We start from the raw sequence: 144179 nt of genomic DNA, 5'->3' as shown, positions 1-144179 counted from the left end.
GCTTATCTCTAGTGATGAATAGCAGGCATTCTCAGTGATGTCACCGCTGATCTCTAGTGATGGATAGGAGGCATTCTCAGTGATGTCACTGCTGATCTCTAGTGATGGATAGGAGGCATTCTCAGTGATGTCACCGCTGATCTCTAGTGATGGATAGGAGGCATTCTCAGTGATGTCACTGCTTATCTCTAGTGATGAATAGGAGGCATTCTCAGTGATGTCACCGCTGATCTCTAGTGATGGATAGGAGGCATTCTCAGTGATGTCACATATGATCTCTAATGATGGATAGGAGGCATTCTCAGTGATGTCACCGCTGATCTCTAGTGATGGATAGGAGGCATTCTCAGTGATGTCACTGCTGATCTCTAGTGATGGATAGGAGGCAATCTCAGTGATGTCACTGCTGATCTCTAGTGATGGATAGGAGGCATTATCAGTGATGTCACCGCTGATCACTAGTGATGGATAGGAGGCATTCTCAGTGATGTCACTGCTGATCTCTAGTGATGGATAGGAGGCAATCTCAGTGATGTCACTGCTGATCTCTAGTGATGGATAGGAGGCATTATCAGTGATGTCACCGCTGATCACTAGTGATGGATAGGAGGCATTCTCAGTGATGTCACTGCTGATCTCTAGTGATGGATAGGAGGCATTCTCAGTGATGTCACTGCTGATCTCTAGTGATGGATAGGAGGCAATCTCAGTGATGTCACCACTGATCTCTAGTGATGGATAGGAGGCATTCTCAGTGATGTCACCACTGATCTCTAGTGATGGATAGGAGGCATTCTCAGTGATGTCACCGCTGATCTCTAGTGATGGATAGGAGACATTCTCAGTGATGTCACCGCTAATCACTAGTGATGGATAGGAGGCATTCTCAGTGATGTCACCGCTGATCTCTAGTGATGGATAGGAGGCATTCTCAGTGATGCCACCGCTGATCTCTAGTGATGGATAGGAGGCATTCTCAGTTATGTCACCGCTGATCTCTAGTGATGGATAGGAGCCATTCTCAGTTATGTCACCGCTGATCTCTAGTGATGGATAGGAGGCATTCTCAGTGATGTCACCGCTGATCTCTAGTGATGGATAGGAGGCATTCTCAGTGATGTCACCACTGATCTCTAGTGATGGATAGGAGCCATTCTCAGTTATGTCACCGCTGATCTCTAGTGATGGATAGGAGGCATTCTCAGTGATGTCACCGCTGATCTCTAGTGATGGATAGGAGGCATTCTCAGTGATGTCACCGCTAATCACTAGTGATGGATAGGAGGCATTCTCAGTGATGTCACCGCTGATCTCTAGTGATGGATAGGAGGCATTCTCAGTGATGTCACCGCTGATCTCTAGTGATGGATAGGAGGCATTCTCAGTGATGTCACTGCTGATCTCTAGTGATGGATAGGAGGCATTCTCAGTGATATCACCTCTGATCTCTAGTGATGGATAGGAGGCATTCTCAGTGATGTCACCTCTGAGCTCTAGTGATGGATAGGAGGCATTCTCAGTGATGTCACTGCTGATCTCTAGTGATGGACAGGAGGCATTCTCAGTGATGTCACCGCTGATCTCTAGTGATGGATAGGAGGCATTCTCAGTGATGTCACCGCTGATCTCTAGTGATGGATAAGGAGGCATTCTCAGTGATGTCACTGCTGATCTCTAGTGATGGATAGGAGGCATTCTCAGTGATGTGTAGTGATGGATAGGAGGCATTCTCAGTGATGTCACCACTGATCTCTAGTGATGGATAGGAGGCATTCTCAGTTATGTCACCGCTGATCTCTAGTGATGGATAGGAGGCATTCTCAGTGATGTCACCGCTGATCTCTAATGATGGATAGGAGGCATTCTCAGTGATGACACCGATGATCCCTAGTGATGGATAGGAGGCATTCTCAGTGATGTCACCACTGATCTCTAGTGATAGGAGGCATTCTCAGTGATGTCACTGCTGATCTCTAGTGATGGATAGGAGGCATTCTCAGTGATATCACCTCTGATCTCTAGTGATGGATAGGAGGCATTCTCAGTGATGTCACCTCTGAGCTCTAGTGATGGATAGGAGGCATTCTCAGTGATGTCACTGCTGATCTCTAGTGATGGACAGGAGGCATTCTCATTGATGTCACCGCTGATCTCTAGTGATGGATAGGAGGCATTCTCAGTGATGTCACCGCTGATCTCTAGTGATGGATAAGGAGGCATTCTCAGTGATGTGTAGTGATGGATAGGAGGCATTCTCAGTGATGTCACCACTGATCTCTAGTGATGGATAGGAGGCATTCTCAGTTATGTCACCGCTGATCTCTAGTGATGGATAGGAGGCATTCTCAGTGATGTCACTGCTGATCTCTAGTGATGGATAGGAGGCATTCTCAGTGATGTGTAGTGATGGATAGGAGGCATTCTCAGTGATGTCACCACTGATCTCTAGTGATGGATAGGAGGCATTCTCAGTTATGTCACCGCTGATCTCTAGTGATGGATAGGAGGCATTCTCAGTGATGTCACCGCTGATCTCTAATGATGGATAGGAGGCATTCTCAGTGATGTCACCGATGATCCCTAGTGATGGATAGGAGGCATTCTCAGTGATGTCACCGCTGATCTCTAATGATGGATAGGAGGCATTCTCAGTGATGTCACCGATGATCTCTAGTGATGGATAGGAGGCATTCTCAGTGATGTCACCACTGATCTCTAGTGATGGATAGGAGGCATTCTCAGTGATGTCACCACTGATCTCTAGTGATGGATAGGAGGCATTCTCAGTGATGTCACCGCTGATCTCTAGTGATGGATAGGAGGCATTATCAGTGATGTCACTGCTGATCTCTAGTGATGGATAGGAGGCATTCTCAGTGATGTCACTGCTGATCTCTAGTGATGGATAGGAGGCATTCTCAGTCATGTGACCGCTAATCTCTAGTGATGGATAGGAGGCATTCTCAGTGATGTCACCGCTGATCTCTAGTGATGGATAGGAGGCAATCTCAGTGATGTCACCAATAATCTCTAGTGATGGATAGGAGGCATTCTCAGTGATGTCACCGCTGATCTCTAGTGATGGTTAGGAGGCATTCTCAGTGATGTCACCGCTGATCTCTAGTGATGGATAGGAGGCATTCTCAGTGATGTCACCGCTGATCTCTAGTGATGGATAGGAGGCATTCTCAGTGATGTCACCACTGATCTCTAGTGATGGATAGGAGACATTCTCAGTGATGTCACCGCTGATCACTATTGATGGATAGGAGGCATTCTCAGTGATGTCACCGCTGATCTCTAGTGATGGATAGGAGGCATTCTCAGTGATGTCACTGCTGATCTCTAGTGATGGATAGGAGGCATTCTCAGTGATGTCTCCTCTGATCTCTAGTGATGGATAGGAGGCATTCTCAGTGATGTCACCGCTGATCTCTAGTGAAGGATAGGAGGCATTCTCAGTGATGTCACCGCTGATCTCTAGTGATGGCTAGGAGGCATTCTCAGTGATGTCACTGCTGATCTCTAGTGATGGATAGGAGGCATTCTCAGTGATGTCTCCTCTGATCTTTAGTGGTGGACAGGACTCATTCTCAGTGATGTCACCGCTGATCTCTGCTGATGGATAGGCAGCATTCTCAGAGATGTCACCGCTGATCTCTAGTGATGGATAGGAGGCATTCTCAGTGATGTCACCACTGATCTCTAGTGATGAATAGGAGGCATTCTCAGTGATGTCACCGCTGATCTCTAGTTATGGATAGGAGGCATTCTCAGTGATGTCACCGCTGATCTCTAGTGATGGATAAGGAGGCATTCTCAGTGATGTCACTGCTGATCTCTAGTGATGGATAGGAGGCATTCTCAGTGATGTCTAGTGATGGATAGGAGGCATTCTCAGTGATGTCACCACTGATCTCTAGTGATGGATAGGAGGCATTCTCAGTTATGTCACCGCTGATCTCTAGTGATGGATAGGAGGCATTCTCAGTGATGTCACCAATAATCTCTAGTGATGGATAGGAGGCATTCTCAGTGATGTCACCGCTGATCTCTAGTGATGGATAGGAGGCATTCTCAGTGATGTCACCGCTGATCTCTAGTGATGGATAGGAGGCATTCTCAGTGATGTCACCGCTGATCTCTAGTGATGGATAGGAGGCATTCTCAGTGATGTCACCGCTGATCTCTAGTGATGGATAGGAGGCATTCTCAGTGATGTCACCGCTGATCTCTAGTGATGGATAGGAGGCATTCTCAGTGATGTCACCGCTGATCTCTAGTGATGGATAGGAGGCATTCTCAGTGATGTCAGCTCTGATCTCTAGTGATGGATAGGAGGCATTCTCAGTGATGTCACCGCTGATCTCTAGTGATGGATAGGAGGCATTCTCAGTGATGTCACCGCTGATCTCTAGTGATGGATAGGAGGCATTCTCAGTGATGTCACTGCTGATCTCTAGTGATGGATAGGAGGCATTCTCAGTGATGTCTAGTGATGGATAGGAGGCATTCTCAGTGATGTCACCGCTGATCTCTAGTGATGGATAGGAGGCATTCTCAGTGATGTCACCACTGATCTCTAGTGATGGATAGGAGGCATTCTCAGTGATGTCAGCTCTGATCTCTAGTGATGGATAGGAGGCATTCTCAGTGATGTCACCGCTGATCTCTAGTGATGGATAGGTGGCATTCTCAGTGACAGCACCACTGATCTCTAATGATGGATAGGAGGCATTCTCAGTGATGTCTAGTGATGGATAGGAGGCATTCTCAGTTATGTCCCCGCTGATCTCTAGTGATGGATAGGCGGCATTCTCAGTGATGTCATATATGATCTCTAGTGATGGATAGGAGGCATTCTCAGTGATGTCACCTCTGATCTCTAGTGATGGATAGGAGACATTCTCAGTGATGTCACCGCTGATCTCTAGTGATGGATAGGAGGCATTCTCAGTGATGTCACCGCTGGTCTCAAGTGATGGATAGGAGGCATTCTCAGTGATGTCACTGCTGATCTCTAGTGATGGATAGGAGGCATTCTCAGTGATGTCACTGCTGATCTCTAGTGATGGATAGGAGGCATTCTCAGTGATGTCACTGCTGATCTCTAGTGATGGATAGGGAGCATTCTCAGTGATGTCACCGCTGATCTCTAGTGATGGATAGGAAGCATTCTCAGTGATGTCACCTCTGATCTCTAGTGATGGATAGGAGGCATTCTCAGTGATGTCACCTCTGATCTCTAGTGATGGATAGGAGGCATTCTCAGTAATGTCACCGCTGATCTCTAGTGATGGATAGGAGGCATTCTCAGTGATGTCACCTCTGATCTCTAGTGATGGATAGGAGGCATTCTCAGTGATGTCACCGCTGATCTCTAGTGATGGATAGGAGGCATTCTCAGTGATGTCACTGCTGATGTCTAGTGATGGATAGGAGGCATTCTCAGTGATGTCACCGCTGATCTCTAGTGATGGATAGGAGGCATTCTCAGTGATGTCACTGCTGATCTCTAGTGATGGATAGGAGGCATTCTCAGTGATGTCACCGCTGATCTCTAGTGATGGATAGGAGGCATTCTCAGTGATGTCACCGCTTATGTCTAGTGATGGATAGGAGGCATTCTCAGTGATGTCACTGCTGATCTCTAGTGATGGATAGGAGGCATTCTCAGTGATGTCACCTCTGATCTCTAGTGATGGATAGGAGGCATTCTCAGTGATGTCATATATGATCTCTAGTGATGGATAGGAGGCATTCTCAGTGATGTCACCGCTGATCTCTAGTGATGGATAGGAGGCATTCTCAGTGTTATCACTGCTGATCTCTAGTTATGGATAGGAGGCATTCTCAGTGATGTCACCGCTGATCTCTAGTGATGGATAGGAGGCATTCTCAGTGATGTCACCGCTGATCTCTAGTGATGGATAGGAGGCATTCTCAGTGATGTCACCGCTGATCTCTAGTGATGGATAGGAGGCATTCTCAGTGATGTCACTGCTTATCTCTAGTGATGAATAGCAGGCATTCTCAGTGATGTCACCGCTGATCTCTAGTGATGGATAGGAGGCATTCTCAGTGATGTCACTGCTGATCTCTAGTGATGGATAGGAGGCATTCTCAGTGATGTCACCGCTGATCTCTAGTGATGGATAGGAGGCATTCTCAGTGATGTCACTGCTTATCTCTAGTGATGAATAGGAGGCATTCTCAGTGATGTCACCGCTGATCTCTAGTGATGGATAGGAGGCATTCTCAGTGATGTCACATATGATCTCTAATGATGGATAGGAGGCATTCTCAGTGATGTCACCGCTGATCTCTAGTGATGGATAGGAGGCATTCTCAGTGATGTCACTGCTGATCTCTAGTGATGGATAGGAGGCAATCTCAGTGATGTCACTGCTGATCTCTAGTGATGGATAGGAGGCATTATCAGTGATGTCACCGCTGATCACTAGTGATGGATAGGAGGCATTCTCAGTGATGTCACTGCTGATCTCTAGTGATGGATAGGAGGCAATCTCAGTGATGTCACTGCTGATCTCTAGTGATGGATAGGAGGCATTATCAGTGATGTCACCGCTGATCACTAGTGATGGATAGGAGGCATTCTCAGTGATGTCACTGCTGATCTCTAGTGATGGATAGGAGGCATTCTCAGTGATGTCACTGCTGATCTCTAGTGATGGATAGGAGGCAATCTCAGTGATGTCACCACTGATCTCTAGTGATGGATAGGAGGCATTCTCAGTGATGTCACCACTGATCTCTAGTGATGGATAGGAGGCATTCTCAGTGATGTCACCGCTGATCTCTAGTGATGGATAGGAGACATTCTCAGTGATGTCACCGCTAATCACTAGTGATGGATAGGAGGCATTCTCAGTGATGTCACCGCTGATCTCTAGTGATGGATAGGAGGCATTCTCAGTGATGCCACCGCTGATCTCTAGTGATGGATAGGAGGCATTCTCAGTTATGTCACCGCTGATCTCTAGTGATGGATAGGAGCCATTCTCAGTTATGTCACCGCTGATCTCTAGTGATGGATAGGAGGCATTCTCAGTGATGTCACCGCTGATCTCTAGTGATGGATAGGAGGCATTCTCAGTGATGTCACCACTGATCTCTAGTGATGGATAGGAGCCATTCTCAGTTATGTCACCGCTGATCTCTAGTGATGGATAGGAGGCATTCTCAGTGATGTCACCGCTGATCTCTAGTGATGGATAGGAGGCATTCTCAGTGATGTCACCGCTAATCACTAGTGATGGATAGGAGGCATTCTCAGTGATGTCACCGCTGATCTCTAGTGATGGATAGGAGGCATTCTCAGTGATGTCACCGCTGATCTCTAGTGATGGATAGGAGGCATTCTCAGTGATGTCACTGCTGATCTCTAGTGATGGATAGGAGGCATTCTCAGTGATATCACCTCTGATCTCTAGTGATGGATAGGAGGCATTCTCAGTGATGTCACCTCTGAGCTCTAGTGATGGATAGGAGGCATTCTCAGTGATGTCACTGCTGATCTCTAGTGATGGACAGGAGGCATTCTCAGTGATGTCACCGCTGATCTCTAGTGATGGATAGGAGGCATTCTCAGTGATGTCACCGCTGATCTCTAGTGATGGATAAGGAGGCATTCTCAGTGATGTCACTGCTGATCTCTAGTGATGGATAGGAGGCATTCTCAGTGATGTGTAGTGATGGATAGGAGGCATTCTCAGTGATGTCACCACTGATCTCTAGTGATGGATAGGAGGCATTCTCAGTTATGTCACCGCTGATCTCTAGTGATGGATAGGAGGCATTCTCAGTGATGTCACCGCTGATCTCTAATGATGGATAGGAGGCATTCTCAGTGATGACACCGATGATCCCTAGTGATGGATAGGAGGCATTCTCAGTGATGTCACCACTGATCTCTAGTGATAGGAGGCATTCTCAGTGATGTCACTGCTGATCTCTAGTGATGGATAGGAGGCATTCTCAGTGATATCACCTCTGATCTCTAGTGATGGATAGGAGGCATTCTCAGTGATGTCACCTCTGAGCTCTAGTGATGGATAGGAGGCATTCTCAGTGATGTCACTGCTGATCTCTAGTGATGGACAGGAGGCATTCTCATTGATGTCACCGCTGATCTCTAGTGATGGATAGGAGGCATTCTCAGTGATGTCACCGCTGATCTCTAGTGATGGATAAGGAGGCATTCTCAGTGATGTGTAGTGATGGATAGGAGGCATTCTCAGTGATGTCACCACTGATCTCTAGTGATGGATAGGAGGCATTCTCAGTTATGTCACCGCTGATCTCTAGTGATGGATAGGAGGCATTCTCAGTGATGTCACTGCTGATCTCTAGTGATGGATAGGAGGCATTCTCAGTGATGTGTAGTGATGGATAGGAGGCATTCTCAGTGATGTCACCACTGATCTCTAGTGATGGATAGGAGGCATTCTCAGTTATGTCACCGCTGATCTCTAGTGATGGATAGGAGGCATTCTCAGTGATGTCACCGCTGATCTCTAATGATGGATAGGAGGCATTCTCAGTGATGTCACCGATGATCCCTAGTGATGGATAGGAGGCATTCTCAGTGATGTCACCGCTGATCTCTAATGATGGATAGGAGGCATTCTCAGTGATGTCACCGATGATCTCTAGTGATGGATAGGAGGCATTCTCAGTGATGTCACCACTGATCTCTAGTGATGGATAGGAGGCATTCTCAGTGATGTCACCACTGATCTCTAGTGATGGATAGGAGGCATTCTCAGTGATGTCACCGCTGATCTCTAGTGATGGATAGGAGGCATTATCAGTGATGTCACTGCTGATCTCTAGTGATGGATAGGAGGCATTCTCAGTGATGTCACTGCTGATCTCTAGTGATGGATAGGAGGCATTCTCAGTCATGTGACCGCTAATCTCTAGTGATGGATAGGAGGCATTCTCAGTGATGTCACCGCTGATCTCTAGTGATGGATAGGAGGCAATCTCAGTGATGTCACCAATAATCTCTAGTGATGGATAGGAGGCATTCTCAGTGATGTCACCGCTGATCTCTAGTGATGGTTAGGAGGCATTCTCAGTGATGTCACCGCTGATCTCTAGTGATGGATAGGAGGCATTCTCAGTGATGTCACCGCTGATCTCTAGTGATGGATAGGAGGCATTCTCAGTGATGTCACCACTGATCTCTAGTGATGGATAGGAGACATTCTCAGTGATGTCACCGCTGATCACTATTGATGGATAGGAGGCATTCTCAGTGATGTCACCGCTGATCTCTAGTGATGGATAGGAGGCATTCTCAGTGATGTCACTGCTGATCTCTAGTGATGGATAGGAGGCATTCTCAGTGATGTCTCCTCTGATCTCTAGTGATGGATAGGAGGCATTCTCAGTGATGTCACCGCTGATCTCTAGTGAAGGATAGGAGGCATTCTCAGTGATGTCACCGCTGATCTCTAGTGATGGCTAGGAGGCATTCTCAGTGATGTCACTGCTGATCTCTAGTGATGGATAGGAGGCATTCTCAGTGATGTCTCCTCTGATCTTTAGTGGTGGACAGGACTCATTCTCAGTGATGTCACCGCTGATCTCTGCTGATGGATAGGCAGCATTCTCAGAGATGTCACCGCTGATCTCTAGTGATGGATAGGAGGCATTCTCAGTGATGTCACCACTGATCTCTAGTGATGAATAGGAGGCATTCTCAGTGATGTCACCGCTGATCTCTAGTTATGGATAGGAGGCATTCTCAGTGATGTCACCGCTGATCTCTAGTGATGGATAAGGAGGCATTCTCAGTGATGTCACTGCTGATCTCTAGTGATGGATAGGAGGCATTCTCAGTGATGTCTAGTGATGGATAGGAGGCATTCTCAGTGATGTCACCACTGATCTCTAGTGATGGATAGGAGGCATTCTCAGTTATGTCACCGCTGATCTCTAGTGATGGATAGGAGGCATTCTCAGTGATGTCACCAATAATCTCTAGTGATGGATAGGAGGCATTCTCAGTGATGTCACCGCTGATCTCTAGTGATGGATAGGAGGCATTCTCAGTGATGTCACCGCTGATCTCTAGTGATGGATAGGAGGCATTCTCAGTGATGTCACCGCTGATCTCTAGTGATGGATAGGAGGCATTCTCAGTGATGTCACCGCTGATCTCTAGTGATGGATAGGAGGCATTCTCAGTGATGTCACCGCTGATCTCTAGTGATGGATAGGAGGCATTCTCAGTGATGTCACCGCTGATCTCTAGTGATGGATAGGAGGCATTCTCAGTGATGTCACTGCTGATCTCTAGTGTTGGATAGGAGGCATTCTCAGTGATGTCACCGCTGATCACTAGTGATGGATAGGAGGCATTCTCAGTGATGTCACCGCTGATCTGTAGTGATGGATAGGAGGCATTCTCAGTGATGTCACTGCTGATCTCTAGTGATGGATAGGAGGCATTCTCAGTGATGTCACCGCTGATCTCTAGTGATGGATAGGAGGCATTCTCAGTGATGTCACCGCTGATCACTAGTGATGAATAGGAGGCATTCTCAGTGATGTCAACGCTGATCTCTAGTGATGGATAAGGATGCTTTCTCAGTGATGTCACTGCTGATCTCTAGTGATGGATAGTAGGCATTCTCAGTGATGTCACCGCTGATCTCTAGTGATGGACAGGAGGAATTCTCAGTGATGTCACCGCTGATCTCTAGTGATGGATAGGAGGCATTCTCAGTGATGTCACCGCTGATCTCTAGTGATGGATAGGAGGCATTCTCAGTGATGTCACTGCTGATCTCTAGTGATGGATAGGAGGCATTCTCAGTGATATCACCTCTGATCTCTAGTGATGGATAGGAGGCATTCTCAGTGATGTCACCTCTGAGCTCTAGTGATGGATAGGAGGCATTCTCAGTGATGTCACTGCTGATCTCTAGTGATGGACAGGAGGCATTCTCATTGATGTCACCGCTGATCTCTAGTGATGGATAGGAGGCATTCTCAGTGATGTCACCGCTGATCTCTAGTGATGGATAAGGAGGCATTCTCAGTGATGTCACTGCTGATCTCTAGTGATGAATAGGAGGCATTCTCAGTGATGTGTAGTGATGGATAGGAGGCATTCTCAGTGATGTCACCACTGATCTCTAGTGATGGATAGGAGGCATTCTCAGTTATGTCACCGCTGATCTCTAGTGATGGATAGGAGGCATTCTCAGTGATGTCACCGCTGATCTCTAATGATGGATAGGAGGCATTCTCAGTGATGTCACCGATGATCCCTAGTGATGGATAGGAGGCATTCTCAGTGATGTCACCACTGATCTCTAGTGATAGGAGGCATTCTCAGTGATGTCACTGCTGATCTCTAGTGATGGATAGGAGGCATTCTCAGTGATATCACCTCTGATCTCTAGTGATGGATAGGAGGCATTCTCAGTGATGTCACCTCTGAGCTCTAGTGATGGATAGGAGGCATTCTCAGTGATGTCACTGCTGATCTCTAGTGATGGACAGGAGGCATTCTCATTGATGTCACCGCTGATCTCTAGTGATGGATAGGAGGCATTCTCAGTGATGTCACCGCTGATCTCTAGTGATGGATAAGGAGGCATTCTCAGTGATGTGTAGTGATGGATAGGAGGCATTCTCAGTGATGTCACCACTGATCTCTAGTGATGGATAGGAGGCATTCTCAGTTATGTCACCGCTGATCTCTAGTGATGGATAGGAGGCATTCTCAGTGATGTCACTGCTGATCTCTAGTGATGGATAGGAGGCATTCTCAGTGATGTGTAGTGATGGATAGGAGGCATTCTCAGTGATGTCACCACTGATCTCTAGTGATGGATAGGAGGCATTCTCAGTTATGTCACCGCTGATCTCTAGTGATGGATAGGAGGCATTCTCAGTGATGTCACCGCTGATCTCTAAAGATGGATAGGAGGCATTCTCAGTGATGTCACCGATGATCCCTAGTGATGGATAGGAGGCATTCTCAGTGATGTCACCACTGATCTCTAGTGATGGATAGGAGGCATTCTCAGTGATGTCACCGCTGATCTCTAGTGATGGATAGGAGGCATTATCAGTGATGTCACTGCTGATCTCTAGTGATGGATAGGAGGCATTCTCAGTGATGTCACTGCTGATCTCTAGTGATGGATAGGAGGCATTCTCAGTCATGTGACCGCTAATCTCTAGTGATGGATAGGAGGCATTCTCAGTGATGTCACCGCTGATCTCTAGTGATGGATAGGAGGCAATCTCAGTGATGTCACCAATAATCTCTAGTGATGGATAGGAGGCATTCTCAGTGATGTCACCGCTGATCTCTAGTGATGGTTAGGAGGCATTCTCAGTGATGTCACCGCTGATCTCTAGTGATGGATAGGAGGCATTCTCAGTGATGTCACCGCTGATCTCTAGTGATGGATAGGAGGCATTCTCAGTGATGTCACCACTGATCTCTAGTGATGGATAGGAGACATTCTCAGTGATGTCACCGCTGATCACTATTGATGGATAGGAGGCATTCTCAGTGATGTCACCGCTGATCTCTAGTGATGGATAGGAGGCATTCTCAGTGATGTCACTGCTGATCTCTAGTGATGGATAGGAGGCATTCTCAGTGATGTCTCCTCTGATCTCTAGTGATGGATAGGAGGCATTCTCAGTGATGTCACCGCTGATCTCTAGTGAAGGATAGGAGGCATTCTCAGTGATGTCACCGCTGATCTCTAGTGATGGCTAGGAGGCATTCTCAGTGATGTCACTGCTGATCTCTAGTGATGGATAGGAGGCATTCTCAGTGATGTCTCCTCTGATCTTTAGTGGTGGACAGGACTCATTCTCAGTGATGTCACCGCTGATCTCTGCTGATGGATAGGCAGCATTCTCAGAGATGTCACCGCTGATCTCTAGTGATGGATAGGAGGCATTCTCAGTGATGTCACCACTGATCTCTAGTGATGGATAGGAGGCATTCTCAGTGAAGTCACATATGATCTCTAATGATGGATAGGAGGCATTCTCAGTGATGTCACTGCTTATCTCTAGTGATGAATAGGAGGCATTCTCAGTGATGTCACCGCTGATCTCTAGTTATGGATAGGAGGCATTCTCAGTGATGTCACCGCTGATCTATAGTGATGGATAAGGAGGCATTCTCAGTGATGTCACTGCTGATCTCTAGTGATGGATAGGAGGCATTCTCAGTGATGTCTAGTGATGGATAGGAGGCATTCTCAGTGATGTCACCACTGATCTCTAGTGATGGATAGGAGGCATTCTCAGTTATGTCACCGCTGATCTCTAGTGATGGATAGGAGGCATTCTCAGTGATGTCACCAATAATCTCTAGTGATGGATAGGAGGCATTCTCAGTGATGTCACCGCTGATCTCTAGTGATGGATAGGAGGCATTCTCAGTGATGTCACCGCTGATCTCTAGTGATGGATAGGAGGCATTCTCAGTGATGTCACCGCTGATCTCTAGTGATGGATAGGAGGCATTCTCAGTGATGTCACCGCTGATCTCTAGTGATGGATAGGAGGCATTCTCAGTGATGTCACCGCTGATCTCTAGTGATGGATAGGAGGCATTCTCAGTGATGTCACCGCTGATCTCTAGTGATGGATAGGAGGCATTCTCAGTGATGTCACTGCTGATCTCTAGTGTTGGATAGGAGGCATTCTCAGTGATGTCACCGCTGATCACTAGTGATGGATAGGAGGCATTCTCAGTGATGTCACCGCTGATCTGTAGTGATGGATAGGAGGCATTCTCAGTGATGTCACTGCTGATCTCTAGTGATGGATAGGAGGCATTCTCAGTGATGTCACCGCTGATCTCTAGTGATGGATAGGAGGCATTCTCAGTGATGTCACCGCTGATCACTAGTGATGAATAGGAGGCATTCTCAGTGATGTCAACGCTGATCTCTAGTGATGGATAAGGATGCTTTCTCAGTGATGTCACTGCTGATCTCTAGTGATGGATAGTAGGCATTCTCAGTGATGTCACCGCTGATCTCTAGTGATGGACAGGAGGAATTCTCAGTGATGTCACCGCTGATCTCTAGTGATGGATAGGAGGCATTCTCATTGATGTCACCGCTGATCTCTAGTGATGGATAGGAGGCATTCTCAGTGATGTCAACGCTGATCTCTAGTGATGGATAAGGAGGCATTCTCAGTGATGTCACCGCTGATCTCTAGTGATGGATAGGAGGCATTCTCAGTGATGTCATCGCTGATCTCTAGTGATGAATAGGAGGCATTCTCAGTGATTTCACTGCTGATCTCTAGTGATGGATAGGAGGCATTCTCAGTGATGTCACCACTGATCTCTAGTGATGGATAGGAGGCATTCTCAGTGATGTCACCGCTGATCTCTAGTGATGGACAGGAGGCATTCTCAGTGATGTCACTGCCTATCTCTAGTGATGAATAGGAGGCATTCTCAGTGATGTCAACGCTGATATCTAGTGATGCATAGGAGGCATTCTCAGTGATGTCACCGCTGATCTCTAGTGATGGATAGGAGGCATTCTCAGTGATGTCACCACTGATCTCTAGTGATGGATAGGAGGCATTCTCAGTGATGTCACTGCCTATCTCTAGTGATGAATAGGAGGCATTCTCAGTGATGTCACTGCTGATCTCTAGTGATGGATAGGAGGCATTCTCAGTGATGTCACCGCTGATCTCTAGTGATGGATAGGAGGCATTCTCAGTGATGTCACTGCTGATCTCTAGTGATGGATAGGAGGCATTCTCATTGATGTCTAGTGATGGATAGGAGGCATTCTCAGTTATGTCACCGCTGATCTCTAGTGATGGAAAGGCGGCATTCTCAGTGATGTCACCGCTGATCTCTAGTGATGGATAGGTGGCATTCTCAGTGAGAGCACCACTGATCTCTAATGATGGATAGGAGGCATTCTCAGTGATGTCTAGTGATGGATAGGAGGCATTCTCAGTTATGTCACCGCTGATCTCTAGTGATTGATAGGCGGCATTCTCAGTGATGTCACCGCTGATCTCTAGTGATGGATAGGTGGCATTCTCAGTGAGAGCACCACTGATCTCTAGTGATGGATAGGAGGCATTCTCAGTGATGTCACCGCTGATCTCTAGTGATGGACAGGAGGCATTCTCAGTGATGTCACCCCTGATCTCTTGTGATGGATAGGAGGCATTCTCAGTGATGTCACCGCTGATCTCTAGTGATGGATAGGAGGCATTCTCAGTGAGAGCACCACTGATCTCTAATGATGGATAGGAGGCATTCTCAGTGATGTCACCGCTCATCTCTAGTGATGGATAGGAGGCATTCTCAGTGATGTCACCGCTGATCCCTAGTGATGGATAGGAGGCATTCTCAGTGATGTCACCGCTGATCTCTAGTGATGGATAGGAGGCATTCTCAGTGATGTCACTGCTGATCTCTAGTGATGGATAGGAGGCATTCTCAGTCATGTGACCGCTAATCTCTAGTGATGGATAGGAGGCATTCTCAGTGATGTCACCGCTGATCTCTAGTGATGGATAGGAGGCATTCTCAGTGATGTCACCAATAATCTCTAGTGATGGATAGGAGGCATTCTCAGTGATGTCACTGCTGATCTCTAGTGATGGATAGGAGGCATTCTCAGTGATGTCACCGCTGATCTCTAGTGATGGATAGGAGGCATTCTCAGTGATGTCACCGCTGATCTCTAGTTATGGATAGGAGGCATTCTCAGTGATGTCACCGCTGATCTCTAGTGATGGATAGGAGGCATTCTCAGTGATGTCACCGCTGATCTCTAGTGATGGATAGGAGGCATTCTCAGTGATGTCACCGCTGATCTCTAGTGATGGATAGGAGGCATTCTCAGTGATGTCACCGCTGATCACTAGTGATGGATAGGAGGCATTCTCAGTGATGTCACCGCTGATCTCTAGTGATGGATAGGAGGCATTCTCAGTGATGTCACCGCTGATCTCTAGTGATGGATAGGAGGCATTCTCAGTGATTTCACCTCTGATCTCTAGTGATGGATAGGAGGCATTCTCAGTGATGTCACCGCTGATCTCTAGTGATGGATAGGAGGCATTCTCAGTGATGTCACTGCTGATCTCTAGTGATGGATAGGAGGCATTCTCAGTGATGTCACCGCTGATCTCTAGTGATGGATAGGAGGTATTCTCAGTGATGTCACCGCTGATCTCTAGTGATGGATAGGAGGCATTCTCAGTGATGTCACCGCTGATCTCTAGTGATGGATAGGAGGCATTCTCAGTGATGTCACCGCTGATCACTAGTGATGGATAGGAGGCATTCTCAGTGATGTCAACGCTGATCTCTAGTGATGGATAAGGAGGCATTCTCAGTGATGTCACTGCTGATCTCTAGTGATGGATAGGAGGCATTCTCAGTGATGTCACCGCTGATCTCTAGTGATGGACAGGAGGCATTCTCAGTGATGTCACCGCTGATCACTATTGATGGACAGGAGGCATTCTCATTGATGTCACCGCTGATCTCTAGTGATGGATAGGAGGCATTCTCAGTGATGTCAACGCTGATCTCTAGTGATGGATAGGAGGCATTCTCAGTGATGTCAACGCTGATCTCTAGTGATGGATAGGAGGCATTCTCAGTGATGTCACCGCTGATAGGCATTCTCAGTGATGTCAGCGCTGATCACTAGTGATGGATAGGAGGCATTCTCAGTGATGTCACCGCTGATCTCTAGTGATGGATAAGAGGCATTCTCAGTGATTTCACTGCTGATCTCTAGTGATGGATAGGAGGCATTCTCAGTGATGTCACCGCTGATCTCTAGTGATGGATAGGAGGCATTCTCAGTGATGTCACCACTGATCTCTAGTGATGGATAGGAGGCATTCTCAGTGATGTCAGCTCTGATCTCTAGTGATGGATAGGAGGCATTCTCAGTGATGTCACTGCTGATCTCTAGTGATGGATAGGAGGCATTCTCAGTGATGTCTAGTGATGGATAGGAGGCATTCTCAGTGATGTCACCGCTGATCTCTAGTGATGGATAGGAGGCATTCTCAGTGATGTCACCACTGATCTCTAGTGATGGATAGGAGGCATTCTCAGTGATGTCAGCTCTGATCTCTAGTGATGGATAGGAGGCATTCTCAGTGATGTCACCGCTGATCTCTAGTGATGGATAGGAGGCATTCTCAGTGATGTCACCGCTGATCTCTAGTGATGGATAGGAGGCATTCTCAGTGATGTCTAGTGATGGATAGGAGGCATTCTCAGTTATGTCACCGCTGATCTCTAGTGATGAAAAGGCGGCATTCTCAGTGATGTCACCGCTGATCTCTAGTGATGGATAGGTGGCATTCTCAGTGACAGCACCACTGATCTCTAATGATGGATAGGAGGCATTCTCAGTGATGTCTAGTGATGGATAGGAGGCATTCTCAGTTATGTCCCCGCTGATCTCTAGTGATGGATAGGCGGCATTCTCAGTGATGTCACCGCTGATCTCTAGTGATGGATAGGTGGCATTCTCAGTGAGAGCACCACTGATCTCTAGTGATGGATAGGAGGCATTCTCAGTGATGTCACCGCTGATCTCTAGTGATGGATAGGAGGCATTCTCAGTGATGTCACCTCTGATCTCTAGTGATGGATAGGAGGCATTCTCAGTGATGTCACCACTGATCTCTAGTGATGGATAGGAGGCATTCTCAGTGATGTCACCACTGATCTCTAGTGATGGATAGGAGGCATTCTCAGTGATTTCACTGCTGATCTCTAGTGATGGATAGGAGGCATTCTCAGTGATGTCACCGCTGATCTCTAGTGATGGATAGGAGGCATTCTCAGTGATGTCACCACTGATCTCTAGTGATGGATAGGAGGCATTCTCAGTGATGTCACCGCTGATCTCTAGTGATGGATAGGAGGCATTCTCAGTGATGTCAGTTCTGATCTCTAGTGATGGATAGGAGGCATTCTCAGTGATGTCACCGCTAATCTCTAGTGATGGATAGGAGGCATTCTCAGTGATGTCACTGCTGATCTCTAGTGATGGATAGGAGGCATTCTCAGTGATGTCACCACTGATCTCTAGTGATGGATAGGAGGCATTCTCAGTGATGTCACTGCTGATCTCTAGTGATGGATAGGAGGCATTCTCAGTGATGTCTAGGGATGGATAGGAGGCATTCTCAGTTATGTCACCGCTGATCTCTAGTGATGGAAAGGCGGCATTCTCAGTGATGTCACCGCTGATCTCTAGTGATGGATAGGTGGCATTCTCAGTGAGAGCACCTCTGATCTCTCATGATGGATAGGAGGCATTCTCAGTGATGTCACCCCTGATCTCTTGTGATGGATAGGAGGCATTCTCAGTGATGTCACCCCTGATCTCTTGTGATGGATAGGAGGCATTCTCAGTGATGTCACCGCTGATCTCTAGTGATGGATAGGAGGTATTCTCAGTCATGTCACCCCTGATCTCTTGTGATGGATAGGAGGCATTCTCAGTGATGTCACCGCTGATCTCTAGTGATGGATAGGAGGCATTCTCAGTGATGTCACCTCTGATCTCTAGTGATGGATAGGAGGCATTCTCAGTGATGTCACCGCTGATCTCTAGTGATGGATAGGAGGCATTCTCAGTGATGTCACCGCTGATCTCTAGTGATGGATAGGAGGCATTCTCAGTGATGTCACCTCTGATCTCTAGTGATGGATAGGAGGCATTCTCAGTGATGTCACCGCTGATCTCTAGTGATGGATAGGAGGCATTCTCAGTGATGTCACCTCTGATCTCTAGTGATGGATAGGAGGCATTCTCAGTGATGTCACCGCTGGTCTCTAGTGATGGATAGGAGGCATTCTCAGTGATGTCACCACTGATCTCTAGTGATGAATAGGAGGCATTCTCAGTGATGTCACCGCTGATAGTAATAATCTTTATTTTTATATAGCGCTAACATTTTCCGCAGCGCTTTATAGTTTGCACACATTATCATCGCTGTCCCCAATGGGACTCACAATCTAAATTCCCTATCAGTATGTCTTTGGAATGTGGGCGGAAACCCACGCAAACACGGGGAGAACATACAAACTCCTTGCAGATGTTGTCCTTGGTGGGATTCGAACCCAGGACTCCAGCGGTGCAGTGCTATCCACTGGGCCACTGTGCTGCACATCTCTAGTGATGGTGTAAGGGAGGGACAGTTCTGTAGTTGTGACCTGTATTCCGGTGGCAGCTGTGTTCAGTCCTTCCCCTACCTACATGAAACAATACTATGCTCCTTGGCATACCCGCATCTCCAGATTCATCTTCACCCGGGCACTTCCCAGGCCATAACGGTCCCTCTTCTAGGCAACCCCCATCAATGGAGACACAGTTCGAGACAACTTTAACACTTTCTTTACTTAGGATTTTGCTCGTTACATCCACAGTTGGTACATTATAACATTTGCTTGCTTCCTGATCTTTCCCTTGCTTGTTGTCACTTCTGTGCAGTACACGCCCGGACCATACTAGACTGCTTCCCAGTTCCTTCCAGGCCTGACCTCACTATACTGACATTTCCTTCAGCCTGTTTCGCCCCAGACATGAATTCATCAATTACTACGCTTGGTGACCCCTGGTGAAGCATCCGGCTCGTCTGTACCGATCTCATTGAAACTCCAACTCCTTTCATCTCCTTAGTCCAGCCAACTTCTGCTCTAAAAGCATAGGCCCAGGCGGTGAGACGCCACATCTTCCTTTTCCTTTTCTGACCCACTGCTATGACCTGCAGTGGCCGTGGGTAACATGGGCAATAACGACTTAACGTTACGTGACTGCCAAGCTGTCCGGGCCTATAGCCCATGTGGACACTTGGGTGCCCTGGCCCCTTTCTGACTAAACCACCCTTCATCACTAACCTTAACTCTCGGCAGCCCCTCCTACCATTAACCCTCTAAGAACCTCCTATCAGGCTCCACTAGTATACCCCCATCTAGTGGCCAACAACATAATTACAACTACACAACTACCCGGTCTACGGGGTAACTATGTACTAAAAGTGCCCACAAAGAATATATATATATATGTATGTGTGTGTATATGTGTATATATATACAGTGGGGCAAAAAAGTATTTAGTCAGTCAGCAATAGTGCAAGTTCCACCACTTAAAAAGATGAGAGGCGTCTGTAATTTACATCATAGGTAGACCTCAACTATGGTAGACAAACAGAAAAAAAAATCCAGAAAATCACATTGTCTGTTTTTTTTTCATTTTATTTGCATATTATGGTGGAAAATAAGTATTTGGTCAGAAACAAAATTTCATCTCAATACTTTGTGATATATCCTTTGTTGGCAATGACAGAGGTCAAACGTTTTCTGTAAGTCTTCACAAGGTTGCTACACACTGTTGTTGGTATGTTGGCCCATTCCTCCATGCAGATCTCCTCTAGAGCAGTGATGTTTTTGGCTTTTCGCTTGGCAACACGGACTTTCAACTCCCTCCAAAGGTTTTCTATAGGGTTGAGATCTGGAGACTGGCTAGGCCACTCCAGGACCTTGAAATGCTTCTTACGAAGCCACTCCTTCGTTGCCCTGGCGGTGTGCTTTGGATCATTGTCATGTTGAAAGACCCAGCCACGTTTCATCTTCAATGCCCTTGCTGATGGAAGGAGGTTTGCACTCAAAATCTCACGATACTTGGCCCCATTCATTCTTTCATGTACCCGGATCAGTCGTCCTGGCCCCTTTGCAGAGAAACAGCCCCAAAGCATGATGTTTCCACCACCATGCTTTACAGTAGGTATGGTGTTTGATGGATGCAACTCAGTATTCTTTTCCCTCCAAACACGACAAGTTGTGTTTCTACCAAACAGTTCCAGTTTGGTTTCAACAGACCATAGGACATTCTCCCAAAACTCCTCTGGATCATCCAAATGCTCTCTAGCAAACTTCAGACGGGCCCGGACATGTACAGGCTTAAGCAGTGGGACACGTCTGGCACTGCAGGATCTGAGTCCATGGTGGCGTAGTGTGTTACTTATGGTAGGCCTTGTTACATTGGTCCCAGCTCTCTGCAGTTCATTCACTAGGTCCCCCCGCGTGGTTCTGGGATTTTTGCTCACCGTTCTTGTGATCATTCTGATCCCACGGGGTGGGATTTTGCGTGGAGCACCAGATCGAGGGAGATTATCAGTGGTCTTGTATGTCTTCCATTTTCTAATTATTGCTCCCACAGTTGATTTCTTCACTCCAAGCTGGTTGGCTATTGCAGATTCAGTCTTCCCAGCCTGGTGCAGGGCTACAATTTTGTTTCTGGTGTCCTTTGACAGCTCTTTGGTCTTCACCATAGTGGAGTTTGGAGTCAGACTGTTTGAGGGTGTGCACAGGTGTCTTTTTATACTGATAACAAGTTTAAACAGGTGCCATTACTACAGGTAATGAGTGGAGGAAGGAGGAGACTCTTAAAGAAGAAGTTACAGGTCTGTGAGAGCCAGAAATCTTGATTGCTTGTTTCTGACCAAATACTTATTTTCCACCATAATATGCAAATAAAATGAAAAAAAAACAGACAATGTGATTTTCTGGATTTTTTTTTCTCAGTTTGTCTCCCATAGTTGAGGTCTACCTATGATGTAAATTACAGACGCCTCTCATCTTTTTAAGTGGTGGAACTTGCACTATTGCTGACTGACTAAATACTTTTTTGCCCCACTATATATATATATATATATATATATATATATATATATATATATACACACACACAATATTATAGTACTGGAATGCAAGGCAATATACGGTACACAGTTTCCTATACAATGGTAACACATTCAAGTGGCAATACCATAAGCAATGAGCGGTAATACATAGTTAAACATGTAGCATTAGGGTCCCGTTACACTAAACGATGCACCAGCGATCCCGACAATGATATGACCTTGTCAGGATCGCTGGTGCTTCGTTATATGATCGCTGGTGAGTTGTCAAACAGGCAGATTACACCAGCGATCAGGACCAGTGAGGACGCTGGTATCCAAGGTAAATATCGGGTAACTAAGCGAGTGCGTCACTTAGTTACCCGTTGTGTACCTTGGATGCCATCTCCCAGCGCGAGCACGCAGGTATCCAAGGTACACAGCGGGTAACTAAGCGACGCACGCTTAGTTACCCGATATTTACCTTGGATACCAGCTCCCAGCGTCTGCTTACAGCGCTGGGAGCTCGCTGATCGTTGCTCACCCGCTGCCATACAATGCATGCTGGCCAGCGGGAGACCAACGATCAAAAAATGGCCCAGGACATTAGAGAACGATCAGCGATACCCGGCAGGGGGGGGCCGGTCGCTGATACATATCACACACAACGAGATCGCTGCTGCATCATAAAATCAGCGATCTCGCTGTGTGACAGGGCCTTTACCGCAGGCAAATATCATAAAACACATCTGTAAACATTAGGGACTAGAAGACAATCAGAGGGAAGGGAAGCATGAAAGACATTATATCTTACCCCCTTACACTGGATAAGCGGCATAAAAAGCAGGTGGATAAGAGTCAAGGATCATAGATAATGTAGCCTATCTTTAGTATAACATGGAGACAGGACAGAGTACCATCCTTGTTCCAGAGTGTTCATCTTGGTTATACTGGGACTTGTGGTGTCTTCAGCATTACAGTAAGGGTGTTTTCACATTGTGTTTAGACACCTAGTCAGCACCATTATAGTCTATGGCCCCGTCGGTGCATACGCCAGAATCCTGCTTTGCAGGGGAGTTCGGACGTAAGCCCCAACGTGAGCCACTGAACGGGTGTCTAGACACAATCTAAAAGCACCCTAAGACTGTGTGCATTGATTCTAGCCTCCGCTGTGGATGTCATTCCCTTACTCTGTGGGGGCCAAAGCGCCAAATATAGTATGATCACTAGTGACAGAATAAGAAGCACTCGTTCCCCCTCGCTCTTATTTCTAGAGGCCATGCTCCCTCTTTATAGCAGATACCTGCAATGTAACAATCGGCTCCCAAGATACATTCACACATAAGTAGAGAACATACGAGGGTGACTCCACCGGAAATCTAATTTGTGAGGTCCCCGCCACCCTGCACAGTCACCAGTTGCTCTCAGATAACATTGACATGTATGTACAGTACTAGTCAAAAGTTTGTACACTCCTAGTAATGAAATGCTTTTCCTTGTGAAGGCAGCAAAACCACAAAGGAATACATATAGAAATAAAAAACAAATGTGAAACAAAACAGAATGTGTTAACCCTCAGATTCCTCCCAGTCCCCTCTTTACTCTGATGACAGATTTACATCCTCGCGGCATTCTCGGGAGCAGCTCCATCAGTCTTCACCATGAATAGCTTCCAATAAACAGGTCGCCTTGTCAAGACTTCATTTGTGGAATCGCTGGCTTTCAGAAATTGTTTGCTACCGTCAATGGTGTTTTCCAGAGTCAGTGCTGATATATTACTTCATACAGTACTGAGTCCATTTCCACAACTGTTCTATATGGCAAGAATCACTCAATTATGTAGACAGAATTGACAGACTATCAATACTTTAAGACATGAAGGTCAGTAAAGCCGGAAAATTGCTAGAACATTGAAGTTATTCTCAAGTGCAGTCTTAAAAACAACTTACTATAATGAAACCACCTCATGAAAGTTAGACCAAGAATTACCTCTGCTGCAGGGGATAAGTTCATCAGTGTTACCAGCCTCAGAAAGCGCAAAGTGACCTCACCTCAGATAACAGCTGTCATCAAAGTTGCACGGATATCAAGTAGCAAACACCTCTCAACATCAACAGTCCAGATGAGACTATGAGACGCAACATTTATAGTCAAATTCTTGCAAATGAGGCACCACTGAAGACCACAAACAAGAAGAAACAGCCATGTATAGGAAAAGCAACAACAAGGACTAGATATTAGATCAGTGGAAAGCCGTACTATTGTCAAGAATCAAAATTTTTGGTACAAATCACAATGACTTTGATGCAGAAAAGGTGGGCAGATGGTTTCGACATGTACGGTGCCCACAGTGACGCAAGGAGGGAGATGTGTGATTGTGCTGGTGCTCTTCTAGTGACACGGTTGGTCATTTATTCCAAATTCAAGGCACCTTTACCTCCGAGTTCTGCAGTGAGCGCCATGCCATCTGGTTTGTGCATAGTGAGATCATCATTTGTCTGCAGGCTACATAAGGTCAATGTGAACAAGAAAGAGGTGGATGGAGGCTGCGTCAGATGACACAACGTTCATTTGTAGGCCATTGCAGGTGTGACCTGATAAGCTGCTGAGAGAATGAATGACAAAGGGCTGCAAAGCAGTCATCAGGGTAATGGGGGGCACATGGGGAATCGAAGGTGTAACAAATGTTCTGGTCTCTTTACTGCTTGCTTCCATATGTGTCCCTTTCTTCATTTTACTGCCTTCAGTGTGAATCTACAATCTGCTGATTCCGATCATAAGAAAGAAAACCATTGCATGAACAGGGGTTTCCAAACTTTTGACTAGCTTTGTACATAGAGAACTGCTTCAAGCTACCAGATGTCCAATACCTTAAAGGGTTTCTTTGTTTTGGGCAATGTAATTTTACTTGAAGGATTCTTCAATTAAATCTTATAACAGGGTGACCCCCTTGATGTGTCCCAGAAGACACTGTATGTTCCCACCCCTCCACATCACTGTTCTGCTGAAGCAGGAGCCTCCCCCTACAAGGCTGTTTGTTTCAGGAAACCTTGCTGACTGACAAACATTGACTCGCATGTCTCTGCTGGTTCCTTGCATCATTCTAGGTTTAGTGTCCTTTAAGCTTCATCAGAGACATGTCCATCAGATGGCGCCAATTTCTGACCAGTATGAGAATAGGCTATCACTAGAACCAGTGACACCACCAATGAAGGAGCCCTATAACTGGGTTAAGGGGAGGGGGAGGTATTATTGTCCATGATTAGCTAAAGCGAGGAGTCGCTGTGAATGAAAGTTGACTTTGACGATGAAGCAAACAGTAAATATTTGTGTATTTATTTACCCGAGGGGCACTGATGGACGAGGCGCTTTTTTCACATTACAACTCTCACTGGGCCTGTTGAAGCTGTCAGCTCTCGTTTGGCATGGAGCTGATCAAACCGAGACATCGGACAATCCATGAATCTTTAAATTGCTGGAAATGTCTAATTGAATTATCCTCAGATTACAGATAAAGGGTCCAGGGAAGATAAGCGACTCGGATCCCCACTGCAGCACTGCTGAGCGGCTCAGCCCAGGTTATGAGTACACAAATCTGGAGACTTTCTGGAGGCCCCTCAGAACATGTGCTTCACTTTTTAGGCACAAGACTTAGATGTTCAATCAATTTATTCTGTATTAAAATGTAAAAAGTTTTCAATAGGGGGTCATGTGAATGGTTTCCTTATCTGATAGCTCTCTCATTGTCACAGTATGGAGTCCACGATGTAGCAGCCTGGGGCTATTTTCTCCTGTGCTCCAATTACCCTTATGTAGACACGGGTGTCTTCTGAAATTTAGGTGAGAGTTTGGTGGAACATCATCTCGCTAAAAGAAAAAAAAATTGCATGATTATGCATCCTTGCTACAATTTTAGGCAGCATTTGTAGCATCTCTAAGGGAAAGAAAGAACGGCAGTCTAGTATTACTTGAAAACCCTATGAGATACCAGTTATATGAAGCCCTATATGAATGCACCTTAAAAGGGGTTGTCCACCTATGACATTTTTTTTTTTAAACATAAGTGCCTGTATTTTAAGCTAACACGACCTCCATTTTTTTGCAATTGGTTTCCATTAAACAATGTTGCACCATTTGGCTTTTACAGGCTTTTTGATTTCCTGCAGATTCAACTTTGATGTGGTCTGTAGTCATAAATCGGCAGAGAGGGACTCCGAAAAACATAGTTTCAAACTCTCCCGTCAGAACAAGCTCACAGACGGATTCTGTCAACTCATTCTGCAGCTCGCAAGATGATGCAACACAGAGGCTGTATGCTTTTTTGTAATAAAAATCCAGTTGCAAACATATTTAGACACAAATACATACATTTAAGTAAAAATAAATAAATTAAACACTCTCACAAGTTGGCCTCTTCCTTTATTATAGAGTTGTAGATTTTTTTCTTCCTGGACAGATTTTGGTGAATTTTGCAAAACTTGAGCTCAATTGATGTCCTCACATCACTTCCTTTCTTGGTTACCCCCTTTCTTGCTCCCTATTGAGCAAAGAAAAGTCCATGTGAACCTCAGTTCATTCACATTGCAGTGCCCTTTATGGAAAAAGTGAGAGGATGAACTTGAGATGTTGGAACCCAAAATATAGGAGACCCAACTAATTTTAATCTATTCGATCAACCCTAGTGCCAACACTTTCAGCTATGACTGTATGTGCTACAATCCTACAAAAGCACAGACTGCAGTGTTATACCATAGCCATGTATATGGATACACCTAAATAAAATGGGATTGGTTGGTGATATCAACCTCTTGTTTGTGGTGCATTAGTATATGGGAGGGGGAAAACTTTTGGAGATGGGTGGTGACCATGGCGGCCATATTGAAGTTTTGGATCCAACTTTTTTTTTTTGCAATGGGAAGAGGGTCCTGTAACACATCAAACTTATTGAGAATTTCACAAGAAAAACAATGGCATGCTTGGTTTTAACATAACTTTATTCTTTCATGAGTTATTTACAAGTTTCTCTTTGTTTACAGCCATTGACATGTCTCAGAGGTTAACACGTGAGGAGCGGATAGAAATTGTGTTGATGTCTGGTGAATGCAGTACCCGGGTCATTGCAGCAGATTTCAATGCAAGACACCCTACACAAGAAAACTCTCACCATTCCCATTTTATATAGGTGTATCCATATAAATGGCCCACCCAAAATAGTTTGCTTCATCACTGAACATAATGTTCTGTGTAAACTAAGGGTCCTGTTCCAATTTTTGTTTTGCCCATTCTGCAAATTCAGCGCGCCGATCACCAACCATTCCCATTTTATTTAGGTGTATCCATGTAAATGGCCCACCCTGTAGATAAGCCCCTATCTCAAAAAAAAAGTCCCCACCCTTGCCCCTGTGAAAAAAATGAGCACAAGATGTAGGTCAATATATGGTGTTTATTATGATGGGGTATAGTGAGTTACCCTACCAGGATCCACGCATAGTAAAACAATCAGTTCATCGTGCTGCGCTAAGCTGTGAAGATTGCAGAATACATGAAAAGAAATCATCATCAATGACATAGAATGAGGAGTCACATTTATTAGGGAAGGGGTCATGTCGGGCTGCGAGGGAGAAGCCGGCAGTAGCGAGTCTGAACGGCAAAGACGATGAGCACTCGAGCAGTATGTGATAGCCGTATATATGGGGGGTATTCTGTGAGATATTCATTGGATTCAACACGAGTAATAGTCACAATTCATATAATGTTATAATATCTGCTCTGAATCGAAAGTTTTTGGTAGTTTTTATATGTTATGTTACATTGAGGCAAGATGGAAAATCTATAGAAGTGTAATAGTGGTTCAATAGGATAAGCCAAAGCTAAGGGATATTCCTGTCAAGCTGTAATTAAAATGCCAAGTGGGCATCTGACAACGTTTTATAATGGCCATGATAGATTTAATCTACCATAGATCCATTCACTGGTGTATACGGAATAGAAAGGGCCCCATGGAAAACAAGTAACTGGGCCGCCATTAAGGGGCTGAGTGTCGCCACCTAGGACAAAACATTTGGTAATTACTTGCCACTCTCCATGACCCCTAAGACAAATCGGACCCATTACAGTCCTACTAACTTTATAAATAACGAGTGAGGACTTTTTTTGAAATTTTCAGCCCTTCCCATAGCCCCTTTTTATAGACTACACCCTCACATTCTCCACCCATTTCACATCCATTTTTCGCCCCCTCAGTGACTCGGTTTCTTTTTCATTGATGCTAGGGCACAAGAAACTGTTCCAAATTTCTGGTTACTGAAAGGTACCTGCAGTTCCCCGGAGACTTGTCATCTCTTCTGGGAGTCTGGTTGGTCCCCTTTATTCTGGAAGAGTTGGCAAGTAAGAGCTTAGCAGATGGCCGACCAAGGACCCAAAACATTCACATGTGCATGGATCTGTCTATGGAACACATCGACCCAATAACTTACAGGACTGGAATCTGATGGCAAAGTCCAATCCGACCCTAATTAAATCCTCACATCAAATAGCTTTTCCCCTATTCCTGCACAGATCAGAGTCAGGTCAGTCACTACCGTTGATTTCCCATCAGTTTACAAGGGGGCAAAAATTTTATGTAACCCATAGAATCGGCCATTCAGAATCACAGCAGATCTGATTGGCTACTATGGGCCCTAGAAGAACGTTCATGCCATCGGGTTAATCCTTACTTGTCCAGATAGGATTAAAGCTTCATCCTCTCTGACTGTGGATTTGAATAAATAAAAGAAGATTAATATAAATTGTGTGTTTTCCAGAAACTTCAATAGGATCCATCGAGCACCAATTCAATCCATCGATATATATGTAGGGTTTCCTCGTAGTCATTATTGGTTGAATGTGATGGGTGGTGCCAGACAAAAACCTTACAACGTTCCAAACTGCAACAATGTATCCAATTTCCATGCATTGTATGTGACGGCCACCAATCTCTTACATGTCTGGCACTTCTAGCACAGCATTGGGCTGCTTATATTTTGAGATAATCTGTTGTCTCTATCATAGGTAGTCGCCTTTGAGACACAAGCCTCGTGTTATTGCATAGTAGTGACACCGCTGCTGTGTACCCTTAATATTAGGTGCATGCAAATCTGTGGATAATTTTTCTACATTTACGACTCGTCCCATGATAAAATAAAATAAGGTTTATATTCCAGGGTATGAAAATCCTGTGCATGCAGGTGATGCTGTCCTCCTCCGCCTCTCAGCCAGTTCCTCAGCCCTATAGAGGCAGTTATAGTTATGCAGTGAGAGGCCCATTGTGAGGATCTGATTGGCAGTTTTTATGCTCCATTTCGTGCTCGGCTCCACGCAACCAGCGCTGATCATCTCTATGCCCGGTTCTCTTCGGACAGAGCTTTGATTTTTAAGCCTCCCCTCTCCAAATCAGCAGTTCAACGCCTTCAAGAGGGTGCACGGGTAGAGGGGGTTCTGCGACCATGATGCTTGGTACTGTGCTTCTAGGCTGTTTCGAGGGTCATTGCATATTCAGCAGCCCTGGTTGTACCATTTTCATCTTTATGGAGTGGTTTCCTTAAGCAAGAATAGTAGACAAAAAAATAGACAAACATTATTAACACAATGGAACAGGAAAAAAGTAATCAAGATAGGACAGATATATACAGAGGTGTAAAAAAGTTTTTGCCCCCTTCCTGATTTCCTATCCTTTTGCATGTTTGTCACTTAAATGTTTCAGAACACCAAACAAATGTAAATCTGGGATAAAGATAACACAATTAATCACAAACTGCAGATTTTAAATGAAGGTTTTTATTATTACAGGAAACAGATATCCAAACCTACAGGGCCCTGTGTGAAAAAGTGATTGCCCGACCCTCCCCTAAACATTAACTGTGGTTTATCACATCCTTGGGAAGCTGAGTTCAAATTCCCTAGCACACATAGGCATGATTACTGCCACAACTGTTATCAATAAAAAAAAAATCACTTAAATAGGACCTGCCTGACAAAGTGAAGTAGACCAAATGCTTCTCAAAAGCTAGACATCATACCGCAATCCAAATACATTCTGGAACAAATGAGAAACAAAGTAATTGAGGTCTAGCAGTCTGTAAAAAGTTGTAAAGCCATTTCTCAAGCTTTGGTACTTTAGCGAACCATAGTGAGAGCCATTATTCACAAATGGCAAAAACATGAAACAGTGGTGAACCTTCCCAGGAGTGGCTAGCTGATCAAAATTATCCCAAGAGCGCAGTTATGACTCATCCAAGAGGTTGCAAAATACCCCACAACAACATCCAAAGAGCTACAGGCCTCACTTGCCTCAGTTAATATCAGTGTTCATTTCATAACTCCACCATAAGAAAGAGACTGGGCAAAAATGGCCTGCATGGCCGAGAACCAAGACAAAAACCACTGCTGACCAATAAGAACATAAAGGCTTGTCTCAATTTTGCCAGAAAACATCTTGATGATCCCCAAGACTTTTGGGAGAATACTCTGTGGACTGATGAGAAAAACGTTTAACTTTTTGGAAGGTGTATGTCCCATTTCATCTGGCATAAAAGTAACACAGCATTTCAGAAAAGGAACATCATACCAACAGTAAAATGTGATGGTCTGGGGATGTTTTGCTGCTTCAGGACCTGCAAGACTTGCTGTGGTAAATGGAACCATGAATTCTGCTGTCTACCAAAAAATCCTGAAGGAGAATGTCCGGCCATCGGTTCGTAACTTCAAGCTGAAGCGCACTTAGGATATACAGCAGGACAATGATACAAAACACATCAGCAAATCTGAATGGCTTAAGAAAAACAAACTTAAGACTTTGGAGTGGCCTAGTCAAAGTCCTGACCTTAATGCGATTGATATGCTGTAGCATGACCTTAAACAGGCGGTTCATGCTCAGAAACCCTCTAATGTGGCTGAATTACAACAATTCTGCAAAGATGAATGGCCAAAATTCCTCCAGAGTGTAAAAGACTCAGTGCCAGCTAACGCAAACACTTGATTGCAGTGATTGCTGCTATGAGCGGCCCAGCCGATTATTAGGTTTATGGGGCAAACACTTTTTCACAGAGGGCCCTGTAGGTTTGGATTTCTTCTTCCCTTAATATTAAAAGACATTCATGTATAAACTGCACTTTGTGATTACTTGTGTTATTTTTGTCTAATAATTACATTTGTTTAGTGATTGGAAACATTTAAGTGCAAAATAATATGACATCAGGAAGGGGGTGAACACTTTTTCACACCACTGTAAATTATCAATAAGTTTTTATCCCAGTACTGATCCTAAACTATATCCTTGTACTCAAAAGCTGCACTCACTATTCTGCTGGTGCAGTCACTGTGTACATACATTACATTACTGATCCTGAGTTACATCCTGTATTATACCCCAGAGCTGCAATCCCTATTCTGCTGGTGCAGTCACTGTGTACATACATTACTGATCCTGAGTTACATCCTGTATTACACCTCAGAGCTGCACTCACTGTTCTGCTGGTGCAGTCACTGTGTACATACATTACTGATCCTGAGTTACATCCTGTATTATACTCCAGAGCTGCACTCACTATTCTGCTGGTGCAGTCACTGTGTACATACATTACATTACTGATCCTGAGTTACATCCTGTATTATACCCCAGAGCTGCACTCACTATTCTGCTGGTGCAGTCACTGTGTACGTACATTACATTACTGATCCTGAGTTACATCCTATATTATACCCAAGAGCTGCACTCACTATTCTGCTGGTGCAGTCACTGTGTACATGCATTACATTTGTGATCCTGAGTTACATCCTGTATTATACTCCAGAGCTGCACTCACTATTCTGCTGGTGCAGTCACTGTGTACATACATTACATTACTGATCCTGTACAGTAATGTGTTCGCATATAAACATTAACGTCTGCATAGGCCTCTTTCACACTTCAGTTTTTTGTGTCAGTTAAAATCCGCCAAAAGGACGGATAGCGGATCCGTTTTAGTACAGATGACAACGGATGCCACCTGTCCGTTTTTTGGACGGATCCGCCAAAAACGGAATCGCAGCCTGGAAAAGGGGAGAGGGAGAGGGAGGGAGAGAGGGAGAGGGAGGGAGAGAGGGAGAGGGAGGGAGAGAGGGAGAGGGAGGGAGAGGGAGAGAGAGACACAATTTTTTTTCTTTTTTTTTGTCCGGCACCCAGACAGAATTTCGGGTTAAATCAGTGTGTGGAGGATCCGCCGGCCAAAAAAACGTTGCAAGCTCCGTTTGGAAGTCTTTGAGGATGTTGACGGACAGCAACATTTTGGCGGATCCGCACAAAAACGGATACAACGGACGGCAATCCGTCAAGATCCGCCAATAATGAAAGTCAATGGGGAAAAAAAACGGATCCTCAAAGAAAAATGGCGGATCCGTTTTTTTTCCAAATTGGCGGATCTTGACTGATTGTCAAAAACGGAAGTGTGAAAGAGGCCATAGTTTGCACACTGTGTCACATATTAGTGGATAAAGCTTTTCTGTAACCAACACAATTAATGTTCCTCCACTGGAAACTGAAAACCAGTAAAATGATTGCTGCAGCTTTAGATGTGACTGGAGAAGGCAACTATGTTATTTAAGATAAGTGGTAAATAAGTAAAGAATATGATTTAGAAAGTTACTCTTAGTATATTATGCAGGTGAACGCACAGGATTTGTCGTTTCTAGGCATGAAGGTTATTGGTTATGCTTGGTTTAGGGCTAAAGTTAATACAGGGGTGATGTCATCACTTGAGACGGGTTTAGAGTTGTCACCTGGAAATGGGATCCTCTCTTCAATGAAGGGATCTTGTTTTCCTAGGGCACCAATGGGCTGAGAAAGAATCAGATTCAGACTGCATTACAATAAGGCACTGCTGTAGGAGCATGCTCCTCGCTTGGAGACCATGGCAGGCTGAGGATTTGCTACAATGTATCAGTATAGGTACTGTAATTCTTGATGAGACAAACCCAGAAGTGACACAGATCTGATACACTGTGGCACACAGAGAACCTTACTGCAGTTGTGTTCCCCTCACAAAGGATCTCTAGAATGGATACACTGTAACAAGTCATCAGCTGTGTAAATGTAGGGTTTTGGATGGAGGCAGAAACTAGAACAGAGATGCTCCAGGAGCCATGATGCTTGTCCCCAAGAATTTGCTTGTAGATGTTTGCTCCATTGAGTACTGATGTTTGTGCAAGTTTTGCTGCATCTATTAATTTTGACTGTGATAATGAATGGCTATTCCAGACTGTAATCGCCTGCCGCCTGTCCGCAAGAGGCAAACGCCGCCGCAATTCATACCGCATCAATCATGGCGGAGATGAGACTGACATTTTTAAATGGAGACTGCAGACCTTTTCAAATCCTGACTGTAATGGAAGGAAATAACACGATTGTCTGCAGACTGGATAATAAGAAGTTGGGTTACGGTACAATGGTTGTCAGCGGCAGACATACAAACGTTTGCATTTTCACCTGTGACATGACAGATCCAGCCCTGGCTTATTAATGGGAGGATTTGATAATCAGACAGCTCTTAAAATCTCCCCACGGAGAGAAGCGGCAATTAGCAGAGTGTAATGGAAGCAAAAAAAAAATCAATTCTATGCTGATGCTGTTCCCTGCAATTACATCAGGGGTGGAGGAAACTGCGGCCGATCCTATGGGTAACCGACTCCCGCTAGTGGTCCGCAGCTCAGCACACTATCCATTTGACTTTACAATACTTGACGCTTGTTGACCCTAATTAAAAATCTCATACAGAGACCCCAGTTCTCATGGGTATTTAATAGAATTGGTCTCATAGGGGCCAAAGGGCCATTTTAGCCCACCCGGGTGCAACTGCGACCCTCAAACTCACTATAGTTGTGCCTCTAAGTGATGTCCAGTATCAATCAGAAATCATTAAATGCAGTGGGGGAAAAAAGTATTTGGTCAGCCACCAATTGTGCAAGTTCTCCCACTTAAAAAGATGAGAGAGGCCTGTAATTGACATCATAGGTAAACCACAACTATGAGAGTCAAAATGAGAAAACAAATCCAGAAAATCACCTTGTCTGATTTGGCAAGATTTATTCTGTAAATTATGGTGGAAAATAAGTATTTGGTTATCTAAAAACATGCAAGATTTTTGGCTCTCACAGACCTGTAACTTCTTCTTTAAGAGGCTCCTCTGCCCTCCGCTCATTACCTGTTGTAGTGACACCTGTTTGAACTTGTTATCAGTATAAAAGACACCTGTCCACAACCTCAAACAGTCACACTCCAAACTCCACTATGGTGAAGACCAAAGAGCTCTCGAAGGACACCAGAAACAAAATTGTAGCCCTGCACCAGGCTGGGAAGACTGAATCTGCAACAGGCAAGCAGCTTGGTGTGATGAAATCAACTGTGGGAGCTAAAATAAGAAAATTGATGACATACTAGACCACTGATAATCTCCCTCGATCTGGAGCTCCATGCAAGATCTCACCCCGTGGGGTCAAAATGATCACAAGAACGGTGAGCAAAAATCCCAGAACCACATGGGGGGGACCTAGTGAATGACCTGCATAGAAGTAAGACCACCATAACAACGGCTACCATCAGTAACATATTACGTTGCCAGGGACTCAGATCCTGCAGTGCTAGATGTGTCCCCTTGCTTAAGCCAGTACATGTCCTGCCCATATGAAGCTTGCTAGAGAGCATTTGGATTATCCAGAAGAAGATTGGACACAGAAGTCTTTCTGAGTCTAAGAGTGTATACCGCTCGAAACGCATACAGAACCTCCTGGGCACTTTCTGTGCGGCTATCCCTTGTCAGGGTAACAACCGCAATGATGTCTATAGCAGCCATACTTGTATTTTAATGAAATAAAGAAAATTCTGGATTTTACTCCTTGAGCTGGACTTTCCTTTTTCTATGAAGTATTCCAAGACGTCCAAGTGGAGACGTGTCCTTGCTCGGACCTTGCTGCAACATCAATGAGGGGTGAGCTGAACTAAATCCTTTTTTCTCCAATGTGTTTGGAGGAGACAGAATGCTGAGTTGCATCCAAAGAACACCATACCTACTGTGAAGCATGGGGGTGGAAACATCATGCTTTGGTGCTGTTTCTCTGCAAAGGGACCAGGACGACTGATCCATGTACATGAAAGAATGAATGGGGCCATGTATCATGAGATTTTGAGTGCAAACCTCCTTCCATCAGAAAGGGCATTGAAGATGAAACGTGGATGAGTCTTTCAGCATGATAATGATCCCAAGCACACCACCAGGGCACTGAAGGAGTGGCTTCATAAGAAGCATATGAAGGTCCTGGAGTGGCCTAGCCAGTCTCCAGGTCTCAACCCCATAGAAAACCTTTGTAGGGATTTGAAAGTCCTCGTTGCCCAGCGACAGGCCCAAGCATCACTGCTCTAGAGGAGATCTACATGGAGGAATGGGCCAACATAACAGTGTGTGCCAACCTTGTGAAGATTTACAGAAAACGTTTGACCTCTGTCATTATCAACATAGGATATACAACAAAATATTGAGTTGAACTTTTGCTAATGAACAAATACTTATTTTCATCCATAATTTGCAAAATAAATCTTGCCAAATCAGACAAGGTGATTTTCTGGATTTGTTTTCTCATTTTGACTCTCATAGTTGTGGTCTACCTATGATGTCAATTACAGCCTCTCTCATCTTTTTAAATGGGACAACTTGCACAATTGTTGGCTGACTAAATTCTTTTTTTCCCCACTGTACATGCATCCCAGTTTTTCCCAGTAAAGTTTTTTGCTGTCCCATGCTTTAACCTGCAGCATTACTCTAAAAAGGCACAGCTGGGATCCACGATTCCATATTAGCAGCATTATCTTTTAGAAGATGACACAGCTGAAAATCTACAATTTGTTTTATCATAATGAGGCTGCTGCGCTTTCACTCCACCATGCTCTACACTGGCGGACTAACTTAGAAAAGCAGAAATGTTAGACCCAGAGATATTCAAAAATATACTTCTATCCCCCTCCACTCTGGGGTGGCATGGTGGCTCAGTGGTTAGCACTGCAGCCTTGCAGCGGTGGGGTCCTGGATTCAAATCCCACCAAGGTCAACATCTGTAAGGAGTTTATATGTTCTCCCCGTGTTTGCGTGGGTTTCCTCTGGGTACTCCAGTTTCCTCCAACACTCCAAAGACATACTGATAGGGAATTTAGATTGTGAGCCCCATCGGGGACAGTGATGATAATGTGTGCAAAGCGCTGCGGAATTAATGGCGCTATATAAACGAATAAAATAAAATACTTTGCAACTCTGCCTGTTCTGGTTGGCTCCTGTATAAAAGCACAAGCTCACCATGAAGTCTGTATATAGGGAGCCGGATTCTCTTACAGCAAGGACAGAATGATTATACAGGACTTTACATTATGGCCAAGTCTTATAAAGGGCCGGGGCATCTCTTTTATTGCATAGTTCGCCATGTGGACTGAGCAGCGCAAATGTCACTAGAAGGCAGAATCTTAATTCATTTTTATCACCAACTGCCTCAATAAAACAGGAGCACAGAGTACAGTCATAAAAGGGACTTTATTTACAGCGCATTATATTAGGGATATGGGGGTGGGGGAAGAGGGTTATTGCCTTTACAACCGCTCGTTCCTATTTTATGCACCCCAAGCTTCTGTTATGGGGTCACTGCCAAGGGTACTAGCGCTGCACTCCTTATTGACATAATACACGCGGAGCATTTTAGTGGGCAAGGGCGGAGGAGGACCAGGATGTGGAGACCTAGTAGGACCCTCCAAGCCTGCAATACTGCATAGCAAGCCCTACTAATGGCTACAGTGACCTGTATGACCAGTGGTACATTGTCATACATTCATGACTGAGTAACCCCACAAATAGATAGTGACCTTTCAGCATCAACCTAAAATATCAAATATGTCCAGTCATGGTGGCCACTGGAATCTGATACATGGTGATTCACTCACTACTTTATCTGGAAAAATTGCTGTAACTTTTAAGAGAGACATGGACGGTGCTGAAATTGGGAGTGTAGATACTTCACATTCTCACTTCTCATGAACCAATCAACCTCTCGCTGACTTGTTGCCCATCTGGTCATGTCCACCATCAGACAGAGTTGCTGCACGTCGGTAGCTTATGTGTGGTACATGCAGTTCACGCCTGACAATTCCTTCTTCATTTGTTAACAATGTACAGATACAGTTTGGAGGAGAGAGTTTTCATTGTCAAAACTACTTGGAAAACTGTGTCCTCAAAGAGGTGCCGAGGTGAGTTTCTAAAGAAGTTTGGAGGTTGAAATCCACCGTCCAAACTGTGCATGGAAGCATTCTTTTAATCTCCAAGGGATTGTAGTCACCCAGATCTCCTGATTTTTCACAGTAGGATTTTTTCCTCTGGGGCCATATGAAAGGTCAGGTGCATAGTAATAAGCTAAGAAAACTACAGGCGCTCCGAGAGAACATACAGCGAGGAATTCAGGCAGCGACCCCAGACTTCCTGCGGAATACATTCAACAATATGGAAAGACGCGTGCAGCCTTGGATGCGAACAATGCTCATTTTCAACACCTGCTTTAAAGCATCAGTTTCTCATGAACCCAGGTTTGTATGGTCCACATTACAGTACAGTAAATCATCTCTCTTAGAAGTTACAGCAATGTTTCCAGGTAAGGTAGTGAGTGAAACACCCTGTACATTGTTGCAAACTATCATTTCTTCTGATGTATTTTGCTCACATTGCAGAATGGACACAACTTTATCCACTTTGCAGATGAGACCAGACCAGGACCAGCTGTGTACAGGGTTTGCTGAACGTGAACGTAAAAATGAGTAACCCATTCGCTGACCACAAGCACAGATATTGAATATGGTTAATTGAAAAATAGTGTATGAAACGTTGCAACTATTCTTTATAACATTCTACAGGGTGGGCCATTTATATAGATGAACCTAAATTAAGCATACTCACAGACGCGGATTCTTTACTGTAAGAGCAGTGAGACTATGGAACTCTCTGCCATATGATGTTGTAATGAGTGATTCTCTACTAAAATTTAAGAAGGGACTGGATGCCTTTCTTGAAAAGTATAATATTACAGGGTATATACACTAGTTTCGTTAATATTGCGTTGATCCAGGGAGCTAGTCTGATTGCTGTATGTGGAGTCGGGAAGGAATTTTTTTCCCCAATGTGAAGCTTACTGTTTGCCACATGGGGTTTTTTTGCCTTCCTCTCGATCAACATGTTAGGGCAAGTTAGGATAGGATATGGGTTGAACTAGATGGACTTAAAGTTTTCCTTCAACCTTAATAACTATGTTACTATGCTATGCTAAATGGGAATGGTTGATGATATCAACTTCCTGTTTGTGGCACATTAGTATATGGGAGGGGGAAAACTTTTCAAGATGAGTGGTGACCATAGTGGCCATTTTGAAGTCGGCCATTTTGGATTCCAGCTTTATAAATGGCCCACCCAGGTGTATTCATATAAATGGCCCACCGGCCCACCCTGTACAAACCCTTCAAAAGGGCACATGGGATAGTTACGTTGTATAGCTGGCACAGAATATGGAGACTGGCACGCTTGGGAAATCCTGTGAAATCACAACTCAAGTGGCACCGCCATCACTGCACATCAGGGCAGGACTGACATACCGATGAGTGTGGTCCCCCCACTCTAATGATGGTGGTGGCTGGTTGTATGGACTCTTAAGGCACCATCATGTAGTGTGTGTGAATGTACAGAACCTTAAAGGGGTAGTCCAGAATTGGAAAAGCATGGCTGCTGTCTGACCATCGATGTATGAGCTGCATTACAGCTCAGCTCCATTGAACTGAATAGGGCTCAGCTGCAATATCACACCTGTTACTGGAAGAAGCAGTCAGGTTTTCCTGGACAATCCCTTTAAGGCTGTAAGTGTGCAACTAGCATCCCAATGTGTGAGCTCCTCTCTCCTCAGAGACTTTGGGTTCTCCCACCCTCATCATAATTTATTATTCATGATCTTCTGCCATCTGCCTTCTCATCAATCACAATAAAGCCGCTGTGCCGTCACTGCAATGTTCTCCCCATCTCCTCGCCAATTCCCAGCTCTGCAGTAAACCTGCGGATTCTGTGCATCCAGCCATGAAGTGCGGGAAGCTGTCACACAATCCCCTATAACTATTCATGAACCCTTTCAGGATCAGGCTCTCCAAGAAGACCAAAACTGGACTGCGACTGGAGCAAAAACACAAAAAGTTGTGGAGTGCGGCCAGAAGAGTGTCCACCATGTGCAGCACATTTTGGGCCAACTGCTAAAACATTCTAATTACAGGTAAAGTCCATTCATCTGCCATCCAATAATTCAGAAACCCTAATCTGGCAGCCAACAATTGAGAAACTAACAATCTGAAATCCAATAATCCTGAACTCTAAAAATATATGTCATCTAATAATCCAGAATTGTTATAATCTGGCATTAAATATTTCAGGAACTATAATAATGTGGCATCCAATAATCCCGGATTCTTATAAACTGGCATCCAGTTATCCAGAAACTATAATAACGTGGCATCCAATAATTCAGAAACTAGAATAATGCGGCATCCAATTGTTCAGAATTTGTATACTCCATCATCCAATAATCCAGCAACTCTAATAATCTAGCATCCAATAATCCAAATACTTATTTATTTTACCAAATATACCCCTATACTGGATTACTAGGAATGTCCCAAATATTCTGGAATTCTGGGGTTGGACCCTACATAGGTGTCTTCTATACCGTGTGATATGTTTCGGATTTGCGCTTGGCTTCTGTTCTGCAGCCTCATTACAGAGCGGAGACCGCGCAGCGGGGAAACGGGTGACCCTGCTATTAATACGCCGGGGCGCTCCAGATGGGAACATTACAAGGTTTCTTTATTTAGTTCCTGCGATGGATCCAAAAAAGTGACAGCAGCTGAAAGAACACAGGCTGATAACAGCGAGCTGGTCACTACAATAACACACATGGTCTAATGATGTATCCCACAGATGACCAATGACACCAGAACTGGGAAACTGCTGTAATAGAATAGTATTATCATCATGCTGGGGGTTGTAGTGTTTTTGTACAGGGTATAATAGAACTAGTTACAGTATGTCCAGTAGTCAGGTCATGTTGGGAGTTGCAGTGTTCTGTGTATGGATACACTAGAAGTCTATTATGGTTTTGTCCAGTATATAGAATATTTTATTTATATATTATGGTAATTTCCACTGGCTGAGAAATGTTGGGGGTTGTAGTACTCCATGCATAGAGCATAAGAGTCATGTTTAGTGGTCGGCTCACATTGGGGGTTGCAGTGTCCTAAGCCCACATTATAAAATAAAAGTATCATGGTAAAGCCGATTGGTCTATTAATGTTGGGAGTTGTAGTGTCCCATGTACAGGTGCTTCTCACAAAATTAGAATATCATTAAAAAGTGAATTTAATTCATTTCTTCAATACAAATGTGAATTTCATATTCCATAGAGGCATTACAGACAGAGTGATCTATTTCACGTGTTTATTTCTGTTAATGTTGATGATTATGGCTTACAGCCAATGAAAACCCAAAAGTCATTATCTCAGTAAATTAGAATACTTTATAACACCAGCTTGAAAAATGATTTTAAAATCCGAATTGTTGGCCTACTGAAATGTATGGTCAGTAAATGCACTCAATACTTGGTCGGGGCTCCTTTGGCATCAGTTACTGCATCAATGCGGCGTGGCATGGAGACGATCAGCCTGTGGCACTGCTGAGGTGTTATGGAAGCCCAGGTTGCTTTGATAGCAGCCTTCAGCTCATCTGCATTGTTGGGTCTGATGTCTCTCATCTTCCTCTTGACAATGCCCCATAGATTCTCTATGGGATTAAGGTCAGGCGAGTTTGCTGGCCAATCAATCACAGTGATACTGTTCTTTGTAAACCAGGTATTGGTACTTTTGGCAGTGTGGTCAGGTGCCAAGTCCTACTGGAGAATGAAATTTCCATCTCCAATAAGTTTGTCGGCAGAGGGAAGCATGAAGTGCTCTAAAATTTCCTGGTAGACGGCTGCGCTGATTTTCGTCTTGATAAAACACAGTGGACCTACACCAGCAGATGACATGGCTCCCCAAACCATCACTGATTGTGGAGACTTCACACTAGACCTCAAGCAGCTTGGATTGTGGCCTCTCCACTCTTCCTCCAGACTCTGGGACCTTGATTTCCAAATGAAATGCAAAATTTACTTTCATCTGAAAACAACACCTTGGTCCACTGAGCAACTGTCCAGTTCTTTTTCTTCTTGGCCCAGGTAAGAGGCTTCTGGGATTCTGGGATTGTCTGTTGGTCATGAGTGGCTTGACACAAGGAATGTGACACTTGTAGCCCATGTCCTGGATACGTCTGTGTGTGGTGGCTCTTGAAGCAATGACTCCAGCAGCAGTCCACTCCTTGTGAATCTCCCCAAAATTTTTGAATGGCCTTTTCTTAACAATCCTTTCAAGGCTGCGGTTATCCCGGTTGCTTGTGCACATTTTTCTACCACACTTTTTCCTCCCACTCATCTTTCCATTACTATGCTTGGATACAGCACTGTGTGAGCAGCCAGCTTCTTTAGCAATGACCTTTTGTGGCTTACCCTCCTTGTGGAGTGTGCCAATGACTGCCTTCTGGACATCTGTCAGGCCAGCAGTCTTCCCCATGATTGTGGAGCTACTGAAACAGACTAAAGGACCTTTATAAACGCTTAGGAAGCCTTTCCAAGTGTTTTTGTTAATTATTCTACTTTACTGGGATAATGACTTTTGGGTTTTCATTGGCTGTAAGCCATAATCATCAACATTAACAGAAAAACACATTAAATAAATCACTCTGTTTGTAATGACTCTATATAATATAGTGTCACTTTTTGTATTGAAGAACTGAAATAAATTAACTTTTTGATGATATTCTAATTTTGTGAGAAGCATTTGTATGTACAGTAGCATAATAGGATTGTTTTATAGCCATTTCTAAGTGTCTTGTCATGTTTGGGGTTATTGTACCCTACCCTATGTGCAGAATATATTTAATAGGATTTAAAGGGGTTTTGTTATTCTGGGTGTTATTGCATCCAATGTTTAGAGTATAACAGAATTGTGCTATAGTCATGTTGGGGGTTGTAGTACCCTATGGGTAGATTATAATAGTATTGTATTATTGTCATTTCTAGGGGGTCATGTTGGGGTTTGTAGTTTCCAACATGTATAGTATAACATAACTGTGCTTTAGTCATGTTGGGGGTTATAGTACTCTATGTGTACAGTACTCTATGTGTACAGTATAGTAGGATTATATTATTGTCATTTCTAGGTGTATTGTCATGTTGGGGGTTGTAGTATCCAAAGTGAAGAGTATAACATAACTGTGCTCTAGTCATGTTGGGGGTTGTAGTATCCAACGTGACCTATTCAATCAATCTCAAGAAACCACATGTTATTAAGAAGACCAAGTAGCCATAAGCAAAACGGTGAAACAGAAAAAGTGAATTAAACGTAGTGTTGCTTACTCATGGAGAGGGAGAATTGAGTGAGCCCACCAGCAGTCCCACGACGCGCGTTTCATGTATAGCTTTCTCAATGGGAGGTATCATATGATGGTGTCCTATCCAATATTTGTACTGTAGCCACAGGTGCCAGTTAAAACGGGACATGTTTGGAGTACTCCACCGCCCGATTATAGTCAGTTTCTGCAATTTATTTATTGAGGGGGGGGACCATAAATTCTAGACCCATACCCAAATAATGATTATGTGCTACATGAATGCCTTTTCATTGATTATGCTATAGTCATGTTGGGGGTTGTAGTGTTCTGCATCGCTTTATTTTCACACTTCTCTTACACATGAACATCTTTACACTACACATTTATCATCCAGTCTCTGCAGATTCAGTGCAGCACTTCTCTCTGCCGGAGATCAGTGGCCGCCTCATTAGTTACCCCTTACTGTATAATTATGGAAACAGCCGAGGAGCAGGGGGGAAAGCAAATCAATTAATTCTGCCAGCAGTACACCAATCAGTGCGGCCACAGGACGCCCCATCACCGCCAAGACCACAGAACCTTCACAATTTGTGGTAATTGTGGATTCTTGAGGATAATTTACCTTTAAACACACTTTGAATACACACGTGGTCAAAATTGTTGTTACCCCTCGTTTAATGACAGAAAAACCCACAATGGTCACAGAAATAACTTGAATCTGACAAAAGTAATAATAAATAAAAAATGTATGAAAATGAACAAATGAAAGTCAGACATTGCTTTTCAACCATGCTTCCACAGAATTTAAAAAAAAATAAAACTCATGAAATAGGCCTGGACAGAAATGATGGTACCCCTGAAAATAAGGTGACAAAAGGGACATGTTAAATCAAGGTGTGTCCACTAATTAGCATCACAGGTGTCTACAATCTTGGAGTCAGTGAGTGGCCTGTATTAGAGGGCTACAGATACTCACTGTGCTGTTTGGTGACATGGTGTGTATCACACTCAACATGGACCAGTGGAAACAAAGGAAAGAGTTGTCTCAGGAGCAGGGGCTGGCTGGCAAATTTTAGCCTGGGGGGCAAGCACAATGCAGTGGCCCACCATGGCGCGGGCCGCGGCCCATCTTAAGGTTTGGGTCTCATGTAGTAGCACTTGAGTATAGCACATGTGCGACAGAGGTACACCTAACTACCCATTTGATAAAAATGGTTGAGGAACAATAAGGGTGTGTGCACACGTTGCGGATTCTGCTGCGGATTTTTCCATGCAGATTTGTCCAAATCCGCAGGTCAAAAGACCTGTGGTTTATCTGCGGATTTAGTGCGGTTTAGATTGCGGTTTGACACCTGTCATGGCATCCGCACAAAGGATTGACATGCTGCGGTTTTGAAAACCGCAGCAAATCCGCGCAGAAAATTTTGCACCGTTTTTTTTTTTTGCATAGACTGAAATGGTACTGTACAACGCAGCAGAATCCGCAACGTGTGCACACACCCTAAATACTTATCGATAGAAAAAAGGCTCTGTTACTGTATCACCAGCGAAAACATATGCAAGTGCTCAAATAAGCGTGTCAGCCAGGGGTCCACAGCATACCATAAATTGATATCAGCACAAATCCTGCCTTGCTGCAGGTCCAGCTCTCTGAACCCTCGGCACGCTATACCACCACCGTCACTACATGGTAATACTACCGTAATTTTACTAAATTATTGGAAGTGGTTGTAGTAGTGTCTATACAACCAGCTGATATCTCAGCCCCATATTTTCAGCGCAGTGATATATATATTTATGAAAAAAAAAAAATTAAGAGACCACCATATCAAATCCCTGTCATGGCCAGCCCAATCTCCAGACCTGAACCCCATTGAAAAACTCTGGAATGTAATCAAGAGGAAGATGGATAGTCTCAAGCCATCAAACAAAGATGATCTGCTTACATTTTTTTTTTTACCAGGAGTGGCATAAGGTCACCCAAAAGCAGTGTGAAAGACTGGTGGAAAGCAGCAAGACACATGAAAGCTGTGATTATCAGGCAGCAGGGACTGGAGTAGGAGTGGGACTCTGTAGTGGGTCACATCCACATTATAGAGGGTCACATTCCATATTACAGAGGTTAAAATCCTCATTACAGAGGGTCACATCCACATTATAGAGCAGACCTGGGCAAAGTACGACCCGGGGGCCACATCTGGAACGAGACAGCTGTGAGGCTGGAAATCAGAGGTCCACGGGCCACACGATGCCCGCCTGGCCTCTCGCTGTTTCCATGTGCACCGCTGCTGACTCCTTTAGTGGAGGAGGGGCCTCCGGCCACTTCCTCCATCAGTGTGTGAAACAGCTGACATGATGAAATGACGTCATCGCGTCAGCTGTTTACTCCGGAGAATCTGTGCACCGGAGGCAGGGAGAGAAGCACAGTGACAGGGAATGGGACGAGGTGAGTATGTGGTGTTTTTTTTCCTTATGTGTATGGGCCATTTGGGTGGGCATGGGGAGGCTATGGGGGTGACGACATGGTGCTGCACACCTGGGGGTGGGTGACGACATATGATGCTGCACACCTGGGGGTGGGTGACGACATATGATGCTGCACACCTGGGGGTGGGTGACGACATATGATGCTGCACACCTGGGGGTGGGTGACGACATATGATGCTGCACACCTGGGGGTGGGTGACGACATATGATGCTGCACACCTGGGGGTGGGTGACGACATATGATGCTGCACACCTGGGGGTGGGTGACGACATATGATGCTGCACACCTGGGGTGGGTGACGACATATGATGCTGCACACCTGGGGTGGGTGACGACATATGATGCTGCACACCTGGGGTGGGTGACGACATATGATGCTGCACACCTGGAGTGGGTGACGACATATGATGCTGCACACCTGGGGTGGGTGACGACATATGATGCTGCACACCTGGAGTGGGTGACAACATGATGCTGCACACCTGGGGTGGGTGACAACATGATGCTGCACACCTGGGGTGGATGACGACATATGATGCTGCACACCTGGAGTGGGTGACGACATATGATGCTGCACACCTGGAGTGGGTGACGACATATGATGCTGCACACCTGGGGTGGGTGACAACATGATGCTGCACACCTGGGGTGGGTGACGACATGATGCTGCACACCTGGGGTGGGTGACGACATGATGCTGCACACCTGGGGTGGGTGACGACATGATGCTGCACACCTGGGGTGGGTGACGACATGATGCTGCACACCTGGGGTGGGTGACGACATATGATGCTGCACACCTGGGGTGGGTGATGACATATGATGCTGCACACCTGGGGTGGGTGACGACATGGTGCTGCACACCTGGAGTGGGTGACGACATGGTGCTGCACACCTGGAGTGGGTGACGACATGGCGCTGCACACCTGGAGTGGGTGACGACATGGCGCTGCACACCTGGAGTGGGTGACGACATGGCGCTGCACACCTGGGGTGACATGAGGGGGTGATATGGTGCTGCTGCTGCCCATAGTGTATATAGGGAGGCTTGTGTGGGGCTCATGCAGTGTATAAAGGGAGGCTGTGTGAGGCTCATGCCGCATATATGGAGGCTGTGTGGGTCTCACGCAGTATATAGGGAGGCTGTGTGGGGCTCATGCAGTGTATATATGGAGGCTGTGTGGGGCTCATGCAGTATATGGGGAGGCTGTGTGGAGCTCATGCAGTGTATATGGGGAGAATGTGTGGGGCTCATGCAGTGTATATGGGGAGACTGTGTGGGGCTCATGCAGTGTATATGGGGAGACTGTGTGGGGCTCATGCAGTGAATATGGGGAGACTGTGTGGGGCTCATGCAGTGTACATGGGGAGACTGTGTGGGGCTCATGCAGTGTACATGGGGAGACTGTGTGGGGCTCATGCAGCGTACAGTATATGGGGAGACTGTGTGGGGCTCATGCAGTATATGGGGAGACTGTGTGGGGCTCATGCAGTATATGGGGAGGCTGTGTAGGGCTCATGCAATATATGGGGAGGCTGTGTGGGGCTCATGCAATATATAGGGAAGCTGTGTGAGGCTCATGCAGTGTATATAGGGAGGCTGTATGGGGCTCATGCAGTATATGGGGAGGCTGTGTGGGGCTCATGCAGTATATGGGGAGGCTGTGTGGGGCTCATGCAGTATATGGGGAGGCTGTGTGGGGCTCATGCAATATATGAGGAGGCTGTGTGGGGCTCATGCTGTATATATGGAGGCTGTGTGGGGCTCATGCTGTATATATGGAGGCTGTGTGGGGCTCATGCTGTATATAAGGAGGCTGTGTGGGGCTCATGCTGTATATATAGGGAGGCTGTGTGGGTTTCATACCGCATATAAGGGGCTTCTGGGGGGCTCATACAATATACTGAAGGGGCTGTGCTCGGGTTCAAACGATATATAGGGGGATGTCGGCATTCATAATTCTGCTCAATATGCAATTCTGATACAATTAATAATATTATCAATAATATATTAATTATAAAATATCTATTAATATTGAGAAGAATTAATTTTGGCCTATTGGTTTGGCTCTCCACGACAGTCATGGTCTCTCATGTGGCCCCTCAGGAAAATTAATTGTCCACCCCTGTTATAGAGGGTCACATCCATTATAGACGGTCACATCCACATTGCAGAGAGTCACATCCACATTGTGACCCTCTAAAATGTGGATGTGACTCTCTACAATGTGATTGTGACCCTCTAAAATGTGGATGTAGTCCTCTAAAATGTGGATGTGACCCTCTAAAATGTGTATGTTACTCTCTAAAATGTGGATGTGACCCTGTGTAATGGGGATGTGACCTTCTGTAATGGGGATGTGGCCCTCTAAAATGTGGAGAGAGAAAGGAAGAGGGGAAAGAAAGAACAGAGAGAGAAAGAAAGAAGGAACAGAGAGAGAGAAAGAAAAAAGAAAGATTAGAGAGAGAAAGAAAATCAGAGAGAGAGAAAGAAAGATTAGAGAGAAAGATTAGAGAGAGAAAGAAAGAGGGGAAAGAAAGAACAGAGAGAGAAAGAAAGAGGGGAAAGAAAGAACAGAGAGAGAAAGAAAAAAAAGAAAGATTAGCGAGAGAAATAAAGAAAGAACAGAGCGAGAGAAAAAGAAAAATTCTATAAAGATACTATAGCAGCCCGGCTCCCATTGTAATGCTCACCTGAGCCTCCCGGTGCAGGACATGTCATGGCCGACATCCCCGAGTCCAAGGCGATCCAGCTGTCCGCGCTGTCGTCGGAGGACACAGTAATGGATCTGAAGCATTCCCTGAAGTGCCTCCATGGTTCCGTCACAATCTCCTCATTTCTGGTAAGCTTCTAGCACGTCATTTCTGGTGGAACGTCACGTGCAAATTTTAAAGTGCTCCTCGGGCCCCGCCGTGTACTCCTGTGTACCGGGCAGACTCTCTCTCAAAATCGGGACAGTCCCGCTGCATCTGGGACGGTTGGGAGGTATAATTGCTCTCCACCATACACCTTGTACACGCATGGCTCTGCACACCTCATACACACACGGCTCCGCTCCGTACACCTCGCACACACATGGCTCCATTCAGTACACACATGGCTTCACTCTGTAAACCTCATACACATGCAGCTCTGCCGTGGCCACACTCTGTACACACATGGCTCCACTCCGTAAACCTTGTACACATGCGGCTTTATTCCATACACCTCGTACACACGCGGCTCCACCTCATACACACATGGCTTTCTGCGCAGCACACACACGGCTCAGCTCCGTACACACAGGGCTCCGTTTCGTACGCCACGTGCACACACAGCTGTGCTCCATACAGCCCATACACACGGCTCCGCTCCGTACACACGCGGCTCCGCTCCGTACACTTTCTAGACACAGGGCTCCGCTCAATATACCTCGTACACACGCGGCTCTGCTCAATACACCTCGTACACACGAGGCTCCGCTCAATACACCTCGTACACACGAGGCTCCGCTCAATACACCTCGTACACTCGAGGCTCCGCTCAATACACCTCGTACACTCGAGGCTCCGCTCAATACACCTCGTACACACGAGGCTCCGCTCAATACACCTCGTACACACGAGGCTCCGCTCAATACACCTCGTACACACGCGGCTCCGCTCAATACACCTCGTACACACGCGGCTCCGCTCAATACACCTCGCACACACGCGGCTCCGCTCAATACACCTCGCACACACGAGGCTCCGCTCAATACACCTCGTACACACGAGGCTCCGCTCAATACACCTCGTACACACGCGGCTCCGCTCAATACACCTCGTACACACGAGGCTCCGCTCAATACACCTCGCACACATGAGGCTCCGCTCAATACACCTCGTACACTCGAGGCTCCGCTCAATACACCTCGTACACACGAGGCTCCGCTCAATACACCTCGTACACACGAGGCTCCGCTCAATACACCTCGTACACACGAGGCTCCGCTCAATACACCTCGTACACACGCGGCTCCGCTCAATACACCTCGTACACACGCGGCTCCGCTCAATACACCTCGTACACACGCGGCTCCGCTCAATACACCTCGTACACACGCGGCTCCGCTCAATACACCTCGTACACACGCGGCTCTGCTACATCCACCCTGTAAACCCCTCCTGACCCCACACATACACTTGCCCTCATCCAGCACGATGACGAGCAGCACAGCAGAGTCCTGAATCTACTAAGAGGCCCCTGATCATGTGACCCCTGACTCCTCCCCTCCTGTGACCTCATCACAGGTCCTGTGCACTGTATGTACACAGAAAAGATTGGTGGCTGGGCGCAGCAGAATGTAACAGGGGCCACTGAACCCTCTGTCCCCCCCCAGCCCCCACCTACTGCTCCAATTCCAGAGCGCCGTCGGCTGCCACGGCAACCAGGTCTCAGCCTCCGGCCCCGCGCTGTCTCTGTGTCTTTCTGCTGTGTGTGGCCAGCCGCTCACTCTCCAGTCCTCACTACCACGGGCCGTGCCGGCCGGCCATGTTTTCTACCATGTAATGGACACGCTGTGGTTGCGGGGCAGGCGGGCAAGCGGTACGGCCCTGTCTGACGCTAATTAACCGGCCCGGGGGGCAAATGCCTCTCTGCCACCCGGCCCAGCCCGCCCCTGCTCAGGAGATTAGAAAGAAAATTATAGACAAACATGTTAAAGGTAAAAGTTATAAGACCATCTCCAAGCAGCTTGATGTTCCTGTGCCTACAGTTGCACATATTATTCAGAAATTTAAACTCCATGGGACTGTAGCCAACCTCCCTGGACATGGCCGCAGGAGGAAAATTGATGACAAATCAAAGAGACAGATAATATGAATGGTAGCAAAAGAGCCCAGAAAAATTTCTAAACAGATTAAAGGTGAACTTCAAGCTCGAGGAACATCAGTGTCAGATCGCACCATCCGTCGTTGTATGAGCCAAAGTGGATTTCATGGGAGACAACCAAGCAGGACACCATTGTTGAAGAAAAATCATAAAAAGCTAGACAGGAATTTGCCAAGCTACAAGTTGACAAGCCACAAAGCTTCTGGGAGAATGTTCTATGCACAGATGAGACAAAAATGGAACTTTTTGGCAAGGCATATCAGCTCTATGTTCACAGACGGAAAAATGAAGCATATCAAGAAAAGAACACTGTCCCTACTGTGAAACATGGAGGAGACTCTTATGTTCTGGGGCTGTGTTGCTGCATCTGGCACAGGGTGTCTAGAATCTGTGCAGGGTACAATGAAATCTCAAGACTATCAAGGGATTCTAGAGCGAAATGTGCTGCCCAGTGTCAGAAAGCTTGGTCTCAGTCGCAAGTCATTTGTCTTGCAACAGGATAATGACCCAAAACACACAGCTAAAAACACCCAAGAATGGCTAAGAGGAAAACATTGGACTATTCTGAAGTGGCCTTCTATTAGCCCTGACCTAAATCCTATTGAGAATCTTTGGAAAGAGCTGAAACATACCGTCTGGAAAAGGCAACCTTCTAACATGAGACAACTGGAGCAGTTTGATCTTGAGGACTGGGCCAAAATACCTGTCGAGAGGTGGAGAAGTCTCATTGACAGTTACAGGAATCGTTTGATTGCAGTGATTGTCTCAAAAGGTTTTGCAACAAAATATTAAGTTAAGGGCACCATCATTTCTGTCCAGGCCTATTTCATGAGTTTTATTTTTTTTTTTTAAATTCTGTGGAAGCATGGTTGAAAAGCAATGTCAGACTTTCATTTGTTCAGTTTCATAGATTTTTGATTATTGCGTTTTGTCAGATTCAAGTTATTTCTGTGACCATTGTGGGTTTTTCTGTCATTAAACGAGGGGTACAAACGATTTTGACTACATCTGTAAATTTTTTTCTACTACATTTCATACATTTTTTTACAGCCTATATTAAAAGGAGATATGTTTGTTGGGGCACAGCGCCACTCTAATTCCCTTCTACATGAACCCCATAGCAGCTGCAGTGGCTTACCCTATGTGTTCGGACTTCCGTATCTCACCTTTTTATTGCCTTGTAGCACATAATAACCACTATGAAGAGGACTACGGCTGCCAGGATGATGAGCAGGAAATGCCACCAGGTCTCTTCCACGCAGCACTGCGGGATCTTAACTGAAAAGACAAAGTCACAGGGTCAGTGGGAATGATATAAAGCGATAACACGGAGACCCCCAAACTGTGCCACTATAACTGCCGCAACTACAACTCCCAGCGTGCTGCTAGAAAACTACTGATTTGAGAATAGTACAACAAAAGTAAGCCCTAAAGTAACACATGACTGCAAGATCAGACACATCGGTCCGCATAGGAACTGTGTACACAAAACAATATGGTGGCTTTGATATCTGATTTCAGATTTTTTGGAGCAAACCGAGGGCTAAGAATATGCAGTACTGTGCAAAAAGTTTTAGGCAGGTGTGGAAAAATACTGTAAAGAAAGAAGCTTTCACACAGAAAGTGTTAGTAGTTTATTTTTTATCAATTAACAAAATGCAAAGTGAATGAATAAAAGAGGAATCTAAATCCCATCAGTATCTGGTGACCGCGCGTCGCCTCCATCATCAGTATCTGATGGCCCGTCGCCTCAACCATCAGTATCTAGTGACCGCCCTTTGCCTCCATCCAGGGCCGGCTTTAGGCAAAGTAGGGCCCTGGGCAAAAGTTTAAAATGGGGCCCCAAATGCTGACATATTGCAAATAACACAGAAACATTTTGGTTGTAGTTACAAGCGCTGGACTCAGGCCGATAAACGAACGCGATCAATAATATTGAAGTTGTTCCCTTGTTTCCATTGGCTGAGGAAGAATAATGTGGACAGAACAATCACTAGTAGATCAATCTGTCCACATACAGTATAATGTTATCAGCAGCATATCTGTAGTTTTCACCGGGTGATATGCTGCCAAGAGCAAAGATTTTTGTTGTGGCATAAACAAGCCAATCTCTCGATGAATAGGCAGCATTTTGTTTGTTTAGTATAATACACCCCATTGTCCTCCACATAGTACAATGCTCCCCACAGTCCTCCATATTGTATAATTAACACCCCATAGTTCTCCATATAATATAATGTGCCCCATAGTCCTCCATATAGTATAATACACTCCTCATAGTCCTCCATATATTAAAATACACTCCTCAGTCCACCATATAGTATAATACACCTCTCAATAGTCCTCCATATACTATAATGCACCCTCTATTGTCCTACATGTAGTACAATTCACCTCCCATAGCATAATGCACCCCATAGACCTTTATATAGTATAACGTATTCCCCATAGTCCTCGATAAAATATAATGCAGGCCCCTTGTAGTACATATAGTATAGTGCACTGCCCATAGTCCGATAGAGTATAATGTTGCCCCCATATAGTATACTGCAGCCACCCCACAGAATATAATGCAGCCACCCTACAGAATATAATGCAGCCACCTCATAGGGAATAATGCAGACCCCCATAGAAAATAATGTAGCCCCCTCACAAAGTATAATGCAGTCACCCCCCATGGAATATATAGTAGCCACCTCACACAGTATAATGCAGCCCTACCATAGAATATAATGCAGCCTCCTCCATAGAATATAATGCAGCCCCCTCATAGGGTATAATGTAGACCCACATAGAATATAATGTATCCCCCTCAGAGTATAATTTATCCATCCATAGAATATAATGTAGCCTCCTCATAAAATATAATGCAGCCTCCATTCCATAGCATAATGCAGCCCACCATAGAATATAATGTAGCCCCCTCATAGTATAATGCAGCCACCCCCCATAGACTACAAAGTATCCCCCTCATAGGGTATAATGCAGCCACCAATAGAATATAATACAGCCCCCCTCATATAATATGATGTAGCCCCTTCATATAGTATAATGCAGTCCCCCTCATATAGTATAATGCTGCCCCACCATAGACTATAATGTAGCCCCCTCATATAGTATAATATAGCCTCCTCAGAGTATGATGCAGCCCCCTTCATAAAATATAATACAGCCCACCCCCCATAGAATATAATGTAGCCCCCACCCTCCCCCCATAGAATATAACCCAGCCCATAGTCCAGTGCTCACTTACTGATATATTTAAAAACACACACACGATCCTCACCTCTCCTCATTCCCCGAGCTGCTCCAGGCACTGTTCCGGTCTCAGCAGCTGCACTACCGTCTGCCCGACACACAGCGGGTGCGCGTGGAAGTGGCGTCATCGTGCACCCGCAGTGTCAGATGCAGAGGGGAATGATGGGAGCGTCACCGTCACATGATGCTCTCTCCTCCATCATTGCTTTCAACAGTATCAGCGTCTATGATGCTGGTACAGTAGGGTGTGCAAGGAAAGGGGGGGGGGGGCGGCGCTGGCGCCAGGCAGGCCCCCCGACTCACGGGACCCATAATGGACGTGTGCTGTGCTGCTATTAGCGGCATGCCACTGGCTGGGGGCCAATGAGGGAGCAGGGGCTGCCTGCCACAAACGCCGACCCTGCCTCCATCAGCAGTATCTGGTGACCGCCCGTCACCTCCATTATCAGTATCTGGTGACTGCCCGGTGACCTACATCATCAGTATCTGGTGACCGCCCATCATCTCCGTCATCAGTATCTGGTGACCGCCCATCACCTCCATCAGTAGGATCTCCGCAGGAGGTTGCTCCAAATATCTTCGAGACCTGACTCCAGATCTGTGCATGAGACTTGTGCGTATCCTTCTGTTAGGCTAGTTTCACACTTGCGCTAGGAGGCGCAGCGCACGGCCACCGTGCAGCTCCGTCCCCTGCCGCGCCCCCTCCAGTCAGCTCCTCCTATGGGCGTATGACGCTGCATGCAACCTGCGTACCCTATCTTTAGCATTGAGCCGAGCGCACCAAAATGCAACACGGTGCGTTTGGCGCACGTCGGCGCACCGTCAAAAGGGCGCATGCGCCGCCAAAAGCATACCAGCGCACGGCCTGCATACCCAATGCTAAAGATAGGGTACGCAGGTAGCATGCAGCGTCATGCGTTCATAGGAGGAGCTGACCGGAGGGCCTCCTAACGCAAGTGTGAAACTAGCCTAAGACAGACGAGGATGATGCGAGATCATGCTCCGAGGCCGGATCATCACACCCAGGACTCCAAATATTGATGGAATTTACATTTCTCTTTTGTTCATTGATAACAATAAACTAATAACTTCTATTTGTGAAAGTTTTACTGTGCAGTAATTTTTTCCACACCAGTCTAAAACTATTGCGCAGTACTATATAATGAATTGTGTAAAGCAGCTCTCGGATGATGGGGCGCTCGGGTCTCATGCGGCCATATTTTACACTGCCTGACCTTTCTTGTCAGATGAACATATTTATGTCATATTGCAGCGGCAGTAGAATAGCAAATATCGATCCTGTGCTCTGAGGAAAGACAAAATATCTGATGGACACTAATTAAAATGAATGACAGAACTACAGACAAGAAGAGTTAGAGCTCTGCATAAAGCCTGTGTACACCTAGAGAGAGGCACCTGTAGGATAAGAGTTTACAAGCTATTACTCCCTGTTATAAGCCATTACTGGGGGAGGTGACTGTAGGACAGGAGACTACAATCTATTACTCCCTGTTATCAGCCATTACTGGGGGAGTTGACTGTAGCACAGGAGACTACAATCTATTACTCCCTGTTATCAGCCATTACTGGGGGAGGTGACTGTAGGACAGGAGACTACAATCTATTACTCCCTGTTATCAGCCATTACTGGGGGAGGTGACTGTAGGACAGGAGACTACAATCTATTACTCCCTGTTATCAGCCATTACTGGGGGAGGTGACTGTAGGACAGGAGACTACAATCTATTACTCCCTGTTATCAGCCATTACTGGGGGAGGTGACTGTAGGACAGGAGACTACAATCTATTACTCCCTGTTATCAGCCATTACTGGGGGAGGAGACTGTAGGACAGGTGCCCACAATCAGTCACACCCTGCTGAGAGCAGCACCTGTCTTGTGAGCTCCAGGACTTCCAGGAGGAGGCCCAGAGTCTGCCTCTCTTCTCCCCAGGGAGAGGCAGGCTTCCTGGGAGCCAGGCATGGCTTCCCAGGCTTCTGTTCCCCGGTCTGTGCCGGCGGGGGACAGAGAGCAGCAGCAACCGGCCCAGGAGGGCGTGAGGAGATCTGGTCGGATGAGAAAGACCGTACCCACCTACTCCAACCCCGAGACGGCTCATCGTCCGCCCAGAGAGGGAGACAGAGGCACCCCAGGCCCCAGGAAGAAGAGCCCAGCAACATCATGGGGCGAGATGACCTCCAGCGAGTCCACGAGCTCCTTCTCCTCCCGAGTGGTCGCCATGTTGCGAGAGTACGAGGACGCCGGCAAAGCACTGACCGGGCTGAAGGAGCAGCTGCGGGAGGCACGGATCCTGAACACCCGTGCCTCTAACAAGGAAAGACCCGCAACCTCCCAGAGGTTTAAAGCCCTCAGAGATGAGGTGGTCCGGTTAGTGCTCCTCCGGGAGGGGATTGAGAAAAGCGCAGGTCCCTTCCTGGAGAGGTTTAAGAACCAGCGGCGGTTCTCTGAAATGAAGGGGTTAAATACCTCGGGAGAACTGCCAGCCGGCGTCCTAAGCGAGGAGGAGGAGGACGATGAAGTCGTGGCTGGAGTCTCTCGTGCTGGAACAAGCCGGGAGAAAGAGTCGCAGAGCCAGCAAGGAAGCGGCCTCCCGGCACGGCAGAGGACTCCGACAACCCATGCTGGAGTGTCAGCGGAGGAAGAGGAGGAGTGCGGTCTGTTGAGGGAGATCAGAGAGCTGGAGTCTCCTGTGGACCTGACCAGATTCTCCTTCGGGGAGGACGAGCCAGCGGAGGAGACCAAAAAGAGGAGGAAGAAAAAAAAGATGACACAGGAGGTGGTGAGTTACAAATATGTACCAATGTCTGATGTTACACCTACCACCTCCTGTGTAAACCCCACCAAACCTAAAAGCACGGGCTCTGCAGTGGGTCCGGGGCATAGGCAAGGTGGGAAGAGGAGGAGGACGTCCGGCAATGCTGCCGTCTGTGCGGGGAACAGTGCAGGGGGTGAGGCTGTGGAGGTACTCACGGCGCCGGACATAGGGGACCCCGTGGAGTTTCCCTCCCTGCCTGCTGCGGCTAAGCCAGTTATCACCGGGGCCGAGGAGAGCGGGGGGGATGTCCACGCCGTTGCGAAAGGGGGACGGTGTGGGCAGACTACATCCCTGCTCACTGCAGCTGAGCCGGCCGACGCCGGGGCTGTGGGGGGCAGGGCCGAGGAGCATGGTGCGGCGAAAGGGGGGCGCACTGTTGTGACAGGGGCGCAGTGCGCCTCAACAGAGGAGAAGAGGCGCGCAGCTGAGACAGAGCCACAGGAAAAAAAAAATGCACAGCAAAAGCAGGGAACATCATCAGCAAGGAACACTGTGCGCTGTGCTGTGACAGGGGGACAGCATGCCCCAAAATGTGATACCAGCACCCCGAAGTCTGTGGCTACAGGGCAGGCAGCCCAGAACAATAAGGGGCACAGTGCTCCAAAAGAACTGCACAATGTCAGCACTGAATTAATGAAAACTGGTGTGTTGTGCTGCACCGCTCCCCCGACCCAGCAGGTGTTAGTGCAGAGACTGCAGACACAAGGGAGGAGGGAATGGAGGTGACTGTGGAAGGTGCAGAGAACAGTGGTAATGGGGTGAATGATGGGAGTAGTAGTGGAGTGAATAATGGGAGTTGTGGTGCCGCAAACGTTGGGAGTATTGGTGGAGTGAATGATGGGACAGGTGGTGGAGTGAATGATAGGAGTTGTGGTGCCGCAAATGATGGGAGTACTGCTGGAGTGAATGGTGGGAATAGTGGTGGAGTGAATGATAGGAGATGTGGTGCCGCAAATGATGGGAGTACTGCTGGAGTGAATGGTGGGAATAGTGGTGGAGTGAATGATGGGAGTTGTGGTGCCGCAAATGATGGGAGTATTGGTGGAGTGAATGAGGAGAGCAGCACTGGTGTTGGTGGAGGGGAAGTAGGTAGTGGTCCCACTGCCCCCCCAGCGGTGGCGAGGGCTTCAGCCCCTAGCTATTCGGGGGCTGTCACTGCTGGGGGTAGTAGTGCGCCCTTGTCTGGTGGCCCCGAGGACGGTGACTTGCAGCAGCGCTTCCTGGACGCCCTGAAGAAAGGGGAGAGTTCCATCAATGTAGAGGGGAGGGAGGTTGATCTGTCTTTCTGGATAGAGAGACACGGTCTTTCCGCCTTCCGAGATAGAGGGGCAGAGACTGTCTGGTCTCTGCCGACACCGGGGCAGAGGAGTAACCGTAGGAACGTGGCCCGTCTCCAGTGGGTAAGCAAGGATGCCTGTCCTGATCGGTCAAAGGTTGCTGAGCTCCTGCTGGGGATGGGCTTCGCGGCATACGACATCTTTGCCTTGATCCATCCCTATGGGACCTCCTACTTCGATGTCAGCTTCGTGAGACCGGAGGGCCTTGAGCTTTTTTGGTCTCGCCATGAGCTGGCTCGGGGTCGCCCCGAATGGCAAGGTTTCGTCCCTGTCGCAATATCCCGCCAGAACTCGGTCAGGAAGGTGACCGTTTTGACCAGTAACGAGTCACTTTCCTGCATGGACATCTCCACCTGGATTGGTCGATATGGCGACATCGTCGGCATTCCTGGGAAGACCCGCGACGACCATGGTATCTGGTCAGGGGCCTGGACCTTCATGGTGAAATTGAAGGTTTCAGGAAACACTGTTACCCATATACCTTCCTCTATATTTTTGGGGAGGGACAGGATCCTGATTTTCTACCAGGGGCAGCCTAAGGTCTGTCACAGGTGCGGCAGCCCCACACACTTCAGTGCTCAGTGTACCACCCAGAAGTGCGCACTGTGTGGGGACCTTGGCCATCTCGCTGCTACCTGTGGCAGGATTAGGTGTAACTTGTGTGGTGACCTCGGTCATCCATTCAGTCGCTGTCCGCGTTCCTTTGCCAATGCAGTCCTGAAAGCGGCGAGTGCGGGACAGGCGAAAGCCGGGACTAATCTTGCCGGTGAAAGGACCAGTAGGGGCGGAGGAGGCAGGGAACCGGTGAGGAGCAAGCTGCCGCCATCCAACATCAGGAGGCAGGAGCAACGCCATGGGAACAGGGGGCAGGGAGTAATGACCCTAAACCCTGACCCAGGTACTTCACTTGCAGCTGAGGATCCTAAAGACAGCGAATTGAGTGAGGAAGTCAGGAGACTTGAAAGGGAGGAGCAGGCAGACGCCATGTCCTCCCAGGAACCCTCATCCGGTGACAGTCTGGATGAGGGAGAGGGGGACTGGTCACAGCAAAGGAAAAAGGGTAACCGGAAAACAACCAAGGGTAGGAGTGGGTCCGGGTCTCGAGCCTCCGCTCTGGAGTGCGACCCCTCTGATTCTCTGGCCCTGATCCAGATGCCATTGGAAGGTCCAGCCGCCCCCCCTCTGGTGGATCTCTCCAACCGGTTCGGGGCCCTCCAGGACTCCCCTGCAGAGGGGGAGGACAGGGGCCCGGAGCCGGAGGTAGCGGACAGGGATGTTGGGGCTCAGGGGGTCGCTGAGTCTTCTTCTCAGGGAGCAATTAAAGGGCCCTCTGGGGGGGGGGACTACCTCGGGACCACCAGACAAGGGCCAGAGTGTATGTAAGGAGAGAATGGATGAGTCTGTGTGTCTTAAGCGCACTAAAAGCTCATCATTGTCTGAGGAAGAGGGTGAAGCTGTTGGGGGTGGGAAGAAAAAGGCTATCTAATCCAATCAATCATGATGGCGGCACCCACACCGTTGACGCTGGCAACCATTAATGTTGCCAGCATAAAGTCAGAAGCGGCAAGGTACACGGCCTTTCATTTTCTCGGCCAACTTGATGCCGACATTTTGTTTTTGCAGGAGACCAGGTTGACTGACCTATCAACCATGCATAAAGCAAGGAGGGAGTGGAGGCATGGGCCCTCCTACTGGTCTCTTGCGGCCGAGCCGTATAGCGGTGTGGCGGTCCTTTTTAAGACCGCAGCGGTTGAATGCAGACGATTAATTGAATTAGAAATGGGGAGATGCTTGATCCTAGATGTCTCCATGGGGGGACAGGAGCTTCGGCTCATTAACATCTACGGTCCCCAATCCAAGTGGGACCGCAAATGTCTCTTCTTGAAGATCAAACCTTTCTTATTTTCAAGTCGGCAGGTGGTCTTTGGAGGGGATTTCAACAACGTCACGAGACCCTGTGATAGAGGAGGTTCTGGGGACCGGCTGACTTATGATTGCGTCGCGCTAAACAGGATAGTAAGTGAGGCACGCCTAGTGGATGTCCACATCCGGCACAACACAGGCAGCACGGGATTCACCTTTTTTAGAGGTAGTCAGTGCAGGTCTAGGATAGATAGGTTTTATTTGAAGGAGGAAGCCGTCTCCTCGCCGTTGTCGGTTGTGGAGGTGGAGTTCTCCGACCACTGTTTGATTATGTTTTCTCTGAACGTTACAGAGACTCCTAGGATGGGAAGAGGTTATTGGAAGCTGAATTCATCACTCCTTGAGGAAGAAGCTGTAAGACGGTCTTTTGAGGATTTTCTTCAGAGCCAGGTACCACTGCTGGGCCTAAGTAACACTAAGTCAGAGTGGTGGGAGATGTTCAAACATCGGGTGGCGAAATTCTTCCGGCAACTCTCGAACCTCAGAAGCCTGAACAGGGATCGCCTGTATCAGAGCCTGAGGAGGAGACTCGAGCATCTTGTCTCGACTGGAGGTAGCCGCGAGGAGATCTCCGGTGTGAAGTCCTTGCTGAAGAGGTGTCAGTACGATAGGCACGCATCTTTGGTTTTTGAGAGGGACTACGGGAAGTACTACTCGCCCGACCCTTACAGAAGCTGCAAGATGTCAGTGAATAGTAAGATAGTGACGGGGCTGATGGACAGTACGGGATCCTTGAAGAGGTCCAGATCAGGGATCTTGGAGGTCGTCAGTTCATACTACTCACACCTCTTGGGAAGGAGGGAACTGGATCGTGACAGGATGTCGGCTTTCCTGGCTGAAGCTGTTCCGGAGCCAGGGGCTGACCTCTCGCTGGACGTTTTGGCAGAAGCGATCAAAGAAGAGGAAGTGAGACTGGCGATCGATGGGCTCAGGCCCAAAAAATCACCAGGTCCGGATGGCTTAACATCCGAGTTCTTTAGGACCTTTAGGGACTCCTTGGTTCCCCTCTTGACTCAGGTGTTTAATGAGTGTCTCTCCTCGGGCACCCTGCCGAGATCATTAAGGAGGTCAGCTTTGATCATTTTGTCAAAGGGTAAGGATCCGTCACGCATTGAGAATTGGCGTCCCATAGCACTTCTCAATGTGGACAGGAAGGTTTTGGCTAAGATACTTTTCAACAGGCTGGTGAAGTTTGCGCCGCGGCTGCTTTCAGAGGCTCAGAACTGTTGCGTTCCTGGCCGTAGCACTTTCAGTGCTGTTCTGGGTGTCCGAGAGGCCGTGGAGCAAGGCAGGGCGGGCCTTTGGAAGGGGTTCCTGCTGACCCTGGATCAGGCAAAGGCTTTTGACCGGGTTGACCACGAGTACCTCTGGTCCACTCTTTTGAGGTACGGTCTGCCTGGGGGGTTTGTGGACTGGCTTAAGACCTTATACGCTGGGGCTGAGACTTTCCCTCTGGTAAATGGGTGGATTGGACAACCTTTCGGGGTAGGATCTGGTGTCCGTCAGGGCTGCCCTCTTAGCCCATTGCTGTACGCGTTTGCGATCGATCCCTTCCTCAGAAGGATCTAGTGTGGACCGTTGGCGGGGGTGGGGATGGGCGGGGTGGCGCCAGAGGCTATCCTGAGGGTAGTGGCCTATGCGGACGATGTCACCGTTTTTGTTTCTTCGCAAGAGGAGGCGATGGTGGTGATGTCAGAAGTGGAGAGCTACTCGGAGGCTTCCGGGTCCAAGGTCAACCAGGACAAGTGTGAGAGTCTCTGGCTGGGAGGCGGGGATCCCGGGTTTGATCTTCCGGACACCCTCCCCGAACCCCAAGAACACGCCAAAGTCCTAGGCATCGAATTTGGTCAGGGTGATTATCCCACGAAAAACTGGGAAGGCAGAATCAAAGGTGTCGCTCAAAAAGTGGACCAATGGAAGGGTTGGTCTTTGACCCTGAGGGAAAGGGTTGGCCTGTGCAAAGCTTTCCTGCTCCCCTTACTAATCTACCTGGGCAGCGTCTGTGTCTTGCCAGAGCCTCTCTGGACTCGGGTCTACAGTCTGTTCTTTCAGATGTTATGGGGGAATAGACTGAACCTAGTCAAGCGGGAGGTCACTTACCGCACGAGGAGACTAGGGGGGTTGAATATGGTGAACCCCGTGGTGTTCCTAGTGAACACCTTTTTGAAGGTCAACGTGGCAAACCTCTGGAAAGAGAGGGCTCCTCCGTGGGTATTCTCCTGCAAGGGATGGTTTCAGCCTTTCTTCCAGGAATGGGAGACAGGGGGAAGATTGAAGGATCTTCGCACACCGCATGGGCATCTCCCGGCTTATGTTACCCCGGTTCTGAAGATGATGCGCCGGTGGGGTCTGGGAATGTGGGAGGTGAGGTCCCTCCCGAGGAAACTCCTCGACATGCGGGTCTTGCTTTCGCATTTTCAGAGTCCATTGGTCCTCAAGGACTGCCCAAGTCGGGATCTAGAGGTTGGGTTGAGTTTGTTAAATTCTAATAGGATCCCCAAGAAGTACTGGGACTTGACTTGGCGCTGCTTCCAAGGTAAGTTGTATGTGAGGGACAATCTGAAGTACAGGAGCGCCGAGGACAGGAATTGCCCCCGTGAGGCTTGTGCTAACATGCTGGAAAGCATGGAGCACTTCCTGCTTCATTGTCCCTTTAATACAGAGGTGTACAACAGGGTGGGAGCTTCCATTGGTTGGCCGCGGCTGGCTACTCTGTCCTATGCCGAGTGGGCCTATGGAGCGTTCGGAGACCTCGGGAGAAGGGACAGAGTCACTTTATTTATAGTCAGCGCAGTGGTCAGGTACTTCACGTGGAACGCACGAGTTTTAGTTTCGACGCAGAGTAAAATCCTCCGTGTAGACGAAGTTTATAGCAGCATCCTAGGTGCCCTGGTGAAGGTCCATTCTCTGGAGTATGAAAGACTGGGTGCCCGGAGGGCGGCCCATCTCTGGAGGGGTTTCTCCTTCGGGGTGCCTTAGTCCGTTAGTACTCCTATATCCTGGTGGTGGGCTGATGCCTTTTCACTCTAGAGTTTTGTTTTGAATTTCAGTCTCCTGAATAGAAGGTTTGCAAGCATCGAACTTGAGCCTTAAGTGGTGAGTACGTAGGTTATGTTCTGTAACGTTGGTTTATGTATATATTGTATATAGCGTAATGTATGTATTGTATATATTGTGTATAATAGAGGGTCTTAGTTAGGTTGGGTGGGGGGATTGGGGGGATGGGGGGTTTTCAACAGCGGTGATAAGAGACTGATCTGGCCTGGTCCAGGCCCCGCCTGGGGAAAAACTTTGGGGCCTGATCCTAGCTCGGAGAAATCCTGAACTTTGTGGCCAGAGCTGGATCAGGGGTGGTGGGATAGACAGAGTAGATGTGTGTTTTATATATAGTGTTAAAAAAAAAAAAAAATCCCAAAAAAAGGAAAAAAAAAAAAAAAAAAAAAAAAAAAAAAAGAAAAATAAAAGGAAAAATATATAAATTTTGTATACTATGTTTGTAATTAGGTTTGTCGTAAGTGTGAATGTGGCGGTGTAAGGGGGAGGCTGTGAGGTAAGGCAGTGGGACCAGAGGGTATTAGGTGTGTTCTGGTGTCTTGTACAATATTCGGTCTGGTGTCATATGTTTATATTGTATATAGTATTGTATATAGGACGGTGTAAATGTAGTTCAGGGTTGTATATAATAGTGTGAATGGAGCTGGGTCGGGGGTTTTACATGATTTTATTTATTTATTATTTTAAGGGGGTGCTGGTGTAATTATTGTAATTTTGTTCCTTTTTCGTTTTTTTTTTAGTTTTTAATTTCTTGTTTCTTTAATTTAATTTTCTTTTCCCGTTTTGTAGGTCGAGAATTTCCCTTATTGTTTCCATTTCTGGTTTATTTCTTTGTGTTTGTGTCTGATTTTGTCATATTGTTTCTGATTGGAGTTTTTGTTCTATGTTTGTTCTGTTGTGTTTTATTTTGTAACGTCGTGAAGGATTTTATAATAATAAAAAAGACCTACAATCTATTACTCCCTGTTATCAGCCATTACTGGGGGAGGTGACTGTAGGACAGGTGCCCACAATCAGTCACACCCTGCTGAGAGCAGCACCTGTCTTGTGAGCTCCAGGACTTCCAGGAGGAGGCCCAGAGTCTGCCTCTCTTCTCCCCAGGGAGAGGCAGGCTTCCTGGGAGCCAGGCATGGCTTCCCAGGCTTCTGTTCCCCGGTCTGTGCCGGCGGGGGACAGAGAGCAGCAGCAACCGGCCCAGGAGGGCGTGAGGAGATCTGGTCGGATGAGAAAGACCGTACCCACCTACTCCAACCCCGAGACGGCTCATCGTCCGCCCAGAGAGGGAGACAGGGGCACCCCAGGCCCCAGCAAGAAGAGCCCAGCAACATCATGGGGCGAGATGACCTCCAGCGAGTCCACGAGCTCCTTCTCCTCCCGAGTGGTCGCCATGTTGCGAGAGTACGAGGACGCCGGCAAAGCACTGACCAGGCTGAAGGAGCAGCTGCGGGAGGCATGGATCCTGAACACCCGTGCCTCTAACAAGGAAAGACCCGCGACCTTCCAGAGGTTTAAAGCCCTCAGAGATGAGGTGGTCCGGTTAGTGCTCCTCCGGGAGGGAATTGAGAAAAGCGCAGGTACCTTCCTGGAGAGGTTTAAGAACCAGCGGCGGTTCTCTGAAATGAAGGGGATAAATACCTCGGGAGAACTGCCAGCCAGCGTCCTAAGCGAGGAGGAGGAGGAGGACGACGAAGTCGTGGCTGGAGTCTCTCGTGCTGGAACAAGCCGGGAGAAAGAGTCGCAGAGCCAGCAAGGAAGCGGCCTCCCGGCACGGCAGAGGACTCCGACAACCCATGCTGGAGTGTCAGCGGAGGAAGAGGAGGAGTGCGGTCTGTTGAGGGAGATCAGAGAGCTGGAGTCTCCTGTGGACCTGACCAGATTCTCCTTCGGGGAGGACGAGCCAGCAGAGGAGACCAAAAAGAGGAGGAAGACAAAAAAGATGACACAGGAGGTGGTGAGTTACAAATATGTACCAATGTCTGATGTTACACCTACCACCTCCTGTGTAAACCCCACCAAACCTAAAAGCACGGGCTCTGCAGTGGGTTCGGGGCATAGGCAAGGTGGGAAGAGGAGGACGACGTCCGGCAATGCTGCCGTCTGTGCGGGGAACAGTGCAGGGGGTGAGGCTGTGGAGGTACTCACGGCGCCGGACATAGGGGACCCCGTGGAGTTTCCCTCCCTGCTGCGGCTAAGCCGGTTATCACCGGGGCCGAGGAGAGCGGGGGGGGGGGATGTCCACGCCGTTGCGAAAGGGGGACGGTGTGGGCAGACTCCATCCCTGCTCACTGCAGCTGAGCCGGCCGACGCTGGGGCTGTGGGGGGCAGGGCCGAGGAGCATGGTGCTGCAAAAGGGGGGCGCACTGTTGTGACAGGGGCGCAGTGCCCTAGGCGTGATACCAGCACCCTGAAGTCTGTGGCTACAGGGCAGGCAGCCCAGAACAATAAGGGGCACAGTGCTCCAAAACAACTGCACAATGTCAGCACTGAGCTAATTAAAACGGGTGTGGTGCTGCACCCCTCCCCCGACCCAGCAGGTGTGAGTGCAGAGACTGCAGACACAAGGGAGGAGGGAATGGAGGTGACTGTGGAAGGTGCAGAGAACAGTGGTAATGGGGTGAATGATGGGAGTTGTGGTGCCGCAAACGTTGGGAGTATTGGTGGAGTAAATGATGGGAGTACTGCTGGAGTGAATGGTGGGAATAGTGGTGGAGTGAATGATGGGACAGGTGGTGGAGTGAATGATAGGAGATGTGGTGCCGCAAATGATGGGAGTACTGCTGGAGTGAATGGTGGGAATAGTGGTGGAGTGAATGATGGGAGTTGTGGTGCCGCAAATGATGGGAGTATTGGTGGAGTGAATGAGGAGAGCAGCACTGGTGTTGGTGGAGGGGAAGTAGGTAGTGGTCCCACTGCCCCCCCAGCGGTGGCGAGGGCTTCAGCCCCTAGCTATTCGGGGGCTGTCACTGCTGGGGGTAGTAGTGCGCCCTTGTCTGGTGGCCCCGAGGACGGTGACTTGCAGCAGCGCTTCCTGGACGCCCTGAAGAAAGGGGAGAGTTCCATCAATGTAGAGGGGAGGGAGGTTGATCTGTCTTTCTGGATAGAGAGACACGGTCTTTCCGCCTTCCGAGATAGAGGGGCAGAGACTGTCTGGTCTCTGCCGACATCGGGGCAGAGGAGTAACCGTAGCAACGTGGCCCGTCTCCAGTGGGTAAGCAAGGATGCCTGTCCTGATCGGTCAAAGGTTGCTGAGCTCCTGCTGGGGATGGGCTTCGCGGCATACGACATCTTTGCCTTGATCCATCCCTATGGGACCTCCTACTTCGATGTCAGCTTCGTGAGACCGGAGGGCCTTGAGCTTTTTTGGTCTCGCCATGAGCTGGCTCGGGGTCGCCCCGAATGGCAAGGTTTCGTCCCTGTCGCAATATCCCGCCAGAACTCGGTCAGGAAGGTGACCGTTTTGACCAGTAACGAGTCACTTTCCTGCATGGACATCTCCACCTGGATTGGTCGATATGGCGACATCGTCGGCATTCCTGAGAAGACCCGCGACGACCATGGTATCTGGTCAGGGGCCTGGACCTTCATGGTGAAATTGAAGGTTTCAGGAAACACTGTTACCCATATACCTTCCTCTACATTTTTGGGGAGGGACAGGATCCTGATTTTCTACCAGGGGCAGCCTAAGGTCTGTCACAGGTGCGGCAGCCCCACACACTTCAGTGCGCAGTGTACCACCCAGAAGTGCGCACTGTGTGGGGACCTTGGCCATCTCGCTGCTACCTGTGGCAGGATTAGGTGTAACTTGTGTGGTGACCTCGGTCATCCATTCAGTCGCTGTCCGCGTTCCTTTGCCAATGCAGTCCTGAAAGCGGCGAGTGCGGGACAGGCGAAAGCCGGGACTAATCTTGCCGGTGAACGGACCAGTAGGGGCGGAGGAGGCAGGGAACCGGTGAGGAGCAAGCTGCCGCCATCCAACATCAGGCGGCAGGAGCAACGCCATGGGAACAGGGGGCAGGGAGTAATGACCCTAAACCCTGACCCAGGTACTTCACTTGCAGCTGAGGATCCTAAAGACAGCGAATTGAGTGAGGAAGTCAGGAGACTTGAAAGGGAGGAGCAGGCAGACGCCATGTCCTCCCAGGAACCCTCATCCGGTGACAGTCTGGATGAGGGAGAGGGGGAATGGTCACAACAAAGGAAAAAGGGTAACCGGAAAACAACCAAGGGTAGGAGTGGGTCCGAGTCTCGAGCCTCCGCTCTGGAGTGCGACCCCTCTGATTCTCTAGCCCTGATCCAGGTGCCATTGGAAGGTCCAGCCGCCCCCCCTCTGGTGGATCTCTCCAACCGGTTCGGGGCCCTCCAGGACTCCCCTGCAGAGGGGGAGGACAGGAGCCCGGAGCCGGAGGTAGCGGACAGGGATGTTGGGGCTCAGGGGGTCGCTGAGTCTTCTTCTCAGGGAGCAATTAAAGGGCCCTCTGGGGGGGGGGGGGGGGGACTACCGCGGGACCACCAGACAAGGGCCAGAGTGTATGTAAGGAGAGAATGGATGAGTCTGTGTGTCTTAAGCGCACTAAAATCTCATCATTGTCTGAGAAAGAGGGTGAAGCTGTTGGGGGTGGGAAGAAAAAGGCCATCTAATCCAATCAATCATGATGGCGGCACCCACACCGTTGACGCTGGCAACCATTAATGTTGCCAGCATAAAGTCAGAAGCGGCAAGGTACACGGCCTTTCATTTTCTCAGCCAACTTGATGCCGACATTTTGTTTTTGCAGGAGACCAGGTTGACTGACCTATCAACCATGCATAAAGCAAGGAGGGAGTGGAGGCATGGGCCCTCCTACTGGTCTCTTGCGGCCGAGCCGTATAGCGGGGTGGCGGTCCTTTTTAAGACCGCAGCGGTTGAATGCAGACGATTAATTGAATTAGAAATGGGGAGATGCTTGATCCTAGATGTCTCCATGGGGGGGACAGGAGCTTCGGCTCATTAACATCTACGGTCCCCAATCCAAGTGGGACCGCAAATGTCTCTTCTTGAAGATCAAACCTTTCTTATTTTCAAGTCGGCAGGTGGTCTTTGGAGGGGATTTCAACAACGTCACGAGACCCTGTGATAGAGGAGGTTCTGGGGACCGGCTGACTTATGATTGCGTCGCGCTAAACAGGATAGTAAGTGAGGCACGCCTAGTGGATGTCCACATCCGGCACAACACAGGCAGCACGGGATTCACCTTTTTTAGAGGTAGTCAGTGCAGGTCTAGGATAGATAGGTTTTATTTGAAGGAGGAAGCCGTCTCCTCGCCGTTGTCGGTTGTGGAGGTGGAGTTCTCCGACCACTGTTTGATTATGTTTTCTCTGAACGTTACAGAGACTCCTAGGATGGGAAGAGGTTATTGGAAGCTGAATTCATCACTCCTTGAGGAAGAAGCTGTAAGACGGTCTTTTGAGGATTTTCTTCAGAGCCAGGTACCGCTGCTGGGCCTAAGTAACACTAAGTCAGAGTGGTGGGAGATGTTCAAACATCGGGTGGCGAAATTCTTCCGGCAACTCTCGAACCTCAGAAGCCTGAACAGGGATCGCCTGTATCAGAGCCTGAGGAGGAGACTCGAGCATCTTGTCTCGACTGGAGGTAGCCGCGAGGAGATCTCCGGTGTGAAGTCCTTGCTGAAGAGGTGTCAGTACGATAGGCACGCATCTTTGGTTTTTGAGAGGGACTACGGGAAGTACTACTCGCCCGACCCTTACAGAAGCTGCAAGATGTCAGTGAATAGTAAGATAGTGACGGGGCTGATGGACAGTACGGGATCCTTGAAGAGGTCCAGATCAGGGATCTTGGAGGTCGTCAGTTCATACTACTCACACCTCTTGGGAAGGAGGGAACTGGATCGTGACAGGATGTCGGCTTTCCTGGCTGAAGCTGTTCCGGGGCCAGGGGCTGACCTCTCGCTGGACGTTTTGGCAGAAGCGATCAAAGAAGAGGAAGTGAGACTGGCGATCGATGGGCTCAGGCCCAAAAAATCACCAGGTCCGGATGGCTTAACATCCGAGTTCTTTAGGACCTTTAGGGACTCCTTGGTTCCCCTCTTGACTCAGGTGTTTAATGAGTGTCTCTCCTCGGGCACCCTGCCGAGATCATTAAGGAGGTCATCTTTGATCATTTTGTCAAAGGGTAAGGATCCGTCACGCATTGAGAATTGGCGTCCCATAGCACTTCTCAATGTGGACAGGAAGGTTTTGGCTAAGATACTTTTCAACAGGCTGGTGAAGTTTGCACCGCGGCTGCTTTCAGAGGCTCAGAACTGTTGCGTTCCTGGCCGTAGCACTTTCAGTGCTGTTCTGGGTGTCCGAGAGGCCGTGGAGCAAGGCAGGGCGGGCCTTTGGAAGGGGTTCCTGCTGACCCTGGATCAGGCAAAGGCTTTTGACCGGGTTGACCACGAGTACCTCTGGTCCACTCTTGAGGTACGGTCTGCCTGGGGGGTTTGTGGACTGGCTTAAGACCTTATACGCTGGGGCTGAGACTTTCCCTCTGGTAAATGGGTGGATTGGACAACCTTTCGGGGTAGGATCTGGTGTCCGTCAGGGCTGCCCTCTTAGCCCATTGCTGTACGCGTTTGCGATCGATCCCTTCCTCAGAAGGATCGAGTGTGGACCGTTGGCCGGGGTGGCGCCAGAGGCTATCCTGAGGGTAGTGGCCTACGCGGACGATGTCACCGTTTTTGTTTCTTCGCGAGAGGAGGCGATGGTGGTGATGTCAGAAGTGGAGAGCTACTCGGAGGCTTCCGGGTCCAAGGTCAACCAGGACAAGTGTGAGAGTCTCTGGCTGGGAGGCGGGGATCCCGGGTTTGATCTTCCGGACACCCTCCCCGAACCCCAAGAACACGCCAAAGTCCTAGGCATCGAATTTGGTCAGGGTGATTACCCCACGAAAAACTGGGAAGGCAGAATCAAAGGTGTCGCTCAAAAAGTGGACCAATGGAAGGGTTGGTCTTTGACCCTGAGGGAAAGGGTTGGCCTGTGCAAAGCTTTCCTGCTCCCCTTACTAATCTACCTGGGCAGCGTCTGTGTCTTGCCAGAGCCTCTCTGGACTCGGGTCTACAGTCTGTTCTTTCAGATGTTATGGGGGAATAGACTGAACCTAGTCAAGCGGGAGGTCACTTACCGCACGAGTAGACTAGGGGGGTTGAATATGGTGAACCCCGTGGTGTTCCTAGTGAACACCTTTTTGAAGGTCAACGTGGCAAACCTCTGGAAAGAGAGGGCTCCTCCGTGGGTATTCTCCTGCAAGGGATGGTTTCAGCCTTTCTTCCAGGAATGGGAGACAGGGGGAAGATTGAAGGATCTTCGCACACCGCATGGGCATCTCCCGGCTTATGTTACCCCGGTTCTGAAGATGATGCGCCGGTGGGGTCTGGGAATGTGGGAGGTGAGGTCCCTCCCGAGGAAACTCCTCGACATGCGGGTCTTGCTTTCGCATTTTCAGAGTCCATTGGTCCTCAAGGACTGCCCAAGTCGGGATCTAGAGGTTGGGTTGAGTTTGTTAAATTCTAATAGGATCCCCAAGAAGTACTGGGACTTGACTTGGCGCTGCTTCCAAGGTAAGTTGTATGTGAGGGACAATCTGAAGTACAGGAGCTCCGAGGACAGGAATTGCCCCCGTGAGGCTTGTGCTAACATGCTGGAAAGCATGGAGCACTTCCTGCTTCATTGTCCCTTTAATACAGAGGTGTACAACACGGTGGGAGCTTCCATTGGTTGGCCGCGGCTGGCTACTCTGTCCTATGCCGAGTGGGCCTATGGAGCGTTCGGAGACCTCGGGAGAAGGGACAGAGTCACTTTATTTATAGTCAGCGCAGTGGTCAGGTACTTCACGTGGAACGCACGAGTTTTAGTTTCGACGCAGAGTAAAATCCTCCGTGTAGACGAAGTTTATAGCAGCATCCTAGGTGCCCTGGTGAAGGTCCGTTCTCTGGAGTATGAAAGACTGGGTGCCCGGAGGGCGGCCCATCTCTGGAGGGGTTTCTCCTTCGGGGTGCCTTAGTCCGTTAGTACTCCTATATCCTGGTGGTGGGCTGATGCCTTTTCACTCTAGAGTTTTGTTTTGAATTTCAGTCTCCTGAATAGAAGGTTTGCAAGCATCGAACTTGAGCCTTAAGTGGTGAGTACGTAGGTTATGTTCTGTAACGTTGGTTTATGTATATATTGTATATAGCGTAATGTATGTATTGTATATATTGTGTGTAATAGAGGGTCTTAGTTAGGTTGGGTGGGGGGATGGGGGGGGGTTTCAACAGCGGTGATAAGAGACTGATCTGGCCTGGTCCAGGCCCCGCCTGGGGAAAAACTTTGGGGCCTGATCCTAGCTCGGAGAAATCCTGAACTTTGTGGCCAGAGCTGGATCAGGGGTGGTGGGATAGAGTAGATGTGTGTTTTATATATAGTGTTTATAAAAAAAAAAAAAAAAAAAAAAAGAATCCCAAAAAAGGAAAAAATAAAAAATAAAAGGAAAAAAAATATAAATATTGTTAATTTTGTATACTATGTTTGTAATTAGGTTTGTCGTAAGTGTGAATGTGGCGGTGTAAGGGGGAGGCTGTGAGGTAAGGCAGTGGGACCAGAGGGTATTAGGTGTGTTCTGGTGTCTTGTACAATATTCGGACTGGTGTCATATGTTTATATTGTATATAGTGTATATAGTATTGTATATAGGACGGTGTAAATGTAGTTCAGGGTTGTACATAATAGTGTGAATGGAGCTGGGTCGGGGGTTTTACATTAATTTATTTATTATTTTAAGGGGGTGCTGGTGTAATTATTGTAATTTTGTTCCTTTTTCGTTTTTTTAGTTTTTAATTTCTTGTTTCTTTAATTTAAATTTTCTTTTCCCGTTTTGTAGGTCGAGAATTTCCCTTATTGTTTCCATTTCTGGTTTATTTCTTTGTGTTTGTGTCTGATTTTGTCATATTGTTTCTGATTGGAGTTTTTGTTCTATGTTTGTTCTGTTGTGTTCTATTTTGTAACGTCGTGAAGGATTTTGTAATAATAAAAAAGACCTACAATCTATTACTCCCTGTTATCAGCCATTACTGGGGGAGGTGACTGTAGGGCAGGAGACTACAATCTATTACTCGGCCATTACTGGGGGAGGTGACTGTAGGACAGGAGACTACAATCTATTACTCCCTGTTATCAGCCATTACTGGGGGAGGTGACTGTAGGACAGGAGACTACAATCTATTACTCCCTGTTATCAGCCATTACTGGGGGAGGAGACTGTAGGACAGGTGCCCACAATCAGTCACACCCTGCTGAGAGCAGCACCTGTCTTGTGAGCTCCAGGACTTCCAGGAGGAGGCCCAGAGTCTGCCTCTCTTCTCCCCAGGGAGAGGCAGGCTTCCTGGGAGCCAGGCATGGCTTCCCAGGCTTCTGTTCCCCGGTCTGTGCCGGCGGGGGACAGAGAGCAGCAGCAACCGGCCCAGGAGGGCGTGAGGAGATCTGGTCGGATGAGAAAGACCGTACCCACCTACTCCAACCCCGAGACGGCTCATCGTCCGCCCAGAGAGGGAGACAGGGGCACCCCAGGCCCCAGGAAGAAGAGCCCAGCAACATCAAGGGGCGAGATGACCTCCAGCGAGTCCACGAGCTCCTTCTCCTCCCGAGTGGTCGCCATGTTGCGAGAGTACGAGGACGCCGGCAAAGCACTAACCGGGCTGAAGGAGCAGCTGCGGGAGGCACGGATCCTGAACACCCGTGCCTCTAACAAGGAAAGACCCGCGACCTCCCAGAGGTTTAAAGCCCTCAGAGATGAGGTGGTCCGGTTAGTGCTCCTCCGGGAGGGGATTGAGAAAAGCGCAGGTCCCTTCCTGGAGAGGTTTAAGAACCAGCGGCGGTTCTCTGAAATGAAGGGGTTAAATACCTCGGGAGAACTGCCAGCCGGCGTCCTAAGCGAGGAGGAGGAGGACGATGAAGTCGTGGCTGGAGTCTCTCGTGCTGGAACAAGCCGGGAGAAAGAGTCGCAGAGCCAGCAAGGAAGCGGCCTCCCGGCACGGCAGAGGACTCCGACAACCCATGCTGGAGTGTCAGCGGAGGACGAGGAGGAGTGCGGTCTGTTGAGGGAGATCAGAGAGCTGGAGTCTCCTGTGGACCTGACCACATTCTCCTTCGGGGACGACGAGCCAGCGGAGGAGACCAAAAAGAGGAGGAAGAAAAAAAAGATGACACAGGAGGTGGTGAGTTACAAATATGTACCAATGTCTGATGTTACACCTACCACCTCCTGTGTAAACCCCACCAAACCTAAAAGCACGGGCTCTGCAGTGGGTCCGGGGCATAGGCAAGGTGGGGAGAGGAGGAGGACGTCCGGCAATGCTGCAGTCTGTGCGGGGAACAGTGCAGGGGGTGAGGCTGTGGAGGTACTCACGGCGCCGGACATAGGGGACCCCGTGGAGTTTCCCTCCCTGCCTGCTGCGGCTAAGCCGGTTATCACCGGGGCCGAGGAGAGCGGGGGGGATGTCCACGCCGTTGCGAAAGGGGGACGGTGTGGGCAGACTCCATCCCTGCTCACTGCAGCTGCGCCGGCCGACGCTGGGGCTGTGGGGGGCAGGGCCGAGGAGCATGGTGCGGCGAAAGGGGGGCGCACTGTTGTGACAGGGGCGCAGTGCGCCTCAACAGAGGAGAGGAGGCGCGCAGCTGAGACAGAGCCACGGGAAAAAAGAAATACACAGCAAAAGCAGGGAACATTATCAGCAAGGAACACTGTGCGCTCTGCTGTGACGGGGGGACAGCATGCCCCTAAATGTGATACTAGCACCCCGAAGTCTGTGGCTACAGGGCAGGCAGCCCAGAACAATAAGGGGCACAGTGCTCCAAAACAACTGCACAATGTCAGCACTGAGCTAATGAAAACGGGTGTGGTGCTGCACCCCTCCCCCGACCCAGCAGGTGTGAGTGCAGAGACTGCAGACACAAGGGAGGAGGGAATGGAGGTGACTGTGGAAGGTGCAGAGAACACTGGTAATGGGGTGAATGATGGGAGTAGTAGTGGAGTGAATAATGGGAGTTGTGGTGCCGCAAACGTTGGGAGTATTGGTGGAGTGAATGATGTGAGTACTGCTGGAGTGAATGGTGGGAATAGTGGTGGAGTGAATGATGGGAGTTGTGGTGCCGCAAATGATGGGAGTATTGGTGGAGTGAATGAGGAGAGCAGCACTGGTGTTGGTGGAGGGGAAGTAGGTAGTGGTCCCACTGCCCCCCCAGCGGTGGCGAGGGCTTCAGCCCCTAGCTATTCGGGGGCTGTCACTGCTGGGGGTAGTAGTGCGCCCTTGTCTGGTGGCCCTGAGGACGGTGACTTGCAGCAGCGCTTCCTGGACGCCCTGAAGAAAGGGGAGAGTTCCATCAATGTAGAGGGGAGGGAGGTTGATCTGTCTTTCTGGATAGAGAGACACGGTCTTTCCGCCTTCCGAGATAGAGGGGCAGAGACTGTCTGGTCTCTGCCGACACCGGGGCAGAGGAGTAACCGTAGGAACGTGGCCCGTCTCCAGTGGGTAAGCAAGGATGCCTGTCCTGATCGGTCAAAGGTTGCTGAGCTCCTGCTGGGGATGGGCTTCGCGGCATACGACATCTTTGCCTTGATCCATCCCTATGGGACCTCCTACTTCGATGTCAGCTTCGGGAGACCGGAGGGCCTTGAGCTTTTTTGGTCTCGCCCTGAGCTGGCTCGGGGTCGCCCCGAATGGCAAGGTTTCGTCCCTGTCGCAATATCCCGCCAGAACTCGGTCAGGAAGGTGACCGTTTTGACCAGTAACGAGTCACTTTCCTGCATGGACATCTCCACCTGGATTGGTCGATATGGCGACATCGTCGGCATTCCTGAGAAGACCCGCGACGACCATGGTATCTGGTCAGGGGCCTGGACCTTCATGGTGAAATTGAAGGTTTCAGGAAACACTGTTACCCATATACCTTCCTCTACATTTTTGGGGAGGGACAGGATCCTGATTTTCTACCAGGGGCAGCCTAAGGTCTGTCACAGGTGCGGCAGCCCCACACACTTCAGTGCGCAGTGTACCACCCAGAAGTGCGCACTGTGTGGGGACCTTGGCCATCTCGCTGCTACCTGTGGCAGGATTAGGTGTAACTTGTGTGGTGACCTCGGTCATCCATTCAGTCGCTGTCCGCGTTCCTTTGCCAATGCAGTCCTGAAAGCGGCGAGTGCGGGACAGGCGAAAGCCGGGACTAATCTTGCCGGTGAAGGGACCAGTAGGGGCGGAGGAGGCAGGGAACCGGTGAGGAGCAAGCTGCCGCCATCCAACATCAGGCGGCAGGAGCAACGCCATGGGAACAGGGGGCAGGGAGTAATGACCCTAAACCCTGACCCAGGTACTTCACTTGCAGCTGAGGATCCTAAAGACAGCGAATTGAGTGAGGAAGTCAGGAGACTTGAAAGGGAGGAGCAGGCAGACGCCATGTCCTCCCAGGAACCCTCATCCGGTGACAGTCTGGATGAGGGAGAGGGGGAATGGTCACAACAAAGGAAAAAGAGTAACCGGAAAACAACCAAGGGCAGGAGTGGGTCCGGGTCTCGAGCCTCCGCTCTGGAGTGCGACCCCTCTGATTCTCTGGCCCTGATCCAGGTGCCATTGGAAGGTCCAGCCGCCCCCCCTCTGGTGGATCTCTCCAACCGGTTCGGGGCCCTCCAGGACTCCCCTGCAGAGGGGGAGGACAGGGGCCCGGAGCCGGAGGTAGCGGACGGGGATGTTGGGGCTCGGGGGGTCGCTGAGTCTTCTTCTCAGGGAGCAATTAAAGGGCCCTCTGGGGGGGGGGGGGGACTACCTCGGGACCACCAGACAAGGGCCAGAGTGTATGTAAGGAGAGAATGGATGAGTCTGTGTGTCTTAAGCGCACTAAAAGCTCATCATTGTCTGAGGAAGAGGGTGAAGCTGTTGGGGGTGGGAAGAAAAAGGCTATCTAATCCAATCAATCATGATGGCGGCACCCACACCGTTGACGCTGGCAACCATTAATGTTGCCAGCATAAAGTCAGAAGCGGCAAGGTACACGGCCTTTCATTTTCTCGGCCAACTTGATGCCGACATTTTGTTTTTGCAGGAGACCAGGTTGGCTGACCTATCAACCATGCATAAAGCAAGGAGGGAGTGGAGGCATGGGCCCTCCTACTGGTCTCTTGCGGCCGAGCCGTATAGCGGGGTGGCGGTCCTTTTTAAGACCGCAGCGGTTGAATGCAGACGATTAATTGAATTAGAAATGGGGAGATGCTTGATCCTAGATGTCTCCATGGGGGGACAGGAGCTTCGGCTCATTAACATCTACGGTCCCCAATCCAAGTGGGACCGCAGATGTCTCTTCTTGAAGATCAAACCTTTCTTATTTTCAAGTCGGCAGGTGGTCTTTGGAGGGGATTTCAACAACGTCACGAGACCCTGTGATAGAGGAGGTTCTGGGGACCGGCTGACTTATGATTGCGTCGCGCTAAACAGGATAGTAAGTGAGGCACGCCTAGTGGATGTCCACATCCGGCACAACACAGGCAGCACGGGATTCACCTTTTTTAGAGGTAGTCAGTGCAGGTCTAGGATAGATAGGTTTTATTTGAAGGAGGAAGCCGTCTCCTCGCCGTTGTCGGTTGTGGAGGTGGAGTTCTCCGACCACTGTTTGATTATGTTTTCTCTGAACGTTACAGAGACTCCTAGGATGGGAAGAGGTTATTGGAAGCTGAATTCATCACTCCTTGAGGAAGAAGCTGTAAGACGGTCTTTTGAGGATTTTCTTCAGAGCCAGGTACCGCTGCTGGGCCTAAGTAACACTAAGTCAGAGTGGTGGGAGATGTTCAAACATCGGGTGGCGAAATTCTTCCGGCAACTCTCGAACCTCAGAAGCCTGAACAGGGATCGCCTGTATCAGAGCCTGAGGAGGAGACTCGAGCATCTTGTCTCGACTGGAGGTAGCCGCGAGGAGATCTCCGGTGTGAAGTCCTTGCTGAAGAGGTGTCAGTACGATAGGCACGCATCTTTGGTTTTTGAGAGGGACTACGGGAAGTACTACTCGCCCGACCCTTACAGAAGCTGCAAGATGTCAGTGAATAGTAAGATAGTGACGGGGCTGATGGACAGTACGGGATCCTTGAAGAGGTCCAGATCAGGGATCTTGGAGGTCGTCAGTTCATACTACTCACACCTCTTGGGAAGGAGGGAACTGGATCGTGACAGGATGTCGGCTTTCCTGGCTGAAGCTGTTCCGGAGCCAGGGGCTGACCTCTCGCTGGACGTTTTGGCAGAAGCGATCAAAGAAGAGGAAGTGAGACTGGCGATCGATGGGCTCAGGCCCAAAAAAATCACCAGGTCCGGATGGCTTAACATCCGAGTTCTTTAGGACCTTTAGGGACTCCTTGGTTCCCCTCTTGACTCAGGTGTTTAATGAGTGTCTCTCCTCGGGCACCCTGCCGAGATCATTAAGGAGGTCAGCTTTGATCATTTTGTCAAAGGGTAAGGATCCGTCACGCATTGAGAATTGGCGTCCCATAGCACTTCTCAATGTGGACAGGAAGGTTTTGGCTAAGATACTTTTCAACAGGCTGGTGAAGTTTGCACCGCGGCTGCTTTCAGAGGCTCAGAACTGTTGCGTTCCTGGCCGTAGCACTTTCAGTGCTGTTCTGGGTGTCCGAGAGGCCGTGGAGCAAGGCAGGGCGGGCCTTTGGAAGGGGTTCCTGCTGACCCTGGATCAGGCAAAGGCTTTTGACCGGGTTGACCACGAGTACCTCTGGTCCACTCTTTTGAGGTACGGTCTGCCTGGGGGGGTTTGTGGACTGGCTTAAGACCTTATAGGCTGGGGCTGAGACTTTCCCTCTGGTAAATGGGTGGATTGGACAACCTTTCGGGGTGGGATCTGGTGTCCGTCAGGGCTGCCCTCTTAGCCCATTGCTGTACGCGTTTGCGATCGATCCCTTCCTCAGAAGGATCGAGTGTGGACCGTTGGCGGGGGTGGGGATGGGCAGGGTGGCGCCAGAGGCTATCCTGAGGGTAGTGGCCTATGCGGACGATGTCACCGTTTTTGTTTCTTCGCAAGAGGAGGCGATGGTGGTGATGTCAGAAGTGGAGAGCTACTCGGAGGCTTCCGGGTCCAAGGTCAACCAGGACAAGTGTGAGAGTCTCTGGCTGGGAGGCGGGGATCCCGGGTTTGATCTTCCGGACACCCTCCCCGAACCCCAAGAACACGCCAAAGTCCTAGGCATCGAATTTGGTCAGGGTGATTACCCCACGAAAAACTGGGAAGGCAGAATCAAAGGTGTCGCTCAAAAAGTGGACCAATGGAAGTGTTGGTCTTTGACCCTGAGGGAAAGGGTTGGCCTGTGCAAAGCTTTCCTGCTCCCCTTACTAATCTACCTGGGCAGCGTCTGTGTCTTGCCAGAGCCTCTCTGGACTCGGGTCTACAGTCTGTTCTTTCAGATGTTATGGGGGAATAGACTGAACCTCGTCAAGCGGGAGGTCACTTACCGCACGAGGAGACTAGGGGGGTTGAATATGGTGAACCCCGTGGTGTTCCTAGTGAACACCTTTTTGAAGGTCAACGTGGCAAACCTCTGGAAAGAGAGGGCTCCTCCGTGGGTATTCTCCTGCAAGGGATGGTTTCAGCCTTTCTTCCAGGAATGGGAGACAGGGGGAAGATTGAAGGATCTTCGCACACCGCATGGGCATCTCCCGGCTTATGTTACCCCGGTTCTGAAGATGATGCGCCGGTGGGGTCTGGGAATGTGGGAGGTGAGGTCCCTCCCGAGGAAACTCCTCGACATGCGGGTCTTGCTTTCGCATTTTCAGAGTCCATTGGTCCTCAAGGACTGCCCAAGTCGGGATCTAGAGGTTGGGTTGAGTTTGTTAAATTCTAATAGGATCCCCAAGAAGTACTGGGACTTGACTTGGCGCTGCTTCCAAGGTAAGTTGTATGTGAGGGACAATCTGAAGTACAGGAGCTCCGAGGACAGGAATTGCCCCCGTGAGGCTTGTGCTAACATGCTGGAAAGCATGGAGCACTTCCTGCTTCATTGTCCCTTTAATACAGAGGTGTACAACAGGGTGGGAGCTTCCATTGGTTGGCCGCGGCTGGCTACTCTGTCCTATGCCGAGTGGGCCTATGGAGCGTTCGGAGACCTCGGGAGAAGGGACAGAGTCACTTTATTTATAGTCAGCGCAGTGGTCAGGTACTTCACGTGGAACGCACGAGTTTTAGTTTCGACGCAGAGTAAAATCCTCCGTGTAGACGAAGTTTATAGCAGCATCCTAGGTGCCCTGGTGAAGGTCCATTCTCTGGAGTATGAAAGACTGGGTGCCCGGAGGGCGGCCCATCTCTGGAGGGGTTTCTCCTTCGGGGTGCCTTAGTCCGTTAGTACTCCTATATCCTGGTGGTGGGCTGATGCCTTTTCACTCTAGAGTTTTGTTTTGAATTTCAGTCTCCTGAATAGAAGGTTTGCAAGCATCGAACTTGAGCCTTAAGTGGTGAGTACGTAGGTTATGTTCTGTAACGTTGGTTTATGTATATATTGTATATAGCGTAATGTATGTATTGTATATATTGTGTATAATAGAGGGTCTTAGTTAGGTTGGGTGGGGGGATTGGGGGGATGGGGGGTTTTCAACAGCGGTGATAAGAGACTGATCTGGCCTGGTCCAGGCCCCGCCTGGGGAAAAACTTTGGGGCCTGATCCTAGCTCGGAGAAATCCTGAACTTTGTGGCCAGAGCTGGATCAGGGGTGGTGGGATAGACAGAGTAGATGTGTGTTTTATATATAGTGTTAAAAAAAAAAAAAAAATAAAAAATCCCAAAAAAAGGAAAAAATAAAAAAAAAAATAAATAAAAGGAAAAATATATAAATTTTGTTAATTTTGTATACTATGTTTGTAATTAGGTTTGTCGTAAGTGTGAATGTGGCGGTGTAAGGGGGAGGCTGTGAGGTAAGGCAGTGGGACCAGAGGGTATTAGGTGTGTCTTGTACAATATTCGGACTGGTGTCATATGTTTATATTGTATATAGTGTATATAGTATTGTATATAGGACGGTGTAAATGTAGTTCAGGGTTGTATATAATAGTGTGAATGAAGCTGGGTCGGGGGTTTTACATGATTTTATTTATTTATTATTTTAAGGGGGTGCTGGTGTAATTATTGTAATTTTGTTCCTTTTTCGTTTTGTTTTTTAGTTTTTAATTTCTTGTTTCTTTAATTTAAATTTTCTTTTCCCGTTTTGTAGGTCGAGAATTTCCCTTATTGTTTCCATTTCTGGTTTATTTCTTTGTGTTTGTGTCTGATTTTGTCATATTGTTTCTGATTGGAGTTTTTGTTCTGTTGTGTTTTATTTTGTAACGTCGTGAAGGATTTTATAATAATAAAAAAGACCTACAATCTATTACTCCCTGTTATCAGCCATTACTGGGGGAGGTGACTGTAGGACAGGAGACTACAATCTATTACTCCCTGTTATCAGCCATTACTGGGGGAGGAGACTGTAGGACAGGTGCCCACAATCAGTCACACCCTGCTGAGAGCAGCACCTGTCTAGTGAGCTCCAGGACTTCCAGGAGGAGGCCCAGAGTCTGCCTCTCTTCTCCCCAGGAGAGGCAGGCTTCATGGGAGCCAGGCATGGCTTCCCAGGCTTCTGTTTCCCAGTCTGTGCCAGCAGGGGACAGAGAGCAACAGCAGCAGCAACCAGCCCAGGAGGGAGTGAGGAGATCTGGACGGATGAGAGAGACTGTACCCCAGGCCCCAGAAAGAAGAGCCCAACAACATCCTGGGGGGAGATGACCTCCAGCGAGTCCACAAGCTCCTTCTCCTCCCGAGTGGTCGCGATGTTGCGAGAGTATGAGGACGCCGGCAAAGCACTGACCGGGCTGAAGGAGCAGCTGCGGGAGGCATGGATCCTGAACACTCATGCCGCTAACAAGGAAAGACCCGCGACCTCCCAGAGATTTAAAGCCCTCAGAAATGAGGTGGTCTGGTTAGTGTTCCTTCGGGAGGGGATTGAGAAAAGTGCAAGTCCCTTCCTGGAGAGGTTTAAGAACCAGCGGCGGTTCTCAGAAATGAAGGGGTTAAATACCTCAGCAGAACTGCCAGCCGGCGTCCTAAGCAAGGAGGAGGAGGACGAAGTCGTGTCTGGAGTCCCACGTGCTGGAACAAGTAGGGAGAAAGAGTCGCAGAGCCAACAAGGAAGCGGCCTCCCGGCACGGCAGAGGACTCAGACAACTCAAGCTGGAGTGTCAGCGGAGGAAGAGGAGGAGGGCGGTCTTTTGAGAGAGATCCGAGAGCTGGAGTCTCCTGTAGACCTGACCGGATTTTCCTTTGGCGAGGACGAACCAGTGAAGGAGACAAAGAAAAAGAGGAAGAAGATGAAGGAGACTGCATGGGAGGTGGGGAGTTACAAATATGTACCAATGTCTGATGTTACACCTACCACCTCCTTTTTAAACCCCACCAAACCTAAAGGCACGGGCTCTGCAGTGGGTCCAGTCCATAGGTAAGGTGGGGAGAGGAGGAGGACGTCCGGCAATGCTGCCGTCTTTGCGGGGAACAGTGCATGGGGTGAGGCTGTGGAGGTACTCACGGCGCCGGACATAGGGGACCCCGAGGAGTTTCCCTCCCTGTCTCCTGCGGCTAAGCCGGTTATCACAGGGGCCGAGGAGAGCGGGGGGGTGGGTGGGGGGGGGGGGGATGTCCACGCCGTTGCAAAAGGGGGACGGTGTGGGCAGACTCAATCCCTGCTCACTGCAGCTGAGCCGGCCGACGCCGGGGCTGTGGGGGGCAGGGCCGAGGAGCATGGTGTGGTGAAAGGGGGGCGCACTGTTGTGACAGTGGCACAGTGCGCCTCAGAGGAGAAGAGGCGCACAGCTGGAACAGGGGAATCACGTGGCAGGAATGTTCCTGCAGAAAAGCAGCAAGGGAAAACAAACTGGCAAAAATACTGGGCACACTGCGGCGACAGGGGGGCAGTGTGCCCTGGCGGCAAAAAAAGACACTAAACCCCCAAAGTCTGTGGCTACAGGGCAGGCGGCTGACAAACATTCTGCCCAGGACATTAATGAGCATGATGATCCAAAAGCACAGCACAAAATCAGCACTGAACTAATTAAAACGGGTGTGGTGCTGCACCCCTCCCCCGGCCCGGCAGGTGTGAGTGCAGAGACTGCAGACACAAGGGAGGAAGGAATGTATGTGACTATGGAAGGTACAGAGAACAGTGGTAATGGGGTGAATGATGGGAGTAGTAGTGGAGTGAATACTGGGAGTTGTGGAGCCGCAAATGATGGGAGTAGTGGTGGAATGAATGGTGGGAGTAGTGGTGGAGTGAATGGTGGGAGTAGTGGTGCCACAAATGGTGGGAGTAGTGGTGGAGTGAATGAGGAGAGCAGCACTGGTGTTGGTGGAGGGGAAGTAGGTAGTGGTCCCACTGCCCCCCCAGTGGTGGCGAGGGCTTCAGCCCCTAGCTATTTAGGAGCTGTCACTGCTGGGGTGGTAGTACGCCCTTGTCTGGTGGCCCTGGGGACGGTGACTTGCAGCAGCACTTCCTGGACGCCTTGAAGGGGAGAGTTCCATCAATGTAGAGGGGAGGGGGTTGATCTGTCTTTCTGGATAGAGAGACACGGTCTTTCTGCCTTCCGAGATAGAGGCTTGTACAAATAAAAAGAATGATTCACCGCACTCAAAACGTTGATAATATGCAAAAAAACTCATTTATTGAATGTGTCCAATCCATCAAAAAAAGAAGATTGTGCCCAAGCCGAATTTAAGGAATGTACAAACAAAATACCCGACGTTTCGATCCTCCCGGATCTTATTCATGGGGTACACTAAAACAAAAGAATATATACAATACAAGTGAATAAAAAAACATATATACAGAATATACATATCAATCGTGGATAGACATTCATAGATGTATACACGTAGTCAGATAGAAATATGCAAAAAACATAGATGAACAATGAGATATAAATAGTTACTGATGAAACGTTACTGCTCAGCTATAGCATAATTTTTCAGGAAAGGATTTTTTTAGATAAATCTTTTAAACAGTCAAGTACATAAGTTAGAAACTAGCAATAGGAGATTCAGAGACCAGAGACCATGAATTTACCTCAATGTGGTTAGTAACGGACCTAGGGCACTCAAAGAGGATACACGTCCCCTCAAGGTAACTGAAGGGGATATACATGAAAAAGTGAAAATTATTTCATCATTGCGTAATATAGAAAGAGGGTCTGATTCAGTAAAGAATATGCGCTATACCTGGAAGGTTTAGGCATCGTAGAAAATAGCTTCAACTGATACCGTCCAGTTAGTGTAATGAAGATACCAAAAATAGATTTCAGTAGGGTAGTGTCGTAGATAGGTTCCCGCTGAATAAAAAAGGGGGAGGACAGCTCAGTATAGCGTTAATACAGATAATTAAAGGTAAATGTAGAGGTATGTAATATACCGTACCTTAAGGTAGGTATATTCTAGCTTGAGGCTACAAAGGCCATAGTTTGGAGGTTTCCACCTTTAGGAGGAGTGAAAAATAATGCAAAGGTATAGGGATACTAGCATTAAAATGTGCTTAAGCGGTATAAGTCCCTAGTGGTCTAATTCACCAGCACCTACTTCATTTTATACCTGAGTGCGCATCATCTCCATACATATAGTTTCCGAGATAGAGGGGCAGAGACTGTCTGGTCTCTGCCGACACCGGGGCAGAGGAGTAACCGTAGGAACGTGGCCCGTCTCCAGTGGGTAAGCAAGGATGCCTGTCTTGATCGGTCAAAAGGTTGCTGAGCTCCTGCTGGGGATGGGCTTCGCGGCATATGACATCTTAGCCTTGATCCATCCCTATGGGACCTCCTACTTCGATGTCAGCTTCGTGAGACCGGAGGGCCTTGAGCTCTTCTGGTCTCGCCATGAGCTGGCTCGGGGACGCCCCGAATGGCAAGGTTTCGTTCCTGTCGCAATATCCCACCAGAACTCAGTCAGGAAGGTGACCGTTTTGACCGGTAACAAGTCACTTTCCTGTATGGACATCTCCACCTGGATTGGTCGATATGGCGACATCGTCGGCATTCCTGAGAAGACCCGCGACAACCATGGTATCTGGTCAGGGGCCTGGACCTTCATGGTGAAATTGAAGGTTTCAGGAAACACGGTTACCAATATACCTTCCTCAACATTTTTGGGGAGGGACAGGATCCTGATTTTCTACCAGGGGCAGCCTAAGGTCTGTCAGAGGTGCGGCAGCCCCACACACACTTTAGTGTGCAGTGTACCACCCAGATATGCGCACTGTGTAGGGACCTCGGCCATCTCGCAGCTACCTGTGGTAGGATTATGTGTAACTTGTGTGGTGACCTTTGCCAATGTGGTCCTCAAAGCGGCAGGTGCGGGACAGGCGAAAGCCGGGACTAATCTTGCCGGTGAAGGGACCAGTAGGGGCGGAGGAGGCAGGGAACCAGTGAGGAGTAAGCTGCCGCTATCCAACATCAGGCGGCAGGAGCAGCGCCATGGGAACAGGGGGCAGGGAGTAATGACCCTAAACCCTGACCCAGGTACTTCACTCGCAGCTGAGGATCCTAAAGACAGCGAATTGAGAGAGGAAGTCAGGAGACTTGAAAGGGAGGAGCAGGCAGACGCCATGCCTTCCCAGGAACCTTCATCCGGTGACAGTCTGGATGAGGGAGAGGGAGAGTGGTCACAACAAAGGAAAAAGGGTAACAGGAAAACAACCAAGGGTAAGAGTGGGTCCGGGTCTCGAGCCTCTACCCTGGAGTGCGACCCCTCTGATTCTCTAGCACTGATCCAGGTGCCATTGGAAGGTCCAGCCGCCCCCCCCCCCCCCCTGGTGGATCTCTCCAACCGGTTCGGGGCCCTCCAGGACTCTGTTCGGGGCCCTGCAGGGGGAGGACGGGATCCCGGAGCCGGAGGTTGCGGACAAGGATATTGGGACTCAGGAAGTCGCAGGGTCTTCTCAGGGAGCAAATAAAAGGGCTATTTGGGGGGGGGGGGGGGGACTACCTCAGGACCAACAGTCAGACTCAGAGTGTATGTAAGGAGAGAATGGATGAGTCGGTGTGTCTTAAGCGCACTAAAAGCTCATCACTGTCGGAGGAAGAGGGTGAAACTGTTGGGGGTGGGAAGAAAAAGGCTAATTCAATCAATCAGGATGGCGGCACCCACCCCGTTGATGTTGGCGACCATTAATGTTGCCAGCAGAAAGTCAGGAGCGGCAAGATACACGGCCTTTCATTTTCTCAGCCAACTTGATGCCGACATTTTGTTTTTGCAGGAGACCAGGTTGACTGACCTATCAACCATGCATAAAGCAAGGCGGGAGTGGAGGCATGTGCCCTCCTACTGGTCTCTTGCGGCCGAGCCATATAGCGGGGTGGCGGTCCTTTTTAAGACCGCAGCGGTTGAATGCAGACGATTAATTGAATTAGAAATGGGGAGATGCTTGATCCTAGATGTCTCCAAGGGGGGACAGGAGCTTCGGCTCATTAACATCTACGATCCCCAATCCAAGTGGGACCGCAAATGTCTCTTCATGAAGATCAAACCTTTCTTATTTTCGAGTCGGCAGGTGGTCTTTGGAGGGGATTTCAACAACGTCACGAGACCCTGTGATAGAGGAGGTTCCGGGGACCGGCTGGCTTACGATTGCGTCGCGCTAAACAGGATAGTAAGTGAGGCACGCCTGGTGGATGTCCACATCTGGCACAATGCAGGCAGCACGGGATTCACCTTTTTTAGAGGTAGTCAGTGCAGGTCTAGGATAGATAGGTTTTAGTCGAAGGAGGAGGCAGTCTCCTCTGTTGTCAGTTGTGGAGGTGGAGTTCTCCGATCACTGTTTGATTATGTTTTCTCTGAACGTTACAGAGACTCCTAGGATGGGAAGAGGTTATTAGAAGCTGAATTTGTCACTCCTTGAGGAAGAAGCTGTAAGACGGTCCTTTGAGGATTTTCTTCAGAGCCAGGTACCGCTGCTGGGCCTAAGTAACACTAATTCAGAGCGATGGGAGATGTTCAAACATCGGGTGGCGAGATTCTTCCGGCAACTCTTGAACCTCAGAAGGCTGAACAGGGAACGCCTGTATCAGAGCCTGAGGAGGAGATTCGAACATCTTGTCTTGACTGGAGGTAGCCGCGAGGAGATCTCCGGTGTGAAGTCCTTGCTAAAGAGGTGTCAGTACGATTGGCACGCATCTTTGGTTTTTGAGAGGGACTACGGGAAGTACTACTCGCCTGACCCTTACAGAAACTGCAAGATGTCGGTGCTGATAGACAGTACGGGATCCCTTAGGAGGTCCAGATCAGGGATCTTGGAGGTTGTCAGTTCATACTACTCGCAGCTCTTGGAAGGAGGGAACTAGATCGTGACAGGATGTCGGCTTTCCTGGCTGAAGCTGTTCCTGAGCCAGGGGCTGACCTCTCGCTGGACGTTTGGCAGAAGCGATCAAAGAAGAGGAAGTTAGACTGGCGATTGATGGGCTCAGGCCCAAAAAAAAAAAATCACCAGGTCCGGACGGCTTAACATCCGAGTTCTTTAGGGACTCCTTGGTCCCCCTCTTGACTCAGATGTTTAATGAGTATCTCTCTTCGGGCCCTCTGCCGAGATCATTAAGGAGGTCAGCTTTGATCATTTTGTCAAAGGGTAAGGAGAATTGGCGCCCCATAGCACTTCTCAATGTGGACAGGAAGGTTTTGGCTAAGATACTTTTCAACATGCTGGTGAAGTTTGCGGCTCCTTTCAGAGGTTCAGCACTGTTGCGTTCCTGGCCGTAGCACTTTCAGTGCTGTTCTAGGTGTCCGAGAGGCCGTGCAGCAAGGCAGGGCGGGCCTTTGGAAGGGGCTCTTGCTGACCCTGGATCAGGCAAAGGCTTTTGATCGGGTCGACCACGAGTACGTCTGGTCCACTCTTTTGAGGTACGGTCTGCCTGGGGGGTATGTGGACTGGCTTAAGACCTTGTACGCTGGGGCTGAGACTTTCCCTCTGGTAAACGGGTGGATTGGACAACCTTTCAAGGTAGGATCTGGTGTCCGCCAGGGTTTCCCCCTCAGCCCTTTGCTTTACGTGTTTGCGATCGATCCCTTCCTCAGAAGGGTCGATTGTGGAGCGTTGGTGGGGGTGAGGATGGGCGGGGTGGTGCCAGAGGCTATCCTGAGGGTAGTGGCCTACATGGATAATGTCACAGTTTTTGTTTCTTCGCAAGAGGAGACGATGGTGGTGATGTCAGAAGTGGAGAGCTACTCCAAGGTCAACCAGGACAAGTGTGAGAGTCTCTGGCTGGGAGGCGACGATCCCGGGTTTGATCTTCCGGACACCCTCCCCGAAACCCAAGAACACGACAAAGTCCTAGGCATCGAATTTGGCCAGGGGGATTACCCCACGAAAAACTGGGAAGGCAGAATCAAAGGTGTCGCTCAAAAAGTGGACCAATGGAAGGGTTGGTCTTTGACCCTGAGGGAAAGGGTTGGCCTGTGCAAAGCTTTCCTGCTCCCCTTGCTAATCTACCTGGGCAGCGTCTGTCTTGCCAGAGCCTCTCTGGACTTGGGTCTACAGTCTGTTCTTTCAGATGTTATGGGGGAGTAGACTGAACCTAGTCAAGCGGGAGGTTACTTACCGCACGAGTAGACTAGGGGGGGGGGGGTTGAATATGGTGAACCCCATGGTGTTCCTAGTGAACACCTTTTTGAAGGTCAACGTGGCAAACCTCAGGAAAGAGAGGGCTCCACCATGGGTATTCTCCTGCAAGGGATGGTTTCAGCCTTTCATCCAGGAATGGGAGACAGGGGGAAGATTGAAGGATCTTCGCACACCGCACGGGCATCTCCCGGCTTATGTTACCCTGGTTCTGAAAATGATGCGCCGGCGGGGTCTGGGAATGTTGGAGGTGTGATCCCTCCCGAGGAAACTCCTCGACGTGCGGGTCTTGCTTTCGCATTTTCAGGGTCCATTGGCCCTCAAGGACTGCCCAAGTCCAGATCTAGAGGTTGGGTTGAGTTTGTTAAATTCTAATAGGATCCCCAAGAAGTACTGGGACTTGACTTGGCGCTGCTTCCAAGTAAAGTTGTATGGGAGGGGCAATCTGAAGTACAGGAGCTCCGAGGACAGGAATTGCCCCCGTGAGACTTGTGCTAACATGCTGGAAAGCAAGGAGCAATTCCTGCTTCATTGTTCCTTTAATAGAGAGGTGTACAACAGGGTGGGAGCTTCCATTGGTTGGCCGCGGCTGGCTACTCTATCCTATGCCGAGTGGGCCTATGGAGTGTTCAGAGACCTCGGGAGAAGGGACCGAGTCATTTTATTTATAGTCAGCGCAGTGGTCAGGTACTTCACGTGGAACCCACGAGTTTTAGTTTTGACGCAGAGTAAAATCCTCCATGTAGACGAAGTTTATAGCAGTATCCTAGGTGCCCTGGTGAAGGTACGTTCTCTGGAGTATAAAAGACTGGGTGCCCAGAGGGCGGCCTATCTCTGGAGGGGTTTCTCCTTCGGGGTGCCTTAGTCCGTTAGTACTCCTATATCCTGGTGGTGGGCTGATGTCTTTGCAACCTAGACTTTTGTTTTGAATATGTCTCCTGAATAGAAAGGTTGCAGGCATCGAACTTGAGCCTCAAGTGGTGAGTACGTAGGTTATGTTCTGTAATGTAGGTTTATGTATATATTGTATATATTGTGTATAATAGAGGGTCTTAGTTAGGTTGGGTGGGGGGGTTTCAACAGCGGTGACGAGACTGATCTGGCCTGGGGAAAAACTTTGGGGCCTGATCCTAGCTCGGAGAATACCTGAACTTTCTGGCCAGAGCTGGATCAGGGGTGGTGGGATAGTTAGAGAAGGTGTATTTATATACAGTAAAAAAAAAAAAAAAATTGGTTAATTTTTGTATATTGTGTTTGTAATTAGGTTTGTCGTGTGAATGTGGTGGTTTAAAGGGGAGGCTGTGAGGTAAGGCGGTGGGTCCAGTGGGTATTTGTTGTGTTTTGGTGTCATGTATAATATTCGGGCTAGTGTAAATGTTTTATATTGTAAATAGTGTATATAATATTGTATATAGGAAGGTGAATGTAGTTTGGGGTTGTGTATAATAGTATGTATGAAGCTGGGCCGGGGGTTTTACATGATTTTATATTTATTATTTTAGGGGTACATGTGTAATTAGAATTTCTTTTGCTTTTTTTTCCCCCTTTCTAGTTTTAATTTCCTTGTTTCTTTAATTTTATTTTCGTTTTCTTTTCCCGTTTGTTAGGTCGAGAATTTTACTTATTGTTTCCATTTCTGGTTTATTTCTTTTTGTTTTGTGTCTGATTTTGTCTTCTTGTTTTCTGATTGGAGTTTTGTTCTGTTGTATTTTATTTTGTAATGTCATGTGAAATATTTTATAATAAAAAAGACCTACAATCTATTACTCCCTGTTATCAGCCATTACTGGGGGAGGTGACTGTAGCACAGGAGACTACAATCTATTACTCCCTGTTATCAGCCATTACTGGGGGAGGTGACTGTAGGACAGGAGACTACAATCTATTACTCCCTGTTATCAGCCATTACTGGGGGAGGTGACAGTAGGACAGGAGACTACAATCTATTACTCCCTGTTATCAGCCATTACTGGGGGAGGTGACTGTAGGACAGGAGACTACAATCTATTGCTCCCTGCTATCAGCCATTACTGGGGGAGGTGACTGTAGGACAGGAGACTACAATCTATTACTCCCTGTTATCAGCCATTACTGCGGGAGGTGACTGTAGGGCAGGAGACTACAATCTATTACTCCCTGTTATCAGCCATTACTGGGGGAGGTGACTGTAGGACAGGAGACTACAATCTATTACTCCCTGTTATCAGCCATTACTGGGGGAGGTGACAGTAGGACAGGAGACTACAATCTATTACTCCCTGTTATCAGCCATTACTGGGGGAGGTGACTGTAGGACAGGAGACTACAATCTATTGCTCCCTGCTATCAGCCATTACTGGGGGAGGTGACTGTAGGACAGGAGACTACAATCTATTACTCCCTGTTATCAGCCATTACTGGGGGAGGTGACGGTAGGACAGGAGGCTACAATCTATTATTCTGTTATCAGCCATTACTTGGGGAGGTAACTACCAGGGCCTGCTCCAGTTTTTTGTGGGCCCCAGGCTAAAGAGTCTTAGTGCCCCTTTAACACATACCACAATTCATCATGCACAGATACGGCAGAGAAATATAGGTATAGTAATGCCGGAGGGGAGTACTCACTGTACTTAATTCACAAGGGGAGTATACAGTATATAATGCAGGAGGGGAGTGTACACTGTATTTAATGTAGGATGGGAGTATACACTGTATATAATGTAGGAGGGGAGTATACACTGTATGTAATGCAGGAGGGGAGTATACACTGTATGTAATGCAGGAGGGGAGTATACACTGTATGTAATGCAGGAGGGGAGTATACACTGCATGTAATCCAGGAGGTGAGTATACACTGTATATAATGCAGGAGGGGAGTATACACTGTATATAATGCAGGAGGGGAGTATACACTGTATGTAATGCAGGAGGGGAGTATACACTGTATGTAATGTAGGAGTGGAGTATACACTGTATGTAATGCAGGAGGGGAGTATACACTGCATGTAATCCAGGAGGTGAGTATACACTGTATATAATGCAGGAGGGGAGTATACACTGTATGTAATGCAGAAGCGTAGTATACACTGCATATAACGCAGGAGGGGAGTATACAATGTATGTAATGCAGGAGGGGAGTATACACTGTAAAGCAGAAGGGGAGTATACACTGCATGTAATTGAAGAGGTGAGTATACACTGTATATAAAGCAGGAGGTGAGTATACACTGTATATAATGCAGGAGGTGAGTATACACTGTATATAATGCAGGAGGTGAGTATACACTGTATATAATGCAGGAGGGGAATATACACTGTATGTAATGTAGGAGTGGAGTATACACTGCATGTAATCCAGGAGTGGAGTATACACTGCATGTAATCCAGGAGTGGAGTATACACTGTATATAATGCAGGAGGGGAGTATACACTGTATGTAATGCAGAAGCGTAGTATACACTGCATATAACGCAGGAGGGGAGTATACAATGTATGTAATGCAGGAGGGGAGTATACATTGTAAAGCAGAAGGGGAGTATACACTGCATGTAATTGAAGAGGTGAGTATACACTGTATATAAAGCAGGAGGTGAGTATACACTGTATGTAATGCAGAAGCGTAGTATATTAATGCAGGAGGTGAGTATACACTGTATATAATGCAGGAGGCGAGTATACACTGTATGGAATGCAGGAGGGGAGTATACACTGCATGTAAGGCAGGAGGGGAGTATACACTGTATATAGTGCAGGAGGTGAGTATACACTGCATATAATGCAGGAGGGGAGTATACACTGCATGTAAGGCAGGAGGGGAGTATACACTGCATGTAAGGCAGGAGGGGAGTATACACTGTATATAGTGCAGGAGGTGAGTATACACTGTATATAATGCAGGAGGGGAGTATACACTGTATGTAATGCAGAAGCGTAGTATACACTGCATATAACGCAGGAGGGGAGTATACAATGTATGTAATGCAGGAGGCTAGTATACACTGCATGTAATTTAGGAGGTAAGTATACACTGTATATAATGCAGGAGGCGAGTATACACTGTATATAATGTAGGAGGGGAGTATACACTGTATATAATGTAGGAGGGGAGTATACACTGCATATAATGCAGGATGGGAGTATACACTGCATATAATGCAGGATGGGAGTATACACTGCATGTATTCCAGGAGGTGAGTGTACACTGTATATAAAGCAGGAGGCGAGTATACACTGTATGGAATGCAGGAGGGGAGTATACACTGCATGGAATGCAGGAGGGGAGTATACACTGTATATAGTGCAGGAGGTGAGTATACACTGTATATAGTGAGGGAGGGGAGTATACACTGTATATAATGCAGGAGGCGAGTATACACTGTATGGAATGCAGGAGGCGAGTATACACTGCATGGAATGCAGGAGGGGAGTATACACTGTATATAGTGCAGGAGGTGAGTATACACTGTATATAATGCAGGAGGTCAGTATACACTGTATATAATGCAGGAGGGGAGTATACACTGTATGGAATGCAGGAGGGGAGTATACACTGTATGGAATGCAGGAGGGGAGTATACACTGCATGTAAGGCAGGAGGGGAGTATACACTGCATGTAAGGCAGGAGGGTAGTATACACTGTATATAGTGCAGGAGGTGAGTATACACTGTATATAATGCAGGAGGGGAGTATACACTGTATGTAATGCAGAAGCGTAGTATACACTGCATATAACGCAGGAGGGGAGTATACAATGTATGTAATGCAGGAGGCTAGTATACACTGCATGTAATTTAGGAGGTAAGTATACACTGTATATAATGCAGGAGGCGAGTATACACTGTATATAATGTAGGAGGGGAGTATACACTGCATATAATGCAGGATGGGAGTATACACTGCATGTAATCCAGGAGGTGAGTGTACACTGTATATAAAGCAGGAGGCGAGTATACACTGTATGGAATGCAGGAGGGGAGTATACACTGCATGGAATGCAGGAGGGGAGTATACACTGTATATAGTGCAGGAGGTGAGTATACACTGTATATAGTGAGGGAGGGGAGTATACACTGTATATAATGCAGGAGGCGAGTATACACTGTATGGAATGCAGGAGGCGAGTATACACTGCATGGAATGCAGGAGGGGAGTATACACTGTATATAGTGCAGGAGGTGAGTATACACTGTATATAATGCAGGAGGTCAGTATACACTGTATGTAATGTAGGAGGCGAGTATACACTGTATATAATGCAGGAGGGGAGTATACACTGTATGTAATGCAGAAGCGTAGTATACACTGCATATAACGCAGGAGGGGAGTATACAATGTATGTAATGCAGGAGGCTAGTATACACTGCATGTAATTTAGGAGGTAAGTATACACTGTATATAATGCAGGAGGCGAGTATACACTGCATATAATGCAGGATGGGAGTATACACTGCATGTAATCCAGGAGGTGAGTGTACACTGTATATAAAGCAGGAGGCGAGTATACACTGTATATAATGCAGGAGGCGAGTATACACTGCATGGAATGCAGGAGGGGAGTATACACTGCATGGAATGCAGGAGGGGAGTATACACTGCATGGAATGCAGGAGGGGAGTATACACTGTATATAGTGAGGGAGGGGAGTATACACTGTATATAATGCAGGAGGCGAGTATACACTGTATATAATGCAGGAGGGGAGTATACACTGTATGGAATGCAGGAGGGGAGTATACACTGTATGGAATGAAGGAGGGGAGTATACACTGCATGTAAGGCAGGAGGGGAGTATACACTGTATATAGTGCAGGAGGTGAGTATACACTGTATATAGTGAGGGAGGGGAGTATACACTGTATATAATGCAGGAGGCGAGTATACACTGTATATAATGCAGGAGGGGAGTATACACTGTATGGAATGCAGGAGGGGAGTATACACTGTATGGAATGAAGGAGGGGAGTATACACTGCATGTAAGGCAGGAGGGGAGTATACACTGTATATAGTGCAGGAGGTGAGTATACACTGTATATAGTGAGGGAGGGGAGTATACACTGTATATAATGCAGGAGGGGGAGCATACACTGTACTTAATTTATTATGGGTCCTGCATTGATTACGTTGTGGACAACCCCTGTAATATTGTTGGTTGGAGTTTCTCAGGTTTATATGAATGTACTACAAAAAAAAAAAAAAAAAGAGAGTTCATAAAGAAACTTTTCTGGCATCGAAGGTGATTCTGTCGTTTCCATTCCCTCCATGTACACAGCAGATAAAAGAAGCAATCATCCTCCGAAATGAAGCTGAGCCATAGCCTGTAGGTAGGAGATGATATCCTCATTGATTACATGGTTATCAGCGAGGGAATCTACCACCGCAGCTTATTCCTTATCTCTATCGGTGCTGCAGAGCCGCAGTCTAGCAGAATTCTTAAAAGTTTTTATTGTTCTGGAATATTCTGACTAATCCAGTAACTGTGTGCAGACAATTCTACTGCTGGACGTGTGCAGCTTCACACTGTCCTGAATGAGTGACCTCTGTTTCAATACACACAGCTATATATACTGGCAAACATTTCCCCTGCTGCACAGTACACTGCCTTTTCCTTGCTGCACAGACTTGTGTAAACTCCTCCCACGATTCCTTAATGATAGGGCGTCACATTAAGTTGAAGGATGCAATCTTACTGGTTGTAGTATGAGTGAACACATGAAACTTTGTAAGATGACTGGTTGTTGGGCTGCATAGTGCACTGTCTTTCTATCCTGCACAGACTTGTTTAGGCTCCTCCCACTCATCAATAATGCAGCTTCATGACAAAAACAAAAACACAAAAACTGCAAAGTATCTGCGCTCCTCATAGAGCCCAAACGATATTTCCCTGCACCGTGACTCTCTAAATATAACTCAGCCAACAGCGGAATGAAAACGGATTTCTAAAAGCAGCAGTTGTTAATTAGGGCAGATTCATGTCAGCCGCGGCAGATAATCCGTGTTTTCTCCTTCTACACAATTAACAATTATTCCAAAGATTAAATGTAGCACAGTTTAATCATGACAGAGACGCGCTAATGAGCTGCAGGACTGCGCAAGCCACAAGATGGCGCTAATGACAGCGGCGGGCTCATCACCTTATCACAGCTCCGCTGCAGTGTTTGTAGGGTCGCTGGGTGTACTCTTAAGGAAATGGGCCAAAGTCTCCATTGTTTCCTGCAGCTATTTATAGCACAGCTTAAGACTGTTTCCACTTTATTAAATACACAGGACGACCGTCCCTCAGACGACGAAGCAACAAGGAGCATATAACCATCAGATCGAGAGACAAGATAACCCGTCATGCTACATTTATTCCTGGTCTAAAAATACTAGTGCACTAAAAGCAAAATCCCTGCTGCCCACCACTACGATCCAACCCCCCCCCCCATCAATGTCCAATGGCACCACAGAAGCCGAAGATCTACGGAAAGTGAAAAATGTATATATGAGGAACATAAACAATGATTAATGTCCAAATGCCTGTAGACTGTGAGCCCTCGCGGGCAGGGTCCCCTCTCCTTATGTACTTGTGTGTCCCTTGTCTTACACATGTTTACTATACTTGTCTATATTTCCCCTTTTCACATGTAAAGCGCCATGGAATAAATGGCGCTATATAAATGCATAATAAAATGAATGTCGTTCATTGAGAACTGTGACTGCGTACATATATTATATTACTGATCCTGAGTTACATCCTGTATTATACCCCAGAGCTGTGCTCACTATTCTGCTGGTGCAGTCACTGTGTACATACATTACATTACTGATCCTGAGTTACATCCTGTATTATACCCCAGAGCTGCACTCACTATCCTGCTGGTGCAGTCACTGTGTACATACATTACATTACTGATCCTGAGTTACATCCTGTATTATACCCCAGAGCTGCACTCACTATCCTGCTGGTGCAGTCACTGTGTACATACATTACTGATCCTGAGCTACATCCTGTATTATACCCCAGAGCTGCACTCACTATTCTACTGGTGCAATCACTGTGTACATACATTACATTACTGATCCTGAGTTACATCCTGTATTATACCGCAGAGCTGCACTCACTATTCTGCTGGTGCAGTCACTGTGTACATACATTACATTACTGATCCTGAGTTACATCCTGTATTATACCGCAGAACTGCACTCACTATTCTGCTGGTGCAGTCACTGTGTACATACATTACTGATCCTGAGTTACATCCTGTATTATACCCCAGAGCTGCACTCACTATTCTGCTGGTGCAGTGACTGTGTACATATATTATATTACTGATCCTGAGTTACATCCTGTATTATACCCCAGAGCTGCACTCACTATTCTGCTGGTGCAGTCACTGTGTACATACATTACATTACTGATCCTGAGTTACATCCTGTATTATACCCCAGAGCTGCACTCACTATCCTGCTGGTGCAGTCACTGTGTACATACATTACTGATCCTGAGTTACATCCTGTATTATACCGCAGAGCTGCACTCACTATTCTACTGGTGCAATCACTGTGTACATACATTACATTACTGATCCTGAGTTACATCCTGTATTATACCGCAGAGCTGCACTCACTATTCTGCTGGTGCAGTCACTGTGTACATACATTACATTACTGATCCTGAGTTACATCCTGTATTATACCGCAGAACTGCACTCACTATTCTGCTGGTGCAGTCACTGTGTACATACATTACTGATCCTGAGTTACATCCTGTATTATACCCCAGAGCTGCACTCACTATTCTGCTGGTGCAGTGACTGTGTACATATATTATATTACTGATCCTGAGTTACATCTTGTATTATACCCCAGAGCTGCACTCACTATTCTGCTGGTGCAGTCACTGTGTACATACATTACTGATCCTGAGTTACATCCTGTATTATACCCCAGAGCTGCACTCACTATTCTGCTGGTGCAGTCACTGTGTACATATATTATATTACTGATCCTGAGTTACCCCCTGTATTATACTCCAGAGCTGCACTCACTATTCTGCTGGTGCAGTCACTGTGTACATATATTATATTACTGATCCTGAGTTAGATCCTGTATTATACCTCAGAGCTGCACACACTATTCTGCTGGTGCAGTCACTGTGTACATACATTACTAATCCTGAGTTACATCCTGTATTATACTCCAGAGCTACACTCACTATTCTGCTGGTGCAGTCACTGTGTACATACATTACATTACTGATCCTGTACTAATCCTGAGTTACATCCTGTATTATACCCCAGAGCTGCACTCGCTATTCTGCTAGTGCAGTCACTGCGTACATACAATACATTACTCATCCTGAGTTACATCCTGTATTATACTCCAGAGCTGCACTCACTTTTTGCTGGTGCAGTCGCTGTGTACATACATTACATTACTGATCCTGTACTAATCCTGAGTTACATCCTGTATTATACCCCAGAGCTGCACTCGCTATTCTGCTAGTGCAGTCACTGCGTACATACAATACATTACTCATCCTGAGTTACATCCTGTATTATACTCCAGAGCTGCACTCACTATTCTGCTGGTGCAGTCACTGTGTACATACATTACTAATCCTGAGTTACATCCTGTATTATACTCCAGAGCTGCATTCACTATTCTGCTGGTGCAGTCACTGTGTACATACATTACACTACTGATTCTGAATTACATCCTGTATTATACCCCAGAGCTGCACTTTCTATTCTGCTGGTGCAGTCACTGTGTACATACATTACATTACTGATCCTGAGTAACATCCTTTATTATACTCCAGAGCTGCACTCACTATTCTGCTGGTGCAGTCACTGTATACATACATTACTAATCCTGAGTTACATCCTGTATTATACTCCAGAGCTACACTCACTATTCTGCTGGTGCAGTCACTGTGTACATACATTACATTACTGATCCTGTACTAATCCTGAGTTACATCCTGTATTATACTCCAGAGCTGCATTCACTATTCTGCTGGTGTAGTCACTGTGTACATACATTACACTACTGATTCCGAATTACATCCTGTATTATACCCCAGAGCTGCACTTTCTATTCTGCTGGTGCAGTCACTGTGTACATACATTACATTACTGATCCTGAGTAACATCCTTTATTATACTCCAGAGCTGCACTCACTATTCTGCTGGTGCAGTCACTGTATACATACATTACTGATCCTGAGTTACATCCTGTATTATACTCCAGAGCTGCATTCACTATTCTGCTGGTGCAGTCACTGTGTACATACATTACATTACTGATCCTGAGTTACATCCTGTATTATACTCCAGAGCTGCACTCAGCATTCTGCTGGTGCAGTCAATGTGTACATACATTACACTACTGATTCTGAACTACATCCTGTATTATACCCCAGAGCTGCACTTTCTATTCTGCTGGTGCAGTCACTGTGTACATACATTACATTACTGATCCTGTACTGATCCTGAGTTACATCCTGTATTATACCCCAGAGCTGCTCTCACTATTCTGCTGGTGCATTCACTGTATACATACATTACATTACTGATCCTGAGTTACATCCTGTATTATACCCCAGAGCTGCACTCACTATTCTGCTGGTGCAGTCACTGTGTACATGCATTACATTACTGATCCTGAGTTACATCCTGTATTATACTCCAGAGCTGCACTCACTATTCTGCTAGGCACGGTGTACACAGTGTTTAGCAGAGATTTTAGCTGCAGATTTTTGAGTGCCACTCAGAATTCAGGTTACAGAGCACAATGACTTTTTAAGGATGAAATATGGAATCACTGCAGTGACATGTCAGCGTCTTTGGGGTGAAGGACCTGTGAGATCTGCAGATTTTTCTTTCATCCAACAACATCCTGTATTGAGTGGTTTCCTCCAAACGCGTTAGGTGTGAACCATGACCAGCGGCAGGTTTTCGGAGATGGCCGCGTTTCAGGAGACTTCTTAAATCGCTCTTTCCCTGTTGCAGGCAGAACATTAATTTGGAGGCAACTCGAGGCGTCTATTCCAGTAATCCACACTACGTGTCTCGCACAGATCTGAAGCCGCTTCCTGCAGCAGTGAGGCCTTGAGTGAAAGCCGATAACCCCACAGCCGCAGGATGACTTGAAAGAAGCGGAGATTTCCAGCACTTTTACGAGAGGCCGGATGACTCGGATCTTAATTCACAACGCTACATTAATAAAAACGACTGCGCTGCATTAATGAGACTCAGATGGGTATTATCTGCAGTCAGGATGTCCTGTCATTGGGCTTTATCTGCTGCTGGAAAAGCTGAGTATTATGACACTGTGGGATCTGATGGAGAGTTTAGGAAAGTGGGGTATGGGCTGCCTTTTACATAAGAATCCAAGAGGCAGGGACCACTCTAATACTGTGGCCTCTATGGTCACCCATACACAAACCCCGTACAACCATAGGGAGCAGTATAATGGGATGCTGTATGACTGAGGATGAGTGGGAGGCACATAAACATGGAAAGACAGTGCACTATGCGACCCCCTGAGCCTCAATCCTCACTCTCTCAAGCTCTAAACAGTGCATGAGTGAGTGGAGTGGTCCTTCGCACATACTTTTGCTCATAAAAATAAAGTTTTTTTTTGTTCAAATTAATGTTTTAAAAGATAAAAATACAAATGCCTAGAATCACCAGCACTAATGTTTTGTACTTCACTATTGATGAAGGCAGCGCTGGAGTGCAATGTGCCAAATTCCCTATATGCTTTCTAAAAAACATCTGCAAAAAGATGCCCAAAAAACACTAAAAATATGAAAAAAAAAAAATAGAAAAAAACCCTCATTTTTTAAATAATGCAAAAAAAAAAAAAATGGAAAAAGGAGAGTTTCCAGAATTGTCTTCTGCTTCAAAAACAGTTTTTGTTTTTTTTTTAATTCTGATGAACTAGCTTGACACGTGCAAAATTTTCGCACATTGGTCGTCGGGGGCGCAGGCAATTTCAGAAAAAGCAAGGTGGTCGGCCAAATGTAAATTTATTTCATGAGCTGATGAACACAGACAGGTATATATATGTAGATTGGTAATACAATAAATTGTTTTGATAAGTAGAGGCCAAAAAATGTTTTCCAGTTGAGGTGCCACCTGCAGGTCATTGTGTCTTTCTGCAGGTATATGAAAATGAATGTTTAAACTGTATTTAGTGATAAAATCATGAATGCGCAAGTTTACCTTTCAAATGGTGTATCGTGTGTGTGTGGGGCGAAGTAATCAGCGAAAAAGCAGTGGATATTTACAAATGTGTTGGTAATGTCCTTTGGGGTACTGTGGTGCCACCTGCAGGTCATTTTTCCTTACTGCGGGTTTATGAAAATTAATGTTTAAACTGTATTTTGTGATCAAATTGTGGATGTGTGGTTTGTTGGGCTATTTTCTTGCTGAAGGGGCAAGTTTACCTTTCAAATGGTGTATCATTTGTGTGTGTGGGTGCAGTATGAACGGGGATACAAAGGTATCACAGAAAAACAGTGTTTAGAAATCATAGAATAGATTGAGGCCTAAGGCCGGAGTCACACTAGCAATATTAAAATCAGTCTGATTTTGCTCCTGCCGACTGAAGAGTGTAATGCAAGTGTCATGCATTTTTCATGCGAGTACAATCCGATTTTTCACACCTAGCCTCCGATTTACATCCGACTGCAATGCGATTTTAACATGAGCTTTTACATATAGAAATTTTCTGTCACTTACACATCATTTTCAAAGGAAATATTCTTCAAAACGCACAGATAGATAGGTAGATAGAGTGGGTACGGAAAGTATTCAGACCCCTTTAAATTTTTCACCCTTTGTTTCATTGCAGCCATTTGGTAAACTCAAAAATGATTTTTTTTCTCATTAATGTACACTCTGCACCCCATCTTGCCTGAGAAAAACAGAAATGTAGACATTTTTGCAAATTTATTAAAACAGAAATATCATGTGGTCATAAGGAATCAGACCCTTTGCTCAGACACTCATATTTACGTTACATGCTGTCCATTTTCCTTGTGATCCTCCTTGAAATGGTTCTACTCCTTCATTGGAGTCCAGCTGTGTTTAATTAAACGGATAGGACTTGATTTGTAAAGGCACACACCTGTCTATATAAGATGACCTCACAGCTCACAGTGCATGTCCGACCAAATGAGAATCATGAGGTCAAAGGAACGAGCCAAGGAGCTCAGAGACAGAATTGTGGCAAGGTACACATCTGGCCAAGGTTACAAAATAATTTCTGCAGTACTCAAGGTTCCTAAGAGCACAGTGACCTCCATAATCCTTAAATAGAAGAAGTTTGGGACTACTAGAAGTCTTCCTAGACCTGGCCATCCAGCCAAACTGAGCAATCATGGGAGAAGAGCCTTGGTGAGAGAGGTAAGGAAGAACCCCAAGATCACTGTGGCTGAGCTCCACAGATGCAGTAGGGAGATGGGAGAAAGTTCTACAAAGTCAACTATCACTGCAGCCCTACTCCAGTTGAGCCTTTATGGCAGAGTGGCCAGACGGAAGCCTCTCATCAGTGCCAGACATATGAAAGCCTGCATAGAGTTTGCTAAAAAAAACAAAAAACACATGAAGAACTCCCAGACTATGAGAAATAAGATTCTCTGGTCTGATGAGACAAAGATAGAACTTTTTGGTGATAATTCTAAGCGGTATGTGTGGAGAAAACCAGGCACTGCTCATCACCTGCCCAATACAATCCCAACAGTGAAACAAGGTGGTGGCAGCATCACGCTATGGGGGTGTTTTTCAGCTGCAGGGACAGGACGACTGGTTGCCATTGCACGAATCATGAATGCGGCCAAGTACAGAGATATCCTGGATGAAAACCTCTTCCAGAGCGCTCTAGACCTCAGACTTGGTGGAAGGTTCACCTTCCAGCAAGACAATGACCCTAAGCTCACAGCTGAAATAACAAAGGAGTGGCTTCAGAACAACTCTGTGACCATTCTTGACTGGCCCAGCCAGAGACCTCACATAAACCCAATTGAGCATCTCTGGAGAGACCTGAAAATGACTGTCCACCAATGTTCACCATCCCACCTGACGGAACGGGAGAGGATCTGCAAGGAAGAACGGCAGAGGATCCCCAAATCCAGGTATGACTTGTTGCATCATTCCCAAGAAGACTCTACTCAATACTGAGCAAAGGGTCTGAATACTTATGACCATGTGATATTTCGGTTTTTCTTTAATAAATTTCTACATTTCTGTTTTTTTTCCAGTCAAGATGGGGTGCAGAGTGTACATTAATGAGAGAAAAATGAACGTTATTAAATTTACCAAATGGCTGCAATGAAACACCCACTGTAGATAACAGACAGACAGATAATAGATAGACAGATACAATTAAGCAGAGAGCAGCACCTAAATATCGGCAATAGTTGGGTGCAGAGCTTCACAGGTACATACCAGTCCTTATATTAGAGAAATTAAAGAAGCAGCACACCATCATCTTAGTGCAAAAAATGCTATTTTAATAGCGCATTTGTGCACAACCTTTTGGCTCTGTGTGTGAGCCTTTTTCAAGTAGTAAACAAGTACACATTCAGGATATTTAAGGTATGCAATAAAGTGAATATAATTTACATCAATCAGTATCATAACAATACAATTCCATATCTGTTATTTCATATTTATAGAAAAAGTGCAGAGAGGTATTATTTGCAACACTACAGAGTGAATTTCAAAAGTGCATACAGTGCAATATTATATAGAAGTTCATAAACAAACCAATTGATTGTAATGTATCAGCTATAAGGGATTATAATGCCACATGATTCACCCCATTTTTAATCGCGCTGTTACCAGCATCTCATAGGATCAATTGCGCATGTCACGAAGAGACTACATTCCTATTTGAGCCATTCTAGGCATTTCAAAAGGTCATCTGCGCATGTCAGGAAATGAAGTCACCATTAGGAAGAGAATGAAAGTTTGCGCATGCGCAGTTGCACTCCAGCGATTGCAGCACCATCTGTATAATTGCAAATCTTAGTAGTGCATGCGCAATCGCGTCCCCCAGTTATTGCGATTGCATACATGCGTATCTAGTATTGGAAGCACCCAGCGCCATCTTATTCAAGTGATTATAGCCATACGTTCTCCCCATATAAAGTGGGTATAGTATCTCAAACAATGCAGCCGTGGAAGATCCCACACACTACTTATTAATGACCATCTACTGAAAATATGATCATGTACCTTAAATATCCTGAATGTGCCCTTGTATACTACTTGATAAAGGCTCACACAGAGCCGAAACGTTGTGCACAAATGGGCTATTAAAATAGCTTTTTTGCACCAAGATGATGGTGTGCTGCTTCTCTAGATAGATAGATCTGAAAAGCCGGCAATTCATCTGCCGTGTACAGTAAAATCACAGCGTGACAGGTTAGAATAGAATAGATATAAAAATGTCACTGATATATACAGTTTCGCTCAAAAGTTTACATACCCCGGCCGAATGTTTGCGTTCTTGGCCTTTTTTCCTTTGTTTTCTTTTAAATCATAATGACAACCAAACACATCTAAATGACCCTGATCAACAAAAGTTCACATCCCCTGGTGATTTTAGCCTGATAACATGCACAGAAGTTGACACAAATAGGTTTGAATGGTAACATCCTCACCTGTGACCTGTTTGCTTGTAATCCCTGTGTGTGCATAAAAGCGGAGTGAGTTTCTGGGATCCAGACAGACTCTTGCATCTTTCATCGAGTCACTGACATTTCTGGATTGTGATTCATGGGGAAAGCAAAAGAATTGGCAATAGCTCTACTGGAAAAGGTAGTTGAAATGTATAAAACAGGAAAGGGATACAAAAAGATATCCAAGGAATTGATAATGCCAGTCAGCAGCATTCAAACAAATGGAAAATCAGGAGCTCTGAAAAAACAAAACCATGGTCAGGTAGACCAACAAAAATTTTGCCCACAACTGCCAGGAAAATTGTTTGGGATGCAAAGAAATACCCACAAATAACATCAGCTGAAACACTGGACTCTCTGAAAACGAGCGGTGTTGCTGTTTCAAGGTGCACAATAAAGAGGCACTTGAAGAAAAATGGGCTTCATGGTCGAGTCACCAGAAGAAAGCCATTACTGCTCAAATGCCCCAAAGTATCTCGCCTACAATACACAAAACAGCACAGAGACAAGCCTCAGAAATTCTGGAACAAGGCAATTTGGAAAGATGAGACCTAAACTGAACTTTTTGGCCACAATCATAAACATTACATTTGGAGAGAGGTCAACAAGGACTATGGTGATAGGAACACCATTCCTACTGTAAAGCAAGGAGGTGGATCACTGATGTTTTGGGGATGTGTGAGCTACAAAGGCACAGGAAGCTTGGTCAAAATTGAAGGAAAGATGAATGCAGCATTTAATCAGCAAATACTGGAGGAAAATTTGCAATTATCAGCCCGGAAGCTGGCATGGGACGTACTTGGATGTTCCAACATGACAACGATCCAAAACACAAGGCCAAGTCGACCTGCCATTGGTCACAGCAGAACAAAGTGAAGGTTCTGGAGTGGCCATCTCAGTCTCCTGACCTCAATATCATTGAGCCACTCTGGGGAGATGTCAAGCACGCAGTTCATGCTAGACAGCCCAGGAAGTTACAGGAACTAGAGGCTTTTTGCCAAGAAGAGGGAGCAGCTTTACGATCTGTAAGATTAAAGAACCTCATTCATAACTACCACAAAAGACTTCAAGCCATCATTAAACGGTATTAAGAAATGGGGTATGTGAACTTTTGATCAAGGTCATTTGGATGTTTTGGGATGTCATTATGATTTAAAAAGAAAAAACCCTAATAGCTTCACAATAAATTACTCCACCCAACCACTAACCATGAGTGGAGAAAAAGGTTTGGTGTTATCATTCATATTCTCTGAAAAAAGGCCAAGAAAGCAAAAATGCTGCTGCGGTATGCAAACTTTTGTTTAATAATTAAAACCTGGACAATCCCAGTTCATAGGGTACAGGGTGATAATTTAGAAAAACAATAGACAGAAAATAGTAAGTACTCAGGGCCACTACACTCGCCCTAACAAGTCCCTTCCTGGCCGCGGAGGTTGGCACCCTAGTTGTTGACGATGTGGCGCCCCCGCTCAACGTCGGTGACCCTAAAACACCCTGAAAAACCCTAGTCCACGACGAGGAAACACAGAAAAAAACACAAACACACAATAAACACCCAAAAATAACCCCTGGTGGAGAGACTATATGTCGTCTCAACTTATCTCGGAGTAGAGTCGTGGGCATATAAGCCCACCCTAATTTTATCTCGTAGTAAAAAATGCTTTGTATTGCAGCTTTCAATGTCTTATCTTGTAGTAAAAAAGGCTTATGCTGCAAGCAATGACAGACCAAATATAGCCCCAAAAGAAAAAACGTTTACACAGAAAAAAATGCAACCACAGTAATGCACAATCAATGCACTTCAGGTAAATAACCAAAGAAGATCCACCAGATGGAAATTAATGGCATAACATGTAAATGGCGTAAAAACGCTGATTAAGCATAGGCAATGGACATAATAGTCCTAAATGTAAACAGGGACGGCAGTGAAGGCACTCCCTAAATTGCAGAGTGCTCTAATAACCAAAAAATCATATTGCCATCCATCAGTCTGTCAGCGTTAAAAACATTGATACTTATCAGCCATCCGAAGATATGAGGCCCAGCCCGACGCGTTTCCCCCTCCTAGATGCTGAGGGTTCATCAGGGGCAGAGGAAAAAGGGGTCTCCTCACCCCAGCCGAGAGATCAGTGCAATGTGCGGCGTTTTTTCTGTGTCTCTGACGCTCATATTTACTGCGTTCCAGTTGCGACGTCACTACCGGTGATGCGCCGTGATCACGTGTAGTACAGGCGATCATTTCAGTGGAGAGCATTCTAAATCCCTCCCACCATGTGACAACAGGACCGTCACTTCCGAAACGATCACACTTAGTGGGGGGGAAGAATTTTAGTGGGCAGCAACCTGCCTCCTATCCACCGTGCACCAGCGGCACCGTCACTTCCGGTCGCGTACACCGGAAAGCGCGCTCCTAATACAGTGCGGCCTGTATCCCGAAATCCCGGAAGTGCGTCAGAGAGAGGGGCGAAACTATCAGAGAACATGTTGTTTATGTTCCGGTTCATTAATAAGGAAGATTAACCTCCGCTACCACATATAATATTGAATTGATGCATATACAGTCATGGCCAAAAGTATTGACACCCCTGCAATTCTGTCAGATAATACTCAGTTTCTTCCTGAAAATGATTGCAAACACAAATTCTTTGGTATTATCATCTTCATTTAATTTGTCTTAAATGAAAAAACACAAAAGAGAATGAAGCAAAAAGCAAAACATTGATCATTTCACACAAAACTCCCAAAATGGGCCAGACAAAAGTATTGGCACCCTCAGCCTAATACTTGGTTGCACAACCTTTAGCCAAAATAACTGCGACCAACCGCTTCCGGTAACCATCAATGAGTTTCTTACAATGATCTGCTGGAATTTTAGACCATTCTTCTTTGGCAAACTGCTCCAGGTCCCTGATATTTGAAGGGTGCCTTCTCCAAACTGCAATTTTTAGATCTCTCCACAGGTGTTCTATGGGATTCAGGTGTGGACTCATTGCTGGCCACCTTAGAAGTCTCCAGTGCTTTCTCTCAAACCATTTTCTAGTGCTTTTTGAAGTGTATTTTGGATCATTGTCCTGCTGGAAGACCCATGACCTCTGAGGGATACCCAGCTTTCTCACAGTGGGCCCTACATTAAGCTGCAAAATTTGTTGGTAGTCTTCAGACTTCATTATGCCATGCACACGGTCAAGCAGTCCAGTGTCAGAGGCAGCAAAGCAACCCCAAAACATCAGGGAACCTCCGCCATGTTTGACTTTAGGGACCGTGTTCTTTTCTTTGAATGCCTTTTTTTCTCCTGTAAACTATGTTGATGCCTTTGCCCAAAAAGCTCTACTTTTGTCTCATCTGACCAGAGAACATTCTTCCAAAATGTTTTAGGCTTTTTCAGGTAAGTTTTGGCAAACTCCAGCCTGGCTTTTTTATGTCTCGGGGTAAGAAGTGGGATCTTCCTGGGTCTTCTACCATACAGTCCCTTTTCATTCAGACACCAACGGATAGTACGGGTTGACACTGTTGTACCCTCGGACTGCAGGGCAGCTTGAACTTGTTCGGATGTTAGTCGAGGTTCTTTATCCAACATCCGCACAATCTTGAGTTGAAATCTCTTGTCAATTTTTCTTTTCCGTCCACATCTAGGGAGGTTAGCCACAGTGCCATGGGCTTTAAATTCTTGATGACACTGCACACGGTAGACACAGGAACTTTCTGGTCTTTGGAGATGGACTTGTAGCCTGGAGATTGCTCATGCTTCCTCACAATTTGGTTTCTCAAGTCCTCAAACAGTTCTTTGGTCTTCTTTATTTTCTCCATGCTCAATGTGGTACACACAAGGACACAGGACAGCGGTTGAGTCATCTTTAATCCATGTCAACTGGCTGCAAGTGTGATTTAATTATTGCCAACACCTGTTAGGTGCCACAGGTAAGTTACAGGTGCTGTTAGTTACACAAATTAGAGAAGTATCACATGATTTTTCGAACAGTGCCAATACTTTTGTCCACCCTCTTTTTTATGTTTGGTGTGGAATTATATCCAATTTGGCTTTAGGACAATTCTTTTTGTGTTTTTTCATTTAAGACAAATTAAATGAAGATATTAATAACAAAGAATTTGTGTTTGCAATCATTTTCAGGAAGAAACTGAGTATTATCTGACAGAATGGCAGGGGTGTCAATACTTTTGGCCATGACTGTACATACAATATTACAAATTAGTAAACCAAGAGATTATTAATGAAATAATAACTCAATAATAAAGATTCAAAGTACCATGACATCACCAACAAATGCAATAATGGAAATATCACATAGGAATATGTAAATCTCCCTCATATATGGTCATAATAAACATAATATAGCATTAATCTTCACAAAAAAAAACGTTTTTAACCCCTAGAGAGACACCTCTATGTATTCAGAAATTTTTTTTATAGCAAGATAATGTCAAGAAACAATGTCATAGCTCAAAACAATGAGCACAGAAAAATAACATACTGGGTCCATCGGGTACCATCCTATAAGAAACTAGTAAAATTCAACTACTCATTTAGGCCATTAGGGCTTTGCGATTCAAGCCAGAAAATCCAACGCGTCTCCCGTTGTAAGATTTTCTTATCCCAATCCCCCTGTCTTGCCACGGGTTGAACTCTCTCAATGACACGGAATCCAATCTGCTTCTCATCACCACCGTGAACAAGGTTAACATGACGTGCTAGTGGGGTATCCCTCTTATGTCTAATATCCCCCAGATGTTCACCAATAGGTATACGGAGCTCACGCTTAGTTTTACCCACGGAATCTAGGGAACAGGAACACGTGCATAAGTAGACAACCCCTACAGTTTTGCAGTTCGCAAATGAGTTCATCTTATATGTTCTTTTCGTGTGAGCACTGGTAAATGTTTTCGAGGGTATAACATACTTACAAAAACTACAGTGTCCACATCTGAACGTTCCAACCTGCCTGTTTTGTAGCCATGTTCCCTCCTTCTTGTGTGGTTCAAGATGACTCTTAACCACTATGTCCCTAATAGATTTACCCCTTCTATAAGTCATTGTGTGTTTGTGTTTTTTCTGTGTATCCTCGTCGTGGACTAGGGTTTTTCAGGGTGTTTTAGGGTCACCGACGTTGAGCGGGGGCGCCACATCGTCAACAACTAGGGTGCCAACATCCGCGGCCAGGAAGGGACTTGTTAGGGCCTATTAGGGCGAGTGTAGTGGCCCTGAGTACTTACTATTTTCTGTCTAGTGTTTTTGTAAATTATCACCCTGTACCCTATGAACTGGGATTGTCCAGGTTTTAATTATTGAATAAAAAGTAAAGTTTAGGGGTCATTTTCTTGTTGCTACCTTGGTTTTCTTTTTGCCTTGATCCTAAAAATATTTTTTTGAGCTTTTTTATGCAAACTTTTGTGCACAACTGTATATATAGTAGATAGAATAAAAACCAAAAATTCAGCAGCCAAGTACTGTAAAATCACAGCAGGAGCCAACATGATAGAATAGATGGATTACATACAGTAAATACACATAGGATATATAGATAGACAGATAGACACCCATGGAGCTTCCAAGGCTATTAATATCAGCTCACAACTGTATACTTAGCCTTTTCTGGCTATTAAAATGGGGACTCCCCAAAAAATGACTTAGGGTCCCCCTTTAATTAGTAACCAGTAAAGGCTATGGAGACAGCTGTGGACTGATAATAGCCTAGGAAGGGGCCATGGATACTTGTCCTCCCCAGGCTACAAACATCAGTCCTCAGCCGCCCCAGAAAAGGTGCATCTATAATATGTGCCAATTCTGGCACTTAAACTCGCTCTTCCCACTTGCCCTGTAGCGGTGGCAAGTGGGGTGATGGTTGAGGGGGTTGATGTCACCTTTGTGTTGTCAGGTGACATCAAGTCCCGAGGGTTAGTAATGGAGAGGCGTCGATAAGACACCCCTATTACTAATCCCATAGTCATATTGTATAAAAACACAGAACTACCGGCTTTTCAAGCGAGACTGGTGTGTAAAAATCGGATAGCACTCGCATGGTCCAAGTGCTGTTTGTTTTTTTTCTTGCGCCCATTGACTTCTATTGCGGTATGCGATCAGATTTCCGATTACAATCTTAGCATGCTGCGAGTTTTTTCCATGCTCCCGCTTGTAAACTATATATCCCCCAGATATGGTTTAAACCGTGGGACTGAACGCCGGACAGGTATGGTATAGTGTTGGTTTTTTATTTTTAATTTATTACAGACGATCGAGGGCATCGTTTGGATTAGCAGAACAATAAAGATGGCAAAACTGTGTGGTCTTTCAGTTCATTAAAATACTTTATTCTGCCTGTGTGTGCTTATTTAACCCTTTACAAACTTTAGTATTAGTAATGGATAGGTGTCTTACTGACACCTCTCCACTACTAAGCCAGACTTAATGTCACCTTACAATACAAAGGTGACAAAAAAACCCCATTACCTCATATGCCACCTCTACAGGGCAGTGGGTAGAGAGAGTATACAGTAAGTGCTGGAATTGGCATCTTTTCTGGGGTGGCTGGGAGCAGATGTTTTTAGCCAAGGGGGGGGGGCAATAACCATGGTCCCTTTCTAGGCTATTAATATCTGCCCTCAGTCACTGGCTTTCCCTCTCTGACGCAGAAAATTGCGCAGGAACCCACACCATTTTTTTCCGTGAAAACATTCTTTTATTAAGTACATACAGGTCCCAAATTTTACACACACATACTACTAACAGTATTAGTCACTAACATCTATAAATCTAACTGTTCTGCATGGGTTTACTGTATGTAATCCATGTCTCCTATCCTGTCGGCTTCTGCAATGATTTTACAGAAGCCGACAAATGAATTATCCGCTATATATCCCTCTATGAAATATAAGGAGAATATATATATATATATATATATATATATATATATATATATATATATATATATATATATATATATATATACACATACACACACACATATATACACACACACCTATACTATATGAGTATACACTCACTGGCCACTTTATTAGGTACACCTGTCCAACTGTGTGTTAAGACTTAATTTCTAATCTGCCAATCACATGGCGGCAACTCACTGCATTTAGGCATGTAGACATGGTCAAGACAATCTCCTGCACTTCAAACCGAGCATCAGTATGGGGAAGAAAGGTGATTTGAGTGCCTTTGAACGTGGCATGATTGTTGGTGCCAGAAGGGCTGGTCTGAGAATTTCAGAAACTGCTGATCTACTGGGATTTTCACGCACAACCATCTCTAGGGTTTACAGAGAATGGTCCGAAAAAGAAAAAAAATCCAGTGAGCGGCAGTTCTGTGGCCGGAAATGCCATGTTGATGCCAGAGGAGAATGGGCAGACTGGTTCGAGCTGATAGAAAGGCAACAGTGACTCAAATTGCCACCCGTTACAACCAAGGTAGGCAGAAGAGCATCTCTGAACGCACAGTGCGTCGAACTTTGAGGCAGATGGGCTACAGCAGCAGAAGACCACACTGGGTACCACTCCTCTCAGCTAAGAACAGGAAACTGAGGCTACAATTTGCACAAGCTCATCGAAATTGGACAGTAGAAGATTGGAAAAACGTTGCCTGGTCTGATGAGTCTCGATTTCTGCTGCGACATTCGGATGGTAGGGTCAGAATTTGGCGTAAACAACATGAAAGCATGGATCCATCCTGCCTTGTATCAACGGTTCAGGCTGGTGGTGGTGGTGTCATGGTGTGGGGAATTTTTTCTGGGCACTCTTTGGGCCCCTTGGTACCAATTGAGCATCGTTGCAACGCCACAGCCTACCTGAGTATTGTTGCTGACCATGTCCATCCCTTTATGACCACAATGTACCCAACATCTGATGGCTACTTTCAGCAGGATAATGCGCCATGTCATAAAGCTCGAATCATCTCAGATTGGTTTCTTGAACATGACAATGAGTTTACTGTACTCAAATGGCCTCCTCAGTCACCAGATCTCAATCCAATAGAGCATCTTTGGGATGTGGTGGAACGGGAGATTCGCATCAGGGATGTGCAGCCGACAAATCTGCGCCAACTGTGTGATGCCATCATGTCAATATGGTCCAAAATCTCTGAGGAATGCTTCCAGCACCTTGTTGAATCTCTGCCACGAAGAATTGAGGCAGTTCTGAAGGCAAAAGGGGGTCCAACCCCTTACTAGCATGGTGTACCTAATAAAGTGGCCAGTGAGTGTATATCTATTCTATACTGTACGCGACATCTGCCGGCTTTTAATCCATCTATATATTTTGAAGATTATTTGGTTTTAAGACGATGTTTACAGTTGTGTTTTACAAAGCGATTTTAACATGAGCGTTTAGTTAGAGAGAATTGCTGTATGTTAAAGCTCATGTTAAAATCGCATTGCATTCGGGTGCCATACAGATGTCACACTGTTACTTGATGCGAGGAAATCACATCATCACATTGTGAACGGATTACATACAGATCACTGTTCGGGGAACATTTGTGGGATTCTCGGCCGTCAAAATCGGACCGATTTTTTATACGGTAAGTGTGACTCCAGCCTAAGGCCACATGCACACATGTCAGTATTTGGTGAGTTTTTTACCCCAGTGTTTGTAAGTTAAAACCAGGAGTGGGTGAAAAATACAGAAGTGGTGCAAATGTTTCTATTATGCTTCTCCTCTGTCCTTTCCACTCCTGGTTTTGGCTTACAAATACTGGGGTAAAAACTCACCAAGTACTCAACGTGTGCACATGGCCTAAGGGTGAAATCTGTGGCAAATGTTCCGCAAAGTGCATCACAAATCCTGCATGTCACTAATGCCATATTTCGATGTGCATAAACACCATGTGGTATTCCTTGATGTTTTCTCCAAGATACACAATAGCAAACAATTTTTTTTTTTTAAAATGTGTTATTTTTAGTGTAGATTCTGCACTTAAAATGCAATTTTGACTTTGAGACCCCCTAAATGTCTATAGGGAAGAATGCACAAAAAAAAAAAAAAAAAAAAAATAATCTTGTTTTTAAATGCATAGTGGACATCATGAACTTTTCGTAAAATCTCACAGCCACTTTGTTTGGACTGTTTAATGCTTTAGATAGGAAAAAAAAGCCCTCCAAAGAAAAAACCCTGCAGAGCTTATGCCAAGTGGGAGAATTGCCAAGTTTTCAGGAAGATTGTGCCAAAATCCACTGAAGATTTTCATGCCTAAGTTACATTCTGTGTGGATGTCCCCACAGTCTATACCAGTGTTTCCCAAATCCCAACACATGAGGTTTTCAGGATTTCCTTAGTATTAGGGCAGTTTCACAGGTCAGTGTCTCCGGTACGTGTAGTGACAGTTTTCTCACGTACCGGAGACACTGACACACATTCGAATGAATGTGTCTATGCAGATGTCAGCGTGTTTTCACGGACCATGTGTCCGTGTGCAAAACACGCTGACATGTCCGTTTTTGTGCAACAGCACGGATCACACGGACCATACAAGTCAATGGGTGCGTGTAAACACGTACCGCCCACAGCTGCTTTCCGTGTGCTGTCCGTGTGCGTTTTTAAAAGTCAAAGGGGCATTGAGAATAATTTTTCAAAAACACGGACAGCATACGGACAGCACACGGATGGTACACGTATGCACACGGACAGCTCCGGTACCGGAATTATCTGGACGTGTGAAACTGCCCTTACACAGGGGAGAGAACCTGGCAGATCATTGATAGTAATACTAAGGAAATTGTGAAAACATGATCTGTTGGGGGCCGTGAGGACTGAGGATGGGGAACCCTGCTCTATACATACACATTTTCCTCTAAATGTTCATTTGTTGTTTGTGTAATTTTTTTTTGCAAATTTTGCAGACAATTTGGCACAGATTTCCCTCTGTATATGGTAAAGGCTGCGATTAGTTGTAAAAACCTGCAGCATGAATGGACAGCCATGGAATTTACCATCCGAACTGCACGTCTATTTCCTCTGCAGATTTCTGTTTTACGATGTCTGGATGATTCAGTACTTTTCATGCACTTTTCCACTCCAGTAATATATAGAGATTTTTCAGGCCACAATATTGGATGGAAAATCCACAGCCTATCTGCCCGATGTGGACACAACCTTGATGGGATGTAACGCTGCCACAGAGACGCTTTCTTTTCTCCTGTGATAGGCCAGGTTCACATAGCGTTATGTCAGTCCGTTTACCGGCTGCGTTACAAAGCGGCATTAACACGATGTAACGCAACCGTTAACGCACCCATAGACTGCCATAACCTAGCGCATCCCTAACACATGTGAAAATCGGCATGCATTAGCGATGTCCCGTTATGCTGTGACGGACCCTCGGACGCGGTCTACCGCGTTCGAGGGTCCGTCACTGCTAGTGCAGAAGGAGCAGCTGCGCTAAGGTGATCGCTCAAATGCGATCAAAAGAAGACTAGCTTTAGCGCAGTCCGTTTAACGCATCCGTTAAACGGACTGCCATAACGCTATGTGAACCTGGCCATAATGCTGCCTGAAGACAGGATCGGCATTCTCTCTCTTTCCCTGTGTGACGATGACTTGATATAGGCACACGATTATATATCCCATACATAATAAAATCTACTTCACACTTAGTACTCACTGGTTGTCACGGGGTACTCACTGGGGGCAGAGAGTCTGGGCGGTGGTGGTGGAGGAGGAGGTGGAGGCAGTAATGGTGGGGGTCTGCACTGACACACTTGCTGACAACCGCCGGGTACATTTTCCACTGTGGATCTAGAACATGTCTTCTGGAGTTCAGCCTGAGCGATCTAGAAGAAAGGCAAGGGTTATTGACTCCATTGTGCATGATTCTGGAGAGCTTCTACCTCGTGGGATATGGACACTGCGATGATGATTTGTATCTATAGATAATACTGCAGAGAACAACGCTCGTGATTGGCAGAGAGCTGCAGTACCATTCAAGGCCACTAGACTACGTATGATGCTCTGTCAGTTCCAGTGTGCCGCCACCTCTTCAGTCAGCTGATTGGTGGAGGTCTTGGGAATCCGAGCCCCACCAATCCATCTATAACTCATCCTAAGACTAGGTTACTAATATTAAAGTCCGGGCAAACCCCTTTAAGGTGTTAAAATAATGAAAGTCACATTATATAACGTAAGAAAGGTTCTGATTTTCTGTGCAGAGATCTTGCAATGCTAGCTGGGAAAAGAGCATGCAAAACATAAGGAAGAAAAATGTCTTTCTACTGCCATCTAAGGAAACTACCCTCATTGCAGCTACTTGTTGGACCATCATCTACTTTGATTTTTGCTATTAAAGTGAACTAACTGGTTCAAATGTGAACTGCGCTCTACAAGTAGCACCATTATAGGATTGCATATGGAACGAGATCTTTGCCCATTTGTCGTGCCGTTTAAAAGAGTGTGACCCTTGCATACACCACTGTTGTGGCCAGCAATGGTAACGTAGGGGCTGAGGGTTCATTCAGCTGCGGTATAGGCCTATTATCCAGACCTAATTGTTGGCTGCAGATCTTACCATTTATGGAGCAGGAGGTGGCGGTATAAATAGCAGATTTCATTAAAGCTCATTTCATATACACAAATAAGGATCAAATATCCCCTGTTAAATATAGACGGTGGGGATTTATGCAGTGAGCGGAGATGACGACATGGGGCCAAAACAAAGCTCAAGTCAAGATAAAAGATCCTTGCGAGAAGTCGGCAAAATGTCATCAGACACGGCTCAAAACGACCTGCAGCCCAAGAGATGTAACCTCCACTGATACATTGTGACAGTCATCAGCAGTCAGAGCAGGACCAGGTCAGGAGGAGAGTTTTCAACTCTCTGATGCATGGACCACCCTGACCATAGCAGAACTTTCCAATGTAAATGATGTGATGTGCTGCACTCGGATCTGACGGCTACTTACCTGAAGGAGTCCAGCGAGGGGGAGTGTTAGACAGTGAATGAGGACGGTGGGAGACAGGAGGCAGACGCTCCTGGTGTTCTGCATAACTCCTGGAGAAATGGTCACAACCTACAAAACTGGGAGAAAAGCCAAAAAGTCACTGGAACTAATAGTCAGTGCAGATAAGCGCCAAACAAAGCACAAATATATAAGTACAATGGGGGGTGGTCTTGTAAGGGTACGCACACATGATATATTTTTCTGGAGAGTCTGCTCTGAGATCTGCCTGAAAAGTGCACTAAAAACGGTCAAAAGAATGAACACGTACAGTATTTCTATGTCAAAACGACTTGTATATGTTCAGTCTTTTGATCGTTTTCTAACCGCCTCAAGTATAAAAAAAGACCAGAAATGTTTAAAAGAAGTGACCGATCCATTCAGGCATCTGCATGGAAGATGCTACACACTAAATAAAGAAGCCTAGGAGGATCCCACAAAGACAAATTGAAGACGCCGCAATTTTCAAAACGCAGCAGCAATCCAATTAGAAATTTTGGCGGGCTTGCCCAAGTTTAAAAGACGTCATGTGCACACAACTATAATGCTACACGAAAGATTTAAAAATAATAAATCCTGTACTGATCTTGAGTTACATCCTGCAATATACCCCAGAGCTGCAATCACTATTCTACTGGTGCAGTCACTGTGTACATACATTACTGATCTTGAGTTACATCTTGCAATATACCCCAGAGCTGCACTCACTATTCTGCTGGTGCAGTCACTGTGTACATACATTACATTACTGATCCTGAGTTACATCCTGTATTATACTCCAGATCTGCACTCACTATTCTGCTGGTGCAGTCACTGTGTACATACATTACTGATCCTGAGTTAAGTCCTGTATTATACTCCAGAGCTGCACTCACTATTCTGCTGGTGCAGTCACTGTGTACATACATTACATTACTGATCCTGAGTTACATCCTGTATTATACCCCAGATCTGCACTCACTATTCTGCTGGTGCAGTCACTGTGTACATACATTACATTACTGATCCTGAGTTAAGTCCTGTATTATACTCCAGAGCTGCACTCACTATTCTGCTGGTGCAGTCACTGTATACATACATTACGTTACTAATCCTGAGTTACGGTACATCCTGTATTATACCCCAGAGCTGTACGCACTATTCTGCTGGTGCAGTCACTGTGTACATACATTACATTACTGATCCTGAGTTACATCCTGTATTATACCCCAGAGCTGCACTCACTATTCTGCTGGTGCAGTCACTGTGTACATACATTACATTACTGATCCTGAGTTACATCCTGTATTATACTCCAGAGCTGCACTCACGATTCTGCTGGTGCAGTCACTGTATACATACATTACGTTACTAATCCTGAGTTACGGTACATCCTGTATTATACCCCAGAGCTGCACTCACTATTCTGCTGGTGGAGTCACTGTGTACACACATTACATTACTGATCGTGAGTTACATCCTGCATTATACCCCAGAGCTGCACTCACTATTCTGCTGGTGCAGTCACTGTATACATACATTACGTTACTAATCCTGAGTTACGGTACATCCTGTATTATACCCCAGAGCTGCACTCACTATTCTGCTGGTGCAGTCACTGTGTACATACATTACATTACTGATCCTGAGTTAAGTCCTGTATTATACTCCAGAGCTCTGCTCTGGATAGATTAATTCTATGTGGAATCTGTAAATGTTGAGTTTTGTAACTTATTTTTCTTCAATAGCATAAAGAGGAAATCTTTATATAATGATGCGGAGTTTTGCCCCTGGGCCCTGTTGAGTAGGAAAATAATTACGGTAACTTAAATGTGTTTTTTTTAAATTAATATTTGTTGCAACATATGCTATCAGGGTAGATGAAATTTTTGAAGACAAGGTTCTGGATTGGGCTCCACCTGAGTGTTTTTCTCTTTGGGTCACCTACCTCCTTCATGTTCACACGCAGAATAATGTAAAGACTATTAAACCGTAAAATATCTTTTGTTCTCTCATTTTAATAAATGCTGTGGACACGGGAGAGCAGTTTGTGCTTCCATGTGACAGTGGAAACAGCACCACTTACAGGTGATATCACAGAGAGCTAAAATGATATCATTGATGGTAAAGAAACAGCAACACACTGTTTACACCGGAATATCCCTTTAATTGTTCATACATTGGGTGATATCAGATATGGATTATTTTTCTATGATTCTCAGGGTCTGGATGATGAATTTTTTAGGATTCTTATAGCAGTTGAACGTGTGCCGGATAATCAGATATTCTGAATTATTTGGGATTGTTACAAACACATAAATAAGAGGCGCTCGGCTACAGTTTGGGCCGCACAGCCTTATCTGAATAAGGTTAGAAAACATAATTTGCAGTAGTTAAAGTTAAGTTCCAATAGGAGGTGCCCTCCTCAGCTGGATCTGGGTTCCAACTCCCAAAATTAATTTTAAAAAAATAAACCCATGAATTTAGAACCTGGGAAGATTCTATCAGAGAAAGACAAGGGGAGACTTTGCTTTTTGCCTAGTCAGTAGTGATGAGCGAGTATACTCGTTGCTCGGGTTTTCCTGAGCATGCTCGGGTGTCCTCTGAGTATTTTGGCGTGCTCGGAGATTTAGTTTTCGTCGTCTCATCTGCATGATTTGCGGCTGCTGGGCAGCCTGAATACATGCGGAGATTCCCTAACAAACAAGCATTCCTCACATGTATTCAGGCTGTCTAGCAGCCGCAAATCATGCTGCTGAGACGACGAAAACTAAATCTCCGAGCACGCCAAAATACTCAGAGGACACCCGAGCATGCTCAGGAAAACCCGAGCAACGAGTGTACTCGCTCATCACTACTGGTCAGTAATTTGCCAGCCTAAAATGGCTGATTACAGTGAACAATAGAATGCACTGAATAGAACACAAAGAAGAGTCTTTGACATTTGTCTCCATAGACCAGGCATTGTCAGCGTGTAGATCTGAGATTGTCACTTGTGAAAGGTCTGAGCAGGAGCTAAAGAGGAGCACATCAAATGCAGCAGAGGCAAGTTTGTTAGGGATGGTCAAATTCCAGACGTTGGGACATAAAATTGTCAGAGGTGGAATAGAAGAGTCGGTGAGAGGCAGCAGAGCGGTATTTGACATAGCTCGTGGAGGTATCAAACATGTAAGTTGTGATTTTACATAGGACTGCAGGTAAATCTAAACATATATAGAGAGAGACAAAGGACAATTCAGCACTGCTACATCTGCCTTTTAAGTAAGGTGACCACTGCTGCTTTTTCCTGCTACTCTGCTCTGTCCCCACACAGCGACCCCTTGATAGTAGGGAAGTACAGGGAATAAGGATCCTTACACCCTCCCTAATCCATCCCCTGACAGACAGGGGAGCCATTGTCAGCTCCTACTATGGTGCCGGGTACCACCAGGATCTGTGGCCTCATCCAAAATCCGGCACACTGGTCTGGAGTCTGCCTGACGGTTCTATGTTCTCCCAGCCTGTTATGTTAAGAATCCGGAGTGTGAGATCCAGGGACAAGGAGGATGGGAGTTATTCCTTGTCAATGGGATCGTGAGAGGAGCTTGTGACCGCTAGGGGACAAGGAGGATGAGAGTTGGCTATGGGATACTGACATTAGATTGTGAGCTCCAGGGACAAGGAGGTTGGGAGCTATACCCTCTGGGGGAAGAGTGAGACTATTTTGTAACCTCTAGGAGACAGGGATTGCTTTGTGGGATAGTGATTTGCATTGTGAACTCCAGGCCTCACCTTAGGGATGATGGAAGTTAAGGCTCTTTCCGACAACAGTGATCAGTGTCAGAGTTGATCAGTTTTATCTGTTTTTTTTAATGCAAGGCTTATTTTAAGCTTTTCTTATCAAACACAAAAATCAACAGCACTAGAATGCTACCACAATGGTATCCGAAATCTTATCGGATTTTTTTTTTTTTTCTTTTTTCATTTTTATTTTTCCTCAATGACCCAAAGATTTTTTTTTTTTTTTTTTTTTTTTTTTTTTTAAAGAGCGTTTGATCCACACCTACAATAAATAATCGACCAGTCTGGTCTGTTTTTGCGGACTACTCGATCATGTTTATAACCACAGACCTTCACGAGTTTGAGTTCTAGCCATGAAATCACAGTGAAGAACTTGCACAAGAATCCCAGATGTCTGAATGAGGCCTTAGGGGAGCAGGATAGTGAGACTAGGCTGTCAATTCTAGGAGATAGCGATGATGGGAGTTGTAAGCTAGGTGTTGACTATTGAGCTTAGATTGTGAGCTCCAAGGGACAGGGATGATTGGAGATATTAGCCTGTGTACTGCGCTACAGGATAGGTTGTCACTATATCAAATATTTGTTAATAAATGCTAGGCACTCCGCTTTATCCCCGGGATAGTAGGCAGCGAGCCTCAACACTCTTTTCATAGACAGCTTAGTCAATACCCTTTTATATAAAAAAAATCCTCTAACCCCATTGTATAAACTGCTTTATGTACAATGGGGTCCGTCCATCATGGGTCCATATTGTGGCTCTTACCAGCTGGAGCGATCCATGATGTGATACAACCAGCGGGCTGTTATCTACAGACTTTGCGCCATACTCGCAGAGTGCGCCACTCTCCATGTCCCCACACCCCTTCCAGTGGCAAATAATAAAAATGGCTCCTACGTTTCCAGTTTCGCCCATGTGTAACGGCAGCGACTGTGCCCACTGTTTACACCATGTTCTACGATAGTGGTCCCCAAATTGTTGAAAAACTACAACTCCCAGCAGGCTACATATACACTGGAGTCCATGACGATTATCCTGTAGCCCCTCAGTCCCACCTGCAGAAATCCCTCCATAGATGTATAATTCTATGGAGACCTTTCTGGAGCAGAAGTCCAGTGTCGGACTGGGTTGCCAAGGGCCCTCCAGTATCAATGACCTTAGTGGACCCACTTTTCAACTGCATACAAATATTACACTACCCTATGTACCTACACCTTTATATAATAATAAGCTGGGTAGTTTGGTTAAGGATTGAGATGCTGCTTTTTTCGGTACAGAGTAAATCATGTGAATTATGCCAAGTACTGTCCATATAGTGGGGTTGGGGGCCCAGATCTGCACAGGGGCCCACCGGAGGATTCCCCTGTTCCCCTATGGGCCAGTCCGAGCCTGCCCAGGGCTACCACTGGCTCTGGTCACCTCTATGGAGAAAAGTCCCAGTAGTGACTGGAGATCACTCTGGGCACAAGGAATGACAGGAATAAACTTTCAGTCCCAGATTCTTCCGACGCTGTAATGTTCCTGGGCTCTGACGACTGTTCTACTATGACTTCAGATTCTGGGACTTCAGGAGGGGGAGACTGCCAAATCTTAACTGGATTCTTCCCTGGAGATTGCTTTATGCTGAGGATGCACAAGGTGCACTGTTTACTTTGCTTGGTTCCTTGGAAAGGATTTCTTAACTCTTTCCTTGCAGGAATTGCTTGGAGATTAGTCTATGCCCTGCACCGACTGCTTCTACATTAGTGTATAGGGACAGGAATGATGGATGCTCATGTGTTGCCCTTGTAGAGGAGGACTGGGTGGGCACACATCTGGTGACATGTGGCTTGGTGAGCAGAGCTTTATCATTTATGGATCAAAGTTTCCATAAGTGCAACATTGTAGCAAAGACATAAACAATGGAAGGTAAATAGCAGGGAGGGAAGGGATCGGTGGGGCACTGCTGACTTACCTCTTTGGTTGTTGGGGTCTCCAGATGTCTCCGGTCCCTTGAGGGAAAAGTTCTCAGCCTGTGGGGAAGCAGGTCCTCCCCTGGCAGAGGTTACATCTCCCATGTCTCTTCCTCACCCCAGCTTGACTTCATCTTCTTGGAGTTCCTGGACAGTATGGGAGCCCTCACCTCCCACCCTCTTCCCCTTCTGCTCCAAGAACCAGAGGGGCACTGGAGTCCTAGTAAAAGTGACTCACAAGAAGAGACTTTCAGAGACAGAGCAGGGTGGAAGCCCCCCCAACAAGGTGACAGCTTCCATTCTTCCTCCAAACTCCCAATCTGCACAGAGCCCAACTACAGGTCACCTCCCCAGCAGCTGAGGCTGGAGAATGCAGGATTACAGGGAGCCAGGGGCTGGCTGCAATCTGCCAGCATACTGCAGTGACTCCTCATCCCCATCTAGCCAGTCCATTGTGTGGCTGGCACTCTGTGCTGTGGGATTGTTCCGTTTTTCTAGAGCCACATGATCCTGGATAGGTGGAGGGAGCTGCTCCACTGCCCACTCCTCCTGCTAGAAGGGGGGATGCCCCTGCACCTGACTGGGATCGAAATGGTGTGGATGATTCCAGTGGGGAGGAGGGAGATCCTGGATTCTCTCCAGACACAAGGGAAATCACAGTCTTGAGAAAAAGTACAACGTCTTAAAGGGGGCTGAGAGGCTTAATTTTGGATCTTGCATATAATGGGGTCCTAATCTATAGACATTGAAGGGAGTGGGGCTTGGAAGTGATAATACAAATGCAGCAAACTGCACCTTGCAATCAAGACTAAAGAACTGTCTGTGCATGTATACACATAAGGATAGGAAACTTAGTAACACAATTATGCTCATACCTGCTAGAAGTGATGTTATTCAAAACATCAAAATTAATGGGTAACTCCCCATAAACATGGAAGCCTTCATAGAATATCGGAGTCAAACAACCCAACAAAAACTACTTTTCAAAGTCACATCAGTAAAAAATTCATTGTTATTACACATTTCTTACAAAAAATATATATAAATTAAACAAAATGAGTCAATATCAAGGTGGAGACATATTAGAGAGACAAATCAGGTGCAAGGTAGAAACACCAATCAATATTAAACCCCTAACAGAAGGGGAGGAGATTGTCACACCCTATTAAGGACACAGGAGAGGGTGAAATGGGAGTAGATTTTTATATAAACATTTATGTATAGCACACCTTCACTTGTCTGGGAACAACCCATGCCATGGTCACTAATAAATTCAAAAGTGAGGGCAAAATCATAGCCCAGAGTTGTTCACTCACACAGGAAGGTGAAAAAAAGTAATAATCTTATACCTATGCTCCCATTATGACCAACCACTCACATGCTATCCATAGTCAGGGAACCGCTAAAGTGCTATTGATAGTGCAATAATGTACATCACCTTACCCATATAGGGTCCTGAGGAGTCTCTCTACTGCCCGACGCGTTTTGCCCTGCTGGGCTTCCTCGGGGGGCTGTGTGGATGCATTATTGAACCACCTGTATGCTTTTATAGGGGAGTAGAGAAATTGCAAATGGCGCGCGCCATCTTTGAAAAGCCGCGCATGCGCAGAAGCTCTCCCGTCACGTCACTACCGGTCTTCCCGGAAGCCGGCGTGCGTCATCGCAGTGGCTGTTGCCATGACTGCGTGTACACACAGCGGGACCGTATGGAAGACCGCAGCGGCGCGACAGGACACTCATGCGCATGCGTGGGACACCAAACCGGACTCCTCTGTACATTAATAAAACAGATATGAAAATCAATTAACCATTCGAAAAAGTTTCTCAAACCACATAATATACCAATGTAAATATGGGGAGCCACAATGTTGGATGCATTCCAGCATAAATGATTCATAACTATCTATTTTAACGCATAATGGAAAATATTATATTCACAGTTATTATTAATCATCTGTTTAAAATACAATAAAGTAGATATGCCAAAAAGACAATTAATCACAAAGCTCTCTTTAATATAACATAGATAATTATTGCAATAAGGATCAGTTAGCTCCAGAGTTATGTGCACGTCCTCCATCAATTTCTTGCAACTCTTCACTCCCCGATGTAAATAATCGTAAAGCAATATTAAAGCATGTAGAAGGATAGAGACCTCGCAAAAAAACAAATAAGACAAAAATATTAAAATATAAACATACAAAAAAATATACAGGTAAAATATTTAAAAACGAGAAAAAAAGGATCATTTAGAGGAATGGCGTAAATGACAGCTGCTCATTAAGCCCTGCTGGGAACATTGTACCTAGGGTCGCAATCCACCGGCACTCAAGCTGTGCCAATGCCTTTTTGTAGTCGCCCCCTCTGGCTCCACAATGAATGCGGTCTATGCCGCGAACCGAGAAGCCAGTCGGGTTTGAATTATGGCACAGCCTGAAGTGCCTAGGGATTGTTTTTAAACTAGAAACGTCTTGTATTTCCTTTGCCGCCACTATGTCCCTCACATGTTTGCGTGTGCGAACACGGAGTTCGCGAGATGTTAAGCCCACATAGATTAGCTTACACGGGCATAGTGCATAATACACCACATATCTTGTACTGCACGATATATATGATAAGATTTGATATTCGTTTAAACCATCTGCTGCTGAGGCAAATGCGGTTGCTCGGCAAATGTTTGCACAGGCTCGACATGAGCCACAAAGGAAACAACCCCATTTTTTCTTTGGTTGCTGTGACCCAAACAGGCCCCATGAGGGGGCTGCCACATAGTGACTTCGTACCAACAGGTCTTTAAGGTTTTTACCCCTTCTAGCTGTCATTAGTGGATTAGATGGTAAAACCTTATTCAAGCACGGATCGGTCTGGAGTACAGACCAGTGCCTCTGCAAAATCTGGCGCATATTATCTGACTGGTTATTAAAAGTGGAAATATATCTTAGGACAAAGTCCTTTTTACCATATATATTAGTACGGCCAGACCCCACAAGCAATTGGTCGCGGGGCGTGGCCCGAGCTCGACGGTAGCCTTTTTTAATACACCGATTATGGATTATGGAGTAGAAGCACTGTGCATATTAAGCACCTAGACTGACAATAAGTAGTAGAAGGGTTATGGATTCATGCCTTCACACCTTCCCCTCCCAAAATAATACCCAAAGAGAGGCAAAGAAATTAAAAAAGAAAAAATAAGTGCAGTACTGGCAATGACCACCAGGGGCCAAGTCCTCCCTTTAACAGTAGTATCACTATTAGTGATGAGCGAGCGTGCTCGTATAAGGTGTTATTTGAGCAGGTAAAATGACCTGCGGATTTCCTGAGGATTTAGTGTGGATTTCGCCTGCATTTACACCTGCAGATTCCTATAATGGAATGGGTGTAAAAACGCTGCGGATTCTGCACAAAGAATTGACATGCTGTGGAAAATAAACAGCAGCAAATCTGCGCGGAATTTTCTGCAGCATGTGCACAGCGGATTTGGTTTTCCAGGGCCAAGTCCACAACGTGTGCACATACCCTAAGAGTTAACTGAGAATATGTCAGTGAGCTGGCTCCAGCAGGAGAGTTTATAACCCTTATATTCCTTTTTCGGAGCTCTTCTCAGCTGACTTGTGAACACAAAGTTCTGCTTAACTTTCACATTATCATAAATTGGCTGCCAGGAGCTCCGAAAAGGGAAGAATAGTTATACTTTGGTAATTCTGACAGATATTAACTACTGCAGCCAGCAATATCCAGTGCAGCACAATGGCAAAAAATGATTTGTAGCCAAAATGTCAAACATTTAAAACTCCCCAAAACATACTTCAGTATAGTTTACTGCAATAATGACAGTATACGGCGCTGACATCTAGTGTAACATAGATGTGCACAGCATAATATTTACATTGGAGAGGCGTCTTTTACAATAATGTGTAGTATAATGTATCCATTGTATGACATACACTAACATGATGGCAATGCCGCCACCTAGTGTGAACTGCGACCACCAAGTGCTGTGTATTATGTGAGATTTGTAAGCATCAAGTTTTGTGAAGAGGGAAAAAGAAATGTCTTGTGTTTTATTCCGCTTAGGTCTGAACTGTCTCTTTATAGCATGTGGGGTCACTGATCGCCTTCTTACAGGATTTTTTGCAATGGGGTCAGGAGGTACAAATTACTAGGGCATTGGTTGATTGGTCGCAATCTTGTTGCTAACATTGTAGGAGAAAGGATTCCTGCACAGATTTTCTTCGGTCAGTAAAATATATAATATGGCCAACTTCGGCAGGGCTCCGTTTCTCTCTAGGACATATCATTGGTGCAATCTGCGCAGCTGCACAGGGGCCCGAGATGTAAGGGGCCACTACAGCTTCAGAGCAAGTGGAATATTGCACTCTGATGAGTTGGGCTGCAAAGGGCCCATATACTGTTTTTGTACAGAGGCCTCTCCTCTATGTGTCCCCCAGTGGACCCTTTGTTGTTGTATTGCTTCTGACTATAAGGATCCAGGGCAGAAGCTGCAATAAAGGTTTATCTAGTGGCTTTCATTGGTATAACTTGAAGATTGTGGGCCCCAATACAAAATGTCCTATAGGGCCCCCAACTATCACAGGTCTTTTCATAAGTGGCAAAGGAACCTTTTGGCCCCCCCTAGTCTCCAGGGCCAGTGTGCGATTGCACACCCCTGGTAGATATCCCCCATATATTCCACTTACGGGTCATTTAGTGAATGTTAGTGACCCCATACAAATCAGCCGGGACCCCCTCTTTGTCAGACTGAAATCAATAGGATTGTGACACCCATAAATCTGACATATTAGAAGGCACACGCATCCTTTAATTCCGATACTACTGTAAATGTCAGCAATCAATCTCTGCTCTCATCCGTCCGTCGATTTCCACTCTCTGCACACGCGGCCGCCGTTACGTTCTTTAATACATTCATCCTGGAGCTCAGTCTCCTTCTTCTTCAGGAATGTCTTAATGTATCTTGATGGTTCAGTTCTATAGTTTTTCAGTGAAGGACGGACACTATTCCTGCGCTTCCCCAAGCTATTTCAGCACTTCTACTCAACACCGACCATAATACACTTGGCCATCTACATACATGGCAGTACATGAAAGAGAAAGTCGCCCGGGGGGCTCAGCAGGCTGAGATACTGCAGCCAATTCTTCCAGGCTGAGGACACAATGGCTGACTAATAAAGGCTCCTTCATTCACTCATTCTGGTTTTTATGTTCTTCATCAATATGCACAACCTGCGCCCTTCATTGACTGCTGCAGAACCTCTTGTAAGAAGGCAGTACCAGCTGTGCGGAGATTAAATGAGAAAGACACGTGACTGTGATTTTGAAGTAGTGTTGCCTTTAGGCGCTTTCCTTAAAGGGATTGTCTTTTTTATGAATGTACAGAGCATTTTCCTGTAACTATAATGTTTGTAAGAAGTTATTCTCCGCCTTTAGTTTGGATATTTCTCTTCACTTAGACATAAAGTGCAGTTAGTGATAACTATGGACAGCAGAACAGTGTATTATTTATTTGTGCAGTATATCTGTACTGTGACATCACTATGTGCATTATACAGTGGGGGGAAAAAAGTACTTAGTCAGCTACCAATTGTGCAAGTTCTTATTTTGCAAATTATGGAAAAGAAATATTTGGTCACCTAAAACATGCAAGATTTCTGGCTCTCACAGACCTGTAACTTCTTCTTTAAGAGGCTCCTCTGTCCTCCACTCATTACCTGTAGTAATGGCACCTGTTTGAACTCATTATCAGTATAAAAGACACCTGTCCACAACCTCAGTCACATGCCAAACTCCACTATGGTGAAGACCAAAGAGCTGTCGAAGGACACCAGAAACAAAATTGTAGCCCTGCACCAGGCTGGGAAGACTGAATCTGCAATAGGCAAACAGCTTGGTGTGATGAAATCAACTGTGGGAGCAGTAATAAGAAAATGGAAGACATACAAGACCACTGATAATCTCCCTCAATCTGGGGCTACATGCAAGATCTCACCCCGTGGGGTCAAAATGATCACAAGAACAGTGAGCAAAAAAAACAGAACCACACGGGGGACCTAGTGAATGACCTGCATAGAGGTGGGACCACTGTAACAAAGGCTACCATCAGTAACACACTACGCCGCCAGGAACTCAGATCCTGCAGTGGCAGACGTGTCCCCCTGCTTAAGCCAGTACATGTCCGGGCCCGTCTGAAGTTTGCTAGAGAGCATTTGGATTATCCAAGAGTATTGGGAGAATGTCATATGATCTGATGAAACCAAAGTAGAACTGTTTGGTAGAAACAATACTCGTCGTGTTTGGAGGAGATAGAATGCAGAGTTGCATCCAAAGAACACCATACCTACTGTGAAGCATGTGGGTGGCAACATCATGCTTTGGGGCTGTTTCTCTGCAAAGGGACCAGGATGACTGATCCGTGTACATGAAAGTATGAATGGGGCAATGTATCATGAGATTTTGAGTGCAAACCTTCTTCCATCAGCAAGGGCATTGAAGATGAAACATGGATGGGTCTTTCAGCATACTAATGATCCCAAGCACACCACCAGGGCAATGAAGGATTGATTTCGTAAAAAGCATATGAAGGTCCTGGAGTGGCCTAGCGAGTCTCCAGATCTCAACCCCATAGAAAACCTTTGGAGGGATTTGAAAGTCCGTGTTACCCAGCGACAGGCCCAAAACATCACTGCTCTAGAGGAGATCTACATGGAGGAATGGGCCAACAAACCACCAACAGTGTGTGCCAAAATTGTGAAGACTTACAGAAAACGTTTGACCTCTGTCATTGCCAAAAAAGGATATATAACAAAATATTGAGATAAACTTTTGCTAATGACCAAATACTTATTTTCCACCATAATTTGTAAAATAAATCTTGCCAAATCAGACAAGGTGATTTTCTGGATTTGCTTTCTCATTTTGACTCTCATAGTTGCGATCTACTTATGATTGTCAATTACAGCCTCTCTCATCTTTTTAAGTGGGAGAACTTGCACAATTGGTGGCTGACTAAATACTTCTTTTCCCCACCGTATCTGTACTGTGACATCACTATGTGCATTATATCTCTACTGTGACATCACTATGTGTATAATATCTGTACTGTGACATCACTATGTGCAATGTATCTGTACTGTGACATCACTGTGTATTATATCTGTACTGAGTCATCACTATGTGTATTATATCTATACTGTGACATCACTATATGTATTTTATCTGTATTGTGACATCACTATGTGCATAATATCTGTACAGTGACATCAGTATGTGCATTATATTTTCACTGTGACATCACAATATGCATTATCTGTATTGCGACATCACTATGTGTATTATATCTGCACTGTGACATCACTATGTGTATTATATCTATACTGTGACATCACTATGTGTATATTTGCACTGTGACATCACTATGTGCATTATATCTGCACTGTGTGACATCGCTATGTGCATTACATCTGTACTGTGACATCACTCTGTATTATATCTGTACTGTGACATCACTATGTACATTATATCTGTACTGTGACATCACTATGTGTATAATATCTGTACTGTGACATCACTATGTGTATAATATCTGTACTGTGACATCACTGTGTCTATAATATCTGTACTGTGACATCACTATGTGTATATCTGCACTTCAACATCACTATGTGTATTATATCTGCTCTGTGACTTCACTATGTGCATTATATCTGTGCTGTGTGACATCACTATGTGCATTATATCTGCACTGTGACATCACTATGTGTATTATCTGTACTGTGACATTACTATATGCATTATATCTACTCTGTGACATCACTGTGTATTATCTGCACTGTGACATCACTATGTGTATTATAGCTGCACTGTGACATCACTGTGCATTATATCTGCACTGTGTGACATCATTATGTGCATTATATCTGCACTGTGACATCACTGTTCATTATATCTGCACTGTGACATCACTATGAATTATATCTGCACTGTGACATCACTATGTGCATTATATCTGTACTGTGACATCACTATGTGCAATATCTGCACTGTGACATCACTATGTGTATTATATCTGCTCTGTGACATCACTATGTGCATTATATCTGCTCTGTGACATCGCTATGTGCATTATATCTGCACTGTGACATCGCTATGTATATAATATCTGTACTGTGACATCACTACGTGCATTATATCTGTACTGTGACATCACTGTGTATTATATCTGTATTGTGACATTACTATGTGTATATCTGCACTTCAACATCACTATGTGTATTATAGCTGCACTGTGACATCACTGTGCATTATATCTGCACTGTGTGACATCATTATGTGCATTATATCTGCACTGTGACATCACTGTTCATTATATCTGCACTGTGACATCACTATGAATTATATCTGCACTGTGACATCACTATGTGCATTATATCTGTACTGTGACATCACTATGTGCAATATCTGCACTGTGACATCACTATGTGTATTATATCTGCTCTGTGACATCACTATGTGCATTATATCTGCTCTGTGACATCGCTATGTGCATTATATCTGCACTGTGACATCGCTATGTATATAATATCTGTACTGTGACATCACTACGTGCATTATATCTGTACTGTGACATCACTGTGTATTATATCTGTATTGTGACATTACTATGTGTATATCTGCACTTCAACATCACTATGTGTATTATATCTGCACTGTGACATCACTATGTACATTATATCTGTACTGTGACATCACTATGTGTATAATAGCTGTACTGTGACATCACTATATCTGCTCTGTGACATTGCTATGTGCATTATATCTGCACTGTGACATCACTGTGTGTATAATATCTGTACTGGGACATCACTACATGCATTATATCTGTACTGTGACATCACTGTGCAATATATCTGTACTGTGACATCACTTTGTATTATATCTGTATTGTGACATCACTATGTGTATATCTGCACTTCAACATCACTGTGTATTATATCTGCTCTGTGACATCACTATGTGCATTATATCTGCTGTGTGACATCACTATGTGCATTATATCTGCACTGTGACATCACTATGTGTATAATATCTGTACTGTGACATCACTATGTGCATTTTATCTGTACTGTGACATCACTATGTGCAATATATCTGTACTGTGACATCACTGTGTATTATATCTGTATTGTGACATCACTATGTGTATATTTGCACTTCAACATCACTATGTGTATTATATCTGCACTGTGACATCATTATGTACATTATATCTGTACTGTGCCATCACAATGTGCATTAGATCTGTAGTGTGACATCACTGTGTGCATTACAATGGCATGTAGAAGTTTGGGCACCCCTGGTCAAAATTGCTGTTTTAGGGTACTGTCACATTTGGCGACACACCAGCGATCCCGACAATGATATGACCTAGTAGGGATCGCTGGTGCGTCGCTGGTGAGATGTCAAACAGTCAGATCTCACCAGCGACACAGCAATGATACGACAGTTGTTGGGACCCTGTCTCTCAGACCTGTAGTATTGAGGTCATTCGTCGTTGTCCTTGTCAAACACAGCGATGCGCGCTGGCCAGCGGGACACCAACGATCAAAAAATGGCCCAGGACATTCGAGCACGATCAGCGGCATCGCAGCAGGGACCCGATCGCCGCTATGTGTCACACATAGCGAGACTGCAGGCGAGATCGCTGTTGTGTCACAAATCGGTAACGCAACAGCGATCTCGCTATGTGAGACGGGGGTTTTAGAGGAGGCTGGGATTTTATCATGTTAGGAAATTTGCATCACCTGGCCTTTCCTAACGATGATAGTGAGCAATCCATAACCCTAAAAGGCCAATTAAGGTCTGATACCTTGGTCAAAGTTATTTGAGCACATGAATCTTCAAGGGTGCTCATACTTTTGCATCTGCCCATTTTGCTTTTTGTAATTTTTAAAATGTAAAAAATGACAATGTATTTTTTTTGGCCTAAAATACAAAGGAAATGTGTCATCTGTAAATTTAGACTCTTTAGAGATCATTTTATGCTCAATTTGCTTAACTGTTCATAATAATGGTAATTTTGACCAGCGGTGCCCAAACTTTTACATGTCACTGTATATCTGTACTATAAATAATAAATATGTGTATTATCCCTGTACTGTGACATCACTCTGCGTAATTTCTGTGTTCTATGACATCACAGTGTCTGTTATCTCTGTACTGTGACATCACTGTGTGTGTCTCCTACCCCCCAAGATTAGCTTCTTGCAATGGGGCACCCTCAATACTTGTTTTGGCACCAATTATAATTAGTACTAATTGGTGCTACCTGAATAGTCATATATTACGAAGCTGTCTCTTTATATGGGGAGCCTACTTTCCTAAAATGGGCTGTGAAGACCCAATTGTCAGGAAAATATGAATATGTTTACATTCTATGTACACTTCCAGAGCTCGTGCTGCCCCTCCCCATCAAGTTTGTGCAGTGTCACACTGAGCTTCTCATGTGCCGCTCTCTCTCCCCCTGCATGTGTGTAGTTCTATCCCACTCTTTCCCCCCCTCTCTCGGGAATGTGGCTTTTGACCAGGTAAATCCTGTTTGTCTGTGGCACATGGATTTGAAAGTTCCTTTGTACATCCAAACTCGAATATAACAACCCAGAATAATCATAGAGGCAGGAAACATATTTTTGGAATCTACAAAGTTAAAGCCATCCATAGGTGGGTTTTGAAGCTTGTGCAAGCCGCCAGAAATCGAGAAACGGATTTCTGCCTGCTCGTACCTTCCAGACACGGCATGTTCGGTCTTAAATGAAAGATAATTTGGTAAGAAAACATATAATACTCCTGTCATCACTCTGGGAGCCTCGCAGCCTGAGATATTGCCCGCAGAAGTTTTTTAGTAACTTTCAAAAGGGTAGTATATTCCCTAGCTCTGCCCACCCAGTGAGGTCGACCATGCAAAGGTATAAAGCTAGGATGCTTGATTAGAAAGTTGTTCAGACCTGGCGAGGCAGCATCATGCTGTGGACTGAATCTTTGTCCCTGTGAACTCCCCTCCCCCTCCTCCACATGGCTTGCCAGTGACTGAGATGTGTAAGTTTCATATTTTAATCCCTTTTATTTTGTAACTGTCTGTATGTACTGTATCTTTTCTCTTTTGGAAACATCTTTTATATTTTTGTAAACACTGCCTATATTTTTTGGAGTAAATCTATCAAATGTACGTAAATCTATCAAATGTACTAGTTTCGTTTTCCTTGTTCTATAAACGAACCACCATGACCTCTGCACTAATTACGCTACCCTGCGGGTGAGCTCCTGACCCGATATTGGTTTTAATGTCAAACGAGGGGCTGGTGGCAGCAAAGTGTACTGGGGAATTTGGGAGACCCTGGCAGTGATGGGACGGAGTTTCATGTGTGTATCTCCAGCCTAAGACTGGGGATACACATACCGCCCTCACTGCAGAGTACCCAATAGCCAGTACACGGCAAAGCAGCCGATGTAGTTCTCTGACTGACCTGAGGGTAAGGGGGGCGCCAGAGAGCTGCAAGTTCCTAACTGGAAACGGAAAATGGGATAGAAAAGTAAATCCCTGACATATAGGTGGGATCCCAAAAGAGGATTCCCTGACATCAATTATGCTTCTCAAAGGGATTGGCCAGCTTGAATTCTATGGTTGCCTTATATATAAGTTTGCATGAGGGGTAGAAGTTTTGCTGCCTTAACCTCAATGGGGGAAACCAATGCTCCTATTAAAAAAAAGGAGGGTGGGGGTTCAACTGGAATAACCATGATCAGCTAGGCATTTCTTTTGGTGCCTAAATGGTTAATGCCGAGAGCCCGCTCCATCAATCCATTCGTCTTCTCCTGCAGAATATTTACTTGGGTGGAAGCAGAATATTTGCTTTCCAGAATTAATTTGCTGCCTTTCATCCGCGTCTTGAGAGGTAATCCTCGCTCGGTGTCTCCCTGTCATTTTTCCTGCAACAGATTGTCATGTCAGAAGCCGAGGATGGAGGGGGGAGATTAGGGGCCGCCTGGCAGTAAACTCCTCTGTGAGGTGCATTACAGCACGACTCGGGGAAATCTTAAGCAACAAATAAATGTAGAGTAAACAAGAGCCGGCAAGGCGTTCATTAATGCGGCCTGTGAATGCGCCGAGGGGCGCCGCTCTTCTTCCCGCTGACAGTGACGGTAAAGCTCCCTCTAAACAAAGATAATGCAAACTTTTGTGATGCCCCGGTGACAGCGCCTAAACCTCCATCTTGGCTTGAGATCAGCGGCGAGATACATAAATAAAGAGATTTGCATCTTGCGATCGGTTTTATTCGGACAGGTGAATTACCCGTAAGTTGTGACCTCCAAACTTATTAAACTGTCCTAAACTAACTAAAAGGAGAAGAGCATAATCCGCGATATTGTAATGCCTAATATTTATGGGAATAAATCCACATCTGCCACTTATCTCCCATCCCCCTTATTTTGATTCTTAACTTAATCTTTTTCGAATGTGCAGTTCGAGAACTGTAATGGGAGACGTCAGATAAACGACTGCAAGAGTGAGAACAGTACACCAGGGGGCGCTGCATTGTGCTGGAAAATTGTGCTACATGTTCCAGGATCTGCCAAGGGGATGCCATACTGCCCCGCACAGCGACACTGCAGGTAATAGGGGCCACTGTCAAGTGCAATAGTAAGAAGCTTTGATTAAGGAGCTGAGGTGATGGGTTTCATGGCTCATAATTACTGGTGGATTGTGGGAGAGACATGGGGGGGGGGGTGCATTATGATTATGGAAGCAACGGGCCCATATTCTAACATTGCAAAGGGACAGAATGAAAATGTTTAAGACTTTAGGTCCTTAAAAGGGACTTTTCCAGGAAATCTTAACTCTGGTTAATGAGGGGATCAGTAATACCAGGGAAAGTGCTGTGTCCTAAAAAGTGTAGTGATCCTGCGGTGTCAGTCGTGCAAAGAACCCCACAGAACTACACTTCAGGTCCTTTAATATTGAGTATTCCACTGGTTGCAATGCAGATCCATGAGGCCATAGAGATTGCAGACTAAAAATTAACATTAGTTTTGGATGATGAGCACAGTTGTAGAGCACATTGTGCTAGAGATTTAGAGCATTGTTCATACTAATCTTCCTGGTTCATGCACAGAATAAAAGGACTACACCTGACAATGAAACTTTTCACAACCTGAGCTGTCATCAGTAGACCCTTGGTTGGGATTGCTCTTCCGATTGCATTGCAATAAGAGACAGTACGGGGGGGACACATTTTTGCATGAGTGCATATTTTTGTGCCATTTTAGGTCTCTAGAAAGTTTGGTGACACTTAAAGTTGCTATTAGTGGTTGTGCCCCATGTGGAGAATAGTCAACTTCAAGCTACTGCACAACCCCATACATGTGCAGAAGGAGTATGCAGTATTATTTGTGGGGCCAGCAGGCTGGATACTTTCGTAGCCTAAACTGACCCTCCCTATTTCCATGACCCCCTTTGCCTGTCGTAGTTATTTGCATGTTTTGACTAATGCATTATATAAGGGGCAATGAACCCAAATATATCATAGAACATAGAAACCAAATACAAGCAGCGAGTCCCCTCCGATCTGCCCCTGAGGATTTTCTGATCATGCAGGAAACTGATGAATAATTGACGAAACCTTTCAATAATAAATAAAAGTCATTAGCGCTCCTGATTAATATACAGGGTTCTGGCCGACTTTTCCTAATAAATTTATGAAAAGCTGATAATTGGGGTCAGAACCTTTTTACCATTGATTTCTGCGCCTTGTTTGCTCAGTTAGATCAGGAATAGTGAGAACATTGTGGGAATTCAGAAATCTAAGCAGTGGTAGTTTATAATATTTATATATATATATATATATATATATATATATATATACAAATGTTTAATAGCCACATAATACTCTGCTCAGAAAAATAAAAGGAACACTCAAACAACACAATGTAACGCCAAGTCAATCACAGTTCTGTGAAATTAACCTGTCCAGTTATGATGCAACACTGATTGTGAATCAGTTTCTCCTGCTGTTGTGCAAATGGAACAGACAACAGGTAGAAATGATAGCAAATTAGCAAGACAACCCCTATAAAAGAATGGTTCTGCAGTGAATGACCACAGACCATTTCTCTGTTCACATCCTTTTTGGCTGTTTTGGTCACTTTTTCATTTTGTCATTGCTCTCACCCCTAGAACTTCTGTACAGTAGCACGAGGCAGTGTCTACAACCCACAGAAGTTGATCAGGTAGTGCCACTCATCCAGGATGGCACATCAATGCAAGTGTCCAGAGCATGGAGCAGATACTTGGAGACAGGCCAGTATACCAGGGAATGTGAAGGGGGCCATAGGAGGGCAACAACCCAGCAGCAGGACCGCTACCTCTGCCTTTGTGCAAGGAGGAACAAGAAGACCAGTGCCAGAGCCCTGCAAAATGACCTCCAGCAGGCCACTAATATCCATGTGTTTGCTCAAACTGTCAGAAACAGACTCCATGAGGGTGGTATGAGGTTCTGACCTCAACAAGTGGGTGTTGTGCTTACAACCAACACTGTGCATGGCAAATGTGATTGAGACTTGACAGAGTCTGTTGCGTGAATCATCCTCCAGCATGACTGATTTAGCAGTGGGTCAGTAATGGTGTGGGGAGGCATGTGCTAGCCAGAGGTACCCTGACTGCCATTAGATACCAGGATGAGATCCTCAGCCCCATTGTGAGACAATATGCAGGTGCACTGGGCCCTGGGTTCCTTCTGATGCATGACAATGCTAGACCTCATGTGGCTGAAGTGTATCAGCAGTTCCTGCAAGATGAAGGCATTGATGCTGTAGGTTGGCCTGCCCGTTCCCCAGACATGAATCCAATCGAGCACATGTGGTACTCGCAGGTACGCAGGACGCAGTGACGAGGCGTGAGACTGTTTGGTGCTTTTAGTATTAACGTTTATAGGCTTAGAGGTAACTGTCCTTAGTTGTAGCCTGACCAACCAAAGGGGTAACAAGAATTGCCCTCGCAGGGGCTCTATACAAGCAAACACAAACGGGGTAGAACACGACTACGTCCGGCAATAGCCGGTCACTATAGGGCCGCGGTATGGCCGACTACGGGTCCTTAATTATATAGTCAACTTAGCCGTCCAGACGTCCCTCGCCATTCAGGATGGTGGTCTTTCGGCGTAGCAGTCGCTGGGCCCAGTTGTTGGAGCTTTGACGAAGTCTTCGAGCGCTCCAGCGCTCTGATGACACTGGAGCACTACAGTCCCCGGAGGAGTCCTTGGACGGATGGGCCGCAGCCCCCGGACTGGGGTAAGTGGCAGCGATGTGAGATGGCGAGGGGTAGGCCTCCTGCGCAGCTAACCGCTGCGATGGGGAATCCATGGTGAGCAACGGCCCCGCCCTTGCCGTGGGCCGGGACAGTGGTGGCCGCCGGCGGCACTGGACTTGCCACGGCCACGGGTAACAGCAGGGCGGCCGCGGGTGGCGGGAGACAGGCCGCAGCCGCAGGCAGAAGCAGGGCAGCGGCTCTCGGATGGTCGTCTGGGTGCCGTCCCTCTGATGTCCTCGCGGAATGTCTCTCCTGGATCTGATAAGTCGCTCTGGTTCTCAGTCGCTCCCACGGTCTCCTGCTGCTTCTGTCCCAGTCTGCTGACTCATGGTGATTAGCGTTCCCCGCCCCTTTTATACTGGCTCCTCCCCCAGCCCATCTGTCCATCTCAACGGTCCGTCCCTGATCTATGTCCCCCGGGAACAGTTTTCCCCCGGAACCTAGGTGACAGTCCCCTTGGTTCCGGCCCGGACACTCGGCGGGGGCCCTTCTTCCCACACGCCCCCGTCCTGTATGCTCGCCAGTCCTCGGGTGAGGGTTTTAATAGACTCGGGTTAGCCATACGAACTGGTCCTGTTCGTAACGTTCAGGGGGTTTGCCAGCTGTTGATCGCTCGGAGCATCGAAGCTCTGGTATGATGGAGTCTTCTGGGGTGGTGGATGGTGGTAGGATAGTCGATTCTGGTGGGATGCCCGTGTCTACTGCGGTGTTACTACTTGGGTGACCTGCGTATGCAGTTGGGGGGTCCTCTTCATCGTCCAGGTCCCAGACCATGGGGGGGGGGTCAGGGACCTGCAGGACCGGTTTGGGTCATAGGGGGTCAGTGGACGCACAAGGCCGTAACATGTTACGGTGCACAACACGAGTGAGAGGTGCGTCGTTTCCTTCGGATTGTATTTCATACACAGGCCCTTCGGGGCTTACTCGGTGCAACACTCGGTACGGGTTCTCCTCCCATCGTGGTTCTAGCTTGTTTTGGGGGCGTTGATCTAGCACGAGCACCCGATCCCCAGTTTGGAAGTCAGTTGGTGGGGGCAGTGCTCCCCCCGGGTGTTCTATATCCTGGAGCTTTGTATGGACAATTCGGTGGAGGGTCTGGTGCCGGTGATTTCGGACCCACGAGGACACTCCGGTCCAGGGCTGGGGTTCCTCCGGGTTTAACTCCACTTCCGTGATTCCTTTACCTTCCCATCCGAACAGCAATGGGTAGGGGGTGTAACCAGTCACTCAGTGCACCCGGTTATTATATACCCACACCAGCTCAGGGACATATTCAGGCCAGCGGGCTCTCGTTCGCAGGATTTGGATCAGTGTCCGATTGAATCGCTCACAGGCTCCGTTTCCCTGCGAGTGGTATGGTGTAGTCCGAGACTTATCGATACCGTAGAGATGATGTAGTTCTTCCATGACTCTTCCTAGGAAGCACTCTCCTTGGTCCAAGTGTATTCGTTGCGGGCAGCCGTACACTTGGATAAAGTTTTGACACATTGCGTAGGCGGCCGACTCCGCTGTTTGGTCTCAGGTGGGGGTGACCACGGCGAACTTGGTGAAATGATCCACCATAACGAGGCAATGTTCGTACCCCTGGTAGGCCGGACCTATGGTCAAATAGTCCACCGTGAGGAGCTCAAGGGGAGCTGATGTTACAATTGTCTGCACCGGGGCTCGTTGTGCGGGAGGTTTGGCGAGTTCGCACGGGGCGGCAGGTTCGGCAAACTTCTACAGCGGCATGCAAGCGTGGATGGTACACTATCTGCTGCAACCATTGCCAAGTCTTTTGAGCACTGAAGTGAGCCCCCTTTTCGTGGGCTTCCCGAGATAGCTGGCTGAGGTGGGCTCCGGGCACGATCACCTGCCATAGTGTAGCAGACGTGGTTCGTGACACGGCTTTCCGATATAAGAGTCCCTTTTTGATGACTAGCTTTTCCCACTGATGCAGCATCAGCAACATATCCTGGGTCATAGTCTGTCGTTGTGAGCTAGTCCAATCTCTCCATCTTCCTGTTGCTGTTGGACCCACTGGTCGCGCGGCTGTTCCAGCATTCCCCCTAAGGGCTCCGAATGAAGCGCTTCTTGTGCATTGGCTGTAAGCGCGGCGGTGGTGAGGGCGAACGGCGTCTCTGCTCCTTCTAATTTGTCGTCTCGATTCTTCCCTGGGGTGGTGTGTCGGATTCTGGAGAGTGCGTCAGCGTGCACATTTTTCAGCCCCTCTTTTGTAGATGATCCTGTAGTTGAACTTGGCCATCCGAGCTACCCACTGCTGCTCCAGGGCCCCCAGTTTGGCATTCTCCAAATGGGCTAGTGGGTTGTTGTCAGTCCGCACTACCACCTCGGAGCCCGCCAGGTACTCTGCGAACCGCTCCGTCATTGCCCACACTACCGCGAGGAGCTCGAGCTTAAAGGAGCTGTAATTGTCCGGGTTGCGTTCGGAGTCGTGCAGCGACCGGCTGCCGTAGGCGATCACTTTCTCTCGGCCGTTCTGCACCTGTGACAACACAGCTCCTAGTCCCTGGAGGCTTCGGTCGGTATGCAGGATGAACGGTTGCGAGAAGACCGCATAGGCCAATATCGGGGCGTTTGAGAGTGCGGCTTTGAGATCTTGAAACGCATCCTCCTGTGTTATGATTGAGTCACCGAGGAGGAAAAAACAAAACACAAGCTCAGCCCAGAAAATCAGAGAGGTTGGAAACTAGCGGATTGCAGACCCCTAATCCTATCACACAACTAGCAGTAGCCGTGGAGTGTTCCTACGGTGATCCTAGACACCTTGTCACAGCCGGAGAGCTAAATAAGCCTAAAGACAGAAAAGGGAAAAACGGACTGCCCCAGAGCAGATCCCAAAGCAATAGGCAGCCCCCAACATATAATGACGGTGAAGCAAGATGAAAACACTAACACAGATAGAAAGATAGGTTGAGCAAACAATGGGGCCCAAGCTAACTAAAAAGGACAGGACAGAAAAGCTGCTGTCTGCAATCCGAGAAAACCCTACTAAAAATATTACCAAGACAACTGATAAGCAAAAAGGACCCTGAAGTCACTTGACTTCAAACCCTATATCAGCACTCAGAATATTCTGAAGGCAGAGCAAAAGAGAACACTGATCAAGGAATAAGAATCCAGCACACCCCCAGCCGGGGATGGCTGAACTCCAAAAAACAAGGTAAACAAAACCAAAACTAATAAGTTTTTGCTCTGCTATTGCTTATCTTTGGGAAGCAGGAATCAGACTGGTCTCCAAGAATCCAGCAGAGAAATCACCAGCCACTCAGAAGGGCGTCTGCTGCCTTATATCCAGTCTGAAGTTCCTGTTACCCAGTCACAATCCACCAAATTAGGTGTTTGGTTTCTTTCATCCAAATCAGCCTCACTACCTTCCTTCACCAGCAGAGGGAGATCCTCGGACACAAAAGGTGAATGAACAGATGAGCTCACAACACTCCTGTGGTTGCTGCCACTGGATCTTTCCGTCCATTCACCCCGGCTGGAGTCCCCCTCAGCAGGTCCTGCAGGGCTCGGCGTGCAAAATTCTTTACGAACCGACGGTAGTAGCCGGCCAACCCCAGGACGGCCCGCACGTCTTTCACCGTCTCGGGGGTAGGCCACCCCAGAATGGCAGCAACCTTTTCCAGGGACGGCCTGACACCTTCCGCCGAGACGGTATGCCCCAGATATTCGATTTGGGTGTGGAACAGGTGGCATTTCTGCAGCCGGCCGAGCACCTGCCCCAACTGCCGCAAGTGGTCCTCGAACGTGGCGGAACAGATGATAATATCGTCCAAGTATATCAACATGGCTTCAAAATTGAGGTCTCCCAGACACCGCTCCATCAACCGCTGGAAGGTTCCTGGGGCGTTGGCCAGCCCAAACGGCATCCGATTAAACTTGAACAGTACCATGGGGAGGATAAATGCCATCTTGGCTCTGTCTTCCTCCGACATCGGCACCGGCCAGTACCCACTGGCCAGGTCCAGAGTTGAAAAGTACGTCGCATTCCACAAGGCGGACAGAGACTCTTCTATGCGGGGCAGCGGACACGAGTCCTTGATGGTGCACGCATTCAACTTTCGGTAATCCACACAAAAGCGCAAAGTGCCGTCTTTTTTACGAACCAGTACAATGGGGGCCGCCCAGGGGCTCTGGCTTTCTCGTATGACCCCCTTCCGAAGCATTTGGGCTAATAGGGTTTTCACTTCCTGGTATAGTTGCGGTGGTATTTGCCGATATCGCTCCCGGATGGGGGCCACTCCGGCCGTGGGAATCCCGTGCGTGATGGTCGTGGTACACCTGAAGTCATCCTCATGGCTGGCGAAGACACCGTAGTATTGTCCGAGAAATGTCTCTACCTGGAGAAGTTCGGCTGGCGCTAGGCCGAAGAGTTCAGCCCGCATTCTCTCCAGGATGGCTCGACCTTTCACTAGGGTCGAGGATTTGGCAGTCTGCAGAGTTCGTACCATTACTGCCCAAGGATCTTCGGGTTGCACCTTCAACTGGACCGTGGGGTCCGGCAGCATCTCTTCCAAGAGCCTCACTAGTTTGGCTATTTCAGCCCGGGGCTTCAAGGCGATATCTTGGTCTTCCAGGTTGACACAACGCACCAGGACGGTCCCCTCCTGCACTGTGGCCAGGGAGCGGGCTACCAGTATGCCAGGGTGCAGGCGCTCCAAGTAGTATGGTTCCACCTGCACCTCCACGCCCTCCAGTGGCATCAGGGAACGGATTGTCAGGGCCAGCACCGTCTGCCCTGGGGGAAGCACAAGCGGGGGAGCCGCCGGCGCAATGACCTTGCCCAGCGCCTCACCCTCCTGGCACTCCTGGAGCACTCGCGCCTCCCGCACCAACCGCTGGAAGACCTGCCCTTGGGCCGTGTGAGAACCCCACTGGCTCAGGGTCTCCTGCGTGGGGTTGCTGAGGAGTAGATTGCCGAACTCCCACAGCATGTTCATGCCCAAGATAACTGGATGATGGTCGTTAGTTTCTCCTTGGGTTAGAACCACTCCCTGGCGGCCGAGAGATTTCCCACACAGCGTCATCTGGAGCCACACCACTCCAGCAACATGGAGCGGCAGTTGGTTTGCGGCTACTAGTCGTATCATGGACCCCCGCTGAGGTCTGGCCGCTTCCGGGAAGTGCTGCCGGAAGTATGTTGCAGGCATGGTCGTTACTTGTGACCCCGTATCCACTAGGCACCGTACAGCACGACCCCCGACTTCGGCCCACACTACTTGGCACTTAGCGACCAGATCTTTGGGACTTCCACCACCCCTTGTTGTGGCTTCCGGCTCCGAACGGCGTCCCCCATGCCCGGAGCCCTCTAATTTAATGCCCGCCGGGGTGGGTATCTCCCATGCCGCGGACACTCTCGTGCCAAGTGGCCCTGTTCTCCACAATCATAACACTGGGGCGGTGAGGGCCAACCACCCCGGGTATTGCGAGGCCCCCAAGGCCCGGGGTTGTTGCCAGGCCGGTCGGGCGCGGGCTCCATTCTCTTCTTCACTTCAGCCAGCTCGCCCCGGATACTCTTCAACTCGTCTCATTTCCTCAATCCACTGAGGTTCTCCGACAACGCTTACGGAAGGCTCCATGCTCCGGGTCTTCCCACGGGAACCGTCATCCCCTGCTCCTGCTCTCGCACCCGGGCCTGACTCCCCACTTCAGAGAAAGCCATGCGTGGGTTCACTCGGATCTGCTCCCTCAATGCCTGCTTAATTAACGGGTCCTGGAGTCCGGTCACTAACAGGTCACGCAGGGTAATGTCGATGGGCCCTACCCCTATTCCGTCCTTCCGCTCTATGGCCGTGTATAGCTCCTGGAGAGCGTTCATGTACTGGGTGATGGTCTCTCCCTCCCCCTGCATCTGACTAAACAACCGGGTCCTCAACTCTCCGACGTTTGTTGGATCCCCGTGGGTTTCTTCCAAAATCTGCAAGACCCTGGCAAAGGTGTTGCGGTGCCCCGGGGGTCTCACCATCACTGACCTCCGGGCTTCCCCTTCTAGCACCACCTTGGCCTCTAAATTGGGGTCATCGGATGCATGCGGAAAAGGCCCCGCATACGCTCCGTCCAGCTCCACAACAGCGTATCGGATCCAGAAAACCGGGGTAAATTACTTAGCATAGCCCCCAGAGAGAGGCTGGAGCAGGGGCCCCCCATTATCAGCGGCACCCGCGGCCCCACCTTGGTCAGGCGCACCGCCGTCTGCGCTCAGAGACTGCATCCTGCCGACTACGCCAAATGTGGTACTCGCAGGTACGCAGGACGCAGTGACAAGGCGCGAGACGGTTTGGTGCTTTTAGTATTAACGTTTATAGGCCTAGAGGTAACTGTCCTCAGTTGTAGCCTGACCAACCAAAGGGGTAACAAGAATTGCACTCACAGGGGCTCTATACAAGCAAACACAAATGGGGTAAAACACGACTACGTCCGGCAATAGCCGGTCACTATAGGGCCGCGGTATGGCCAACTACGGGTCCTTAATTATATAGTCAACTTAGCCGTCCAGACCTCCCTCGCCGTTCGGGATGGTGGTCTTTCGGCGTAGCAGTCGCTGGGCACAGTTGCTGAAGCGCTGACAAAGTCTTTGAGCGCTCCGGCGCTCTGATGACACTGGAGCACCACAGGCCCCGGAGGAGTCCTTGGACGGATGGGCTGCAGCCCCCGGACTGGGGTAAGTGGCAGCGATGTGGGGTGACGAGGGGCAGGCCTCCTGCGCAGCTAACCGCTGCGACGAGGAATCCGCGGCGAGCAACGGCCCCGCCCTTGCCGCGGACCGGAGCAGGACAGTGGTGGCCGGCGGCGGCACTGGACTTGCCGCGGCCACGGGTAAGAGCAGGGCGGCCGCGGGTGGCAGGAGACAGGCCGCAACCGCGGGCCAGAGCGAGGCGGCAACGGCCGCGGACAGGGGCGAGGCGGCAGCGGCCACGAGCTGAGGTGAGGAGGCAGCGGCCGCGGGCAGAAGCAGGGCAGCAGCTCTCGGACGGTCGTCTGGGCGCCGTCCCTCTGATGTCATCGCGGAACGTCTCTTCTGGCTCTGATAAGTCGCTTTGGATCTCAGTCGCTCCCACGGTCTCCTGCTGCTTCTGTCCCAGTGTGCTGACTCACGGTGACTAGCGTTCCCCGCCCCTTTTATACTGGCTCCTCCCCCAGTCCATCTGTCCATCTCAGCGGTCCGTCCCGGAACTCTGTCCCCCGGGAACAGTTTCCCCCGGGACCTAGGTGACGGTCCCCTTGGTTCCGGCCCGGACACTCGGCGGGAGCCCTTCTTCCCACACACATCTGGGACATCATGTCTCATTCCATCCACCAACGTCATGTTGCACCACAGGATTTGACCTATGCTTTAATTCAGGTCTGGGAGGAGATCCCTCAGGTGAACATCCACCGCATCATCAGGAGCATGCCCAGGTGTTGTAGGGAGGTCATACAGGCACGTGGATGCCACACACACTGCTGAGCATCATTTCCTTATCTTGAGGCATTTTCACTGAAGTTGAATAGAGCTTTAATTTTATTTTCCACTTTGATTTTGAGTATCATTCCAAATCCAGACCTCCATGGGATATTAATTTTGATTTACATTGATCATTTTTGTGTTTTATTTTTCTCAATGCATTCCACTATGTAATAAATTAAATATTGCAACTGGAATATTTCATTCAGTGATATCTAGGATGTGGGATTTTAGTGTTCCTTTTATTTTTTTGAACAGTGTAGGTGCATCCCCATAGAAGCATAGTGTACAGGTGTCATGGTTGGAGAGGATCTGGTTGAACCAAACATTTTGCTGTTGAGTTAGAAGAACCAATGCAGACTCCCATTTCCAAAAGAATCGGGTTATTTTTAAACAAGTGGGTGTAAAATTGGACCAAGAGTATAAAGGAACAACCATCAGGACCTCTTTCTCTGTTTAGCGAAACTAGCTGCCATGCTACCAGCACCCATTTACTTCTTTATTATGGGGTCTATGGTCTTTGGTGTCCACAAATCCCATTGCTTGACACTTCTAAAAAAAAAATATTGGAATAGTTACATTGCAACATTGTTTCACTACAGTGTAAATATGTACAGAAGTTTCTCATTGCAGTATTACTTGAGTCTTTCAGTCTCCCTAGAGTAGGGGTCCCCAACCTGTAGCTCGGGAGCCACATGAGGCTCGTGGTCCCATGAATTGTGGCTCGCGACTGTCTGCCAGCTTGGTGCGTTAGCTCCAGGTCTAGAAAACAGGTATGAAGAGAACATCTCTAAATGGTGAATTTTATGAGTGGCCCTGTACAGAAGTGCAGATCCTGGATGCAGGTATACTGGACTTAGGGGTTTAGACATGATTTAGTTATGGAACACTGTTAGAGGAGATGCTCAAAGCTGGATGTGACAGTGTGTTGGGAGTCCTTGATGGGAGAATACTGAATGGGGGGATTGTGGGAACTCTTGGATATTGGTGTACTTCTTTGGAGTGATTTCTGTGGAAAAGCTTTGGTTATGATTATACCTGTAATGGGGGCTTTGATTGACACTACTTTGAGGTGGGACAGGAGCTGGATGTGGCTCTCAAAGTCAGAAAGTTAGGGGACCACTGACCTAGAGAAAGGTGAACACACTGGGTTCAGATTCCCCGATCTGATGACACTTTTGATATTCTTCTCTAGGGGATTGCCAGCACCTATGAGTTGATGTTGAATGATGATATTTTCTGTACTCTTCTCCTTTGTCTCCGGCTTTGGTTTGTTACTAATAACAGGACATCTATCAGCCGCTGTCCTGGGTGCATCCAACATATCTCAGAATTCAATGTACAGTCTGCTGATTTCTCC

At 46.9% G+C, this 144179-nt stretch overlaps 1 protein-coding gene across 4 annotated transcripts; it reads right to left on the bottom strand.

Moving 5' to 3' along the window:
* Positions 1 to 27148: 27148 nt before the first annotated feature.
* Positions 27149 to 121013, bottom strand: PRIMA1 (proline rich membrane anchor 1). 4 transcript variants are annotated; one of them, XM_073578105.1, is made up of 6 exons: positions 119999 to 120665; positions 114252 to 114367; positions 112958 to 113126; positions 50776 to 50887; positions 32518 to 32575; positions 27149 to 29301 (listed from the first exon to the last, which is right to left on the bottom strand). In XM_073578105.1, the coding sequence occupies exons 2-5, from the start codon at positions 114333 to 114335 to the stop codon at positions 32560 to 32562; spliced, it is 381 nt and encodes a 126-aa protein (XP_073434206.1). In that variant the 5' UTR covers positions 114336 to 114367; positions 119999 to 120665; the 3' UTR covers positions 27149 to 29301; positions 32518 to 32559. The 4 variants fall into 4 exon arrangements, with proteins under 4 accessions (XP_073434206.1, XP_073434204.1, XP_073434203.1 ...); XM_073578103.1 differs by lacking the exons at positions 32518 to 32575; positions 119999 to 120665 and adding an exon at positions 120872 to 121013; XM_073578102.1 differs by lacking the exon at positions 32518 to 32575 and having other exon boundaries at positions 119999 to 120653.
* Between the last annotated feature and the right edge of the window lie 23166 nt (positions 121014 to 144179).

Source organism: Dendrobates tinctorius, unplaced genomic scaffold, assembly GCF_039654945.1.
Source record: "Dendrobates tinctorius isolate UK_male_01 unplaced genomic scaffold, ASM3965494v1 ptg000058l, whole genome shotgun sequence".
In the NCBI taxonomy this organism is placed as follows: Eukaryota; Metazoa; Chordata; class Amphibia; order Anura; family Dendrobatidae; genus Dendrobates; species Dendrobates tinctorius.
Note: the sequence above shows the minus strand (reverse complement) of the source record. Positions and strands in the feature narration are given on the sequence as shown.

Coding starts and splice junctions, on each gene's coding strand:
- PRIMA1 (XM_073578103.1), bottom strand. CDS start 114,335: ATGCAGAACACCAGGAGCGTCTGCCTCCTGTCTCCCACCGTCCTCATT. Junction 50,888..112,957: donor TGAGTACCCCGTGACAACCA/GTGAGTACTAAG, acceptor TTGTCTTTTCAG/TTAAGATCCCGCAGTGCTGC. Junction 29,302..50,775: donor TGCTACAAGGCAATAAAAAG/GTGAGATACGGA, acceptor TTCTTGCTTAAG/GAAACCACTCCATAAAGATG.